Source organism: Sciurus vulgaris, assembly GCF_902686455.1.
Source record: "Sciurus vulgaris genome assembly, chromosome: 6".
Taxonomy (NCBI): Eukaryota; Metazoa; Chordata; class Mammalia; order Rodentia; family Sciuridae; genus Sciurus; species Sciurus vulgaris.
The window spans coordinates 39,898,697-40,042,875 of record NC_136466.1 but is presented as its reverse complement, the minus strand read 5'-3'; the positions used below and the strand labels follow the sequence as shown (position 1 = coordinate 40,042,875).

Here is a 144,179-nt window from a genome sequence, read left to right as displayed (position 1 = left end):
AAGAGTGCTGCAATAATCATGGGAGTGCAGGTGTCTCTTTCGTTTGCTGATTCAGTTTCCTTTGGATATATACACAGGAGTGGGATAGGTGGATCATATGGTAGTTGTATTTTTGGACTCCTACCCAGCCTAGGAGTTCTGCATGTGGATATTCAATTTAAAGCAGGGGATTTTTGTCCCTCTTCAAATGGTGAATTTTCTTCTCCTTAAAAAAAGAAACCCATGGTTGCTAGAACTGAGTTCTGTGGCCCATCAAGTGCACTTCACAGTCCTGAAGCAAATCTCAAAGAGGGTCTGTAGGTTGCCACGCTTGGGCTTAGATCTGAGAAGACTGCAAGCAAGCCCGAGGGAGGCCACTGGTGCGAATTGAGCCATGGAAGCCTGCAGCCAGGGGCTCCCCTCTCCTTACACTTTTGCCAGTGAAGGGAAATGAGCATCTCTTCAGGGACTAAGATTTTATGAGTTGGTTTGTAGGATAACTTTGCTTTTTTTGGATGAGTTGTAATGAGAATGCACAGTGGGGAATGTGCTAACCAGCTTTTCAATAAAAGCTCGTGGGTCCGGGTGGGGAGCTCACTTCTCTACCTTCTCACCAACAGGGTCTACCGGTCAGGACTCAGAGGCTGGCATATCAGGCTTTGCTTCCATTTTGATAGACACTAAATCATAAAACTTTTCTTATATTCCAGAACTTTAGTTTCAGCTAAATCTGAATGAAAATCTCTAAGGAAGTAGGAGGATGCTCCTCGTGCTCTTCCATCGGCTGCTGGGGGTTCTAAGTGTCTGGGAAGAGTGTAGTGGGACCAAGAGCTGATCCTGAAGCCCCCATTGAGGCTGCCTGCTCCCAAATGCCAAATACTGCCAGAGAAATCCTCTCTGTTTTAGGTGTAATTGTTCTTATTCAGCTACACTGGGACAATTAGCATAGCAGAGCTCTGTGGGTAAGAACACTCTCCATGGGACTTGTAAGAACCGTAGTTGAGAGATCAAATAACTCCTGTGCTTTCAGTGCAACAGGCCTGCACTCCATCAGCAGGTCGTGCCCAGCCAGCCAGGATGTAACTTCGGTGCAGACAGCAGGGCAATGAGGCAAGCAATAAAAAGGCCTAATCTCTTAAGGCAACATGAATTGTTGGCGAGAACATAAGGGGAAAGCAACGTTAGCCAAGGATCATTTTCTTCTTGTTATAGATGCCTGCTGACTGCTTGGAAAAACCAAAGTGGGAAAAAGTCCTGCTAACACTGGTGGGCAGCAAGATGCAATTTATTAGGACTGGTTTCCCCAGATTTTAACAGCTAAACAGTCTTACTATAATTATTAGTGACTACCACTGACTGAGTGCTTCTTCTGCAACAAGTATTTTATATTTAATAGCTTGCCTAATCCTCATGATCCTAAAAAATTAGGAGTATTATCACCCTGTGTCATTCAGGTCCAGTGCAAAAGAACAGACGTCATTTGAGGTATTTCCAGCAAAAGAGGATTTTTTTTTTTGTATTGGAAATTGAATGTTTACAAGGTTGAAGTAAGGGATGGAGGGGCATGTGCATTAGATAACAATGAGCTCTGGAGTGTACATATCATATATCCTTATATTCAAGGACATATGGCTTATATAGCTTAGAGACCTAGATAACATGCAACTACCATAGCTATGTCACAATAATTTCTCCCATTATCTTTCTTGATAAGCACAACCAAGCTCTCCAGCAGCCTTCCAGGGAAAAGGAAGGCCTTCCAAATCTCCCACCAGAACAATAAGCAAGAGAAATTTACTTCCAACCAAAATCCTAGCTGCAAGGGAGTCTGAGAAGTTTCCCCATGAAGGAGGATGAATTGAGAATAATACCTCACATCTCACATTTCATTTGAGTTCAGAGAGGTTAAGTCACTTGTTTGAGGCTGCAAAATCAATAATGGAGCCTGTTCCTTCCCTCTGCTTCCTAGGGCATTTACGAGAAAAAGTAATCTATATACATTCAAAGCGTTCCTTTCAGTTACAATTACATTGAGTTATCATTAGATCTTAGATTAAACTGCAAAGAGATAACTCTAAATTTTAGAGATAATGACTGGCAAATGTTCCAGTATTAGAGGAGGAGGTAAAGTGGAGCACGCTAAGAGAAAATAAATGGGACTGGTGTGGATTTGGTTGCAGAGCCAATGTTCTCCCCTCCAGGTTAGAGGTCCTTGTCTCCTTGCCACAGCAGCCTGGGTAGGCTTGTTGATGGGTAAGCATGGAGCAATACTCCCAGCTCTCAGGGCCAGGCACCATGCCCTGTCTTACATAGATAGTACATTTCATCTGCATTTAAACTTATGAGACAGGAAGTTTTAGATTTAGATTTCATAGTCAAGGAGATTGAGTCACAGAAAGATTAAATGACTTGCCCAAAGTCACACAGCCTGTTTTGGTAACCAATTCTTTCTCAGTTACATTCTGAAATTCTCAGCCCCTGGCGATGTGTATACTTTCCTGGCCCCATAAGGTCTGACAGCTTCTCACAGCACACAAAGAGCTGGATCCATCCAAAAAGGCTGATCACCAGCTCGGTGGGAACTGCTGTGGTACAGCAGTGGTGACAGTTCTGCAGCACTCTGTGGAGCTGGCTCCGGCAGGCCTAGGAGTCACTTGGGGGCTAGGGCACCCTTCTATAGCAGGCCTCCCCACTACACTCCTCCTATGGGGCCTGGAAAAATTCTAAAATCACATTGAGAAGGGTTTGTTAGTCCAACCCTCTATTGCACACATGGAGAAGCCAAGATTCCAAGAGAGGAAATGAACAGTAATTGTGATGGCTGCAATAGAGGAAGGCAGAACCCAGTCTTCTTTATCCCCTCTTCAACTTCAGAGCTAACATTTAAAAGAGGAGTCTTTGGAACCCAAATGAGGTGTTAGCAGTTTAGGGCCCCTTGACATCAGCTCCTCCCTTCACACAGAACTCCTCCATCCACCCCGAACTGTGGGCAGCTTTTGAGATAGGACCCATGTGCTATTTTTTGAGTTCTGTGATGTTGATTTGACTGTATTCTTTATTCTCAATGATTACTTTTTCATTTTTCTATGTTATCTCAAGCTTCAATTAAAAAAAAAACCTTACTTAAAAATAATATTGGCTGATTAGAACTCCCTAGTTCCAGGAAAATATTACAATTTTAATTTCAAAATCTTCTTTTTAGTTTAAAGGGCTGAAAAATCTGTAGCATCTAGTACCTCTGTTAACTCAGGGTTGAAGGAAACTGAGGAGATGAAAGGACCAAGGTTTGGGGATCCTTGGCAGAAGCCGTCATTTCCTTTACTTTCCCTTCAGAAAGCAGACACACACACACACCCACACACACACACACACACCCACACACACACACACCCACACACACACACTCACAAATACATACGTGAGACCAGTGGCAGAGCCTACATAGCTATACACAGACTCTTTATCTTTTCCTCCTGGGCAACCAGCTAGACTACATTTCCCAGCTTCCTTTGCAGGTAAGTGCAGCCACTTGAATGAATTCTGGCCAATGGAATGCATAAATGATGAATGCAAATTCCAAATCTGGCCCATAAATGCTCTCATGTACAAACCCTGATCACCTTTTCAAATCTCCTGGGAAAATTCTCTGAGGTCTTAGTGGAAAGTGGAGCTGTAAAGTAAAAGGAGCCTGGGTTCCTGTGACATCACGTGGAGGAGAACCATGTAGAAGAGTCACTTGACCAGGAGAACCTATGATGGGACATTGCACAAGCAAGAAATAAACTTTACTGTAGAAAGTATTAAAGTGCATACCTTACTTGTTACAGCAAGAGTCTTTTTGAAAAAGGCAAATCCTACTCCCCAAATCACCCCCTGCTGCTCAATTTAGAGGCAGTCCCAAAGCATGCTTAACAATCTGAGAAATCGTGATGGCCTCTTGCCTATTACCTATTGACTCTTAAATCAGAAACTGCTCTAACAAGAGCAATTCATCTCTTCCTAGGTCATTAGGGTAGTGATCAAGGGAGAAAGACTCACTCCTTGTTATAATATGTGAGAGTTAACAGCCTCCCTTCCTTTTAAAAATCATTCTGTCTCTTTCCGTGTTAACAAAGAACTCAGGACAGCATTCTGAACCCAGTTAGTACAGGGGCTAACAATTCCATACCACCAGAGGGCAATACTATGTAATAACATATTATGTACATAATAACGGAATCATCACAAAATGAAGAAATGGAGTGAACATTCGTGGAAAGGAACAGGAGACAGATACCCGAATTGTGGAAAGGACTGTGGGTAGTGGGAGTGGGTCAGTGAGGGAAGCTCCTTTGACATTTGCCTCTTACCTCTAGTTCCCTCACAGGTTAACTCTGCCTATATTTTTTTCTGCATGTATGAAAACTCTCTGGCTGAAAGATCCAGCTGCACAAGGCAAAGAAAAACTGTACTGGAACTACCTGCCACCAAGATGTCTAAATATGTAGATCTGTTAGAAAATGACACCCTGAGCAGGGGTGGAAACAGAAATAAAAGGAGAGATCCATGTGGGGCAAAACCCACCTTATTCTCTGTTGGGCCTGGGGCCTGTAAGAAAATAGCATTATCTCACGGTTTCCTATTAAAACCAAGGGTTGTGTGTTCTGTTTCCTGGAATGAGGAGATAGCTTTATTCTTTCCCCACACCAAGTCCCTAGCTTAAGATAGCTAGAAAGGAAGGACAAAAATGCACCATTTAACCTTATGACAGCATCAAGGAACAACCAAGGAGTTGGTAAAAGCAAGATCTAGGAGAGAAGGGGAATCTGGAAAGCTGAGCCCAGTAGCTGGCAGCCCTTTTCGCCCTGAGATATTTATTAATTCAACTTTTTAATTGAAACACTGATCAAAAGCAGCAGCTGAGAGTCTGAGCAGAAGTTCTGACAATCTCTCACTGGGATGATATTCAAGATTCCCAATCAGGAGAGGATTTAATAAGCCATGCAGGTTTTCCATTGGAATCTTGAGTATCTACAGCCCAAATATAAGAGAATTTTAACCCAGGTGTCTTAGAAGACAGAGCCCAAGGCAAAAGCTTGCTGGTGCTATGGGACCAGGAAATACAATTTCAGGGAAACTGGAGTAAAGGAGAAAGGGGAGCAAAGGGGGGGGGGGCACACACAAGGGAGTATATCAGTGAGCTTTTCACCAAGCACAGCTGATTGACTAGTTCCATGTGTCTCTAATAGCCACTGTGTCTCTGAACAGTCCTTCCAAGGTGTATAAGTTGGGAATTCACCTGCCAGTTAGTCACCTCTTGACCCCTGTGGTTAAAGTTCATTCCATAGAGTTAGCTCCCACAAGTCTAGATAGTCCCCAAATCCCTTCAGTAGCCCCAAGGCAGACATATCCCATACCCTTTATATCTCCTGAACATAGAAGCTGTAGGAGAAACCAGAGACACTTACGTGTCAGAATAATACTGAATTGAACGCCTTGAGCAGATCAGTAACAACTGTGTTGGCCATGGCTGAGAAAGGGACTAAAAGCACTAGAGACAGGTGAATTCGGAGAAAGAACACAAGATATACAATGAGAAGGCCAGAAACAGACCAACATTAGCAAGAACCAGTTCCCAATATTGAATTGTTTCAGTCTCTGATTGGATTATGAAGAGCTGCCCCTGGAAGGGCAAAAACTAGGATCAAGCCTGGTGAGGGACTTCATTCAGGCACAAAACTGAAGGGGATGTTTTGTGCCTGAAGGAAGCAGTAATTAAGATAAATGATATACAAGTGCAACATTTAAAAAAATTCAAAGTAATGAAAATTATCCTTGAGAGAAGTATCAAAATTTGGAGAAAACGGAGTTTTGATTGGAAACTGTAAGACTGCCTAGAAACAGTGCTTGACTCAGTAAAGTTGCTTCTCACAGAGAAATGGGTTAACAGTTCTGATGCTGTTGCACATGGGTGATGGGTTTGAACAAATAAGTATGAATAGGTGAGAGATGGTGGGAGCTAGGTACTTCAATATCGGAGGGAGAGTTACAGAGAAGCAAGACTGGAGTGAACTGTGTGGTTTTAGATTGGTGTTAAGACATTAGTATGAATTCATGATTGGCTTACTCTAGATACAGATGGAGAGCTACAGAAATAGTTACAGGCTTGAATATGTGGGTCATTATACACATATTTTCTAGTTCTGTGTATTGAGAGGGCCTATAAGCAATGGTGGTCCGATATTCTGGTCCAATAGCAATGAGAACACCCAGTGCCTAGATCTTGTGTATACTAAAAGTAATCAAGGGTCCGGGGAGAACTGGCTGATTCTAGAGCTGGGGCAGGGAAAACACAAGATGAGCCTGCAGTTATGGATCAGTGTTGGTTCCTCACTTGTCACAATGTGCCACACTAATGTGAATTATTAACAACACAGGGAATTTGGTACGAGGTATGCAGAACTGTCTGATCTGCAACTTCTCTGTAAATACAAAACTATTCTAACAAAATTTTTATTGTAAAAATAAAAATTGTAAGCAAGAAGCCCAATTCAAATGAATTTTTACCATTGAAAACATAGTAATGTCTTCTAAAATTATAAACAAGTATTTAATATTATTTACAATTAAATAATATATAAAATAATAGATGTGAACACATAATTATGTCATATATATAATTAAAATATACAACAATAATAGCATTCAAAGAGCAGGTAAAGGAATTAAGATTTTTAAATCCTTGCATTATCTTGGAAATTGTAAAAATGATCACTTTCATTAAATTTTCATGAATCAGGAATGTATGTTGTGATCTCCAGGTTCATCACCAACAGAATGGTAATGGAATGAGGAATTGATAACTAATAGAGAAGAAAAATCAAATAGTAAAAATAACATGAAAGAGAGTAAGAAAATAAATGGAGTATAAAAGAGATGGGGAAGATAGGAAATAAATGGTAAGTCATAATGCTTAAACCCAAATAGCAGTTATAACATCAAACCTAAATGAAAAAAAAAAAAAAAAAGAACTGGTGATCATTAGCCACATATGCCAGAGTCCCTGGATTTAATCCCCAGTATCATAAAATAAATAAATGAATAATAAGCACTCCAATTATGAGTTAGACTAGATTTAGAAACAATAGCAACAACCAAATACAACCTTAAATACATTCTTTAATTATAAGGATACATAATAAATGGAATGGGAAAACATTCAATTCAAACATGAATTAAAGCAAAACTGGTATATCTATAGGGACTTCAAAACAAAGCATTACTAAAGATAAAGACCAATAATAAATGTTAAAAAGATCAATCTACCACAAATAAATAAAAATTCCAAATTCATGTGCACTTTATAACAGAGCTCTGAGCACAAAAAGCAAAATTTGACAGAACTACAAAGAAAAGAGATATGTCCATAACTATCACAGGAAGTGCTACTACTCTTCTCTCAGTAACTAAAAAACAAGCAGGAAAAAAAAAATCAGTAAGGATTTAGAAGACTTGAACAATACGTTAAGAAAGTTGATCTAATTAATATACATAGAATTCCACCACCAAAAAGCGACAGAATGGGTAGACATTCTTTTCAAGTGCACATGAACATTTGCCAAAATTGAGCATATGTTGAGCCATAAAGGGTTTCAATTTCAAAGAAACAAAATCATACAGAAGATATTCTCAACCCACAGTAGAATTAAACTAGAAATTCAAAAACAATAAGATTACTAGAAAATTCTCAAATATTTGGAAATTAAACAATTTAATCATGGACCAAATAAGAAATCATAGTAGAGAGGAGTAACTAACTGAATAACATAAAAAAAATAGTATACTAAGACCTATGGTATGCAGTACACCTGGAATTGGCGGGAAATGGATGCCCGGGAGCTCTTATTAGGAGGAGAAAAAGGAAAGAGCTTGTAGAAGTCAGAATTATGGCATTAAACTCAACTCAGAGAGTTCACTTCCAGGTAGAATAAGTTATTTATGGCAAGATAATGTTCCTGCTAAAATAACCTAGAAACATTAAACAACTTACCAAAAGCATCAGAGAACCTGCGGAAGCATCAGAAGTTAAAGGGAGTAAGATTTCATTGGAGTATAGCCTTTCAGGTCCAAACTGAATATATGCATCCATTCTCGGGTAGTCACAGACCCTGGGCATAGGCCATGGTTAAGAGTCTGGGGTAGGCCCTTGCAGAGGTGGCTTCCAGGAGCAGAGAACCGGTGGACTTGCAGCAAATCACAAATTGACACAACTGGAGATTTGAGGGGCCTCAAACACATGGATGGTTTGCTTCCAAAGACCTGAGGAGAACTCCCAAACTGTAGGAGGTCAGTAAGCTAAATACTTAATCCAAATCCTTGGAAAAGCTTAGCAGAACTTTCTATAGTCTCATGTCAGCAGACAGAAACCTGCTTGGGAAGTGAGAGATGAGGAGTTAAAAACCCCCAGAAATGATAGGAATTGACACTGGCAATCTCCCACCCACTTTCCTGGGAAGACCAGCAATCTGCACATACCTAGAGGCGAGGATTGGCTCTGGCAGAAGCCTATTGCTATGGGACTGAGAAGCCAGCCTACAGGTATTTGGAGAACCTCAAATACATCTTTGTTCTCCCTTTCACAACTATTGCAAAACTCTGAAAGTACACAGAGTAAGAGGCTAAAAATTTAAGCAAAACACATCTCAAAAGCAAAAGCAAAAAAGTTCCCATAGTCACTGGGTGCTAAGAAGAAAAAAAGACACATCAATGTCTTAATTGAAAATTCTAAAGGGCCACAACCTTAGGAACAGGGGTAATCCAGAGATAAAGTGCATTGAACTTAATGTGTGCTGTACCTACACCTGAGTGGTACAGAGGGCAAACAGTAGCAAGTGCTACCAGTGCCCTGCTCAGACTCCGCTGGCTACATCATTGTAGTGTTCAGTGACCTTTCAACAGTTGGATGGCTTTCTCAGGATGCTGGAGCTTACCCTGCCCATGTATATAATAGGCCAGAAGGGATAAAGAATTCATGTCTCCTGGGAATGGTGCTCAACCAATGATTGATGGGAGTTAGTGAATAAGTACTACTGCTCCCTCATTCCTCAGCTCAGCCAACTTGTAGCATGTTTTCTACACTCATTCCCAGATGGGTTACTCACAGTGTTAACTTGCTTGACAGGGTACACTTTATGACAATCTTTGCTTCTGTGTCATACTTCCCCACTCCATTATTGATGTCCCCTGAGATCACATTTTAAATAAATGAAATGCTTTAAAATACTATTTCAGGGTCCACTTCTGGAGCGACCCTAAGTAAGAAAGCAGTAAACTGGAAGAGAGATTAATAGAAAATATCCAAGCTGAATCACAGAAAGAAAACGAATGGTGGGGGCTTGGGCAACAAGGATCAAGTGTAAAAATACAGAAGAGTACAAAGAGGCATGTGTAAAAAGGGGACAGGAAAAAAGAGGTGGAAGAATTTTGAAAGAAATAATGACTAAGGATTTTACAAGTATTGCAAAAGAATCAAATCACAGACTCAAGAAACTTAGTAAACTGAAGCAAGATAGATACAAAATGACAAAAACAAACACAACAAAATCCATAGGCACAGTCTCATTAAATCATTGAAAACAAAAGACAAGGAGAAATCATCAAAGAAGATATAGAAAATAGACAAATTACCCTTCATCAGAAAGATAGAGGAACTATTAACAGAAATAAAAAACAATGGAATTTCATCTTTGATGTGCTAAAAGAAAATAATTGCCAACCAAGAATACTATACTACATGAAAATATTCTTCAAAAATAAATATGAAGGGTTCTCTAGTGAAACTAACCCTCTTACAGATAACAGTCTCTTAAGCCCAACCTTTAAAATAAAATTATTTGAAAGCACTGTAAAGTGAATAAACCAAGTAGAGACTGGAGGGGAGTCTGCCCTTGAAAGATAAGCTATAGTGAATTTTCTCAACCTACATAAGAGTGCACTTGGCAGAAAGCCATTACTCTACTGGCTTGTATTGTTAGAGAACTGGAGTGACCAATTGTATTAGTCCATTTTTCCAGTGCTATAATAAAATATCTAGGACTGGGTAATGTATAAAGAAAAGAGGGCAATTTTGCTCACAGTTGGAGGTTCAAAGACATGGTACTGGCATTGGCTCAATTCAGATAAAGACCTCAGACCCAATAGTATCACAAAGGTGGGGTGCATGCAGAGGGAAAGGTATTGCAAAAAGCAGTCTTTAAATAACTATTATAGACAAATTAAAGCATGTGAAGAAGATGATGGACATATGAATGGAGAATCTCACTAGAGAAAAAATGCGAAAAGGTCCAAATAAATATTTTAGGTCAATAACTTATACAAAAAAATTCATTGAATATGCTTAACAGCAGATTGGAGATGGCAGAAATGACTATCAGCAAAATTCAAGATAAAGTAACAGAATTTGTCCAATCTACAAAAGAGAGAGAGAAAATGAACAAAAGTTCAGAGACATCATGACAGAATATCAAGTGCTCTAGTGGTTTAATATACATATGAGATGAAACTGGAGTTCCCCAAAAGACATTTTAATTATTTACATTAAAAAAGGAAGAAGAATCAGGCAAGGAAGTGCATGTCTGTAATGCCAGCTACTTTGGAGGCAGAGGCAGGAAGGGTCACAAGTTCAAGGCCAGCCCGGGAACTTAAAAAGTTCCTGTATCAAAGTAAAAGAATGAAAAAGACTAAGGGTTTAGCTCAGTGGTAGAGCACTTGCCTAGCCCAATACTCAGTACCACACACAGGAAGACAGGAAGGAAGGAAGGAAGGAAGGAAGGAAGGAAGGAAGGAAGGAAGGAAGGAAGGAAGGAAGGAAGGAAGGAAGGAAGGAAGGAAGGAAGGAAGGAAGGAAGGAAGGAAGGAAGGAAGAGCTAAGAGTAAGTAATCCAGGTTTCCTAAGGTAGGAAAAAAGACAAAAGGCAAAATAGAAAGAAGGAGAACGAGAGATCATTGGAACATAAAATCATAAGTAGACAAAATTAACAAAGTCAAAAGTTGAATCTTTGAAAAGTTTTATAACATTGATAAAATTTCTAGCCAAACAGATAAAGAAGAGGTGAGAAAGCAGAATTACTAATACCAGGAAGAAGAGAGGAAATATCACTATATTTCCTACAGACATTCCAAGGGAAATAAAGAGAATGCTATGATAAACTTTATGCAAATACATTTGATAACTTAGATGAAATGAATACATTTAAAAAATATACCTTGTACCCAAACATCTGTAGAGACAGGAAACAGCATGGTGGTTTCCTGGGCTGGAGGGAGAAAGCAGTCGGGAGCTTTTGTTTAACAGTTTCAGTCTGGAGATGTGCAGTGGGGATGGCACAACAGTGTAAAGTACTTGTTGCCCCTAATATGTACACTAGAATTGTTAAAATGATAAATTTTGTTATGTATGTGTTCCACAAATGAAAAAAAAAATGGTTAAGAAATGACACAGACCAGATTAAAAATCTTATTACTCTCTACCTATCAAAAAGATTGAATATGTTATCAAAGCCCTATACAAGGAAGATGAAATGCAAATCCTCATAAACTCCTTCAGAAAGTGGAGAAAGAAGGAACACTTCCTAACTCAGATGAGTCCAAAATAATCTTGATAACAAGACCAGACCAAAATATTACTAAAAAATAAATAAAATAAAACTATAAACCAACATCTCTCATAACAAGTGATGTTTCAAAAAACCCTTTGCATAGGCATTTGCCAATAAATAGATGAACTGGAGAATATTGTGCTAAGTGAAATAAGCCAGACGGAGAAAGTTTTCTCTCATAGTCAGAAGCTGGAGTTAAGTAAAGGAGAAAAAAGAAGGGGTCAGATGTCATAAGGACAAAGGGAAGAAGAGTGGAATAGAAGGAGATTCAGGGGGAGAGAGGAGGGATGGGAAAGGGGAGGGAAAATGGAATGCATTTGACAAAATTATACTATGTGTGTATATAAATACACCATGGTGAAGTACACCTTCATGTACATCTATAAGGCACCAATTTAAATAAATAAATAAACAAAGACCAGTAGAATGCAGGAAGGAGGAGGGGAGGGAAATAGGAGGCACTGGAGACTTAAATGGAGCAAATTAAATTCCATGCATGTATGATTATGTCAAAATGAGCCCAACTATCTTGCGTAACTATAAGGCACTAATAAAAGCATTTACAAAACCCTTAGCATAACATCAACAAATCGAGCCCAATAATTAATATATATATATATATAAAGGACAATACATCATAACAAAGTAAGGCTTCTAGGAACACAAGGGTGATTTCACATTCATCAATCAGCTTATGGATTTCTCCACACTAACAGAATAAATGAGTAAAATCATATGATGATCTCAAAGAATACAGAAAAAACCTTTGACAAACTTGAACACCCAGCTGTTATACAAAAATCCTCAGAAAATGTGGAATAAAAAGGATCTTCCTCCATTTGAAAAAGAACATTAACAAAAAGCCTAAGTTAACATCATGCTAAATATTTTCCCTCTATGATCAGGAAAAGATAAGAATGACTCTTCTTACCAGGGTTATTCAGTGTTATCTTAGAGGACCTAGATAGCAACAAGGTAAGCAAAAGAAAGTACATTTCCACTAGAAAGAAAGAAAACTGCCCTTATTCTCAAAAGCAATTGTTTTTTTACTTTTAAGAGTCAAAGAAATGGTAACTATAAAACTGCTAAGTGTGTTTAACAAGGTTTTGGTATTAAAAAGTTAATATCCAAAATTCATTTGCATTTCTATGTATTAGCAACAAAAAAGTTGTGAAATGAAAATTGATTACATTGAAATAATGTTAAGAAGAAACCCAAGATATATACAAATAAATTTAACAAAAGATGTGTAAAACCCTTAATCTGAAAACTGAAACACTGCATTGAGAAATAAAGACCAAGATGATATGGTATGATGTGTTAATGAATTGTCCAATTCAATCTATTTGAATTTCCTCAAATAGATCTATAGATTCAACGCAATCCCAATAGCAGGCTGTTTTAAAAACAGAAATAATAGTTTATCCTAAAATGTACATGAAATGAAAAGAACCTAGAATAATCAAAACAATCTGGGAAAGAAATTCTTTATAAAAGCTGAAGGACTCATATTATTTGACTTCAAATATAAAGTATAAAGTTATAACAATCAACAAAGTTTAATGTTGATAAAAAGATAGACAAACAGAGCAATGGAACTGAATAGAAAGCCCAAGAATAAAATCACATTTATATGGTTGATTCATTTTCCATAAAGGTACCAAATCAAGCCAATGAGGAAAGAGAAGTCTTCACCAAATTGGGCTAGAACAACTGTATATCCATATGGGAGGACATGAAGACTGACCCTTCTACCTCACTCTGCACACAAGATTTGTTTTGTGATGGATCACAGATATAAATGTAAAAGTCAGAAGTATAAATATATTGAAAAAACATAGAAAAATATTTTTATGAACTGGAGCTAGGCAATGAGTTCTTAGATAAACAAGAAGATTATAACAAGAAGTCACTGAAAAAAAAATAAAATTTATCAAAACTAAAAATTGTGTTCATCAAAATACACTTAAAGAAACAGGCAAACCATAGACTGGAAGAAATATTTGCAAGATATAAAACTGAAATAGAGCTAGTGCAGAGAATGCATAAAAAATCCTACAACTACATAATAATATTGTCCATCTTTTGTTTTATTTCAGTTTAAACACTTGAAATAGATTGTTATTCCACAGGTTTATTGAAGTACAAATTATAGTCAATAAATTCCCTCTCATATCTCTTGATTGATTGATGATAGAGATCAAGAGAGACATCCTATAGCTTTTATCTCTCTGGAGAACCCTAAAGAATACACCCAACAACAAAAAACAAACCTTAAATGTATCTAAAAAGAACAAATAAAAAAATAAAACTTGGGCATTTGGGAGAAAAAAAGAACCCAAAAACTTTTAAAACAAAGGGCTGACAAAATATACAAAGCCTAAAAAAAAGCTGATGTAAAAATACTAATATTGGATGAAGTAGATTTTGAAGCATTGTCAAAAATAAAAAGGAAAATGTTCTAACTATATAGATCAATTCACCAGGACAGTGTCACAATCTTAATCTTTATACAGTTAATAATGTATGGACACACACATATATATATCCAATAAAGCCAAATTAACATAAATAAAAGAGAAATAGACAAATTTACAGTCATAGTGGACTGTAAATAGTCAACATAACATTCTTTTGTTTGTTTGTTGGTATGGCAAATTGAACTCAGGGGCACTTAACCACTATCCCCAGCCCTTTTTTGTATTTTATTTAGATAGAGGGTCTCACTACGTTGCTGAGGCTGCCTCAGCTTCCCGAGCTGTTGGAATTACAAGCATGAGCCACCGAGCCTGACAATATAACATTCTTTTTTTTTCATTAAAATTCATAAATTTACATAGGGCAATGTTGTTTGATTCCCTATCCCCCCACCGCTCCCACCCCTCTTTTCCCTCTATACAGTCCTTCCTTCCTCCATTCTTACCACCCTCCTTATACCTAACCCTAAACCTAACCCTAACCCTAACGCTAACCCCTCCTACTCCCCATTATATGTCCTCATCCGCTTATCTCCGAGATCATTCGTCCTTTAGTTTTTTGAGATTGGCTTATCTCACTTAGCATGATATTCTCCAATTTCATCCATTTGCCTGCAAATGCCATAATTTTATCATTCTTCATGGCACAGTAATATTCCATTGTATATATATGCCACAGTTTCTTTATCCATTCATCAACTGAAGGGCATCTAGGTTGGTTCCACAATCTGGGTATTGTGAATTGAGCAGCTATGAACATTGATGTGGCTGTATCTCTGTAGTATGCTGATTTTAAGTCCTTTGGGTTTAGGCCAAGGAGTGGGATAGCTGGGTCAAATGGTGGTTCCATTCCAAGCTTTCTGAGGAATCTCCATACTGCTTTCCAGAGTGGCTGCACTAATTTGCAGTCCCACCAGCAATGTATGAGTGTACCTTTTTCCCCACTTCCTCACCAACACCTATTGTTGCTTGTGTTCTTGATAATTGCCATTCTAATTGGGGTGAGATGGAATCTTAGGGTAGTTTTGATTTGCATTTCTCTTATTACTAGACACGGTGAACATTTTTTCATATATCTGTTGATTGCTTGTACATCTTCTGTGAAGTGTCTGTTCATTTCCTTAGCCCATTTGTTGATTGGATTATTTGTATTCTTGGTGTAGAGTGTTTTGAGTTCTTTATAGATTCTGGAAATTAGCACTCTATCTGAAGTATGAGTGGCAAAGATATTCTCCCACTCTGTAGGCTCTCTCTTCACATTACTGATAGTTTCCTTTGCTGAGAGAAAGCTTTTTAGTTTGAACAATCTCAGTTGTTGATTCTTGCTTTTATTTCTTGGGCTATGGGAGTCCTGTTAAGGAAGTCTGATCCTAAGACAAGAAGTTGAAGATTTGGACCTACTTTTTCTTCTATAAGATGCAGGGTCTCTGGTCTGGTTCCGAGGCCCTTGATCCATTTTGAGTTGAGTTTTGTGCAGGGTGAGAGATAGGGGTTTAGTTTCATTCTGTTGCATATGGATTTCCAGTTTTCCCAGCACCATTTGTTGAAGAGGCTATCTTTTCTCCATTGCATATTTTTGGCACCTTTGTCTAGTATGAGAAAATTGTATTTGTTTGGGTTTGTGTCCATGTCCTCTATTCTGTACCATTGATCTACCTGTCTATTTTGGTGCCAATACCATGCTGTTTTTGTTACTATTGCTTTGTAGTATAGTTGAAGTTCTGGTATTGCGATACCCCCTGTTTCATTCTTCCTGCTAAGGATTGCTTTAGCTATTCTGGGTTTCTTATTCTTCCAGATGAATTTCATGATTGCTTGCTCTATTTCTGTGAGGTACGTCATTGGGATTTTAATTGGAATTGCATTGAATCTGTATAGCACTTTTGGTAGTATGTCCATTTTGACAATATTAATTCTGCCTATCCAAGAACATGGGAGATCTTTCCATCTTCTAAGGTCTTCCTTAATTTCTTTCTTCAATGTTTTGTAGTTTTCATTGTAGAGATCTTTTACCTCTTTGGTTAGATTGATGCCCAAGTATTTTATTTTTTTGAGGCTATTGCAAATGGAGTTGTTTTCCTCATTTCCCTTTCAGCTGTTTTGTCGCTTGCGTATAAAAATGCTGTAGATTTATGTGTGTTGATTTTATAGCCTGCTGTTTTGCTGAATTCATTGATGAGGTCTAGAAGTTTTCTGGAGGAGGTTTCTGGATCCTCTAAATATAGAATCATGTCATCCGCAAATAGTGACAGCTTAAGTTCCTCTTTTCCCATTCGTATCCCTTTAATTTCTTTAGTCTGCCTAATTGGCTAGAGTTTTGAGGACAATGGTGAATAGAAGTGGTGAAAGAGGACATCCCTGTCTTGTTCCCGTTTTTAAAGGGAATGGTTTCAGTTTTTCTCCATTAAGAATGATGTTGGCATAAATAGCCTTTACAATGTTCAGGTATGTAGGTAACTATCCCTATTTTTTCTGGTGTTTTGAGCATGAAGGGGTGTTGTATTTTGTCAAACTCTTTTTCTGCATCAATTGAAATAACCATATGATTCTTATCCTTAAGTCTATTGACATGATGGATTATGTTTTTTGACTTACGAATGTTGAACCATTCTTGCATTCCAGGAATGAACCCCACTTGATTGTGGTGCACAATTTTCTTAATATGTTTTTGGATACCATTTGCCAATATTTTGCTAAGGATCTTTGCATCTGTATTCATCAAGGATATTGGTCTAAAATTTTCTTTCCTTGATGTGTCTCTTCCTGGTTTGGGTATGAGGGTGATATTAGCTTCATAGAATGAGTTCAGTAGGGTACCCTCCTTTTCTACATCCTGGAATACTTTGAGAAGTATTGGAATGAGTTCTTCTTTGAAGGTCTTGTAGAACTTGGCTGAGAATCCGTCTGGTCCTGGGATTTTCTTGGATGGTAGATTTTTAATGGCTTCTTCTATTTCACTGCTTGATATTGATCTGTTTAAATCGTGTATGTCCTCCTGGTTCAGTTTGGGAGGAGCATATGTCTCTAGAAATTTGTCAGTGTCTTCGGTAGTTTCTATTTTGTTGGAATACAGATTTTCAAAGTAGCTTCTCATTATGTTCTGTATCTCAGTGGTGTCTGTCATGATATTTCCTTTTGCATCATGTATTTTAGTAATTTGAGTCTTCTCTCTCCTCTTTGTTAGTGTGGCTAAGGGTTTATCTATTTTGTTTACTTTCTCAAAGAACCAACTTTTTGTTTTGTCAATTTTTTGAATAGTGTCTTTTGTTTCAATTTCATTGATTTCAGCTCTGATTTTAATTTTTTCCTGTCTTCCACTACTTTCGCTGTTATTCTGTTTTTCTTTTTCTAGGGCTTTGAGCTGTAATGTTAGGTCATTTAATTGTTGACTTTTCATTCTTTTCTGGAATGTGCTCCATGCAATGAATTTTCCTCTTAGTACCGCTTTCATAGTATCCCAGAGATTTTGATATGTTGTATTGTCGTTCTCATTGATCTCTAAGAATTTTTTAATCTCCTCCCTGATGTTCTTTGTTATCCATGTTTCATTCAATAGCATATTATTTAGTCTCCAAGTGTTGGAGTAATTTCCCTTTTTTATTTTGTCATTGATTTCTACTCTCAGTCCATTATGATCTGATAGAACACAAGGCAGTATCTCTATTTTTTTGCATTTCCTAAGGGCTGCTTTGTGGCATAACACATGGTCTATTTTCGAGAAGGTTCCATGTGCTGCTGAGAAGAAAGTATATCCGCTCGTTGATGGATAGAATATTCTATATATGTCTATTAAGTCTAGGTTATTGATTGTGTTATTGAGTTCTATGGTTTCTTTGGTTGGATTTCGTTTGGAAGATCTATCTAGTAGTGACAGCGGTGCATTAAAGTCACCCAGAATTATTGTGTTGTGGTCTATGTAATTCTTGAAATTGAGAAGGATTTGTTTGATGTACAGGGATGCACCATTGTTTGAGGCATAAATATTTACTATCATTATGTCTTCCTGATTTATGGTTCCCTTAAGCAGTATGAAATGTCCTTCTTTATCCCTTCTGACTAACTTTGGCTTGAAGTCCACTTTATCTGATATAAGGATGGAAACCCCAGCTTTTTTACTGAGTCCATGTGTGTGGTAGGTTTTTTCCTATCCTTTCACCGTTAGTCTGTGGATGTCTTTTTCTATGAGATGAGTCTCTTGCAGGCAGCATATTGTTGGGTCTTTCTTTTTAATCCATTCTGCCAGTCGATGTCTTCTGATTGAGGAGTTTAGGCCATTAACGTTCAGGGTTATTATTGAGAAATGATTTGTATTCCCAGTCATTTGGCTTATTTTTGGTTTTTAAGTTGGCTTGGTTTCTCCTTTGAGTGGTTTTTCTCTAAGGTAGTTTTTCCCTTTGCTGACCTCCATTGCTGTTTTTCATTTCCTCCTCATGGAATATTTTGTTGAGAACATTCTGTAGTGCAGGCTTTCTATTTGTAAATTCTTTTAACTTTTGTTTATCATGGAAGGATTTTATTTCATCTTCAAATCTGAAGGTTAGTTTTGCTGGGTATAGGATTCTTGGTTGGCAACCATGTTCTTTCAGAGCTTGAAATATGTTGGTCCAGGCCCTTCTAGCTTTTAGAGTCTGGGTTGAGAAGTCGGCTGCTATCTGTATTGGTCTCCCCCTATATATAATCTGATGCTTTCCTCTCGCGGCCTTCAAAATCCTATCTTTATTTTGAATGTTAGGCATTTTCATTATAATGTGCCTTGGTATGGATCTGTTGTGATTCTGTGCATTTGGTGTTCTGTAAGCCTCTTGTATTTGATTTTCCATTTCATTCTTCAGGTTTGGGAAATTTTCTGATATTATTTTATTGAATAGGTTGTTCATTCCTTTGGTTTGTATCTCTGTGCCTTCCTCAATCCCAATAATTCTTAAATTTGGTCTTTTCATGATGTCCCATAGTTCTTGGAGATTCTGTTCATGATTTCTTACCATCTTGTCTGTTTGGGTGACTTTATTTTCAAGATTAAATATTTTGTCTTCATTGTCTGAGGTTCTGTCTTCCAAGTGGTCTAGTCTGTTATTTGGTTTATTGTTTCCTTCATTTCAAGGATTTTCTTTTCTTTTCTTTTCTTTTCTTTTTTTTTTTTTTTTTTTTTTGAGAATCTCTATCTCTTTGTTGAAATGATCTAATGATCTTTGCTTCCTGCAGGTGCTCTTTCAGCTTATTGGTATTATCATTCATTGCCTGCATTTGCTCTCTTATCTCATCCTTTGCTTCACAAATCATCTTAATCATGTATAATCTGAATTCCTTTTCTGACATTTCTTCTAACATACTGTCATTGGATTCTATTACTATAGAATCTAGATTTGTTTGGATCATTTTCTTCCCTTGTTTTTTCATGTCATTCATGTATTTTCCTCTCTAGCAGTGCAGATCTGGGGTATTGCAGATTTCCCCCTGTAGGCTTATAGTGGCCCTATAGGTTTCCAAAACCCTTTCTTTAAGGGGAGATCAATATTAGCAGTGCCCAAATCAGACACTATGCAATCCTAGACCAAATAGCCCCTATGGGGACAATAAAAATTGTCATAATAAACAAAATGAGTTCAAATGTTATCTTCGGTAAAACAAACAGGTTTGCAATAAGGTCTGCAGTTTCTAATGGAGGACAAAGAGGATGCAGAGGGATGTAGAATGTGGCTGTTAATGGGATAAGAAAAAGAATATAAGGAAGTTCTAGAAAATAGAAAGGGTGAGAGTGTAATCAAAAGAAATCAGATGTTAGCATGCAAAAAAGGGAGAAAGAGACTCTGAGGGAACAGGTAAACAAAAGGAAAAGAAAGCAAGAAAAGTAAAGAAATAAAAACTTAATTTTTTTTAAAAAGGAGAAAAAAGAAATTCTACTGTATAACAGTCATATACTAATGAAACCTCCCAGTATTCAGTAGCCTGATGCATGAGAAGTACCTGACAATGAGCTTCAAGCCTCCAGCAGGCGTCTCAGGATGGGATTTGCCCCACCCAAAGATCGGAGCTCCGGCTTCCAGGATTATCCAAGATGGCCGCTCTGGTTTTGAAATGTGTTGGCAAATGGGGAGCTGCAGCTCAGGGGTGGACGTGGTCAGCTGGAGGTCCTGGAGGCAGGATGCAGTTGGTGCAGCAGGGGTCCTGGAGGTCCGGTGTGTTTGGTGTAGTTGTGGGATCCTGGAGGCCGGGTGCAATCAGTCGGTCTGGGTTCCCAGCGATAGGGCGCAGTCGGTTGGTCTGGGGGTCCTGGCGGCAGGGAGCAGTCAGTTGATGTGAGGGCCCCAGAGGCAGGGAGGGATCGGTAGGGCTGAGGGATCCTGGAGACAGGACTCAGTCGGTCCAGCCAGGGGTCCTACCGGGCCTGGCTGTTGTCTCAAAATGGCGGCAGCCACGTGTAATCAAACCTGCAGGTACTGTAACAGTGAACTTCCAGGCGACAGCAGGCAGCTGGTGCTCCACTGGCAGTCTGCCTGTTTTAAGTATTATTATTAATTGTTTGATATTAGGATGTAATAATACAACTGTTTTTTGCATTTTGATTTTCATTTTGTGACCTTGAAAAATTCCCTTCTTAGTTCTACTACTGTGGCATTTTGCGGGGAAAGGGCAATATTCGTCACAATTTACCATCATCAGGATAGAGACAGTTTGTTTTTTTTTTTCTTACTGCTCTGTGTGTCCTATTTGTTTCTCTAGTTTTATTGTACTGAAAAGGTTCTCTAGTATAGTATTGAATGGAGTTAGTGAGAGTGCATGTCCTTTCATTGATCGCTGTCTTAGCTTCCTGTTATTCATACTTTATGTAAGCTCCTTTCCTTGAGTGTTGGTTGGATTTGCTGACTTTCCTCATGAACAGAATACAGAAGAAGTGATGGACTATTATATTAAAGTTTAGATTAAAGATCATGGCTTCATCTTGAGGCTCATCCTCTCTTGCTAGCTTGCTCTGAGGGAAGCCAACTGCTTTGTTGTGAGCTGTCTACATGGCAAAGAACTGAGGAAGATCTCCTGCCAGTAGGTGAGGTAGAACTGAAGTCCTTAGTACAACAGCTTATATGGAACCAAATCCCACCAACAGTCATATGAGTGACTTGGAAGTGGATCGTTTGCCAGTTGAATCTTCAGAAGAGAACAACTGTAGCCCCAACTAACAGAATTACTACAGGATTAGGGAGATCTTGCTTATTAGACACCCATTTGAGTCACATCCAGATTCCTAACCTGGAAATTAAGATAGTAAATGTTTGTTGTTCTTTTTTGTGCCCAATATGCTGAGAATTTTCAACATGATTGACATTGAATTTTGTCAATTTGTGTCTGTGTTATATGTTTTTTAACCTTTTTACCTATTAATGTAGTGAATTACATTGATTTTTAAATAAACCCCATATGCCCTGTTATCTTTTTCATGTATTTTGTTGGATTCAATTTGCTAATATTTTTAATTTTTTTAAATTTTAATTATTTTTAAAAGAATTTTTTCATATGATTTTGAGATGTATTGGTTTGCAGCTTTCATTTTATTATTGAGATAAAATTCACATATTATAAAATTTGCCATTTTAAATGTAATATGCAAAATCAGTGGTTTTTAGTATATTTGTAAGATTGTGAACCCATCACTACCATCTGACTCCAGAAATTTTCACCACTTCAGAAAGAAATTCCATACCCATTTGCAGTCATTTCCCATTCTTTCCTTGTCCAAGACACTGGCAACTGCTAGTCTACATTATGTATATGACCTTTCTTATTTTGAACATTTATGTAAGTGGAATCATATTGTGGTCTTTTGTATTTGTTTCCTTTCATTTAGCATACCACTTTAAAGATTCACTCATGGTGAAAGCATGGAATGAAAGTATTAAATATGTAATGATACTTTACTTCTTTTTAATGGCTCAATAATATTCCATGATATGGATGTACCACATCTTGCTTATCTGTTAATTGACAGTGGACATTTGGATTGTTTTCTTATTTTGGTTTTTATGAATAATGCTCCTATGAATATCTATGCACAAATTTTTGCATGGGAATATATTTTCAGTTCTCCTGAGGACATTACTATGAATAGAATTATTAGGTCAAAGGGAAGAATAGAGTTACTTTATAATAGGTAGAGGGGAGAGAAGGGAAGGGAAGGGGGATAGGGGAATAAAGAATAGTAGAGTGAAACAGATATTATTACCTCATGTACATATATTACTGCATGACCGATGTAATCCTACAATATGTACAATCAGAAATATGAGAAATTACACTCCATTTATATTTAATCTATCAAAATGTATAAATGCATTCTATTGTCATGTACAACTAATTAGAACAAATTTAAAAGTTAATAAAAAATAAAAAGGAAATATTATATGATTAAAACAAAAAGAATCAAATTTCCTGGCTAGAATATAAATGGAAATCCTTATTTTCCAGGAAGATAAAGACATGAGGCTTATCATATTTACCTTCCAAAATGTTACCTCATGTCAAATTGTGCACATAAAATTTCTGTGACTTACCTTGAAAAAAAAAAGAAACTATACATCAAAAAGTCAATTTTATTGTATGTCAATTAAAAACAAAATTAGAAAAGATAAGGTGTTTTTAGATTTCCTATTTCTTTTTTAATCTCTTCTGGTAGGTAATGTCTTTCCTTTTTAAATTCTTTTTTTTTTTTTAGTTTTATTTTTATGTGGTGCTAAGGATTGAACCTGAACTTCTTCATTTCTTTTTAATTGTCAAAAGAATTGGTGTAAAGTTGTTCATAATATTTCCTTTTTATCACTTTAATGACTGTAAGAGCTGTCATAAAATTCTCTGTGTTATTTCTGGTATTGATAATTTATGTCTATTCTATTTTCAAGAAATAAAAGGTCAAACAAGTCTAAATTGATTTTTTAATGACTATCTACTTTTAGTTTCATTAACTTTTCTTTTATAAATTCATTTTCTATTTCATTGACCTCTTTATTAATTTCTTCCTTTCGATTATTTTGGATTTATTTTGCTCTTATTTTTCTAGCTTCCAAGGGAAAGGCCTCAATCTTTGTTGTAGATATTTTTTCTTCTCTAATATAAACATTTAAAGCTATAAATTTCCCCATAAGCACAACTTTAGCACTATTACACAAATTCAGTTATGATGTGCTTTCATTTTCATTATATTCACAATATTTTCTAATTTTTTTGTATTTTGAAATTCTGTTGTTCAGTGAATCAGTATTTGGGATTTTAAAAATGAATTAACCCCTTTTTCATTATAAAATGCCCTTCTTAATTTGATATTATTCCTTATCCTAATGTCTACCTTATCTCATTAATAAATCTATTTAACTTTCCCATCATTTGAGATGATCTTTTTATGTATTTTTACTCACAATATATCTGTGTCTTATTTTAAAGTAGGTTTGTTAACAGTGAATATGTGGTTTTCATTTGTTATTTCACCAGATTGCCTTTTATTGGACTATTTACAATTACATTTAACGTGTTTATCAATATGGTTGGTTTGGGTGTAAGTCTGCCAACTCGTTATTTTTCTGTTTGCTCTGCACAAAGATAGCACTTTGCTATCTTTAAAAGCACTTCTTCCCTGCTTTTACTTTTTAAAATATTCTAAAATGTTTTATTTAGATTATCTAAATTTTATTTAAATTATCTAAAATTTTATATTTATCAATAAATTATTGATTAACTTTAGAATTTGTTGAGTCTTTTTTAAAAAAATCATTTTGTAATAATCATTAGTGCATATTAATTGTACAAAATATTGGATTTCTTTGTGATATTTTCATAATGCATATAACGTACTTCGATTGAATCCACCTTCCCTCTTACCCTCTTACTGCCCTTCCCCCTTGGTCCCCTTTCCCTTCTCTAATAGTCTCCTGAACTTCCAAACAATCATGCTGATAGAGGGCAATATCTAAACATACAAGGAGATCTTACAGGCTGACAGAAGATAACTAATTTAACGGCTAGAATTAGGTTCAGTCACATGTAAGAGAAAAATCCAGATTTACAGTTATTTAAACAGGACAGATACTTTAATCTTCTGTAAAATAAATCTGTGGTTAGGTAATCAAAGGCTTGGATTGTATTTTTGCCCCAGCATGGGGCTTCCATCTTCCAGGTCATTTTATGGTTCAAGTTCACTGCTAGAACTGCAGTTGTCATTTCTTTCTCTTTTTTAAAGTTTTATTTATTTATTTAAATATCAGCTTAGTATATGACACATAATGTTTTATTTTATTTTATTGGTTCTTTTTAGTTATACCTGATGTAGAATTAATTTTGATATAATTATACACACATAGAATATATTTTACTCTAATTTGGACCCCATTCTTATGGATGTACATGATGGTGGGATTCACTGTGGTATATTATAAGTACATCAGAAAATTATTAAAGGAAAGACAGTGGAATGAATCTTCCCTGCTTTTATGGCATAATTGAGCTTTATTTAATGGTCTCATTTTATCTCCATTAATGGCTTATTAGGTGCATCTTCATTTTATTGTGCTTTTTCATTTTTAGTAGTTGCTTTAAGTTATAAAATGTGCGTCTTCAGCTTAACTCAATCTACCTTCAATAATTTAATTTATAATGTAAAAAAGAACCTCATCACAGGATAGTTCCATTTACTTCTTCCTCTCCCTGTGCTGTGTGTGCTGGGGATTGAATCCAGGGCCTCATGCTTGCGGGCAAGCTCTATACCACTGAGTCATACCCCCAGCCTTCTTGTGCTATTTTTGAATTGCATTTTATTTCTATATGGCATTATCATATATGTCACAATTGTCAAACCTCTTTTCAAGAAAGTTCAAAAGCTTGAGATAACTTAGATTTATAAGAAAGCTGTAAAATTAGAGGATTTCCTTATAGACGTCACATCCTCTAATGTTATCTAACATCATTAGTACAGTTCTTAAAACTACGAAGTTAACATTTATCCAACACGGTTAACTCACAGCCTTTGTTCTCATTTCACTTGGTTTCCCTCTAATGCCCTTTTCTGTTCTAGGAGCAAGTCTACTTTCCCACATCACACTCAGTTTTCATGCCTCCTTAATCTCCACAATCTGTTTCAATTCCTCATCTCTACTTGTCTTTCCTGATCTTGACACATTCGAAGATTTATCTTGCAGAATATCCCTCAAGTTGGACCTACTGTTTCGCCACAATTGACTTGAGATTGCACATTTTTGGCAAGGATCCTTAGTAGTACTCTGCCTTTCTCTGTTTATCCAGTTAGGGGCATTGACATCAGGAAATCTTATGGTGTCTGTCAGGATTCTGTACTGCAAGTGACTATTTTTCCCCTTTAAAGACGATTAAATTTCTTGAAAGAGGTACATTGAGACTGTACAAATGTCCTATTTCTCCTCAAACGTTCTCTCACTAATTTCAGCTCCATCATGGATCTTGACTCCAATGACTACTATGATGTTCTAATTTTAATTTTTTATTTCCCTTACCCCTTCTGTTTATATTAATTAAAATTCTTTTTTAAGGAAGAGCTGTCCCCATTTACTCATTTAGTATTATTTAGAATTCTTCTTTAAGGAAGAGCTGTCCCCATTTACTCATTTAGTATTATTTAGAATTCTTCTTTAAGGAAGAGCTATCCCCATTTACTCATTTAGTTATTCATTTATTTATACTAGGGCCAACCCAATCATTTTATTCTGTAAGTTATTCTAAGGTCAGTTCTGTGCTCTTTACGCAAGTCCTCATCCTCTTTTTGGAGCACCTGTTAAACCACAAAATGCTCCAGGATCATCTTTTTACTTTCTCTGTTTCTGCCATGGAATCAACCACTTATCCCAGGAACCCCGTTTTTCTTTTTTTTTTTTTTTTATTCCAGAAGTTAAGATCTGGCCAGTAAATAAAATACCCTCATTGCTGCTGAGTTGTCATTGTTTCCAGTGTTTGCCAGTGCACAGAATTTGAAAATATATGGGTGTATACTAATCCATGCATTTGTTCATTTATATTTATTTTCTTTATCTTCCCATCTCAATGAATTTATTTAAAAATTGTTAGTTCATATTGATACTTCTAATTCCGTCCAACACCACTGTGTTCATTTCGGCTTTCCCCATTTGTTTATTTGTAATCACTTTCTCAGATAGTGAGAAATCTAGTTTTCAATATTCACAATTAATGTGTATTTATTTGTTCAACTGTAGTATACGTATAAAATTGTTAGAAACTTGCCTACTCTTACCTGCATGGGAAACGAATTTACTAATTATAGCACACTATTTGAGTACAAGTTCTTTTTTATCTTTAGTTTTATAACATCGAGCCAAAATTTTTTTTTCATTTACTTTAATACTGTTCTCCATCCGCTTCAGGATGCTTAAGTCATTCATTTCTAATTCACTTAGATTCACTTGTTACAGTTTATATCCCATATTGGGTTCGCCCCACTCCTGGTAGGTTTTGTTTTATATAAATGTACAAAGAGTCAAAATTCTTAGAGCTTTACTCTTTGTGGTATAAAGTTCTAAGAATTTTGACAAATGCTTACAGTTTGTCTTCACTGCTACGGTCATTGTGCAGAACAGTTTTATACCCACCCTGCAGATTCTCTTACACTCTATGGATTAGTCCCTTCTTTACCCTCTATCTCTGCCAACCATTGACTTTTATCTGCCTATTCCAAAATGCCATAAAATTGAATCATATAATATGTGACTTTTCAGGTCTGGCTTCTTTCATTTAACCAAATGCATTTAAGATTCATTCATGTCATATGAATCCAACATTAGTTCCTGTTTGTTGCTGACTTGCATTTCCACTTCATGTCTGTACCATGATGTTATCCCTACACCAGTAAAAAGGCATCCGCGTTGTTTTCATGATTTTGAATAAAGATGTTATATAAATATTCACATACAGGTTTTTGTGTGAATGTAAGTTTTTATTTCTCTTGAATAAATACCTGGGATGGTATGGTTTGGATGTGAGTTGTCCCCCAAAAGCCCAAGTGTGAGACAATGAAAGAAGGTTTATGAGAGCCTTAACCCAATCAGTGAATTAATGCCCTGATGGATTAACTGAGTGGTAACTGAAAGTAGGTGGGGTGTGACTAGAGAAGGTGGGCATTGGTGGTGTGCCTTTGGGGTATATGTTTTGTATCTGGACAGTGGAGTCTCTCTGCTTTCTGATCATCATGTGAGCCACTTCCCTCCGCCACACTCTCTGGCCATGATGTTCAGCCCCACCTCAAGCCCAGAGGAATGGAGTTGGCTGTCTATGGACCGAGAACTCTGAAACTGTGAGCCCCCAAATAATCTTTTTCTCCTCTAAATTTGTTCTTGTCTTGTCTTTTAGTCAGCAGTGAAAAAAGCTGCCTAAAACAGATGGGAATTGTTCAGTCTTCTAAAAACTCTATTTTTAATTTTATTTTAAAACTGGACAAACTGTTGTCCATAGTGGCTATTTCTTTTTGCATTTCTGTCAGCAATGTATATGAATTCCAGTTATTTTCCCCCTTGCCAGAAGTATTATTGTTTTAAAAACATAGGCATTCTAATAATCATGTAGTGATTTCATTGTGGTTTTATTTTGCATTTATCTAATAACTAATGATGGATGTCTTTAGTGAAGTATCTTTTAGAATTTTCACCCACTATAGTTGGATTATTTGTTTTCTGTTGAGTTTTGAAGATACTTTATATATTCTGGAAATAAGTCCTTTATTAAAAATGTGATTTGTAATATTTTTTTCCTACTCTACAGCTTGTCTTTTCATTCTCTCAACAAATAGAGCAAAAGTTTTTAACTTTGAAAATGTCTAATTCACTCATTTTTTAATGGATCATGCTTTTGGTGTACCTGGAACACTTTGAGAATTAACATTTGAAAAATATCAATTCTTCCAATTCACAAACATGGTATATCTCTTAACTTATTTAGATCTTTGATATTTTTTTATCAGTGGTTTGTAGTGTCATTTGCAGATCCTGTAGATATTTTGCTAGATTTAAACCTAGGTATTAAAATTTTGGTGTTATTGGAAATGCTACTAACTTATTAATGTTGAATTCTAATTGTTCAGTGCTAATGTAGAAAAATACAACTGACTTTTGTATATTTACATTGTATCTTATGATCTTTTTAAACCTACTCATTAATTCTAGAAGCCTTTATGTACTTCTCTCTCTCTCTCTCTCTTTTTCTCACTCTCTCTTTCTCTCTGTGTGCAGGCATGTGTGTGTGTGTGTGTGATTTTTGATGCCATCTGTGAATAGATTTTTCTTACTGTACAATCTGCCTGCTTTAATCTCTTATTCTCGACTTAGTGAGATTTCTTAATGAAATCTGGCTAAGATTTCATTTTTATCATGAATGGATACTGAATTTTATCAAATGCTTTTTCTCCATATATTGAGATATTTGTTTTTTCTTGTTGAGTCTGCTAAATACAGTGAATTATATTGATTGAATTCCAAATGTTAATTAAATCTTACATTCCAGGGATAAACCTCACTTGGTTGTGATGTATCACTCTTTATATATATTGCTGGATTTGACCAGGTAGTATTGTGCTGAAGGTTTTAGCATCTGTGTTCATGAGGGGTATTGGTCTGTAGGTTCTTTCCTTGTAATGTACATCTCTGGCTTAGGTATTAGTATTATACTAGTCTCATAAAATAATTTGGTAAGTTTTCTGTCCTTTTCTATTTTCTAGATGAGGTTGTATGGAATTGGTATTATATTATGTCTTCCCTAAATGTTTGGTAGAAATGACCAGTGAAGGGCTGGGGAGATAGCTCAGCTGGTAGAGTGCTTGCCTCGCAAGTACAACGTCCTGAGTTCGATCCCCAGTACTGCAAAAAAAAAAAAAAAAAAAAAGAGAGAGAGAGAAATGACCAGTGAAACATTCTGGGTCCTAAGTTTGATTTGTTTGTAGGTTTTTCACTATGGTGGGCTCCATTGCTCTGGACCTGAGGTGAGGTAGGACATCACAGCAGAACATAATAGAAGATTGCTACTCAGTCTATGAGTGGGTGGGGGGGGGAGAGAGAGAGAGAGAGAGAGAGAGAGAGAGAGAGAGAGAGAGAGAGAGAGAGAGAGAGAGAGGGAGAAAGGATATATGGGGGAAAGAAAGGGGTCAGGAACATGATGCAGTTCCCAAGAGCATGCCATTTACCAACTTACCAATTTTCTCCAGTTAGGTCCCATCTCCCAGTAGTCCATTCATCTTTCAATGAATTAATCTACCAATGTGGTCGGAGTCCTCATGATCCAATTGCTTCTCCAAAGTTCCACCTCTGAACATTGCTGAATTGGGGACAAAACCTTCAACACTTAAGTGACTGGGGGACATTTCATATCCAAACTGTACGTAACACATTTCATTTCACCTATGAATACGAGATGATTCAAAATGAAAAAGAAAAACATGTGTTACCTGATTTGGTTAATAAAAACACTACTACTAAACTCATCCAACATTGCCCTTAAAAAACCTTATAGAAACAAGTCACCTCAACTTTTATTTTCAAGGTGATGTAAGTTACAAACACATAGAATAGAGATCAACATACAGAATGAGTCCCTGACGAATATAATGTATTCATAACTTTTAGACATTTCCTTCAGGTAGTGAATTTTCTAGAGCATTTTAAACGAATAAATTTGCATAAATTTGCATTAATATGCTCTTCATATTAATTACATTTTAGCATTCCACTAAATGAGAAATTTTCATAGGACTTTGAAACTATTTGTTACAACTCATAACTTTTTTATTTTTTTCACATTCACAGGGTTTTGATCCAATGTGCATTCTTACATGTGGGTGAATTAAGGGTCTGTGCACATCCTTCTAGGTCAGATATTTCTTCATAATGTGTTAATTTACAAGTGTGTACTGAACCAAGATGTCTTCAGGCATTCCTACATGCTTTACATTAATACAAGTTCTCTACATTGTACAGTTTCCTGTTTGCTAGGAGATTTGTATGGTAATGAACTTTTCACACATACTTTAAGCATGATTACTGTCCAGTGTCAGTTCTTTCATGTATGAGAATGTGACTGGATTGATTGAATACTTCCACACATTGCTATGTACATGGGGTTCCACTCCAGTGTGTTTTGTAATGTTTTTGAATGTAACTGTATCTCCTGAAGGCTTTCCCACATTGCTTACATACATAGGGTTTCCTCCACTGTGAGTTCAAAAGAAAACACACAAAAGTATGTTTTAAGAGAAGAACACTGACACCCTTTTCCATACTGCTTAGATACAATAGGGTTTTTCTTCAGTGTGAGTTTTTCATGTATTTTAAGAAAAGAGGAACAATGAAAGGTATTTGCACATTGTTTACATGTGTAGCATTTTTCTCCAGTGTGAGTTTATTCATGATTTCTGGGAAAAGGAAAGATGATTCAACATCGCTTACACACATAAGATTTCTCTCCAATGTGGGTTACTTTACGTAGATTAAGACAACTCAAATGACCAAATATGTTTCCACATTGCTCACATTCATGTGAGTTTTTTCATGTCATTTAAAAGAAGAGGAACAAAGAAAGGCTTTTATACACTGCTTATATACATAAAGTTTCATTTCAGTGTGAATTCTTTCAAGTCTTTGGAGGGAACTGGGAAAAGGAAAGGTTTTCTCATATTTCTTATATACATAGAGGTTCTTTCCACTGTGAGCTTTTTCATCTTACTGCATCTCCTGAAGGCTTTTCCACATTGCTTACATATGTAGGATTTGTCTCCCGAATGTGTTCTTTTATGTCTGCGAAAGGAGCTGAATTTACTGAAGGCTTTCCCACAGTTCTTATAGACATAAGATTTCTCTCCAATGAGAGTTTTAAGGGAAGAGAAACAATGAAAGGCTCTTCTACATTGCTTACATATATAGGGTTTGCTTTCAGAATGAGTTCTTTCATGTTTTTGGAGGGATCTGAGAAAAGGAAAGTTTTTCCCACTTTGCTTACAAACACATGCGTTCTCTCCAGAGTCAGTTCTTTCCATGCTCTTCAAAACGTTCACAATAACTGATGGCTTTTCCATATTCCTGATGTTTGTATGGGCTCTCTCCATGTTCCTGATACATTGTTTGTGTTGAGTGTAAGCTCTGAAGGCACATGAAGGAGAAATGAAGACTTTTCCACACATACGCCTTTCACTTGGTTTTACTCCAGGAGAAATTTCATGTTCACAGTATGATCTGGAGTCTGAAGATTCTCCACATTGACTACCTTCTTTATGCTCATAGAGTCATACAGTCTCCCTAACACTTAACTTTTTAGCTTCTCCTGGGACTTTTGTATACATCTTCAATGTTCTATTTTTTTTTTTTTTTTTTTTTTTTTTTTTTGTAGAGAGGCCAAATTCCTAAAGTTTTCCCACATTACAGCACTGTGGAGCTTCTTGTGAGAAGGATCCAGTGAAGTCCACTCTTCCAGGGTGAACTTCATAGCCACATCCTCAAAGGCCACTGACCCCATTTCCTAGCTTCTGTGATTCTGATGTCCTCCCTATACAGCCTGTAGTAGCTTTTGAAGAGCATGAAAAGAAGTGACTCTGGAGAGAATGCATGTGTTTGTAAGCAAAGTGGGAAAACCTTTCCTTTTCCCAGATCGATCCCTCCAAAAAACATGAAAGAACTCATTCTGAAAGCAAAGGCAAGGAGGCTGGGTCACCCAGAGTCTCTCAACAGTGCACACAGAGTCCTAAAATTGACTTTTATATTTATTGATTTTTCTCATTTTTCTGTTCTTAATCTCATTGATTTTTTAATCTTTACTATTTCCTTTCTTATGCTTGATTTGTATTTAAGATTCTTTTCTTTCCTGGTTTCTTAAAATGTAAGGTAAGATTACTGATTTGATAATTTTATTTTCTAACAAAAGAATTTAATATATAAATTTACCTCTAAGCAGTGCTTCAGCTACATTCGTAAGTTTTATTACATTTACTTTATCTTTAACCTATGAGGTGTTTTTTTTTTGTTGTTGTTGTTGTTTGTTTATTTTCAAGTGCATTGCTTCATTTGAAAGTATTTGGATATTTTTTCAAATCTTTCTATTATTGATTTCTAGTTTAATTCCATTGTGACCAGAAGACAGATTTTGTATGATTTTGGGGTTTTAAAACATGTTAAAGCTTATTTTTGTGATCCAAAATATGATCCATCTTGGTGAAAGATTCATGTGTGTTTGAAAATGGTTTTTATCGTGTTTTGGGAAGCATGTACTATAAATGACAAATAGATAAAAAGCTGTCATATTGTTGTTTCTGTTTTCTATTTCTGTTTTTCTATTTATTCTACCAAGTAAAGAAAAAAGAGAGTTAAAAGTCTCTTAAATTATAATTGTGGATTTACCTTTTGCTCCTTTTAGTTCTATTAGTCTTGCTACCTATATTTTTGGGCTTTGTCATTAGGTATACACATATTTTCTTGATGAATTGACCCTTTTATCATTATCTAATATTCCCCTTTATTCTTTATAATTGCCCCTGTCCTAGAGTCCACTTTGTCTGACATTAATATAGCCACTGTAGCTTTCTTTTTTTTTTTTTTTTTTAAATGTACTTGTTTATTTTGGGGGTGGTAACACTTAAAATTCACTCTTTGCAATTTTGGATTGTATAATACATTATGTATTATTGGTTTAATTCTGTATTTTAAAATTATATTTAGAGAAAATAAAATACAGATAGATAAAAGAGCAATACACTTTTGTAACTACTACTTGGATTGAAATAGAGAACTTGGACTTGCTTCTTCATGAACTTACAAGTGAGCACAGAGTGTAGATACAACCACATTTCAATATGATAGCAATAATAATAATGTCAATAACTAGCATAATCACCAGTCATCTGGCTGTGCAGTAGATCTCCAGAACTTTATCCTCTATTTAACTGAAACTTTTACCTTTTGACCATATTTTCCCCTTTCTCCCACCTTCCCCTCAATCTATGGTAGCCTCCATTCTACTCTCTACTTCTGTGAGTTCTAATTTTTAGAGTCCACATATAAGTGAGTAACCCACATATTTTTTAATAAATTTTTATTTGTTATTTTTAGTTATATATGAAAGTAGAATATATTTTGACATATCATATATACATGGAGTATAACTTCCCATTCTTGTGGTTGTATATGATATAGAGTTACACTGGTCATGTATTCATATATGAACATAGGAAAGTTGTATCCAATTCATTCTACTGTCTTTCCTATTCCCATCCCCACTCCCTTCCCTTTATTCCCCTTTGTCTAATCCTTCCCTAACCCCCCACACCTTATTGTATGTTAGTATCTGCATATCAGAGAAAACATGTGGCCTTTGGTTTTTTGGAACTGGCTTATTTTACTTAGCATGATAGTCTCCACTTCCAACTATTTACTGGCAAATGTTATAATTTCATTCTTCTTTAAGGCTGAGTAATATTGCATCGTGTATATATACCACATTTTCTTTACCCATTCACCTATTGAAGGGCACCTAGATTGGTTCCATAGCTATTCCATTGTGAATTGAGCTGCCATAAACATTGATGTGACTGTGTCACCGTAGTATGCCAATTTCAAGTCCTTTGGGTATATGCTGAGGGGTGGGATAACTGGGTCAAATGGTGGTTCAATTTCAGGTTTTTTGAGGACTCTCCATACTGTGTAGATTTCTTATGATTTGGTGTTTGCATAATTTATTTTTCTCATCCTTTTTACCTTTATCCTATGAGTCTGTATATTTAAAGTAGGTTGCTCAGTCCTAAAATTCATTTGGAAGAACAAAAGACCCAGAACAGCCAAAGCAATCCTAAGCCAAAAAGCAATGCTAGAGACATCACAATATCTGACTACAAATTATACCATGTAGATATAGTAACAAAAACTGCACAGTACTAGCACAACAATAGATACATAAACCAATGTTACAGAATGGAAGCCACAGAGGAAAACTCACATAGATACAGTCATCTGATTCTTGACCAAGGTGCCAAAAACATACTTTGGAATAAAGACAGCCTTTTAAATTAATGATGCTGAGAATGAGACTAAATGTAGAAGAATGAAACTAGACCCACATCTTTCACCCTGCACAAAAATCAACTTGAAATGAATCAAATACTTAGGAATTAGACCAGAAACTATTCAATTCCTAGAAGAAAATGTAGAGTCAACATTTCAACATACAGGTACAGGCAACACCTTTCTCATAGGACCCTAAAACTGAGGAAACAATGCCAAGATTTAACAAATGGGGTGACATCAAATTAAAAAACTTCTGCACAACAAAGGAAACAAAAGAATGTGAAGAGAGAACCTACAGAATGGGAGAAAATCTTTGCTAACTACTCTTCTGACAGAGGATTAATATGCAGAATGTAGGAAGAACTCAAAAAACTTAATACAAAAGAACTAAATAATCCATTAATAAATGGGCAAATGAACTAAACAGACACTTTTCAAAAGAAGAAATATAAATGACCAACAAATATATGAAAAAATGTTCAACATCATTAGCAATTAGGGAAAGGCAAATCAAAACTACCCTGAGATGTCATTTTACTCCAGCCAGAATGGCAGCCATCAAGAATACAAACAATTTAAGTTCTTTATAGATTCTGGAAATTAGTGCTCTATCTCAAGTATGAGTGGCAAAGATATTCTCCCACTCTGTAGGCTCTCTCTTCACATTTCTGATAGTTTCCTTTGCTGAGAGAAAGCTTTTTAGTTTGAATCTATCCCAGTTGTTGATTCTTGCTTTTATTTCTTGTGTTATGGGAGTCCTGTTAAGGAAGTCTGCTCCTAAGCCAACAAGTTGAAGGTTTGGACCTACTTTTTCTTCTATAAGATGCAGGGTCTCTGGTCTGATTCCGAGGTCCTTGATCCATTTTGAGTTGAGTTTTGTGCAGGGTGAGAGATAGGGGTTTAATTTCATTCTGTTGCATATGGTTTTCCAGTTTTCCCAGCACCATTTGTTGAAGAGGCTATCTTTTCTCCATTGCATATTTTTGGCACCTTTGTCTAGTATGAGAAAATTGTATTTATTTGGGTTTGTGTCCATGTCCTCTATTCTGTACCATTGATCTACCTGCCGTTTTTGTTACTATTGCTTTGTAATAGAGTTGAAGATCTGGTATTGCTATAACCCCTGCTTCGCTCTTTCTACTGAGGATTGCTTTAGCTATTCTGGGTTTCTTATTCTTCCAGATGAATTTTCATGATCACTTGCTCTATTTCTGTAAGGTACATCATTGGGATTTTAATTGGAATTGCATTGAATCTGTATAGCACTTTTGGTAGTATGGCCATTTTGACAATATTAATTCTGCCTATCCAAGAACATGGGAGATCTTTCCATCTTCTAAGGTTTTCTTTAATTTCTTTCTTTAGTGTTCTGTAGTTCTCATTGTAGAGGTCTTTCACCTCTTTTGTGAGACTGATTCCCAAGTATTTTTTTTTTTCGATGCTATTGTGAATGGGGTAGTTTTCCTAATTTCTCTTTCTGAAGATTCATCACTTATATATAAAAATGCATTGGATTTATGAGCATTGTAACCTGCTACTTTACTGAATTCACTTATGAGTACTAAGAGTTTTCTGGTGGAATTTCCAGGTTCCTCTAAATATATAATCATGTCATCAGCGAACAGGGATAGTTTGAGTTCTTCTTTTCCAATTCGTACCCCTTTAATTTCTTTGGTTTGTCTAATTGCTCTGGCTAGAGTCTCAAGAACAATGTTGGATAGAAGTGGTGAAAGAGGGCATCCCTGCCTTGTTCCAGTTTTTAGGGGGAATGCTTTCAGTTTTTCACCATTTAGAATGATATTGGCCATGGGCTTAGTGTAGATGGCCTTTACAATGTTAAGGAATGTTCCCACTACCCCAATTTTTTCTAGTGTTTTGAGCATGAAGGAATGCTGTATTTTATCAAATGCTTTTTCTGCATCTATTGAAATAATCATGTGATTCTTAACTTTTAGTCTGTTGATATGGTGAATGACATTTATTGATTTCCGGATGTTGAATCAACCTTGCATCCCTGGGATAAAACCCACTTGATCGTGGTGCACTATCTTTTTAATATATTTTTGTATGCGATTTGCTAAAATTTTGTTGAGAATTTTTGGGTCAATGTTCATTAAGGATATTGGTCTGAAATTTTCTTTCCTTGATGTGTCTCTGTCTGGTTTCGGTATCAGTGTGATATTGGCTTCATAGAATGAGTTTGGGAGGGTTCCCTCCTCTTCTATTTTATGGAATACTTTGAGAAGTACTGGAATGAGCTCTTCTTTAAAGGTTTTGTAGAACTCGGCTGAGAACCCATCTGGTCCCGGACTTTTCTTTGTTGGTAGGCTTTTGATCACCTCTTCTATTTTATTGCTTCGAATTAATTTATTTAAGTTGTGTATGTCCTCCTCGTTCAGTTTAGGTAATTCATATGTCTCTAGAAACCTGTTGATGTCTTCGAGGTTTTCTATTTTGTTGGAGTATAGATTTTCAAAATAGCTTCTAATTATTTTTGTATTTCACTCATGTCTGTTGTGGTATTTTCTTGTTCATTCCGAATTTTAGTAATTTGAGTTTTCTCCCTCTTTCTCTTTGTTAGTGTGGCTAAGGGTTTATCAATTTTGTTTATTTTTTCAAAGAACCAACTATTTATTTTGTTAATTTTTCCGATTGTTTCTTTTGTTTCAATTTTGTTGATTTCAGTTCTGATTTTAACTATTTCCTGTCTTCTACTACTTTTGGTGTTGGTCTGCTCTTCTTTTTCTAGGGCTTTGAGCTGTAGTGTTAAGTCGTTTATTTGTTGATTTCTACTTCTTTTGTTGAATGCACCCCATGAAATAAATCTTCCTCTAAGTACTGCTTTCATAGTGTCCCAGAGGTTTTGATATGATGTGTCTTTGTTCTCGTTTACTTCTAAGAATATTTTAATTTCCCTCCTGATGTCTTCTGTTATCCATTCATCATATAATAGTGTATTAATTAATCTCCAGGTATTGGAGAAATTTCTGTTTTTTATTCTGTCATTTATTTCTAATTTCAATCCATTATGATCTGATAGAGTACAAGGTAGTATCTCTATCTTCTTGTATTTGCTAACAGTAGCTTTGTGGCATAAAACATGGTCTATTTTAGAGAAGGATCCATGTGCTGCTGAGAAGAAAGTGTATTTGTTCTTTGTTGGATGGTATATTCTATATAAGTCAGTTAAGTCTAAATTGTTGATTGTGTTATTGAGATCTATGGTTTCTTTATTCAATTTTTGTTTGGACGATCTATCCAGCGGTGAGAGAGGTGTGTTAAAATCGCCTAGTTTTATTGTGTTGTGGTCTATTTGATTTCTGGAATTGAGAAGGATTTGTTTGACATACATGGATGAGCCAATGTTCGGGGCATAGATATTTATGATTGTTATGTCTTGATGATTTATGCTTCCCTTAAGCAGTATGTAATGACCTTCTTTATCCCTTCTGACTAGTTTTGGCTTGAAGTCCACATTATCTGAAATGAGGATGGATACTCTAGCTTTTTTGCTGTGTCCGTGTGCATGGTATGTTTTTTCCCATCCTTTCACCTTTAGTCTATGGGTATCTCTTTCTATGAGATGTGTCTCTTGCAGGCAGCATATTGTTGGATTTTTCTTTTTAATCCAATCTGCCAGTCTATGTCTTTTGATTGATGAGTTCAGGCCATTAACATTCAGGGTTATTATTGTGTTATGATTTGTATTCCAGTCATTTGACTCATTTTTGTTTTTTTGACATGATTTGGTTTCTCCTTTATTTGGCTATTTCTTTAGGCTAGTTCCTCCCGTTGCTGATTTGCATCATTGTTTTTCATCTCTTCCTCATGGCATATTTTGCTGAGAATGTTCTGTAATGCCGGCTTTCTTTTTGTAAATTCCTTTAGCTTTTGTTTATCATGGAAGGATCTTATTTCATCATCAAATCTGAAAGTAAGTTTTGCTGGGTACAAGATTCTTGGTTGGCATCTGTTTTCTTTCAGGGCTTGGTAAATGTTGTTCCAGGCCCTTCTAGCTTTTAGGGTCTGGATTGAAAAATCTGCTGATATTCTTATTGGTTTCCCCCTGAATGTAATTTCATTCTTTTCTCTCGTGGCCTTTAAAATTCTGTCTTTATTTTGTATGTTAGGTATTTTCATAATAATGTGCCTTGGTGTGGGTCTGTTGTAATTTTGTATATTTGGAGTCCTATAGGCCTCTTGTACTTGGTTTTCCATTTCATTCTTCAGATTTGGGAAATTTTCTGATATTATTTCAATGAATAGATTGTTCATTCCTTTGGTTTGTTTCTCTAAGCCTTCCTCAATCCCAATAATTGTTAAATTTGGCCTTTTCATGATATCCCATAATTCTTGTAGATTCTGTTCATGATTTCTTACCATCTTTTCTGTTTGGTCCACTTTGTTTTCAAGATTAAATATTTTGTCTTCAATATCTGAGGTTCTGTCTTCCAGGTGTTCTATCCTATTGGTTACGCTTTCTATGGAGTTTTTAAATTGATTTATTGTTTCCTTCATTTCAAGGATTTCTGTTTGTTTGTTTGTTTTTCAGTATCTCCAACTTTTTATTTAATGATCTCTTGCTTCCCGTATTTGCTCTTTTAACTGTTGATTGGTGCGATCATTTAATGCCTGCATTTGCTCTTTCATCTCCTCCTTCAATGCCTGCATTTGCTCTTTCATCTCCTCATTTGCTTCCCTGATTGTTTTAATTACGTGCATTCTGAACTCCCTTTCTGACATTTCTTCTGCTGTGCTGTCATTGAGTTTCATTGATATAGTATCTAGGTTTGTTTGGGACATTTTCTACCCTTGTTTTCTCATATTGGTCAAATATCGTGGGACTCTGAGATATTGCAGATTTCCTCTATTGGCTTATAGTGTCCCTGTAGATTTCCAGTATATCACCTCCTAGCCTTCAGTAGCCTGAAGTCTTGGAGTAACTTGATAATGCAGTGTTTCCGAAGAAACCTGCCCCTAGCCTGCTACTGGTTCCAGGTCTTGGAGCTGGCTCTGTGCAGAAAGGCTCTCACTGGGCTGTCTGTCCTGAGAAGCTGGTCTTGGAAGGAGCCTGCCGCCAAAGGCAGCAGGGCTGCTTGGAGGAGTCTCTGGCTGCCCTGCCCTGGTCCCAGAGGCTGCCTGCAGCCCGGAGCTCACTGCTGGCTCCCTGACTTGGAGCTGGCTCTGTGCAGAAAGGTTCTCACTGGGTGGTCTGCTCCGAGAAGCTGGCCGTGGAAGGAGTCCACCGCCGGAGGGAGCAGTGCTGCCTGGGGAAGACTCTAGTTGCCCTGCCCTGCTCTGAGATGCCGCCCCTGTCTGGGCCTGCCGCCCGGGCCGAGCTTCACCCAGTCGGGGAGACTCACCCGTGGCTCTATGTTAGTCTGAGTCTCTCAATGCCTCCCCTTCTTGAATCCTGGGTTCTGGAGCAACAGGAGATGCAGTCACCCTCTAGTCTGCCATCTTGGATCGCCCCGTGGAAGGACCTAAGTCTGGCTTTGAACTTGTAATCCTCCTGCCTCAGCCTGTGGGATTAGAGCCACAGCCTCTGGCATCTGACTCTACAATAGTGGTTTAATATTAACAAATTTATCAATTAAATTAGTGACACTAAAGAAAAAATAGAAAATATGTGACATCTCAATGTGTGCAGAAAAACAAATAAAATTCAATAGTCTTCTGATTTTATTTTATTTATTTATATATATTATTTATTTATTTTTGTGTGCTGGTATCAAACACAGGGCTGTGTGTATGCTAGGCAAATGCTCAGTCATTGAGTCACATCCCCAGCCACCACAACTATTTTTGATTAAAAGGAAAAAATGTACATTAAGACTGAGACCTTTTTAAAAATTTTTTATTTGTTCTAATTATTTATACATGACAGTAGAATGTGTTTATGCACTTTGATATATCACACATAAATAGGGTATAATTTCTCATTTTTCTGATTGTACATGTTGTAGAATCACAGCAGTCTTGCAGTCATATGTTTATATAAGGTAATAATGTCTGTTTCATTGTACTGTCCTTCCTATCCCCAAATCCTCTCCCCTCCCTTCACTCCCCTCTACCTAATCTAAAGTAACTCTATTCTTCCCTAGTGCCCCCACCCTGATTGTGTTAGCATCCGCATATCATAGAAAACATTTAGACTTTGGTTTTTGAGGATTGACCTATTTTGCTTAGCATGATATGCTCCAACTCCACCCATTTACTGGCAAATGCCATAGTGTCATTCAAGAAGAGACCTTCTTTAATAAAGAGTATTTGTAAAACACAGTGAACATCATAGTTAATAGTGAAATATTGAAAGTTTTCTTGATGAGATTAAGAATGAGATAAAGACACCCATTATCATCACTTCAATTTAACACTGTATGGAAGATTTTAGCTAGAACAATTAAGTCAATTAAAATGAAACATTTCTAAGCAAAATTATAGAATTGGGGTGGGGAAAAACTATAGAAATTTCATAGATCAGAAAAGTCCATGTTGTAAAGATGTCCATCTATTTGGGAGATGGATAGATCTAATTCTAGCCAAGAGTAGCCAAGGCAATCATGAAGAAGAAAATCAAAATGGAAAAATTTATACTACCGAAATCAAGACCTATTATAAAGCTATGGTATTTAAGAACATGTATTACTAGCAAAAGAATAGAAAAATAAAACTATGAAAAAGACTTGTGTTCCTCCAAAATTCATATGTTGAAACTGTAAACTGCAGTGTGGTAGAATTTGGAGATGGAGCCTTTGGGAAGTAATTAGCTTAGAAGAGGTTGTGAAGGGGTGACCCTCACTAGGGATTAGTGCCCTTATGAGATGTGGTGTCACAGAGCTTGTCCCTGCTCTCTCTCCATGTGAGGCTACAGTAGGAAAGTGGCTGTCTACAAGCCAGAAAGAGTTCTCCCCAGCGATCTGATTGGCTGATACCTTGACCTTGGGCTTTTGAGGATCCAGAAGTGTGAGAAATAAATCTCTGTTGTCTCAGACACCCTGGCTGTTGTATTTTTTTTTTTTTTTTTAATGACAGCCCAAGAGAACCAGGACAAGTAGAGAGTCTACAAACAAACCCACAGATACACAGGCACTTGACTGGGGCTAAGGTAACATAATGGTGTAATGGAAAAAAATAATTTTTCATGAATTGGTGCTAGAACTGTTAGGAAAAATTATTTTTTGATCTTATGTTGTATATTTTTGTATTCTAGATGTATAAAAAATTTAAACGTGAAAAATAAATTACTTTTATTTCTTTTTTCAAAGTTGGTTTTCCTTTTTTATTTGAGGTCTAACTTACACATAGAAGTGCACAAATCTTAGATGGCTGATGACATTTTACACATGGTCAGCAGGGTCCTTCCAGTTACCCCAAAGTAACCAATGTTATGACTGTCAAACAAGGTAAATTTGCCTGTGTTTTCATTGCAGTCTGGAGACTCTGTCCCCTTGACCTGAAACAGCATGGGAGATTCATTTCAGCTCTTTAAGGTACTGAGCTTAATTTGTTATTCTCCCACTTCATTCAGCTGCAAACTCTGGCAAACATCTTAAAGCTTTTTGAGACTGGATGGGTTTTTGAGAAAGAGTCTCCTCCTTGAACAGCTCTGAGTATTTTTTTTTTTTCCTTTTAGAAATACTTTGCCTAACATACAGCCTCAGAACTTAGCAATCATCCCATGGAAAATTCAGATATGGAAGAATCCAATCTATCCATTGAGTCCTGAGCAGCCACCAGAAGCCTTGCTGGGTTCTTATTCCCCAATAGAGTCCCTCTGCATATGTTAGGTTCAAAGTTTAGTCTGAGCTCAAATCAGCAAAACCCTCTAGGAAAGAAAACTTCTAGTAATCATCAGCTCACACCCTCTACAATTTAAGTTCATATAGTACTCGCTGCTTAGAGAACTCTTTGATGTCATTAGGTTAAGAGTATTGGGTTACACAGGCACATGCCTGTAATCCCAGCAGGTCAGAAGTTGAGGCAGGAAGGTTATGAGTTCAAAGATAGCCTCAGCAACTCAGCAAGGCCCTAAGCAATTCAGTGAGACCCTAACTCTAAATAAAATGCAAAAAAGGGCTAGAGATGTGTCTCAGTGGTTAAGCACTCCTGGGTTTAAACTCAGTGGTTAAGTATTCCTGGGTTTAATCCCTGGTATCAAAAAAGAAAAACAATAAATAAAAAGAGTATTGGGTTGCTATAACCTTCTTACCCTACCCAAATATCAATGATTGGTCAAACTATTAGGAGAAAGCATAGAACCTTAGGGTAGGCAAAATTTTCTTAAATAGGACAAAGAACATGTTAATCATAAAAGAAAAAAGTGAATAAATTGAATACATTAAATTAGGAATTTCTACTTACTAACAAACACAATCAACTGATAAAAAGATATAAAAATAAATTTTAATAAATTAAATAAATGGGTGACAAATTATGTTAATCAGATTTCTGTTACTATAACAAATACCTGACATAGTCAACTTACAAAGACAAAGGGTTTATTTTGGCTCACTGTTTTGGAGATCCCAGTCCATGGTCATTTGGCCCCATTGCTTTTGGGCCTGTGGTGAGGCAGTGCCTCACGGTGGGAAGTACAAGGCAGAGCAAAGCCATTTACTTCATGGTTGGGACAAGAAAGAGAAAGAGGAAGAGGAAAGGGCTGGGATTCCATTATCCACTTAAAGGGTGTACACCCAATACTCAGGAGGCCTCCCACTATGCCCCACCTCTCAATTTCTACCACCTCCGAATAACACCAACTGGGTATCACATTTTTCTTTCTTTTTTTTTTTTTTTTTTTTTTTTTTTGGTGCTGGGAATTGAACCCAGGGCCTTGCGCATGCTAGGCAAGCACTCTACCAACTGAGCCATATCCCCAACCCCACCAACTGGGAACTAAGTCTTAAACACAAGGGTCTTTTGGGGACAGTCCAGATTTAAACTACAGTACATTCCTGTTCATAGACTGAAACATTGTAAACATGTCCATTTTCCCCAAATTGATTTATAGATTTAAAGCAAAAATCCCAGTGAAGATTTTTTCACATCTAGACAAGCTTATTCTGACATTTATACAGAAAGTAAAGTCGTAGGACTGAAAATAGCTAACACAATCTTTACAAGAACAAAGCAGAAGAAATCACTCTACTGATATTAAGGCTTAATATATAGCTCCAGCAATCAAGACACTGATTTTGGGAGAGGGATAGACACATGAATCAATGAAACAGGGAATAAAACTCAGAAATAGTCTCACATCAATATGCCTGAGTTTTTGACAAAGGTGTTAAATTAATACAGTGGAGAAAGGAGGGTCTTTTCAGCAAATGGTACTCAGGCCCCTGGATACACACTGGGAGAGGAAAGGAGAGGAGAGGAGAAGAGAGGAGAGGAGAGGAGAGGAGAGGAGAGGAGAGGGGAGGGGAGGAGAGGGGAGGGGAGGAGAGGGGAGGGGAGGGGAGGGGAGGGGAGGAGAGGAGAGGAGAGGAGAGGAGAGGGGAGGGGAGGAGAGGGGAGGGGAGGAGAGGGGAGGGGAGGAGAGGGGAGGGGAGGGGAGGAGAGGAGAGGAGAGGAGAGGAGAGGAGAGGAGGAAAGGAAAAAAGGAAAAAGAGGAAGAAAAATTTTGAGCTAAGTCTCACATTTCATACAAAAATTAACTTAAAATGGATCACAGACTTATATGTAGAACATTAAATTAAAGACCTTTTTAAAATATGAGAAAATCTTTGAGCTATAGGGCTACAATATTCTTATTATACTCAAAAGCATGATCCATAAAAGGAAAAATCAGTAAATCATGCTTCATCCATGTGAATGAGATGAAATGACAAGCTGCATACTCAGAGAAAATATTTGTGAACCACAAATCTGACAAAAAAACTAGTATTTAGAATACAGAAAAAGTCCTCAAAGTTCAACAATAAAAAACAATTTGATTAGAAAATAGACAAAACACATGAACAGATATTTTACTGTAGAGGAGGATACACAGATGGCAATATGCACATGAAAGATATTTAATATTATTGGACATTAGGGCAATGCTAATTAAAACCACAATGACATATTGCTACACCTGCCAAAATGACTAAAATGAAAAATGGGAACAACACTAAGTGGTGATGAGGATGCAGAGAAATGATTGCTGTTGCTTTGCTAGTGGGAACATAAAAAAGAGATGGCCACTCCAGAAAACAGTTTTGCAGTTTCTTATAAAACTAAATGTGCTACTTCCATACAACCCAGCACTTGCAGTCTTTGTCACTAAACCCAGAGAAATGAAAACATGTGCACACAAAAACCTGTAGGATAATGTTTACAGCAGCTTCATAATACACAAAAACTAGAATAACCTCAGATGTCCTTCACCAGTTGAACAGTTATGCAGCCCATAGTGCATACATACCTAGAAGCACTACCCAGAAATTAAAAGGACAAATTATCAATGTTGACATTGATGGGATGAGTCTTCATGTAATTATGCCAAGTGAAAAAAGCCAGTCCTGAGATGTTACATTCTGTATGTTTCTGTTTACATGACACTTTAAAATGACAAAACTTTAGAAACAGAGGATACATTAGTGATTTCCAGGGGTTAGAGATGTGTTGGAAGGTGGGAGGGAAGGGGCTCTCATTGCAAAGGGACATGAAAGGTTCTTGTGTTGTTGGAACTGTTAGGTACCTTGACAATAGCAGTAGATAAAGGAACCCACACAGGTGAAAACACTGATATAATTTAACATACAAATGAATAGAATTAAATAGGGAAATCAGAATAACTGTTTTATATTGATATTATACTATATTAATGATCCCTATACATCATTAATGATACAATATTGACACATATTTTTTTTGATACTGGGAATTTAACCCAGGGGTGCTCTTCCACTGAGCTACATCCCCAGTTCCTTTTTGGTTTTTATTTTAGAGACTGAGGGTCTCATTAAGTTGCTGAGACTGGTGATCCTCCTGTCTCAGTCTTCTGACTCGCTGGGACTAAAGATGTGTGCTATCACAACTGGCTTGACATTAATTATTATGCTATTATGTTATAGTTTTACAAAATGTTACCATTATAGGGGAATGGGGAAAGTTAGAAGGTATCTTTCTTCACTCATTCCTGTAATTGAACATAATACAATAATTACATCTACAATAATCTCAATAAAAAAATTCAAATAAAAAATCAGACAAATGCATACATGAAGAAATGGAAGAGGCAAAGGCCAGTCAAAGAGTGAGAGAAGATACTGGCATTACTACAAAGAACCTGTATCTAGAATATATAACTTTTTCAAATCAATAAGCAGAAGAAAAACCACCCAATAGAAACTATGGCAATAGTCTTGAAAAGGACTTCATAAAAGAGAATGTTCAAATGACCAACAAACATATATGAAAAGATGCTCAACCTCAATTTGATTGCTTCAGGAAGATGTAAATTAAAGCCATAATATGAGGTCTATAGACTTGACCACAATGGTTAAAATGGAAAAGATAGACAATATCAAATTTTGTGGATGATGCAGAGCAAACTATACTCCCAGTGGGAGTAGGAAATGGCAAGACCACTTTGCAACATTGGCAGAATTCCTAGAGCTGAACATTCACATGTTCTATGCATACTGCGTGCTGTCCAGTTAGGTTCTGCAACAGACTGTACAACCTCAGAGGCATAAAACAATAAACTTTTTTCCCCACAAATATGGTCATCTGGGATTTTCTTCTGGTCTCAACCAGGCATAAATGGCTTCTTCGTGCCCTGCTCAACTAAGGCTCAGTCAAGCAACATTGCTTATCTTGTTTGGACTCTCAGATTTCTGGGGCCTCTGCTGAGATGACTGCCCTACTCCTCATGGAATCTCATACACCAGCAGGCCAGCCTAGGTTTCGTTTCAGGCTAGTGAGGCATGTTTTTGTGGTGATAACAAAGAAATTGGAGCAAGAGAGAGAGAACAGAAATGCAAATTCTCTTGAGGCCTGTACTCAGAACTGGCACACCATAACGTCTATCATATTCCAGCAGCCGAAGCAAATCACAACTTCCAGATTACAGCCCAGATTTCAGGAGCTGCTCCCTCTTGATAAAAGGAACTGCTACATTATGTTGCAAGGGCACTGGATACAGAAAGTGTTGAATAACTAAAGCCCTTTTTGTAATCAACCAATAATATACTGTGACCCCCAAATTTCATTCCAACCGACATGTATATATACATTCTCGAAAGACATGTGCAAGAATGTCCATAGCAGTGATTTTTTATAACAACCCCAAACTGGAAACTATCCAATGCCCAATAACAGGAAAAAAAAAAAACTGGATTAATAAGTTCTGATTATATAAATATTTACATATAACAATAGAATACAATTGAATAAACAGAATAAACTGGTGTCATATGCCATACCATGAACGAATCTTGGATAACAGATTGAGCAAAAGAAGCCAGATACAAAGGAGTCCACATTGTACGGTTCCATTTAAGTACAGTTCAAAACAGTTGAAATGAATCTACGGTGTTGGAAATCAGGATAATGTCTATTCTTAGGAACTAAAAACTGAAATGGGGCACTGAAGGGGAGTTTATGGGATGCTGATAATGTTCTGTCTCTTGATCTAGGTGCAGTTTACACAGGTATACTCAACTTATAAACATAGCTACATAATTATGACTTGTGTACTATTGTGCAAGTGTGTGATGCTTCAATAAAAAGTTAAAAGTTAGAACCCCACCCAATGGAAGAAACTGAGTAAAAAATAAACAGAAATTAGTGAATTAAGAAACAATAATTAAAGATGATCAACAAAGCTGTTTCTTCCAGCAGACTAATAAAATGGACCATCAGTAACAAGAATGGTCGAGAAAAAAAAATAGAAAAGACATACACTAAAATATCAGAAATAAGCTGTGGTGCATACCTGCAATCCCAGCAACTGTGAAAGCTGAAGCAGTGTGGTCACAAGTTCAAGTCCAGCCTCAGCAACTTAATGAAACCCTGTCTCAAAATAAAAAATTAAAAATGAAAAGGCCTGGGAATGTAACTCAGTGGTACAGCACTCCTGGGTTCAATTCCCAGTACTGAAAAAAAATCAGAAATATAAGAATGAGGCATATTGCAACAGATTCTGTGGACACTAAAGATGAAAATTGTGTAGTAGTATTAGTAATTTAATGCCAACGACTTTGAAAAGTTGAAACAATGAATTCCTAGGAAAAAATTTTTACCTATGAAACAAAACCTGTAATTAAAAATCTTCCCAACAAGCAAATCTTAGATGGTTCTTCTAGCAATTTCTATCAAATTTACAAGAAATTGATAACAATCCAATGCAAATTCTTCCAGGAAATTTAAAAGGGGGGTGCAGGGTAAGAGTAATCCAAATCAAAATCACAAGTTATTTCAACCAGCAAACTGATTCTAAAGATTATATGGAGTGGCAAAAGACCCAGAATGGCCAACAAAATACTGAAGGAGAACCAAGTTGGAGTGCTGGTACAATCCAGCTTCAAGACTTACCAGAAAGCTTCGTAGTACAGTTGGTATTAATAAAAGAAGAGACAAACAGATGAATGGAAGAGAATAGAGATCTCAGAATGGGTCCACATAGTTAACTGCTTTTAGACAAAGGGACTAAGGTAATAAATGGAGGAAAAGTGGTACTCAACAAATGGAACTGCAACAACTGGATGTTCACCCCAAAATAATAATAATCTAGACACAGACCTTGTACCCCTGTACCCTTCATAACAATTAACTAAAAGGGTTACAAACCTAAATGTAAAAAAAAAAACTATAAAACTCCTGGAAGATGGCATAGTAGAAAATCTAGATGACCCTGGGTTTGGAGATGACAGTACCAGAGATACTATTCATGGGAGAAATAATTTATAAGCTAAACTTCATTACCATGCTTAAGTGAAATAAGTCAGACCCCTACAGTCTAGTGTCAAATGTTTTCTCTGATAGGCGGAAGCTAGTCCAAAATAAGGAAGAAGAAAGAAAGAGAGAGAGGGAGAAAGAGGAGAGGAGAGGAGAGGAGAGGAGAGGGGAAGGGAGGGGAGGACTGAGGAAGGAAGGAAGGAAGGAAGGAAGGAAGGAAGGAAGGAAGGAAGGAAGGAAGGAAAAGGGGTTCCATCAAAATAGAACAAAGATCAGTGGAGTAGAGGAGGGAAATTGACAGGGAGGGATGAGGGACAGGATAAGGGAAGAACAGTGGAATGAATCTGAACTGAATTTCTATGTACAGTAAATTTCACCAATATATATATCCACAAGACACTAATTAAAAAAATGCTGTGGGTAAATAGCAGAAAGATCAGAAGAGTGGAGGGAAAGACACCGGGGGAAGGAGGAGGAGAAGGAAAAGGGAAGTACTGGGGACTGAATTAGAGCAAATTATATTCCATGCTTTTATAATTATGTCAAAATGAATCCTAATGTTATATATAACTAAAAATAGCCAATTAAAATAAAAATACATTCATTTTACATTTTCCTAAGAAAAAATGATTTTTTAGTTAAAAATTTCTTTTCTGCAGAAGACACTGTCAAGAGAATGACAGGATAAGCCACAGATTAGGAGAAAATATTTGCAAAAGAGGTTTCTGGTAAAGGATTTCAATCCAAAATATACAAAAATTCTACCACTCAGCAATAAGAAACGAACAACTGGAATATATATATATATATATATATTATATATATATTTTTTAACAGACACCCTACTAAATAACATACACAGATCACAAATAAGCATATGAACAGATGTTCTGTACCATATATGCATATGGAAACTAAAACCAAAAGATACTACTACAAACCTATTAAAATAGCCAAAATCCAAAACACTGACATTTGCCCACATCAAGAATGTGCATCAACAGAAGTCTCATTCGTTGCTAATGAGAATGCAACACAGCACATCCGCAAGAAGACAACTTGGCAGTTTCTTACAAATTAGAAATACCCTTACCATATAATCCAGCAATTTCTGCTCTTTGGTATTTACCTAATGGAGCTGAAAATTTACATTCACAGAAAAACTTGCAAACTGATGTTTGTTTGTTTGCAGTACTGGGGATTAAACTCAAGAGTGCACTACCACTGAGCTACATCTCCAGTCCTTTTCATATTTTATTTTGAGATAGGACCTAAGTTGCCCAGGCTGGTCTTGAAACTGTAATCCCATGCCTCAACTTTCCAAGTTGCTGGGATTACAGAAGCCCTACCCCCTTTTAGTGGGTGATGATATTTGAAACCAAGACCAGGAGCTAGATGTACTCATTGATACTGGTGTATTTCTCCTTTTTGGTCCTTTCAGCAAACAGTTAAGAAACTCTACATGTATATACACCCATATGTGTATATATATGTGTATGTCTGTGTATGTCTGTGTGTTTATATAAACACACATCCACATACACGTGTAAATGCTTATATATACCTATTTTAGAAATTGTGAGTCTACACTATTACCTTTCAAATTCATCTCTAGATGGTACTCTCTGGCCTCTCTCCATTCTATATTTTTAGGTCCTTCTTCCACAGTGATAATAATATTGGTTCCCAATAATGGCAATGCACTTACTCATTTGCTGAAACCAATAATACATCTAAAATTATACAAAATTGATTTATCCTAACTGCTACCAAAAAAAAAAACTCAATAAAAATCATTCAAGATTTGTTTGTAATTCTTCTCTGACCCTCATTCCTGACACAGGTTGAAAGTACCAAATGCTGAGTTCACAAATTACTTGAATTATTTCTTCTCTTCTCTTCAACGGGATTATGATATTCGCTTGAAAGACAATTGGGTTCATTAGTTTTTAGTTTGTTTTTCAACTTAGGAATTTTCTCCCCACCCTGTTACAGATGCAATTTTAGTTCCTGAATATATGAAATGTATCTCTCAAAGTGGAAAGTATACAAACCCTGTGCTCAGAGGTGTCACTTTCTCTTGTATTTTTCAGCTCTTCATCCCTTACTAGGAACTATCTTCAATGTTTTATAGTTTGTTCCTCCTGTACTATAAGTAGATACGCGTGTTTTCTTATCTTTCCTTCTTTCTTACACAAAACATATAAGCTCCTTTGTACTTTGCTTTTTTCACTTATCAATATCGCTGATGTGGAATTTTCTTTACATCAGTTCTTAGCACTCTCTATTATCCTTCTTCACAGTAAATAATATTCATTGTGTATATGCATCATCATCTATTCAACCAACTTCCTATTTTGTGTATTTAAGTAGTTGCCAATATTTTGTGATTTTGAATAATAAGACATTGAATAACCTCATGCATCTGTATCTTCAGGATAAATTCTAGAAGTTTATTTACTTGATTTAGGGTAAATGCAAAGATAGTTTTATTAAATATTGTCAGATTTCTCTCCATAGAGTTGAAGAAGTTTATATTCTTACTAATATTGTGTAAGAGATAGAGAGTGCCTGTTTCTTACACATTTGCCAATAGGTGTAGTTTCAAGCTTTGAACTTTCACCGTTATGGTAAGTGAGAAATGGTTTCTAGGTGTGGTTTTATTTGCACTTCTCCTATGAGTGAATTTCAACATCTTTTTATATTTTAAGTTCCATTTTATGTTTTTTCCCTGTTAATCGTTCATCTGTTTTGTGAATCTTTCAATAAGATTTAAAAAATCTTTTCCTCTCAATTTTCAAAAACTTTTTCATTATATGTTAGGGACTTCTTTGAGCTGAATTCTGTCTCCCCAGAATTAATTATTGAAACTCTAACTCCCAATGTGATTATATTTGGAAATGGGGCCTTCATGAGGTAATTAAGTTTAAATGAAGTAATGAGGGTGGGGCCCTAATAGGTAGGATTAGTGTCCTTGCAAGAATAGACAGCAGAGGGCACTCTTGCTCCCCTCACACGCAGCCAGGTGGAGCACAAAGCTGCAAAGTCCAAGTGGGAAGAGAACCCAGGCCAGGAACTGAATCCTGCTAAGACCTGACCTTGGGCTGTCCAGCTTCCAAGACTGTGAGAAAATTAATTTCTATTAATTTCTGTATGTAATGTCATACAGTTTATGATATTTCATTATGCTGGCCAAAGCAGAATAAGACAGGGACATAATTTTTATCTGAACTACATTTGCCCATTTTTTTCTAGCTTATCATTTTGACTTTTGATTTTTCTTTTCCATGTAAAAGTTTTGTTTTTGTTTTAATGTAGTCAGTGAAGGAGTGTTATAATAATCTTTTCAGATAATTGTGAATATCATTCTCGGATTCCATACCAAAACCTGACAAATATCCAGTTCTTAAAGGTTAGCAGTTATGTAGAATCTAAAAAACAGGTCACTAACTTCTCATACTCTGTGACATTAAATCCACTGGTATGGCTGGGGTGGTGGCTCACACCTGTAATCCCAGTTACCTGGGAGGCGGAGATAGGAGGATCATAAATTCAAGGCCAGCCTGGCCAACTTAGCGACACCCTGTCTGAAAATAAAATAAAAGGGGTAGAGACATAGCTCAGTGGTAGAGTACTTGCCTAGCATTCACATGACCCTGGGTTCAGTCCGCAGTACTGAAAAAAAAAAAAAAAATCCATTGATCTATCTTACACTTTGAGTGGTCTTTTACCTTTAGATGATTTTGTGAAAATACATTCATCATTTGGAAAAGTTATGCAGATCTTCCAAATGTTGACAGACTTAAATAACACTCCCAAATCACATTAGTTAATATTATCACCTGTCTTATCAAAAATGTTTCTAGGTATTGGAAAGTGATCGAGTTCATAGTGGAAGACACAAGCTTTAACATTTTAAAATTTAGTATCATTAAGAACACTCTTAACTTTTAAGTGAAGCTAAGTGTATGGGGGCTGGAACGGGGAGGTGAAAAATCAGTTTGGGGACCCTTCCTTGATTCTGCTAAGGTTCCAACAAGTTTACCTACCATTGCTCTTGTATCATCAGTACAAATACCGACACAGTGAAAAAGGCAAGTAAGGCTTTCATACAATTATGAAAGTGGTTTCTTAATAATATGAAAGTGCTTTGTGGACCACACTTTGAGTACCACTGCTCTAAACATAGCCAGAGTCCTTTAACCAGAGCTCTAACGTTAGGGGGCGGAAAACATTTAAATCTACGGAGGACTTTAGGCATGGGTAGAGGTGTTAGAGCCCCTCCCCTCCTTCCCACCGGCACCTCAGCTGGCCCTTTTGTTATTCCTAATCAAGGGTAAGTAGCCACCTGCACTTCTTTTAAAGCAGGGCATTCAACTGCTGAACAAACACAGGAGGGGGTGGAGACTACAGAAAATCAGCGACAGTGTCAGATGTTGCCGCCAGTTGCAGATCAAAGAAAGAAAAGCTATCTCTGAAGTCATCCGGGAAGGAATGGAGGCATTTGCTGCCAGAGAAGCCAAACATACCCTTTCTGTGGAATGGAGCAATTTGTTAGGCGGACATGTCCAAGCCTGGTGAGAGAGAAGTCCAAGAGGTTTGCCTGCAGATTTTCTTCAGGGATCCTGCATCCTCCCTACACACACACACCCACACACACACACACACACACACACAGGCACCCAGGTGTGCTCCTCTTGGTTTGATATGAGCTCATCAAAAGTTTAGGAACTCACTGGGGACACCCTGCTATTCCACACATACAGTCAAGAGAAACCAAGGCAAACAGTGACACTTCCGTGGTTTAACTCTCAAATCATGGAAACTGAACACTAAGGGTGGGGTGGTAGGTGGCAGGGAAACCAGGAAAGTTTAGCCCTGCCATGTGCCCAAACCTTCCTGACCTCCCTGGAGGGCCATTTGGTCACCTGTAACAGAGCCTTTTAACAGGAATCTCTGATCTAGTAATTCTCTTAAGAGTTTATCTCTAAGAGCGCCAGACGTGCACAGGATGTATTTCTGAGGATGTTCATCAAGTCTTTCTGATAGAGTTGGAGACAGTCGGGGAGGAGAAGCAGGTGGGCTAGAAGAGGAGACAATAAGGAGTAGGTTAAATAAATGATGATCCAGCTCCAGGATGTTGCTTCCAATCAGGAGTGGTTTCCAAAACATGGTTTGTAGACCCCCAGAGATCACTGAAACCCTTTCCAGGGGTTTGTAAAGTCAAACTAATCTTGTAACACCACCAAGACATTATTTGAATTTTCACCATTGGTCTTCACATGAATGATGCCAGCAACAGAATAAAATTCTGGTGACTTACCACAAAACAGCAGCATCATCAGACTGTACTAATAAATAGTTCTTTATTTTTAAACACTCAGAAAAAAAAAGTTTCAAAATGTTCTTGATGAAACAGTAAAAATATTAATTAAAAAAATCTCAACCATTCAGGACCCATTTAAAACTATTCTATGTGACCAAGTGGAAAACACTTCTGCAATCCCCAACTGGGACAGCTGCCCTGAGGAAAAGCACTGCGGTCACTGAGTTGTGAGCTGCCTTTCACAGAACACCTTTTTCTTTTCTTTCTCTTCTCCGTTTTTTGTTTTTTGTTTTTTTTTTTTTTTTTTTTTTTTTTTTTTTTTCCCTACCTAGAGATTGAATCCAGGGGCACTTTACCACTGAGCTACATCCCCAGTTCTTTTTATTTTTAAATTTGAGACAAGTTCTCACTAAACTGCTGAGGCTGGCCTCAAACTTGCCACCCTCCTGCCTCAGCCACCAGAGTCGCTAGGACTAAAGGTGTGACAGAACACCATTTCTACCTGATACAAGGACTGACCGCAGGAATAAACGCTGCTTTTGTGGGCCCATAAGCACTTTTGCCTTCACAGACTCCATTCTCTATAGAATGTTATATTTTATGACTGCATTGGTATAAAGACAAACATATTAATATTATATTTAAAATATTTTCTTCAATTAAAAAGAAGTGACCTTCATTTTCTTCTGATTTTAAAAGAAATCAAGGCATTTTCATGGCCTTATAAAGTCCTGCAGGCCTCTGCATTATTTCTAAGGGAGAAGTTGGGCCTGGTTGACAAACTGTGGTTGTTCAGATTTGAGGTGTGTGTCAGGGCTGAATTCTCCACAAGGCACATTTTTATTATGTAATATTAGTATATTTGTCTTTATGCTAATGCTGCCTGTTTTTTAAATAAAAGGACCTGTGAAGGCAAAATTACTTGCAGCCACAAAAGTCTTCATGCAGTCCCAGGTACATGTAAACATTTTCTTGAAAATGAATGAATCTCTCAAATCAAGGAATACCTCTGCAACATTGTTGCCAATAACAAATTTAAGCTTTCCAACAAAAATTATAATTTTGGGAAACTTATGTCTGTCACTGAGTTTGAAAAAAACCCTTCAGATGAGAGCAGCAAAGATATTAATGAGTGTGGCTTTCCAATCTTATACAATGAACTGTGTTCATGTTTGGACGTTCTACAAAACTCAGTAAACCTGGGGCTGGGGTTGTGGCTCTGTGGTGGAGCGCTTTCCTGGCATGTATGAGGCCCTGGGTTAAATCCTCACACAGCATATAAATAAATAAATTAAATAAAGGCCCATTGACAACTAAAAAAAAAAAGTTTTAAACTCAGTAAACCTATATTTTCCAAATGACCTATGTATGACTTTTATTAAATCATGAATAGTTAAATTGTCCATTCAGGACATAAGAAAGAACAATGATTTTAATGTAACTGGGTTTTAAAAATTCACTGATTGGCTTCACTCTCTAAATTGTGATTAACCTTTAAGAAACTATTTCTGAATTTTGGTGTAGCATTACAGAACACCTGGTGGCCCTTGCAGAACTGAGAATGCCTAAGGAGTGGCTCTGTCCCTCCCCTGGCACCATTTCCCTAGGGAATCCTCACATATCCTTGATGCTTGTCCCCAAGTATCATCATCTCTCCAGTTTCATCTGTTACTTTTCCCTTAACTGATTCCACTCCAACTTCATACTCTCTTGTGCCTTAATGATTTTGGACATACTCCTGCCTCCGGGTTTTTGTGCTTGCTCTTTTCATGATTGGCACACTCCTTCCCAAGATAACCACATGGTTTGCACCATGAATGAGTTGACATTCCTTCAGGTCTTTGCTGGAATGTTACTTTCTCAGGAAGGCAATCTCTTAAACCGCACTCCTATTCCACACCCCTTATCTCCCTCCCCTGGCTTATTTTTCTCCACAGTTTTTATACTATGTCAATGAAGACGCATCATCTCCTTTTCTATTGCCTTTCTTCTCCCACTAGACTGCAGCTTCAGGAGGGCAGGAATTTTTGCCTGTTCAGTCCACTGCTTCATTTCCAGCATCCAGATTCCTGCTCGGCGCAAAATATGTTCCGAGTATTTAATTGAATGCATGTATCGCACACTGATTTGCAAATCAGTAAAGCTTCAGGATGAGAGGAAGAGTACACCACCGCTGCTATTCCAGCGAAGCCTGAGGGCTGGGTAGAGCCTTCAATTACCTCCATATTCCCAGAAACGGCACATTAAACTTCACTCCAATCCTGAGAGTTGCTATTCTTATTCAAATTTAGTTCGCAGCAACCGGGTGGAGAGGTGGCTTCGCTCTTCACATTTTGGAGGAAGGTGAATTCGGGGAAGGCCGCTATTGAAGCACCAAGCATGTGGCACTAATGCATCGAGGGGAAAAACCTGATTTAGGTATAGGTGGTAGCGCTTTGCGCGACCTCTCCTCTTTCTGCTAGTCTACAGTTTTAAAAAATGCGTGTGATGAAGATTAACTGTTTATATGAATAAATCCCAGCTTGGAACCAATAGCTGACGTTGACTGAACTGAAGTAGCTAACTCCTTCCTTGCGAGTAAGCGCGTTTGACTTTGAAGAACCCCAGAGGAGCCGAGAGGCGGGTGCAGGAGTTGATCTTGGAGCAGACAGATTAGGGCTTGGGAATGGCTTGTTTCTTAAGGCAGTGGAGGCTTGAGGTCCGGGAAATTTGAATTGACTGGGGAGGAAAAAGTGGTCGCTGATAACAACTGAGTCACCCCTCCCCCGGATTGATGGGAAGATTACCAGGTTGAGGCAAGGAAAGGCCTTGGATGAGAGCCAGGCACACAGTAGGCGCTTACTCCAGATGCAGTGGTTGAGATGTGCCCTGGAGAAGCGCCTCTCAGGGGGCCTGATCCTTTCCAAGTCCTTTCTAAGGACTTAGCTCCTGGAGCTCACCGCCTGAACCTTGCGTCCCGCGTGTGGACGGGATGCCTGGGGGCAGAGTCAGCCGCCAGGGTCTGGGTGCAGCAGGGACAGACCCGCTGACGTCCAGGGGGCCGAGCGCTAGACTGGGGTCAAGGCCGGGGCGCGGGGTGGCGCGGGGAGGGGTGGCCGGACGCGCGGGGACGAGATGGGATGTGACGAGCGGCGCGCTGTGCATTGTGGGAATCCCGGGGCCGCGGCGACTGGTTCCAGTTCACTCGGCAGCGGAGCCGGGCGGAGGGGGCGAGCGCGGGGCGCGCGGGCGGGAAGCGAGGAGGCGGGCGAGCGAGCGGGCGGGCCAGCGAAGAGTGCGGAGAGAAAAGGCGCGAGCGGCCGAGAGGGCTCAGGCCGGACACCTAGCTGCTGCCGCTGCCGCCGCCGCCGCCACCGAGCCGCCCCGTAAGTGCCGCGCGGGCCCCCTCGCCACGCGCCGGGTCCCCGCTGCTCCGGTCGGGCAGCCGCGCGCCTTCCAGCCGGGGTGCCTGGGAGCGGCCCGGCCTGGCGCGCACTGGGGCGGCCCTGGCTGGGCTCGGCTGCTGGGCTCCGTGCGGCCCACGCCGGGCCTCGCGCTGCCAGTCGCCCGCCCAGGCCCTGCCCGGGCCGCGCGGGAGTCCCTTTGGTTTTGTTAAGAAAGCAAACCCGGAAACCAACTTCTCTTCGAAAGGCATCCTCTGTCTGCTCCTGGGCGCTTTTGTGGGAAGGAGACAGTTGAGGCCCCTCCCCTGGCGACCCTGCCAGGGCTGCGAGCGTGCTGGGCCCGAGGACGCAGGAGGCCTGGTGGCGCTGGCTGGCTGGTCAGCCTGGGCCCGAGCGCCCAGGAGCTGTTGTGCGCGGAGTTGTACTTGGTCAGGCGCCCGCCGGCCTGCGACTTACCCGCCCCGGCACAATAAGTCGGGCCCGAGCCCCAGGGGGCCATGGTGTAGCGGGCTGGCTCGGTATCTGTCTGCTGGGAGGCTGGAGCGGGGGTTGGGGGATACTCGCGGGACTGAAGCCAAGCCTGGGGCAGGGGTAGGAGGCTGTCCAGGGATGCGTTGGAGAGGGGCCACGGGAACCCCCGCTGCTGTAACTTGCCTCGGAATTGGCCTTTTGTTTGCTTTGTGGTTGGGAGGTTTTTCTTTCTTTTTTCTTTTTTCTTTTTTTTAAAGGTAATTCGGGGAAAACTGTAGATTCCCCGGGTGGAGAAGACCTGCAGGGAGAGACTCGCTGGGGGTGGGGTGGAGAGTGAGTGCGCAAGATGCTGGCTGTATCACCTGACAACAGGTGTGAGAGATGGTGCGCCCCACCCCCACTCCTGCAGGGACCACAGATCACTCAAATTGCTGGTCAGGAGATTGCTTGAAATGTTCTTTTAGACAAGATGTTAGGAAGATGTAGCCGAATTTGAAGGTGAACGACTTCTGTACAAATAGCTGAGACATACCTTGAATTCAACAATTACCATTACCATGGAGTCCTTGTAAGATTTTAATGATCCAATAAACAGAGTAGAAGAATAGACAATTAGAGGGGCCCTCTTGCTGACTTACCTCTTTTCTAACACCTCTGTGGTTTGAGGTTTTTCCCTTGCGGGGATGTGCTTTGTTCCTGGGCTCCTGGCTCCAGGGAGTACTTTCAGTTTTAGGTTTGAGTGGGAGGCTCAAGTGGTAAATTTGGTAGAACCCACCTTCCACCTACTGCAGGCCACCTTTGCATTCCTGGTCTGCTGTCAGATTCATTAACTCTGAAATGGACATGTCATGCTCCCAACTGGAATTAAGCCTTGTACACAATTTACCAAAGTTGGGCAGCAGCAGCATCTCAGTTTTGTACAAGACATTCTCTGATAGGAATGACTATGTTTTTAACCTAATTTTTTCCCTTAAAAATGGCAAGAAAACTCAAGATTTAAAATTATTGACCCTTTTAATTTTACAAGGGGAAGTTAGAGTCCTCCTGCCCTCCCTCTGTTCTTTTATTTCACTTGTTACTATTGTTAGTGCTCATCCCTAGATGAGGCCTAAGGGGGATGTAAATGGAAATCGTTTGGGTCAGGGCTTAATTTAGGATGAGGCAAGGATAGCTCACATTTTCTTGAATTTTGAAAATTGTCTAGGACTTCATATGTCACATTCTTTAATACACAACTGGGTCACTGGCTTGGGTTTCAACAAATGGGCCAGGCGCAGGGAGTGGCATAGCTCAGTCTGCCATTTCTTCTGGTCCTGGAGACAGTATGACTTCAATCCCCATTGATAGACTTGGAGCACATGTGTTTTGGGACCTGCCTCTAATATCTTCAGAACTAATGCTGCCCAGCTCAAAGATAGTAAAAGCATAAAGTGAAAACTCCTCAATGAAAAACCCAGCTAGCATCTATATAGTGTTCATCAGAATTGCAACGACTCCAGGGGTTTGGGACTTGCTTTTTAGAACCCCATTCTGGAACACCGACTGGGAAAGGCGTAGGAGGACGCAGGGCCTATACCTGTCTTAGAGTCCTCCTCCCATTCTATAGATTTAGAAGGATGTGTGCCCTGCCTTAGTCCCAAAGAATTCTACAGCTAGTTTTCTGCCTGACAGGTATCTTGCCGTCTTTCAGCAAATCCTGTTCCTGCAAATCAGCACTGATTCAGGGAGTTGGGGTACAGTCATAATCAAGAAATGCCCAGGCAGGCTCTGCCCTGGAGAACTGACATTAGGAGAAGACAGGCAAGTGGCTCTTAGGAGGTCAGTATTAGAGGCCATAGTAGCCCCCAGGAGGAACACTTACCTAGCCAAGAGTGAGCCCTTACTGGCGTGCAGAAGTCAAGTAGGAGTTGACTGGGTGAAGGAGAGTAGATAGGGACAAGTGTTTGAGTCCTAGGGCACCACATGAGCAGATCTCAGAAAAAAATAAGGGCTGTGGAGAACTGCCAGAGGCTTAGTACTACTGAATCCTAAAGTCAGGTGAGCCTAGCGGGCCAAATCACACAGGATCCTGATCAGAACCAGACTTTATCCCAAATATCAGGAGCCACTGAAGGGTTCTGAACGGGAGAGAGATGTGGTCAGGTGTTCTTTTATTCTTGTTGGGAACACTTCCTCTGTCAGCAAATGCTGAGTGGCTTCCAGATGCTAAGTATGACCAAGGTCTCACCCTCTAAAGCTCACATTTTAACTTTACTCTTTATGGCCTTCCCCTGGAGTGGCTATCATCTTAGAGATTGGCACAGCTTTCAAAAGGGAAAGGAGGCAAGTTGCCCTGTGAAGCAGGCAGAGAATGGTGCAGCTCAGGAAGACACTATAGAGTAGGTTTGCAGAGGTGAAATTTCAGTCCTCAACTGCTTCCTGCAAACTGCTTCCTGCTTTCGGTGCTTGACACTTATGTTTGGGTATTGCTTTTTCCCGCCACTGAAAACTTGACATGTGCTGGTTTTCAAAATGCATGGTTTAGGATTTATTTTCTATCTCAGTTTTGTCTGCCTCTTCTGTTTGCAGTTTCTCCTATTCACTGAGGGTGGATTGTAGGTTCTTTAATTGTCTGGCTTATTTTATGATTTAGGGTTTAATGAATGGAGAAAGATGTTTTTTCCTGATTGGCTGGTGTTACAAGAACAGGTCTCTGTTGCAAGCCAGTCAGAGTGCAGCTTGTGAGCCCAGCGCTGAGTGATGGTTGTATAGTATATACACATGCCTCCGGGGACATGGCAGCAGTGCCACTGTTAATCATTTGATGTGGTGGGAGTAAACAGAAGAGAACACTGTAAACAGGATTAGCGTCCTTCCCTTCAGAATCAAGTATCTGAGGTGTTCTTTCATGATTGGAGTTGATGGGAAGTTGATAAATGCTCATGGATACTGGGGCATTTATCCAGCTGCAGGGAACAGATGGGATAGTCCCCCCCTCGCCGACAGTGATTTCAGCATGAATGGCTCAGATTTCTCCATCCTGAGGGCTAGAGCCAGGGCTCTCTGCTGCAGCTCCCCAGCAGTTGCAATCAATATTTCATTCAAGATCAATATGCATGTGTTCATTGCTTAGATAATAGGAAACTTCACAATTGATCATTCCGGTAGTTTCATGAGCGCCCTGATTATTTAAGGACTTTCTCTGCTGTACTTTTAGCAGGAGCCAGTGTCTTCAGGTGTGAAGAAGATAAGTATTGACCTCTAGTTTGTGTTACTGAGCCTGTCCGGTGGCAGGAGGAGTGGTTGCTGGAGCCTCTGTCTGACTCTGCTCTAGCTGTCAAGGCATTGGAGCTCCCTTGCTGGGAACCCCTAAGATGGTTGCACAAGCTCCCTGACTTTTTGAGGTTGGGCTCCCACAGCTATTTGACCAAGCGTATGTACATGAATGGTCCCAGAGAAGGTTCCCAACTGGTATCTTACTGACCACAGCTCTGAGTCCTTGGCCTTTGGAAATGCTGCCCTCTCTGTCAAGGGAACCTCATCCACTCTGTGTCAACTAATGAACTACACAGTTTGGCCAGCATTTGAATGCCTACCAGGTAGCAGGCAGGATGGTGTGCTCTTGGTAAGAGTGGTGAGCAGACTGCATTGTCCATGTCATCAAGACTTACTTATAAGTAAACAGGCAATGATGATACAGTGTATCTGTGCTAAGGATGGGGCAGCTGGCTTTAGAATTTGTATATAAATTGAATGTAGTGTAGCAATCAGGTTGGAAGGAAAGATTGGAAAGTATCTTTGCAGAGTACTTTACATAAAATGGAGAAGAGAGAATATACTGAACATAAAGAGCAGGGAGAGGGAGATTATAAGACATTTTAAGCTGGGCTTTGGGGCATCAGCAGACATGTCCACTGGGGAAACTGGGAGTGTTTGGCCTGGGGAGTTCTGGTTGCTGGGCTACCAGACAGAACTGGGCAAGGAATCTGAGCAAGCTGAATATATTGAAGGGTAGAGGCAGGAGTGAAGGTGATTTGTGTGGAATAAAAAGGAGGGCATGGTAGGACCTCCATGGCACCTTCATTCCTTGCCTCTCATGTCCCTCTTTATACTAGAGGGCTTCTTGTTCTCAAGTCAGTCCTGTTCACAGAATTCTTACCATTAGCCTTCTAATTTGCCCTGGTGTGTGAGGGTAGACCACATTTTCCTAGGTACTTCTCAGTTGTTGAGGAGCCAGTGGTCAGACTGGCTTCTCTTTCAAGCCTGGCTCATCTCTCCATATAGCCCCTCTAACAGTTTGTTTTCAGGTAAGCTTTGAGTTTCTACAAACAAGGTTCACTTTTATTGTGATTGATTTGTAGTTAGAGAAATTGCAGAGTACAGTAGTTTGGTTTTCATTAGTGTAACAAAATGCCTGAGGTAGGCTACTTCATAAAGAAAGGAGGTTATTTTGACCTATGGTTTTGGAGGTGGAAGGTTAAGGACCCACATCTGGTGGTGGCCTTCTTGCTGGCAGAGTCCTGAGGTGGTGTAGAGCATCACATGGCATGAGACAGGGAATGCACCTATGTACATGTATCTCTTCTAGTCTCTTCCCTTCTTCTAATAAAGCTACCAGGATTCAACCATGGGGGTTCTACCTAATGACCTTATCTGACACTAGTCATTTCCCAAAGGCTCCACCTCTAAGCACTGTAGTTGGATTAGATCCCCATCCTGCCACTACCTCAGAAAGGGGGTTAAATATCAATACATGAAGCCTGGTGGGGCACTCAAACCACATCACTGAGATCCCTTCAGGATCTGCCTCAGGATCTTCATGTCCAAGGCTGATAACAGCCAAAGGTCAGTCAAGCTAATGTACAGTGATGACTGACCACAGGCTCTCCCCATCTCAATAACAGCTGGGACCCTCAACAGGTTGACTGAGTGAACTGACATTTTTATTGGTTTGACTCAATAGTATAATTGCATTGTGAGCAACTTCAGTGCTCTGCAGAGAGACTGAGTGCTTAGGAAGTCACTTTGTCTTTCATGTAGGACTGTCTGTTCCTCAGATCAGGCTGTTTGCAGGACATGGGTCAAATAGGGCCCAGCCAGCTTTGACTGGTCGTTCAGACCTTAGTTTCAGAGTCAGATTTCAAACTGGTTTGTCATGTGACTGACACACCCCCTTTTTTTCTGAGCAAATAGCTAGCTAGAATCTGTTTCCTAACCTGTCTTGGAATTAGATGTGGCCACTGGGTATGGTGGCACTTACCTATAATCCCAGCAACTCAGGAGGCTAAGACAGGAGGATCCCAAATTCAAGGCCAGTCTCAGCAACTTAGGGAGCCCCAATGTCAAAAATAAAAAATAAAAAGGGTTGGGAATATAGCTCAGTGGTAGTGTACTCCTGGGTTCAATCTCCAGTACCTCAAAAACAAAACAGAAACAGCCATTAAGTGTGACCATATAACCAGGTTCTAGTTGATGAATCATTGTCAGTAGTGGTATGCCCACTTTCCAACCTGGTCCCTAAAAACTTTCATGTGTTATCCTCCATGGTATTTTCCTTAGGATTAGGCATTGAGATGTCAGAGTCAGAAGATGGGAGAGGTTTGGACTCACAAATCATTAGGTGGGGGAGATGCACCAGCCAATCAAGGAAACCATTTTTTGACTTGTACTAGTTAGAATTCTGTTACTATAATGAAAAATGTGAGGCTAGGTAATTTTATGAAGAAAAGACGCTTATTTAGCTTGGAGTTATAGAGGTTCAAGGGCATGGTGCTGGCATCATCATGGTAGATGGCATCACAGTGGTGGGAACACATGCAAGGGGGAAATCATGGTGAGATAAGAAGCCAGAGAGTGGTGTAGGGAAGTGCTGGCAATAACCTCTCACCAGGCCCCACCTCTTAATGGTCCTGCCTCCTTGTAACATCACACTAGAGACCCAACTTTTCAACACATGAACCTTTGCGGAACAAACCACATCCAAACTGCAGCAGGGTTTTTCATGAGTAAGAAATAAATTGTAGGGACTGATCTGTTAAAGCAACCCAGCAATACCTTCACCAGTACATATGTCCAACACCTGCTCTTGGAGAGTGACCTTTTTTCTTCTGATACACACTGTTGTTTTTTTTTAACTACTGAGTACTCGCTCAGTGAGGGAGCATCAGATCCCTCTCAAGCATACTCTAATTCTCCCACTAAGGCTTTGAGGTCTTCACTATCATCATCTCTACTGGACAGATGAAAACACAGGTCTAGAGGGGTTAAATCACATTTTCAAGGCCACATGGCCATTAAGTGGCAGAGCCATAATTAGAGTTGGGTTGCTTTAACAGATAAGTCCCGGGGTTGTGATGCCATCTACCATGATGATCATCATGCTCAAGAGTCACTTCCCTCACAACCACTCTCTGTCCCCACTTTAGTGTTGGGTCAGAGCTACCCCTATCTCCATAAACCTCTGAAGAGCAGAGTGGACCTGGCACACTCATGGGGTGATCTGGAGACTGCACAGCTGTGAGGTGATTTTTCCAGAGGATATTTTACAAGCCACTGCATGCTGCTGGACATCATGAGGCTGCAGAGCTTAGTCAGAATCCTTTCATAGCTGGGGGAGCTATGGTTAGAAGTGCAGAAAGAACATGAGGAAGGTAAAGAAAGAATCTTTGTAAGACAACCTCCTAGGCAGGGATAGTCTTGAGGCTGCTAATTGAATGGAAGCCTGACTGAAGATGAGATGTGAAGTGTCCTGCTAGCAGGGTGGCACTGGAAGAACCTGGGTCCCAGGGATGAGTCAACTGCAGTAGTTGGCGTCCATTCATTTGCAATTCAGTCGAGTTGGGGAGGTAGGCACAAGTGCCAGGATATAAGCTATGGGAAGATAAGGGCTGTGACCATGTCTAAGAAACCCCCATGGCAGATAGAGCATGTAAGCATCCATTCAGCAAGTTGACAAGAGGACAAAGGGTGTTCCAAGCAGGAGGAGCATGTTCAAAGATCTGCTTTATGCAGCAGGACAGTGTCAGGAAGTCAGAGGTAGCATCTGAGCATGGGCAGGAGTGTGAGGAAGCAGTGCTATAGCTGTACTTGAAGGATGCTGAAGGAGGGCAGGAAGGGAGGTGAGAAACAAGGAGGCTGAGAGGTTCTGCAGATGGGTTGGACAGAGCTCGGCCAACACTTGGGTGCTGTGGGACAGGCAGAAAGTACGGGTCCGGGTGACTTCTGCTTGGGTAGCATGGTGCGTGATAATACCACTGGTGGGTCCAAAAGACAGAGGAATTCAAGGGGTCCAAGTGACTAACAAGTTGGCCCTTGCCATAGGCAGTCATAATGCAACTCTGGGACCCAGCAGCCAGGTATGCACTGGCCTGGAGACTGGGAATCACATAGAGCCCCTTGGCTGCAGCCAGAGGAGGGAAACGCAAGGAGCATCACTCTTAAGGAATAAGTTTGAGTAGAACCTGCCAGGTCCTGGGACTAATGACTTCTCTTTGGAGAACACGGTCCACTTCCTGCAGAGGCAGCCCTAGACACAGGTCTGCTGGTATACAGAACTGAATCTGCTGCATTAGAAAGGGACTGAATAATCATCCCTGACCACAGGCCTCCTCTACTGGAGGAGTGGAGGCATCCAGATTAAATGCTTTTAGTCCAAAGATGTTGGGTTTTTGGTTTGTGAAACACATTTGTAGTAAAACCAGATACTGCCAGGAAACCAGTGACAACTCTCCCTAAGACACAGGCACATGCATACCATTCCTGCTTAGAGTAACCACAGGACCTGTTTACAAGAAATGTCTTAAAACAGTGCATTACCACAAGAAATGGGATCAATTAATTGTTTCAGAAAAACTTCAACTCAGGGTCTCTGTCTAGCAATATGAGCCCTTAAGATTTGGCGCCCTGATAGGGTACTGTACAGGTCTCTCTCATCATAGGGGCCTGAGCCACCTTAACCCCTACAGCGGGGCCTGGTGGTACAGGTACCCAGAGTGCCCAGCAGTTCTGCTGTCAGCCAGATGACTTGGGATGCTTTCAGGGTCATAGAGATATTAGGTGTGGACCTGGTCCCCACTGTAATGTTGAGTGTCAGTATAATAAGGACTCCTAGTCCTATGGCCTCCATGGTCATAGAGGCATGGCCTGTTGGAACTGGAGGGGTCCACATAGTATGGAGCCTAACCTGTTTCTCAGTATCACTGTCCATTTTGTTCAGTGAGTTGAACATAGATGTTCCATAGGGCAGGCATCAAGGAGATTCCAGAACAGGCTGAGGTTCCTCATATTCCCTTTCCCAGCACCCTGAATTGGCCCTTTGAAGCACTTATGATAATCATATAAAGGACTAGGGTTACTTATTATCTCTCTCCCCACCAGCTCAGGAGGGCAGGGATCACCTCTGCCTGGCATAGTTCCTGAAGTGCACGCATGGGTGAATGGAAGGCTTTGAGCAAGCATGTGCTACTCTAGGGATATAGTCAAGGAAGCCCTCCACCAGCTTGCAACCTGATGGAGATAGGGACGTGCACACTGTTGCTGTGGCCCAAAGCTCATGGAATCCTAAGGATGGAGTAGTCAGACCCTCATACTCACCCAAGAACTTGTGGGTGATAGATGGAGGGCCAAGAGCAAACCCAAGGGATAAAGGTGCTCGCAGTAAAAGGGAATAGTTACTGCAAAGGCAGAGAAAATGAAGAAGGTCAGTGTCTGGCGGGAACCCCCTGTGACTCACTGTCCAAGTTTGGAATACAAGTGGTACAAGGTGAGGCTAGACAGACGTGTCAGGCTTGCATGGTGGACAAAGGTCTTGATTTTATCCTGGGACTTGTGGCATCCCTGGCATGCTTTGGAACTGGGACCAGGGCATATTCTCATATGTGTGTGCAGATTGCCCTGCCGATGGGGTGGAAGGTGGATTGGGACAAGTTGGGCAAATTTTTGAAGGAGATGTCTGTGACCACTTGATTAAAATAGTGATAAGGTGGATGGAGTCACATGAGAGGGTTGAGGAGGGCATCCTGTGGACTTGGGGGACTGTTGGGTTGAGATGGGAAAAAAGCAGGGAGGGAAGACCACCTTTCCTTCTCTAAAGATAGCTCCCTCTCCCCAGTGGACTTGATGTGCTCTAAGAGTCTTTTATCCCAACCTGCCTATACACAACACTAACTTCTATACATTGCTCTTGCCTGTCTCTGATCAGGGTCAGAAGGTAGAGACACTACTTTCATCACCAAACGCAGATATCTGGCTTTACATCTTCATTCTAGTAGCAGGCAACACTCTTCTTTTTACTGCTAATTTATTAGCCCCATCTCAAGTGTATGAAAATGTAATTATTAAGAGTGTAGAACATAACCAAGAAATCCCATTTTCTTTTACATCATGAGGCATAAAGCAAGGCACTTAAGCGCAGTCACTCTTAGGGTAACAGTTAAATGGAAGTGACCAATAAAGTTGATGTCATGGTATAAAATGTGCTAAGCTTAGCCTTCCTCTTCTCAGAGACCAAACTGCTCCAGTGGAGTGTAAAATGGGCTCCGAGGGCTCAGCAGCTGCAGGCAGTGGCATCTGCTGGTCAGACCTGTGCCTGTCAGGGAACCAGAGTGTCCCTGGAAGGAAGGGCCTGTGATGCAATCCTGATTGGGTGTGCTCTTGCCTTCACAGTGTGCTTACTGATCCGCTTCCAGGCCCGCTGCCATGTCGAGCCGCGGTGGGAAGAAGAAGTCCACCAAGACCTCCAGGTCCGCCAAGGCAGGTGTCATCTTCCCAGTGGGGCGGATGCTGCGGTACATCAAGAAAGGCCACCCCAAGTACAGGATTGGAGTGGGGGCACCAGTGTACATGGCTGCTGTCCTGGAATACCTGACAGGTGAGTGTACTCAAGTCAACCATGGCACCTGGGCTCAGATAAGGCTGTTCTTATAGCTTCCCAAGGACTGATAGGACTTTTTTTCTGTTTCTTTTGTTTTGAAGCATTTCAAACCTACAGAAAAGTTACAAAAATAAGATAACAATCATTGTCATCTGGATTTGCCAGTTGTTAGCAGTCTGTCTCATTTGCTTTATCTCTCCCCAGCTCTTTGTGTGTGTGTGTGTACTCACAGATGCCTCTGTTATTTATTTTTGGCTGTTATATAGTCCATTTTGAAAATACTCAGTTGCCCTCATAACATCCTTTATGATTTTGTTTGTTTCTTCTTTCTGATCCAGGGTCCATTTCAGGATTGCATATGGCATCAGGTTTGGCCACCCTATACTAATCTTAACCAGTTCTCCAGATTATTGTTTTAAATCTTCCATTCTTAAATTGGAGTCCATTCTTCCATTCTTGACATTTTTGGAGAGTCCAGGCCAGTTGTTTTGCAGAATGTCCTTCCATCTGGGCTGGTCTCATGATTAGAGTCAGGTGTCACTTTGGAGAAGATGAGTCCTTCCTTATGTATCACACCTGATGTAGGTTTGTGCTATCACTGGTTATGTTCAGCTTGCTCATCGAGCTAAGTTGGCACTTCTGCACAACTCATATCACAGTTTTCACCAGTGGCTTTAGCATTCCTTGATGATCTGTCCTGAATCTGTTTTTACTGTGGTAGTACGAAACAACTTTTCCATTTCTCTCATTTCTGTACTTTTTAGGATAGCATTCTTCTGTAAATAAGAACTTTCCTTCTGCCCTTCTCTTCTTTTCATTTTTTGTGTTACCAGTGTCGGATCAGTGTTTAACTTAGTGGGTTATACCCTATTTATGTTATTATTTCTTTTAATGCTGAAATCATCTCAAATTTGACCTTCAGTCTGGTTCTTATGTCCTTTTGCTGTAGATCCATTGGTTTCTCTACATTTTCTTGCTCTCCAACCCAATAAGATATTCAGTCTCACCTTGGATTTCCTTGCCCCAGTTATGAAATCAGCGATCTCTCCAAGATGAGGTCCTTGGTTCTTTTTTGCAGATATGATCTTATTTGTGGCTCCATAAAAATTACGGGAAGCCAGCTGGACAGGGAAGGATGCAACCCACTTTTAGGAAGGTGAAAACCAGGCCTCAAAAGCCTGAAAGAACTTACCTACAATATAACATTTTAGAAGTTGAGAAGGGCCCCAAATCCTGCTGCCCTATTGTAATGTTTTTATCTCTTATTACTCAATACATGATCAAGTAGGTTGCAGAGGTGCCAGGAAGTAGCAGGTCTAATGCTTGCAGCCCCTCTCCTACAGCCAGAAAGAGAATGTAGCAAGACAGTTGGTTCTCCCAAAGTGGCACAGCCAGGCAGTGAAAGAGCTGGACAGCTTCCTGCTTTTCCAGGTCTTAATACAGCAAGGCCAAGGGTTTCCCTGAAGCAAACTCAGTCATGAAGAAGGTAAAGTTCTTGTATCTGTTGAAATCACCTAAGCATGAAAAGCAGTTGTTATGCTCTATTTACAAGGTGTTTGCTCATATTTTGGAACTTTTGCTTTTCTACTTGGCAGAGACTCTTACAGGTGGAAAGCTCAACAGCATGAACTAGGCATGATTGTTTTTTTCTATATGGATGAGGAAACAGGCAGAGAATTAAGGTGACACACCCAGGAAAGTTATGTATAGCATTGGCAGTCAGCCAAAGAGTCCAGAGGAGGAGTCACTGGATAGAAAACAGAGGACATTCTAGTTCTTGCATAGCAGTTTTTGTGCTGTATGACCAAGATTGAGTCACTTAACCTCTCTGGGCCCTGCTTTCCTTACAACTCAAATGGAGACAACTGTGCCTGCCTCACCATTTCCTGGCTGCTCTCTGCCATGAGAGCCAAAGGAGCTTTGTTTGAACACAATGGGAAAGCTTCTGTGCTATGCAAACCCAGCCCATGGTTTTTGGTTTCTGAATGCCATAACAACCTAGCCTCTTGGGTGTTCTCAGACATTATCTTCAGGTTAAGTACAATATCAGTTTCATTTCTTCTCTTTAGCATTCTCTGTTTTGTTGGCAGGGTGTGATGGGGTAGTATTATCATTCCATCACATCTCAGTCTACATGTGCTCTTCAGAAAATCTGTATGTTTCCCTTGGCTGTGCCTGGCTGGTTCTGAATCTGACCCCGGTGCTAATGAAGTCAGGGTCAGAGGATCCTTTCTCCTGGTAGATTGGAGACCTTGACTCTTGTACCGTTTTTGTCCCTGGTCCAGCTATCATTGTGTATGATACTGGTCACAAAGGATAGTGGAAATAGTTAGGGCAGCCCATCATTATGGCTGGGAAGGTAGCTCAAAGCAATTCCTTACTCTGCCATCAGCCTCATCAACTCATGCATATTGAAGAGTAATATATATATTTGAAGTTTTATAAAGTCTTAGCAGGACTGTAGTTGGGTGAATCTAAGCCATTTCCTTTGCCTGCACACAACACTGATTCATTGGCATATCTGTTGCCCAGTGCCTTCCCCTGCATGGAGTCTGGCCCAAGTGACCTCAGAAGACTATCCAGAGTGGTCTGTGCTGTGCTGTTACTCCTGTGGCCTTTGCGTCCCCCATGCTGATGGTAGAAGAGCTGAACTCAGGCTGTGTCCAGTGAGAACACTCCCAGAACAGTGGTGTACACCAGGCTAACTGCTCTTGGACAATGACAAACCTCAGCCTGTTGGGCTGGGATGTGGAAACAAAGGGTCACTTGAGAGTTCTCGGCATCTGCCTACTTTGATCTGTGGTTTGGGTCCCTGAGTTCTCTTTCTACTCTGCTCTTTGCTCTTGTTGCACTGAACCCTTTTCTCACTCATGTCCACACTAATTAAGCACCTGCTGTCTGCCAGGCTCTGTGCAAAGGTATGCATGAGAGTACAGGAATGATCAGGGCAGAATGGGCTTTGTCTGCTTTGCCCAGAGAAACCAGCCAACCCAGACAGTTACAGATTTTGACAAGTGCTATGGGAGAGGGGGTGAACATAAATAGGCCAAAGGAAGGCTCAGTGACTCAGGGACCTGAAGAGGAGCTGACCAGGGAAAGCTCTGAGAGGGAAACATCAACTGAGGCCTGGGGAGGGACATGGTGCCAACCAGCCCTGCAAGGTCTTGAAGAGGGACTCTGCCATTCATTTAACACACCTCCTTGGTGCCAATCCCTTCCCAGAGTGTGAGGAAGCTATAGGAAGGTAGAGGCTGGAGGACTAGACCTCAGCAGCTTGGGGTCTGGTTAAGGATGTGACCTAGACACCATGGTCTAACCCAAGGCTAGAGGAAGTCCCACCACTCAGTGGTACTCACTGAAGGCCGTGTGTGATATGTCTGGCACAGACAGGGACCAGACCCATCCCCACCCGCAGAGAACTTCCTGTCCAGAGACAGAAAAAGGCTGAGAAAAAGGCTGTGATGAGGCAGGACCAGTAATGCTTTGAGGCAGGATAAGGGACTGAGTGGGGTTGGGAAATCCTGGAGGAACCTTGATACCAGAGCTGCTCTGCTTATTGTCACCTGAAGACCCTATGAAGGGATTGTTTTCTTCTCCGCACAGCTGAGAGTCTTACAGGTGGTACAAACAATTGTAGGCATGGTGATGGGGTAGACCACAGGATGCCCATTTGAAATAGGCATCTGGATGCTAACAGAACTGCTGAGCTGCAGGGCCTACCCACCTTCTGAAGAACTGAGCTGACGTTTCCTTTGTGACCAACCTCGGGGATACTTGAGGCTCTGCTGTATTCTAGATCCAGGAAGTTAAGAGGAAGATCTTGGCGTCAGAGTTGCCATTTCTTACTTGTGGCCTTGGGCATGTCACTTACACCTGTGTTATATGGTTTGATCATCTGTAAAACGAGGATCCCTGTCACTGCCTCTGAGATTTGTTATGAGGCTGAAGGAGGAGCTCATGTGCGGTCCTTTTTATTGCCCATACCTGAGTGTGCCTACATGTTGACTGTTAGCTTATGGTTAAAGGGCAGGAGAGGAGGAGACCCCCAGCAATCCTGTTCTGTCTCCTAAGGGATGGTGACAGGAGCTGTCGCTGACCACCAGGGCCTGTTGAACTTCCAACTGATCCAAACTTACCAGACCTTCCCACAGACTGAGAGAACATCTTGATAGCTTCAGGCTCCCTCTGGGTTATTTCAAGTAGCCACAGGACCTTCCTCCTAAAGCCTATATTACCCAACATCTCAAGATGCCCTCTTGCCAGACTCTTCTGTCTGCTGTCACAGGCCCCTTCTGTCCATCGTTTCTGGCACATTCATGGAAACCACAAAGGATTTTCCAGATTATCCAGGAGCTAAGTATGCCTTGCCCTGGGACTATGTTACACAACAGCTGAGGCCAAACCAGCCAAGGAGTAGGTGACCTGGTGGTACCCCTGCAGGCCAGGGCCATGGCTACGCTATTACAGGGTCCCCTGTAAACATTTCACGGAAATGTTCTTTTTCCTTTTCAAGGATGAAGGTATGTGGAGCCTTGCATCTTGAAGCTGGCTTCTGTTTCTTCTCTTGGGTACAGAGTCCATCAATCTGCCACACTTAAAGGAACACAGCATTTGGAACAAACTTGGGTCTAGTGACCAGGCAACTCCTTCCCCAGATCTCTGTGCATCTAGCTTTGAGCTCTGCCTGACCCTGCCCAGAGCTCTTCCTGAGGAATGCAGTACTATCTCCTGGGCTCCTCGGTGTCCTGGGACTGTCTGTCCTTGCTCTGTTCAGCCCCTTGACCTTCCAGCCTAGAGAATCATAGAATCCTCACCTCTTGGGCACTATGAGACCTGGCGATGCATCTAAAGCATTTAAGCAGCATTCACAGTGAACACCCAGTAAAGGACAAATAAAAATAAGTGTGATTTGGGGGGAGACTGGAGGAATCAGGGACAACTTCTACCAGCCACCATCTTTGTACCTGTGATACTGCGGAACTTTTTTTTTTTTAATTTGTGGTACTGGGGATTGAACCCAGGGCCTCATGCATGCTAGACAAGCCTTCTACCACTGACATATAGCCCTTTTTATTTTATTTTGAGATGGTATCACACAAGTTGCCCAAGCTGGCCTTGAACTTGAAATTCTCTTGCCTCAATCTCCCAAGTAGCTGAGGATTACAGGTGTGTGCCACTCACCACAGCTCTGTGGAACTTTTGGATGAATGGTGTTTTAAGGGAACCTGGCTCTACTTCAGTCCAAAAACATCTTGCAGCCTCTCCCCTGAAGCTAGCACAGTGCTGGAGTGTAGGAAACAAGTAAAAATGTGTGATGTGACTCCCCCATGCAGAATTTCCATTGATGGTGGGGTGTTTAGTGACATTTAGGTGGCATTTTACCAAAGCACATGGTTCTATGACTGAAATCAGGACACAGCTAAACTCACAGCCCCTCTTTTGAAATGGATAAGTGAATAACTTTGTTGAGTTCCTTAATGAAGGAACTTGTTTTAACTTGGGGAACACTGAGTGAAACAGCCTTTTATACTGCAAGACTTGTCAGCATCTTTGACATCCTGGTGTCATTGTGAATACCCAGGAAAGGAAATGTGAGATGTAGTAGTTCCCAAGTTTTTACCACAAAAGATTTTCAAGGAATAACTATTAAAATATTTTGCATGACACAGTGTAGGGGACACTGCTGTGGGTTAAGCCTGTGAGATGGCATTACAAAGAGTAAAAAAACAAACTAGAAAGTTATCTTAAAGAAGGATCTTAGGTCTGGTTTGTTGTGCCATTGATGTACCAGACTGGACTAAGCTCTATACTGAGCCCAGCACATAGATGGTGCTAGAATATGTAAGTGAGGAAGTCACCTTGGGAAGCTATACATTATTATTCTGAGTTGAGTCACTCTTTGCTAACTTAGGGAAGTGACCTGTGCTAGACTCCGATTCAAGACAAGAGTCCCTACCCTCAGGGAGCTTGCTTACCCTGGAAGGAAAAACCTTTGGAGCCATTCAACCAAACCCTGAGAAAACAGGCCTGGTTCCTTCAAAATGTCATTCTTTTTCTTTTCCTTTTTTTGTCCAGAAACCCTGTTACATAGTCTGATCACACATCTTATTCTACAAACTCACCTAAGCCTGTTTGTAAAAGTCAAATCCACCTGCAAAGGATTTCTGACATTAAGCAGGATAGAAAGCACTGGCTTTCAGCTCCTAAGACTGGCATCTCTGGAATATGCATAGACCCTCCCTAGGTGACCACTGCTTAGATCAGAGCCAAGCTCTGGTCTGTTTAAAAATCTAGTGTATTTTTGTTTCCTGTGGCTAGAGTACATACTCTTCTGTCTTGCTTGGATTTAGTCTATAAAATGATGAAGACATCTAAATTTACATTTTCTCTTTTCAATGACCAGAACCTCCACATTCCTCTGACAAGTATCTAGCCTCCTCTAATAGTGAATGCTACAGATGTGAGGCTACCTTGGATTCATGGCTAACTGTGAAGTTTCAGGGCCAGCTCCTGACCTGAAGAAGAAGCTGGGTTGCTGGGGTGATCTTAGGACCACTTTATAGACTAAATTAGGTTTAGCTCTCAGGCCTGGTTGCATCCTGCAATAAAATCCCAAGGAAAAGGGGTAGTTGTTAGAAATACACCTAGTCATCTGGTTTTGATTAACAAAATGATCGTCCTTATTCCATGTTGCAGCTTGTTTGATTTCTCATCTCTAACTCAGATTAGTTTCTGCCTATCCATTTGGGTTCATCCTGGGACCACACCTCATCCCCACCCCTGTCTCCCAGAAGTGAAGCAGAGAGTCCTCTTCTGTCAGATGCATACCCTGTTACACAGGTACTCATTTCACACTTGGCACTTCTGATGTGGAAAAACTTAAATCTTACAAACTTAGAAGATTTGGGTAGGCAGGGCCTGTAGTTGATTGTCACTTACTTTGAAAATCAGTCCCAAGCCTCTTTACCACTTTCTGTGATACTAAAGTGTGTCCTAGACTTGCACAACTAAATATAGATCAGGAGGAGGAAGACAGTCAGGCTCAGATCTTTGGTGCTCTAAGCCCCCACATTCCTTGCTTATTTGCATGACTGTGCCTACTTTAGACTGACACTTCAGGTGAGGACCCAGGTAGTGCTTGCTGGAACCTACTGGGGTATTGATGCTGCCTTAGGACTCATGCTACAATGTTAATTATGTTCTGTAGAGCCTTTCATGAGCCTCATTTTTTTTTATTGTTTGTTCTATTTATTTATACATGATAGCAGAATGCATTTTGATTCATTGTACACAGACGGAGTACAACTTTTCATTTTCTCTGGTTGTACATGATGTAGTCACACCATTTGTGTAATCATACAGGTACATAGGGTAATGATGTTTGTCTCATTCCACCATCTTTCCTACCCCCTACCCCTTTCCCCCCATTTCCCTCTACATAATCCAAAGTTCCTCCATTCTTCCCTTACCCCTTCCTGCTCTCCCCACTGCCCCCGTAATGTATCAGAGAAAACATTTGGTCTTTGGTTTTTGGGGATTGTCTGATCTCGCTTAGCATGATATTCTCCAGTTTTATCCATTTACCTGCAAATGCCATAACTTTATTCTTCATGGCTGAGTAATATTCCATTGTGTATATATACCACAGTTTATCATTTTCTTTAATTAAAAATACACACAAATATAGAAAATAAAGAGGAATTTTAAGGAAGCAGGAGGGTGCAACTAGAAAAAAGTTGGAGACTCTGAAGTTCAAACTGCAGGGTGCTGGGTACCTTGTGTGTGCAGACTGCATTTGAATGCATGTACCCTTTTCTGGTTATGTGAATAATTTGTGTTTGAAATTTAACAAGCTAAAACTCACTCAATCTTACTACCCAGAGATAGCAGCTGGCACTGCATGCCTTTTATGTGCATATGTGTAAAAGACAGATTTTAGTCTAATAATTTGTTTTTATTAACATTTAATACTATTGACAGTCTTCTTTGATAACCAATCATAGAGACTCATCACTATATATAATCTTATAAAGCTACGTGTGAAGTGATTAAGGAGTTGCTTTCATATCAGAGCTCCTTCAGTCTCCTAAGGGAATGGATGGCTCCAGGGTAGACATTCAGAGAGCACTTGGAAAAGACTCAGTTCCTCACTGTGTGCCTTTGATGCCTGTCACTATGTGTGCACATCACTGTGTCCCTGATGATGTGGTATCCTGTGGCCAGCATGTTAACAGACCCAGGTGGGTCAGGCCTAGAGCCTGGAGGTCACCAAGTGGGAAATATATCCCAGTTCTTCTCTGCCTTACCCAAGATGTGGAGGTACAGTGTGGCTTGAGGACATGCTTCTTCCAGGGCACTTGAATCTGCTTTAGAGCTCAAAAAATGAGTTTTCATATAGTCCTTCATCTGGTCCTTCTAAAAAGTTTATGAAATTGTCCAAGAGAGTGCAAATGTGACTTGAGTATACTCCATGAAATAATGGTCTCATTTTCCTCTTCTCTTCTAGTCCTAGGGGTTGGACTGTAACATTTGGACTGGAGAGAGGAAAGGCCTCATTGCTTCTTTTTATAAATATTTCTCCCAGTCTGTAGCTTGTCTTCTCATTCCCTTTACAGTGTTTTCACAGGGTAGAAAATTTTAATTAAGCCTATCAACTGTTTCTTTCAGGGATGGGCCTTTGGTATGGTCATCACCAAACCCAAGGTCATCTGAATTTTTCTTCTGTCATCTTCCAGGAGATTTATAGTTCCACCCATTATATTTAGGGGTCTATAATTCATTTTTTTAAAATTGTTTTTATTTGTTCTAATTAGTTGTACATGACAGTAGAATGCACGACAGTAGAATTTTGGTATATTTTGATATATAAATATTTTGATATATAAATGAAGTGTAATTTCTCATTTTTCTGATTGTACATGTTATAGGATCATATCGGTCATACAGTCATATATGTTCATGAAAATATCTGTTTCACTCTTCTTCCTACCCCCATACCCCTTCCCCACCCTTCACTCCCCTCCACCTAATCTAAAGTAACTCTATTCTTCCCTATCCCCCCTTATTGTAAATTAGCATCCACATAACAGAGAATATAATTCATTTTTTATTTAATTTTCACAAAGGATGTAAGGTCTATGTTGAAACTCATGTGGGTTGGTTTTTCTCTTTCTTTCTTTTCTTCTTCTTCTTCTTTTTTTTTTTTTTTTTTTTTCATGTGAATGCCCAGATGTCTAGCATCATTTGTTGAAAACCTCATGCTTTTTTTTTTTTGGTACTGGGTATTGAACCCATGTGTGCTCCACCACAGAACTATATCCCCAGCCTTTTTAATTTTGAGACAGGGTCTCACTAAGTTGGTGAGGCTGGCCTCAAACTTTGACCCTCCTACCTCAGCCTCTTGAGTAGCTGGTATTAAAAGCATAGGCCCTTATGGCTTTTTTTTTTTTTTTGGTACCGGGGACTGAATCCAGGGTCACCCAGCCACTGAGCCACATCCCTAGCCCTTTTTTACTCTTTTATTTTGAGACACAGTCTCTCTCAATAAGTTGCTTAGGGTCTTGCTAAGTTGCTGAGGCTGACTTTGAACTTGTGATCCTTTTGCCTCAGCTTTCTGAGCCACTGGAATTACAGACGTTCACCACTGTGTCCTGCCCCTCATTGCCTTCAAGACAAGTCACAATACCTAGAAATCTTTAATGGTTAAGGAGTCTCACCATTTTCTCATGATGTCCCTTTGACGGTCAATGTGCAATTTTTATTTGTGCCATCAGGATTGACAGAGAGGTAGACCAGTTCCACGTTAGGGGTTGTGTATTTGCTTGGGCCAACAGACAAGCTCACAGCACCACTAAATCTGGTTCTGGTTTTAAACAATGAAAAAGTGTGACCAAAACTAAATGTGAGTTCTTTCTTCTGGGATGAATGTACTTTTGATTGAAGTTTATCTCTTAGAATTTCATTTAGTGAGCATCTTTTGGTGGTAAATATTCTCAAGTTGTTTTTTGAACATGTCTTTATCTCATCTATGAAGTTTTCAGCCATTATTTCTTTAACAGAATCTATGCTAATTTCTTTTTAGAACACAAATTAAGCATATATTAGTGTTTCATTATATCTTCCATGTCTGTAAATCTCATTCATATTTTTCATTCACGTTTTTCTGGATTACTTTCTGGATAATTACTTCTGATCTGTTTTCTAGAACTAGTTTGCTAATTTTCTTTCCGACTATGACTGTTTAATTCAGTCACTAAATTTTAATTTTCAGTTATGATACTTAATTTCTAAAATTTTTATTTGGTCTTTTTTGGATTTGCTTATCTTTATATAATCTTTTCACTTTGAGTTATCGTTTCTAAAATAAATTTTTAAAATAAATTTCACATAATTATTTTACATTCTTTTAAGAATATACATCTTTTAAGAATATACATCTTTATGAGTTTATTTCTGCTGTATTTTGAGTCATAGAAAAGCCTCTGTTCAAGATTATAAAGGAATGCCTTTATGCTTTTGCCTAGTATTTTTAAAGGTTTCATTTGTCATATTTTTACTTTGAATCATTTGGAAGTTATTCTTATATATGGTGTGAGATATGGATCAAGTTAATTTTGTCCCACATGCTTACCTAGTTGTCCCAACACAAATGATTGACTATTCCATCTTTTCCCTGATGATCTGAGATGCTACCTTTATTAGACACAGAATTTCTAGATATAATTCAGGCTATTTGTGGACATCCTTTTCTGCCTTGTTGGTCTGCTTGTCTTGTTATATACTTGTTTCTCATAATGCTAGGTCTTTCATCTATCAGTCTTTTGTTGATTTTAGTTATTTTCTTTAATAAATAAAAATACCCATGATAATAAAGGGTCTGCAGTGAACTTGCATCTCCATGTCAGCTCTTTCATGTGCCCATTTCTCGTCCCAGGATTTTCTTATATATGGTGCACATCTTTCTAAGAATATTCTTCTTTTCCTCTTTTATTTCAAAATAAATCTCAAAAACAAAATACTGAAAACAATAGGAGGGTAATGGGTGTGTCTAGTTTATAGAGGTTGATGATTTATTTACATTTGGATCATTGTAAATATTGGGAGAATCTGAGGGTCTTTGATCTCACCCTAATCCCCCTCAACCTGCTCAGTTCTTCAGCCAAGCTCAAGTCTCCACTTGGGTTTGGGAGTCCGCATCTGCCTGCTTCCTGGCCCTGTCCCGGGCTTTCCCCTGGATAGCAGCTTTCTAGTTCACTGTGGTGGATCCTGCTATTCTAATACATGAAAGCAGGCCAGTGCCTTGGAGAACATCCCTGCACCTCCAGCCCTCACCACTGCCTGACCACTGCAGTGCTCAGCTCACTCCTCCTCAATCTATCTGGAATGACCTACTTATGAAAGACCTACCACTCCCTGAGCAAATGCAAGGTGCCAAGCTGGGTGCTAGGGGTTGAATGAAATGTTGTTTACGTCCATAGAAGTGCCTGTATGTGCCAGCCGCGTCAGAGGCCATATCAGTGATGTGAAGGTGGAGACTGTGCTCTCTGCCCCACACCCTTGCCTGTACTCAGCTGGCATTTCACAGCTGCAGGGAAAATAGTTTTTTACTGAAGGATGAGAAGACCAGTTAGCAGGAGGAGGAAATAATTAATAATGTCAGATGCTGTCAGGAAGCTGATGAGAGGTAAACTATACCCTTGGATGTTTAAATGAAGAATAAATAGGATTAACAGGAGAGCACAGTGGACCACACCTAAGGAATGGCATGGGGCAGGGTAGCTGTTGCTGGGAAACAGGAGGGCTTTAGAAGCATTGCAAAGACTGTTCTCTCTCTCTCTCTCTCTCTCTCTCTCTGTCTCTCTCTCTCTCTCTCTCTCTCTGTCTGTCTGTCTGTCTCTCTCTCTCTCTCTCTCTCTCTCTCTCTCTCTCTCTCTCTCTGCCCTAAAGCCACCATATATGTCTCAGCTGTATTTTGAAAAGCAGAAGTGACCAGAAGCCAAAATGCAGTCCACCTGCTTACAGATTGCAGTGTTCTGGCAGGGGTGCTACTCATACCCCAGGGTGCCTCCGTACATGGCTTTAAAAAGAACTACTTACTGACAGGGAAGGAAGTGGATCAGCATTCCACATCTATCTTTTCTCCCAGTGTCTCCCCACTAAAATATTAGCAACTGATGGAACACATTTACAGTTCTCTTGTTTTTTCTCCCCAGTTGGAGGGCTGTATGTCTAGTCAACCCAGAATGAAATATCATGAAAGCAAAAAGCCACTCCTCAGAGCTATAAATAAGATGTGGCAACAAGATAAACTCAAAGGGTATTAATCACAGTCAGTCTTCCTCTGTCTGTCTCTTCCTACCACCCCCTTCCAGTTCTGCTTGCCAAGAAGATGACAAACCTCCTTGGATTTGTCTGACTGCCTGGTTCAGCCTACTGTCCTGACCCCTGCCCCACTCTTTCTTCCTTCTCACCCCACCTCAGTCCCTTTTCAGGCAAGTATATCTTTCGTTTTATGGCTGGCAAGCATGGGTTCCCTGGTATCCAGAGCTGCTTCCTTTAGAGACGTCAAGTCTCACATTGAGTTGTCCTCTGTGTTAGCGTTGTGTCACTGTGAACAAAATACCCAACAAGAGCAACTTAGAGAACAAAAATTTAATTTTGGCTTATGGTTTTAGAGATTTAGTCCATGGTCAAACAACTTTATTGCTCTGGGCTGAAGGAGAGGCAGATCATCATGGTGGAAGGGCATGGCAAAGGGAAGCTGCTCAGCTCAAGGCAAAGGCACCAGAGACAAAGTATAATTCCCAAGGTCATGCCTCTAGTTGCCTGCTTCCTCCTGCCATGCCCTACCATGGATTACAATCCATTTAAATTATTAATCCATAAAATGGATTAATCCATTGGTTAAGTTACAGCTCTCATAATCTAATCTTTTCACCTCTGAACATTGCTATATTATCTCACACATGAGCTTTTGGGGGATATCTTAAGTGCATGATACCATTCCCATCTATCTACAGCACATCTTTCTGGGTCTTTAGAAAAGCTGGTTCTCTTCAGGGGTCTCATTTCAGGCCCACAGAGCTGGGGAAACCATTTGGAAAGCCAGGGCTCTGGAAATGGCTAATTATTGACTTTTCTTGCTATCAATATCCTGACTAATGCTCCTTATAGGAGTTGGTAGCTGAGGCAGTCTTTGGTTAACATTTGTCTATTGCCTCTTTTAATCAGGATATCGACTGCTTAAAGTCAATACCTGCTGCTCATTCAGAAAATGAGGGCACTTACCTGGAGCAGCATCATTTTTCTTATCCTCCAACCCCATGTCTCGGCAGTATCTATTCCAGAGGCAGAGACTGGCTTGTACTTGTTTGGGGGTGAAGGGAAAATGCTTTTGAGTTCTAGGTGAGGACAGTGTAAGTTCTAACATCTGCCATATGCTGAGCATGTAACCACATGCCAGGCACTGCTTTATGTTGAGCAGTTCACTGAATCCCCAAACCACCATTTTGTTCAGGAGGAAACTAAGGCTCAGAGAGTTTAAGGAACTTCTCCAAACTGACTCAGTTCAGTGCCCCATCTCCATAAGAGCAGTTCCTACAGAATATGTTAACTGCCAAGGGACCTGGCACCACTTAGTCCACTTTGTACTTCATCTTAAAGCAGCCAATGAACTCCTCATGAGGACTGGAGTGTGCCCAGTCCCACAGATGTGGCTCCTGTCCTCCATGAAGCTGCAACCTAAGGAAACAAGACTCAGAGGCAGTCACAGAAGCTTCCATGGCATATGGTATGTTCCTTCAAAATCTGGAGACATTCCTGTGACCTGATGTGGGCAGGGAGGACAGGGGTCTTGAGATGGAGTGGAGATAAGGAAAATGAGAACATGCAGGGGGAGATGGATGTGAGCCAGGACAGGCAGTCCTTCAAGTTCTGTGTGCTGGCCTACAGGGAAGCGGCAGTGTGGTCAGTGTCAGAGGTGCTGGCAGTAACAGCCACAGAACCAGCAAGGTGCTGGGGGAATGCCCTGGTCTGACCAGGGCAGCACAAGGAGTCCCAGCAGGTCTCAGAGAGGGGAGGACTCTGTCCAGGCAGGTATGGGGAGATTGTACTGCTCTGGTGCTGGGGAGGCACTGGAGGGCAAGAAACTTTTTGGCCAGTGTCTTTTCACTGCCCCTTTAGAGAAGGGGTTGGGGAGTCCTAGTGACAGAGCTTAGGCAAGTGCTTAAACAGTGCTGGTGCTCAGCCTCTGGAATCCACAGGTGAATCAGACAGAGACTGGGCTTGTGAAGATGACCCCTGTAGTTCCTCTTGGGGCCTTACTTCTAGGACATATTCATTGCTCTAGAAACCTTCAACCATGAAAAGCAGCCTGAAAAAATTTCCTGCACTCAGAACCCTTTTTGTGAGAAGCCAGATAAGCAGTCTGATGACATTGTAGTAGCAAAGGCCATTTGGGGCAGCACAGAGTAGAGCTGTCTGCAACTTCTCATTTACTGTTTTTTAGTTTTCATTTGGAAAAGAAAATGCAGAAGATAAATCCTAATAGTTCAAAGAGCATAGAGCACAGTTCTCCCTCTGACCTGGTCCTTGCTTCTACTCCCCATTGCCATGATGTCTATGTGAGCGTGGACCCTGGGCATTTCCCCCAACCTCAAATGGCAGTCCATGGAATGCACCCTTCCACTTCACTCCTGTTTTCCCTCTTAGAAGTCCATCTGGGAAATAGTACCATGACAAGGCTCTTTAAATGAATTTCCTCTTTACATTATACTCTTCAAATCATTTCATTTCAGCAACCATCTTGATTGTTCACCCCTTCCTGAGATGAATTAAGAACAAATGGCTGTGGTTTTTCGTATTAAACATACACATTAACTATTTCCTTGTAAATTAATTTAGAGTCCTTGAAAACAAATGATTGGTGCTGCAGAAGACACTGCCCAGCCACGAGCCAGGCCAGGGGTTAGAACAGGTTTCTCTGGGCCTTCCTCAGGAATGGTCCCCCCGCAACCCACAGGGGACCTGGACTTCTGCTGCCTTAGCAGAAAGCTCTGGTCCTTCTCCATGGTACAACCTGCTGGGGTCAGACAAAAGACCCAGACCCCATCCCAAGGCAGAGACTGCCTGTGGGGCCGCTCTGGGTGCTGTGTTCCATCAAGGCAGGTCTGGCAGCACTGAGGTTAATCGAGTTCAAGTGCATTTTTCAAACATATGTAAACTGTTAAGTGTAACAGCAAAGAATAAACTATTGGGGGAGGAAACACCAGGTTTTCTGTTGATTTTCTCTTTTGCTTCTCACACACATCCATCCATCCACTTACTTAGATAGAGGAAATGGTGGAGGGGGGTATTGTTTTCTTTCCCTAGTAATCAAGTCTGCTATATATATTTTTAAATAATGTAGTTGTAGCCTCAGTAAAAATAGCTTGTATTTATCAAGTCTTTGACACATTACTTGGTAACCCATTAAACCTCACAAGCCTGAGAAGTAACCCCAAGCCCTACTTTATAGAATGGGAAACAGCCTTGTCTCACAGCAAAGTGTGGGAGCTGGGACATCAACCCAGTGCTGACAGCTCTAAACAGTGTGCATGCTTGCTGCCTCCACTGCAGATGGGCAAGTCTGTAAGAGAAGAGGAAGCATTCCTGATGGGGAGCTAACTGGGCACCGGGCTGGGTTGATGGGTTAGAGCAAGGTAATGTTTGCCAGCAATCATAATATGCCCCTCTTATTAATGTGTACACTATAAAATGATTTTTTTTCTTTCCTGTTAAATATGGAAGACAGCACCCTATAGAACTTACTTTAGAGATTCCCAAATTAAGCTACGTTTCTGTTCTGTTGGGAAACTCTGTGGGAAGGTGGGAGACTAGACCAGATGCTGCCTCTGAGATCCTTGACTCCTAGTCCTGATAGCAAGGGGCAAGCTTGTTCAGGCTCCAGCCATCTCTGGTGAAGTAAAAGAGAGGCTCATGTACAAAATATTTTGTATTTGAAAAAGGAAATACTTTCTTTAATCACTGCTGTAAGCTTTACTCTCTTCATAGAATGCCCCATTCTTTTGAGGCCCCTGGGACAGGCAGATTGGGGAACTTGTTTATGGCCCAGAGTTCAGTTAACAGTTCTGTAACGTTCAGTCCCTGTCACCCTTGTGGAAAGGTGGAGTGGAGCAGAGAATTCTGGGATGCAGCTGCAAACACTTGGGGTCACCTAGGGAATTAGAGGAAACTGTGGTGTGGTCAGCATGCAGGAAGCTCTTAGCAGTCACCCTCAGATTGGGGTTGATTGGGTTAAGGTCTTCCGGAATGGTGTAAAACAGTTCTGAACCCAGTGAACTGCTGATGGAAGGATGAGATTGAAAGAAATACAATAAACAGATTCCTTGTCATGTTGTTGGCTTTGTAGCAAATATCTCTTTTCTCCTTGGGATTACATGAACATTGGCTTTCTTTGATTTCTGGTTGTTCTTTTCAATCTTTCCTTTGTTAGATGAGACGCTTCAAATAGGTCTGTAAAATCCCGGACTCTTTCCTATTGCAAGGTTTGTGTTTGGAGTTTGGCGCAGCCTCCCCACATCACCTGTTAGCTGTTAGGAGTCTAATTCTGCAAACATGACTTCATCTCCCTAAAGTAAGATAGAAGAAATGCCTCCATACAACAGATATGGTTTAGTTCAAGCCTCAGGGGGTGGGGGGAGAAAGACCCTAAGCCTTTAGTCTTGGGGTGAACTTGGAAAGTAGACCTGTCAAAAGTATTCATGTTAGGCAGCTGGTCTGTAGTTGAAAAAGCTGCCAAATCATGCAGTTATCCAAGGCTGTGGGAATCTTGTCAAGTTGCTTTAAACCGATCATGTTCAATGAGGCTAGGGAGCTTTGGGCCTGGGGGTGCCCCTGCAGTGCTTGCTGCTCTCAGGAGAAAAGAGGTTGCCCTGCTGGTCCCTGCCACCACAGATAGAGAGCCAGCTGCTCACTCTTCAGACACTGGGTCTGGCCAGGAGTGGGAGCCAGTACACCCTGGGGTGTCCTGCAAATCAGATCCTAAAACAAACAAACAAACAAACAAAAAACCTTAAAAGAATAACTAATGAGTTGGCCAGTATTGCTCATCATTCCATTTGTCCCTTTTGTGGCATTTATAATTGGGAACCTTCCCACACTCAGAATCCTCTCCAGAGCTGACCCCAAGCACACGGGGCCCCAGAGCAGTCCAGTGCTGATCTTTGGCAACAAAAATTAAACTGTTGCTGGCCTTGAAGACTTGGCTCCAGGTGGGTGGAGAGCCTGGTAAAGGGTTCTGCTTCTCCTTTTAATTGCTCTTTTCCCAGTTCCCTGGAGGTTTCTGACAGATTCCATTTGTTTTGGTTACAGTATTCAGTGCTGTGGCTCCTGAAAATCCCTCCTAGGAAGGGTCCAAAGGTTGAGTTCTGGAAACCTTGGAGAAAAGGATTTATACTTGTGGACCTGGTATTTTCCTGGTTCTTTCTCAGAATCATTTTTCTCTTAGACTAGCCACAGACAGAAAATTTAGATACACACAAAATCTTCCAAAATGTGAAATGAACTGAGTGCGAGAACCTTTTCTGTATAGGAAGGTGAGAGTTCCACTGAGGTTGGGGCAGGGAGAGATGGAAGCAGGCTCTGGTCTAGCCTAGGGAGTGGCCCCTTGCTAGTGGGGCTGTGGGCCCATCCCAGGAGAATGGGTACAGTGACAGGAATTGCCTTGCAGCCCTGGTTAGCCCTCCATGTCACTTACAAAGCAGAGGATCATTTACTAGTTAGAAGACTTCATCAGGATCTCTCCTTTGGTGGTACATACCCTGCCCCAATTCCTTGGCAGTACACCACCCTCTGTCTCTCTCTATTTCATGAAATGAGCACATCCTGGATAGCAGATGGAAGCTGTCCCATCTTGTTGAGTTGCTGGAACTTTGTACCTATCCTTCCCTCTCAGCAGCAGGCAGCCCTCTCTTAGCCAGGAAAGACCTTTATGGTTGTTATTTCTAAAACTGGGCTTAGGATGAAAGGGTGGGTATTACTGATACTCAGCAAGGGGTAAGTTTGTGCTGCTGGTTCCTGCTTTTGTTAGCAGTCAGGATGTGTCCTCCATTTTTCTTGGCTGTTGTAAAATGCCCAGGGCCTCTGCCTGCTGCAGTGCAGGGATGGGGTGTAGCGTGGAACATGTTTCTCGTAAAAGGTGTGTCTTTGAGGTATTTCATCTTGTATGTCCCTTGATGCTGGTGTTACTATGGTTACTGTCCATCTGGAAAAAATGCAAGAGTAAACAGAAGATTAAGTGCCTGCTCAGCTAGCTGGGGTGTGACTCCATGCCCCTTTGTTGCTCCTACGGACACAGCTCCTGCCTCTCTGCTTGCAGAGCTGAGGGCTCACTCTTTGGCAGTAAGGGGCTGGGAGCTGAACAGTCATCTTGGCCTGTTCATATCACTGGGTTTTTCAGAAAGACGTCCTAGACTTCCAGGGTCCTTGGTGAAGAAGATGGTGGAATGTTACCCTTGTCCTGCACTTTCCAAGAAGCTGAGATGCTCCCTGTCCCTCACTCCGTATGCTCCTTTACTGTTCATTGCCACTCCTGGATGGATTTAGTTTGATATCCCTACTCCAAATTGAGTTAGCAACATGTGAGCACAGTCCTGGAAATTTCTCAAGTGGAGACTCTGAGGGCATTGAACTTATAGCCACAAAGTAAGACCCTAGGAGAAAAGGCCTGTGGAGGCCAGGGAAAATGTCCTCTGGCTCCTGGGGAGTTGATCTGTAGACTCTGGCCCTGGGAGCTCCCTTCTGGGTCACTCCATTTCTGGCTTTCTTTATTTCACATACTGCCAGCCCCACCCAAATCAGGGATCCCACACACACTCAGGGCTCTTCCCCGGCCCACACCATTCAGGTCTTTTGATCCCTCATTTTTCCTGTACAGAGAGTGAGGGCAGCTCTGCAGAAAATAAAAAGACCACATCCCTCCCCACCCCAACCACCAACGGCCACTTGAGTCCCATCTTGCAAAGGGTCTTCCACTAACATGCTGGGCAGGAAGAGGAAACAAGCCACTTCCACTTTCCTGAGAAGCTGCTTTCAAACGATTTTCTTGTCACAGGGCTGGTCTTAGTAAAACAGGTCAGTGTGGTGGGCAAATTTCACTCTTTCTCTTTTTAATGAGGGGTGGGTAAGACATTTTTTAGCAGATCATGGTCAGCTAATTACACTCCTGCATATTCTGGCTCTAGAATCTGATGGCCCTGTGTTTCCCTGTGGCCTCAGAAAGTGGAAGTATGCTGGGGGAAGGGAGGGTACTGTAGAGACCAGGAAGCCAGCAAAGTGGCTACAGCTCCATGGTGCTAGATGCCCCTCTGAGGCCTTGCTGCTCTGGGTTACAGCCAGGGGATTCACTGTGACTGGCTGTCCTTCCTGTCCTCTTATTCCTGGAGGCTATGCTCTTATGGGGCCAGACACCAGCTTTGACTTCCTTTTGAACCTTTTGCACTTGATAGAGATGGACCTATCTACTGAGCATCAGGACACATTACCATGATTGATTGTTAGAAAGCTTCAGTGAAATGGCAAACTCAACTGTACTAAGGCCATATGGGAACAGCCCTGTGAGACCAGCAGGTAAAGGTGGCCTCCCCACATACCGCTAGTTATTACTTAGCTTCCCTGCCTGGCCTTCATGACTCTCGCATGGTGGAAGCCCAGGAAAGGGACCCTGTGGGACTCTCTGTAGCAGTATGTGCAGCTCTGCAGTGATCTCCCTGCTGGTCTGGGAACATTGAAGACAGGGACCTTGGTACCTCTGTGCCACCTCTTTAAGAATAGGTTCTGTGTCTCACTGTGGTATTTGTTAAGCAAATGAATTCCTGGATTTAGGGAGGAAATGTGCTGTTCCAAGTGTGACTGGTTTTTTCTCCCTGCTTATAGGAGAGTATTCATGAGTAGCTAAGTAGCTTTTCAGATTTACACACAAGTAGCAGTGTTTCATGTGGGGTTCAGCTGCTGTGATTACCTCTTAAAAATGTATATACCGTGTAATACTGTAAATTTCAAACACACAATTTTGATGCAGCTAACATTTTGTCCCTGATTATTTTATGATTCCAAGTACTGACTTTGCTGGAGCGATCCAGTGTTTACAACACAACTAGAACATTAGAAGTTCTTACCTACAGGCAGGAGGTCAGACTTGAACTGGGCCCAGAGAGTAGCCTGGAAGGACATTAGAGGCCTTGGCATGGGCAGAATCACAGAAGTAGATTGTGTAAGATATATTCTGGAACAGTCTGCACACCTCATTAAGAAAATGAGGAGATGAGGATGAGATTGACAGTTTATCAACAGAACCATATTGCCAAGGAGAACAAGCATCTTGTCAGAGGGCACGTCCTACTTCCCACAATTCTTGTGCCATGGAAGCCCCGTCCCATCCTTTTAGACTCCTTCAAGGCCAGATAAATAAACTAATGTGGCACCAGATATGGCTTAGGCTCAGAGCCTTCTAGTTTTGTCTTTTCCCCTCATGCTTTTTATTTCAAAAATCTCAAACATACAGAATGCTGAAAAAGTAGTCTTTTATACTTTTATTTATATTGTTTTAAATTGACAAATAACCATATATATTTATAAAGTTAATGTGCTGTTTTAATACACATATACATTGTGGAATGAGTAAATCAAGCTAATTAGCATATCCATCACCTCATGTGCCTATTTCTTGGTGTTAAGAACATTTACGATCTTTCTTTTAGCAACTGTGAAATATGTATTATTATTAACTCGGGTCACCATTCTATGCAATAAATCACTAAAACCTAATAATTCCTGTCTAACTGAAACTTTGTACCCTTTTACCAACATTTTCCCTTTCTACTTTGCCCCTCTCCCAGCCTCTGATGATCACTTTCTACTCTCTGTTAGTTCAGTTTTTAGATTACATATATGATAAGAGAGATCATGCAATATTTGTTCTCTGTACCTGAATTGTTTCACTTAAACATTTCTCTTAATGTCCAATTAAACCCAGCTTCATCATAGCTGGACATTTGTTGTTACAAATAACAGGATTTCCTTGAAAGAGAAGCACACTTATCAAATACTTTGATTTAACAACTGTTAACATTTTGCCACATTTGCTTTACTCTACAGACAGACATTAAGATGCAGCAGCCCTAAAAGCTTCAGCATGAAGTTCTTAAGAATAAGGATATTCCCCACAGAATGGCAATACCACTTTTACCCTTAGGGAAATCAATTCCCAGATTCTGATATCCAGTTCATATTCAAACCTCTTTAATGGTGTCCAGAATGACTTTTGGAGGATCCCATTAGGCGTGATACATTATATTTGGTTGTTATATCTCCATCGCCTTTTAAAAATCTACAACATCCCACCATTTTTATTCCATGATGCTATGACATTGACTTTGTAGAGACCAGTCATATCCTAGTTTTGAATCCCAATATGCAGGTGTTCAATTTTGAACAGAGATTTCAGAAGTCCCCTCCGTATCAAGCCCCCATCCCCTTGGCCCCTGTATAACTGAAGATGCAGGAGCTGTGAACTCTCAGGGGCCACTCTGCTGCCTTCATGGGGTTGGCTTTGCCTGTGGCCTGAGTGCCACTGTATGCAGCCCTTTCTAGGAAATGGGAGTTAGAGCTAGGTTCAGATCCCAGGCCCACCACTCATTCAGAGATCTGCAGCTGGTCTTTTCTTCCCTCTCAGCCTCAGTTCCTTCATCCCAAAAACAAAGGGGTTCCACCAGGGCCTCCTAGGATCCACTCAGCTTTGCTACTCAACACTTCCAAGACTGCACCGAAAATATTTCCAGGAAGACCCACCTGCAGTTTCTCACCTCAGGACAACTGCTTGCACCTGTTTTCATGCTGTGGATAGGGGACAGGGACACATGCAGCCCTCTGATGCTCTGATATGACCACATGCTCTTTTCTGCTCCACAGCGGAGATCCTGGAGCTGGCTGGCAATGCAGCAAGAGACAACAAGAAGGGACGGGTCACACCCCGGCACATCCTGCTGGCTGTGGCCAATGATGAAGAGCTAAATCAGGTATGAAGCTCTCCCTTTCACCCCCAGACACTAAGTATACAGCCCAGGAGACAGCTGTCCATCAGAGAGGCTGGGAAGCAAAGCTGCGGATGGCATTTTAGACCATGAGCAACTTGCCTGCCACCTCTGGCAGTTTTTCCTCAAGGCCTTATTGAAAATGGGGGTAGAACAAGGTATTTGGCTCTCATGGGAATTATATGATCTAAATTCTGGCTGACTGAGGGACTCTGAGGACTTGATCCCTGAGTAGTGGGCCTGAGTCCTGTCAGCATCCTCATAGGGGCCATGGAGGCAAGAGCTGTACCAGCCAAAAGCAAGAGGATGCCTGGGCAGGGATGACTTCTTGAAGGTCAGAAGCAGGGTGGTCTGGCTCACCATCTGCTACTTTGGTTTTCCTGCAAGCTGCTAAAAGGAGTCACCATAGCCAGTGGGGGGGTGTTACCAAACATCCACCCTGAGTTGCTAGCGAAGAAGCGAGGATCCAAAGGAAAGTTGGAAGCCATCATCACCCCACCCCCAGCCAAAAAGGCCAAGTCTCCATCCCAGAAGAAGCCTGTGTCCAAGAAGGCAGGAGGCAAGAAAGGGGCCCGGAAATCCAAGGTATGTGATCTTACAGAACATGTGGGATGTAGCAGGATGAGGTGCAGATAAATGGGGCCCCAAGGGGATTAACCCCTCATGCTACTACAGGAGGAACATGTAGGAGCTGATTAGACAGGGCATAGCTAGCTCAGGTAGCCAGTCAGGAGGGTCTCCCACAGCCTGGACACAGTTGGAAGATAGAACCCCTGTGGGCAAGCGGGATGGATAATGGGATTTCAGGGAGCAATGAGGGGGCAGTGATAACCCCAGGGTGGAAGGACCCCTGTGCCCCAGGGAAATGCATATATCCTTGGAAGGGGACTTCCCTGTGCTAGGAGATGACCTGCTGCCAGTCCTGTTCAGAGGGGTGGATTGCTCTTATGCCCTGATGCTCAGTTGCAGGAGTTTGATTCTGTTGCCATAGCTTTATGTCTGGCCAGGGTTGGTCCAGAAGTTTCCCTCTCAGAATAAGTGCCTCTGTCAAGGAGAAAAGAAGAGGGGTTAGCTAGGCACTTTCTGCTTGACCTAACTTGGACTGAAGGCTGTCTCAGGTCCTGATCTTTTTGTGTTGAGGGAAACACAAGTAGTGTGACCAGTGCCATGTTGGGTAAGCAAGGCCACTACATACTAAGCGGGACCCTCACATCGTGGAGTGCAGTGCTCTACTCACCTGTCTAGAAATGTGTTCTTAGATGTTGTCACAGCCTCTGGGGCTAACAAACAAGGGATGGTGCAGTCAAAACTTGGTCTTTAGTGAAATAGAAACTCGGGACTGGCCTGCCCTGAGGTGCCTCTGAGAAATTTTCCTTCTGGCCTTCAGATGAACTAGGAGGAAGTTACCTAAGGCAGAAGGTGACCCCTCTATCTTGTCAGTCCCCAGTAAGAAGTCCTGGAAAGGCCTTGTGGGATTTAATGATATGACATTAGGCAGTTCTCCCTCCACAAGCCCAGACCCTCTCCCCAGGGTGGAATACTGGGGATACCTTCCAAAGATGGGCTTCAGGGGTCATGACCAGATAAGCCTAGCAACTCCCAGCCTGCTGGGGGACACCGCTAATCTTCTCCTATCCATTCACACTGTTTTTGAGACTTTCATTATTTGAGGTGGAATAGACTGTATTCCTTGTGCACCCTCTGGGTGCAAAAAAAACTCCTGAAAATGAAATCTAAATTCCTCTTGGCAAATGACCATTTACCCCAGGCCCAGAGTCTTTCCCTGTTCTGCAGAGAGAAACATAATATTGAAGACAGCCGCTGCGTCATTTCCAGTTGCTTGCATTCTACCTCGCTCACAAGTCCTGGAGGAGGCTAGGGCAGCCTGGCAGGGACTTCACAGAATGCTCCATTATTCATTCCTGCTAACTATAAAATTAGCAGATCAAACTGTTCCTTTCCCACTTCCAACATTTGTAGTTGGGAGGGGGGGCAGGGCAGGGAAGTGGGGCGCAGTGCTGTGCAACCCTTCCTAAATGTTCAGAAAGACACAGAGGTGCCAAATCCATCTGCTCTTGAAAGCAGACCCCAGGTACTTGGCTGCCCATAGAGCAGGACCTAGGCACTTGGTGTTAGAGTAGAACATGTCCTGGGTCTGGTCCTCACTCTAGCTATGTCTTGAGCCAGTGCCCTCCTTCAACTGCATACACTGCCTGTGGTACTTGAGGATGTCTCTGGGACACCAGCATCTGCCAGCAAACTGGGGCTGAACCTTATTCCCTTGTGACCTTAGCCTTCTAATAGATTTGGCCCCGTGACTTTCTGAACTTTCCAATTTGCCAAACACCAGGAATTCTTTCTCTTTCTTTTTGAATTTGAAATATAAGGGTGTGTGTATGTATGTGTGTCCTTAGTTGCTGGTAGCTATATTTGGAGCTCAGTGTTTCTAATAACCATATGCCAATAATCACTCAAACACTCAACTTTTCCCTTGATTACAAAAGCAGGAAGTCTGTGATGGTGGTCTGTTTTTCTTCCACACAATAAAACACATTGTCTGCTTACTGTACCAGTATTTGGCTAACATTAAACCCTGGGGGAAGCTGAAATTGGAACCGTGAACAGCTAATTTTCAAAACATTTGTTTAATGTAAATTGTGGTGTCAGCTCCCAGAAACAGCAGAGAACCCTGCATCTCTAGGTTTAAGTGGATCATTCTGAAAATAACCTTTCCAGGGACATGCAGAGAAAGCCTTAGTAACATGCTAAAAACACTTGTAGTGAAAGGAGTTGGTATTTTTCAACACTCGAATTCCAAATCATAATTTCCCCCCCAATTCTATGTAATTTGAAAGTTTTGAAAATCTTCAGTTGTGACAGCTGAGTCAGCTATAGTGGAACAGAGAAGGGAACAAATTCCATGGGAGCTGCAAGTCCAAAGCCCTGTGTCCTAGGGACCTTCTACTTGGGTGGCCACAGGCAAGACTGTTCCCCTGTCTATGCTTCAGCTTACCCTACAGCATAGAATGATAGGCTCTATTCAGGTCTTAAAATTCAGTGGCTCTATACATACTATATAATGTGGTTTTGCATAAGTAACATATATGAGTGTTTGCACCGTACCCGAGTATGCAGTAAAAAAAATCTCACTGCCATCATAGTTTCTGAAGTGAGCTCTTATTTATCCTTTCAGAAAGGATAAATAAATATATGCATATAAAAGAATATAGATATGCAAATCCCTTCACATCCTACCTGCTCTTTTTAAAAATAAATCACATGACCCACTGATTGAGCAGTGATGCATAGTGGTTAAGAGTAGAAGTGCTAGGGTTAGCCACCTGGCTTTATATTTGAATTCTACAGAGTGATCTTGGCAAGTTACTAAACTTCCCTGTCATTCAATTTCCTCATCTAGATCTATAATGTAGGGTGATTGTAAGGCTTAACCCATTAAGTCCCAAGTTTTTAATTCTTTGAATATTTCAAAGATACATTAAAATAGGTTGGACATTATCATCTGAAGCTTGTTATGTAATTTATTATCATTAATAATGGTAATGAAATCATTGATAATAGTAATGAATATTTCACTAATCATTCACCTGTTACTTTTCTCAAAAGAATAGAATTCTAAAAACAAAAGTTACCATAAATTTACCATAAGTGGTATATTTGTTGCTCAATTTATGTTTTTATAGGTGTCCCATATATAGGACAGACTGGCTTAAGAGAATTCACAACTGGGTGTGGTGGCACATGCCTATAATCCCAACGACTTGGGAAGCTGAAATGGAAGGATTACAAGTGAAGAGCAGCCTTAGCAAATTAGCGAGACCCTAAGCAACTTAGTGAGACTCTGTCTCAAAATAAAAAATAAAAAGGGCTGGGATGTGTCCCAGTGGTACCGGGTTCAATATCCAGTACCAAAAAAAAAAAAAAAAAATCAATCAATTTAGAAAAAAGAGAATTCACATAAAATACTGTGCCTGGCACATTGGTGGCTGCTGCCGCCCTTACCTTGGCTGTTCCTCCACATCTGCATGTCGACCCTCTGTTGTCCTTCATAGGATTCCCATAGTTTCTTCCACAGTATGTGAAACCCATACTGTGTTTAACCAGTTCTCCAGGAATGGACTTTGAAATGGTTTCTATTATTCATTCTGATAGACAGTGCTGCAGTGACCATCACCATAGGTTCACCTCCAAGTACATCTACGGGATGAAGTTCTCAAAATGAACTCACTAGTACAGTGCGGGAGTATTTTATTAACCTTGATGACTGTTACACACCACAGAGCATTTTAACTCCATTAAGAAATTTCAAAAGCTGCCTTATTCTTTTGACATTTGATATCAAGTTGCTCAAAGAAGAAAGAATTCTCATTTGATTTGTATCTATGTGTGCTAGTTACTACCTCAGTTGAGGAGGGAGAGCAGTGAACACAATGTCCCTGCCCTCCCCAGTGCTCTTTGAGGGGAACAGGTGCAGTATGCAAGGTAGGAGAGAGTAAGTGATGTGACAAAGGGACACGATGGCATGGGCAGTGTTATGTTACATAAGTGGTCAGGTAAGGCTAATCTTCCAAAGTGACACTTGAGCCGAGAGCTGGCATTAAGGTATTGGATCATTCAGATGCCTGGGAGCAGAGGGCTTCTGTGCATCCAGCATCCCATGGAGTAGAAACCTTGAAGGGAAAAGACAGGATTTTTCTGAAAAGCAGACAAGCTGCAGAGAGCTGGGAAGGACTGGCTTATTTTGTTCTCTGTACAGCTTTACTACTTGCTGTCTCTGCCACTTGTTTAGCCAGCAGTTCTCCAGCCTTAGTTCAATTGGAAAACTGATAATTCTATGAATAGGTAATCTATAATTAATGTATGAGCAAAATATTTTTACAGATAATCAAATACTCAGATACATTCATATATTCTTCCTTATACACACAAAGTACACTAATTAGTGTAATAAAATTACATGAAATTAGAAGAATTTAAAATAAACATGAAGAAATGATGTTAAACACTTTTATAAACAGCACTAAATATACATAGTTACTATTCTAAGATTAGATTAATAAAGAGGTGTATAAAGTATTAAAATATATCTAAAATAATTAAAAACAATCATTTAAAAGTACAAATTATAATAGGAAAAGGGGGGTTAACTCAGAATTGAGAAAATGTTTCTGAATTTCTCAGTGAGATTCTCTCAGTGAGACTCAGTGTCTTGTATTAGAAGACTTAGTACTCTTAAGATGTCAGTTCTCTTCTAGGTTGATATATAGATTCAACACAATTACAATGAAAATCCATACATCATTTTTTAAGAAATTAAGAAGCTGATTCTAAAATTTATATAGAAATACAAAAGACCTAGAATAGCCAAATCAACTTATAAAAGGAAAACAAAGTTGGAGGATTTAATAATAGCTGAATTCAGGATTTATTAAAAACTATATTAATCAAAACAATGTGGTATTAGCGTGATGTTCTTAACATTTCCAGATGAAGAATCTAAGGCTTAGGAAAGGTGGGCAACTTCCCAAGGTTACACAACTCGCAGAGCCAGGACTCAAACGTAGAACTTGAGTTTGTCCTGTGCCCATGGGCCACTTCTTTGGCAGAAGACCCCATTCTGGTAATGGGGACTAGAAAGTAAAGGGCAGGTGGGGGACAACAATTTTAATCACTGCTGAAAACCACCAGGATCATGGCATTACCCTTAGAACCTGACTGTACAGGCAGCAGCTGGCTTGTATCCAGGCAGGGGAAGCTTGAATGCCTCAGTTCCCACTGAGCCAGCTCCAATTGCCAAGGCCTAAAGTCCTTTCTACTACAGCTTTCTCGCTTCTTAAAATCCCCATATCCTGTGGGGTGTGATAGTGCACCTCTGTGATCCCAGGCTAAGGCAGAGGATTGCAAGTTTGAGGCCAGCCTTAGCAACTTAGCAAGACCTTGTCTTAAAAAAAAAAAAACTTAGCCATGGGTAGAAGCACTAATCATTATCCTTATCTGTTTATCCATTTATCTGTCATTGGGAACATCTTTTTTTGCATTCCTGAATGTTGACTGAGCACCTTCTATATGCATAGTGTTTCACTGGGTAGAATAGAACAGTGGTTTTCAAGCCTTACCTACCTTCTAAAAGAATTTGAAACATCTTTGTATTACACAAAATTATAATTTGACAACTATACTTTTCATAATAAATTTAAGAAGCTGCAAAGGATATTATTTTTTGTTTTTTATAAATATTAATGTTTAAAAATTGTTTCATCTCTCTTTTAAATATCCAGTGGATTATACATAGTAGCACAAGTCTATTATCCCAGCAACTTGGGAGGCTAAGGCGAGGGCATCACAAGTTGAGGTCAGCCTCAGCAATTTAGTGAGACACTGTCTCAGAAAAAGGAGGAGGGTTGCTGGGGTTCTAGCTCACTGGTAAAGCACCACTGAGTTCAATCCCCAGTACTGCAAAAAAATTTTTTTTAAAAATGTATACATCTGTATATATATATATACCTCCAATGGAATCTAGATACTCTGATTTGAAACACCATCATCTGTTTTAAAAGTATGTACAGAAGCTCTTTTATAACACTTGGAAATTTTACATTATTTCTTTTTAAATTTATTTCCCTTTCACTTGACCCTCAAAATTTCATTCATGCTTTGTACTCATAATATTCTGTTGATTTCTGCAACAAAGTGTTTCAATTTATTTTGAAAAAATTTTGACCTTTTATAAAAGCACTAAATGATGTGGATTCCACAAGATTAGATATCTGACACCTTTATTAATAATGCACACTTGATCAGACCAACAAATGCATTACTAATGTCAATAACTATTAGAGAAAAATAAAATTTTATTGGAAATACATTAATGGGATGTGTGGATATAGATTTTTCCCACCAGTTTAGTTAAAGTAGCCAAAGACGAATGTTACCTATTGCTAAAATGAGACAAAGCATGGGCATTCTATTTTTATGTATTTATAGATGAAAGTCCTAGAAAAATCCTGTTCACTAAAATAAGTCAGTGGGAGCAGAGTTTTGTGATAACAACATCACTTGGTCCTCTGTAGGCTTTCTGATACATGCCAACAGCCACATAGTAATCTCTTATTGAATGGTTTTAATAAACATTTTATCTTAGAATAATTTTAGATTTACAAGAGGTTTACAAAGATAGTACAGGGTCCTTGCATGTCCCTCACTGTTAACCGCAGTTTCCCTGATGTAAACATCTTACTCTACCATGGTACACATGATCTCAACAAAGCAGCCAACATTGGTGCAGTACTGTTAACTAAGTCACATCAATCTATTTTTCAGTGGTCTCTCAGCTGTTAATTAGGTGTTTCTTCTGTTTCGTTGAAAATGTGGAATTAAAAACATCTGACTTGTGAAAGGGTTTGTTAGCCAGCATTTCCTTTTCTTGGTTCCTGGAAATTATATCAAAAAAGGCTTGCCAAGATTTACCATGTAATTCTTATTTCTCCAGTTTCTCTTTCATATGTCTAATCTGACATTCTCAAAGTAATTAAGAAAAGCAAAATAGTGATAATATATCTTTGCCAGTACCATATTTCTGGATAAATGCTTTTTTCTTTTTTATATCAAAACCTTGGAGCTTCAGATTTGGCTTATTTAATTTATGGAAAATGTAAGTCTTATAACCTAATTGCCAAAGTAGTCCTTATTGTTAAAGGCATCAGGAAAATTAGGTGTTATTTTTTAATATAAGTGAAACTTAACATGCACATGTTAATGAATTTGAATCCTAAACAGGCAAATGGCTAGACCACAGTCCTTCCCTTAGTATATTGTCCAGGCTCATCCTATTTCTTAGCCCTGCTTTTCTTCCTTTGTTTCCACTGGGCCATACCTTGTGAGTAAAGTGCTTTTTAATAGTGATTGGGAGAAGGTAAAAGGGAAAGTGTCTGAACAAAACTTGTCATTGCTCTCACTATCCTTATACTACTATATACCTTATACAATATATCTGAATGCAAAAATTCTCAAATGAACCAAATATCCATTTCTATCACAGGCTTCATCCTTAACAGAAATATGAAAAAGTATGTGTCTTGATCCCCAGGATGGCATGTTAGTGGTCACTCTGGGAAGTGGGAAGAGGGTGGTTATGAAGGAACCCAGCATGCCACCTCAGCCCAGGTATAGATCCTTCTCAGGGCAGATTAGGTGTAGGAGCAAGCACCTGAGAAAGATGAGAGTCTGGAGACTGATTTGTTTAAAACTGTGGACAGCATGTGCCCCTTGAAAGACCCTCCAGAACTCCAGGGCACATACACTTCACTCTGAATGGTGCTGGGGAAGAGGCCAAGAGCATGCCGAGGCCCATGGCACTGCGGTGAGGTACCAACAGCCCCTGTGTGCATCCTTCTTTACAGCTGGCTTTGTGAAGGAAAGTAGAAGAGTTCTAACTTCTGGGGTGAGGAAGGTTGGAGCCTTGTGGTCCTCGGGCTGCTTATTTGGGTTTTTGAGAACTTGGGTTCTCTTATTTGGGTTTTGAGAACAGTTTATTTTCTTCTTAAACTTGAGTGGTGTGCAGATATCTAGGAAGGAAAGAAACTTAAAGACCTTAAAGAGCAGATGCTGACTTGGTCTGAATTTTTGACAATGGTTCTCTTTTAAACTATCACAATAGAGTGAAGTTTTGCCTTTAAGTTGCTTCTTTAAGATATAAGGTGATAAAAATACAACCTAGCACTCTTCGTGGAACTCTTCACCCTCTGAGTAAATGCTCAGCCTCCCAGTGGGAAGTGCTGAGAGTTGGTTGTGGTTTAGTTTTCTGTCTTCTCTCAAGTGTTACAGGCAAGGCCTCTGAGCTGCCTCCCCAATAGGAAAAAAAAAAAAAAAAACCAGAATTAGACTGGGAATGTAACTCAGTGGCAGAGCACTTACCAAGTATGCAAGATAAAAATAAAAAAGGACTTAAAAAAAAAAAGCTCAGGTTCGTGTGACCTTGCTCCTGTGGCCCTCATTCTGACTCTTCGTTTGTGCAAGAAGAAGCAGGGAGAAGTCAGCAAGGCAGCCAGCGCCGACAGCACGACAGAGGGCACGCCGGCCGATGGCTTCACCGTCCTCTCCACCAAGAGCCTCTTCCTTGGCCAGAAGGTAGGCAGCCACGCTTCAGCCTGCTCCAGGGCCCTGGGGCAAGGCTGGGGGTCCCTGGGACTGCTTCAGGCTCCACGGGTGGACAGAGCTGCAGGGGACTTTAGGAGTGGTCCCAGGGAGGGCTGAGGACTAAAGGAACCCTAAAGCTGGGGTTGGGACCTCTGGAAGGTAGAGAAGGGGAGATGGTGGTAAAGATGGTGGGAGCCTGCCAGGGGTATTAGACCCGTGGGCTTAGCCTGGGAGCTGGTTCTGTGGGATAACCTGGTCACCAGACAGCATGGGTGGCGCAAAGGGAAGGATCTGGCAGGCAGCCTCCTGGTTCTCATGGGCGCTGAAGGTAGAGCCCCGGATGTTACCCTGGGAGGGGACTTTTTTGAGATACTAATTGGGTACTCGGGGTTTCTTCACTGAACCACCAGATGACTCTTCAAGCCAATTGTTTGTCTGTTTTAACCGTGGGCAATATATTTTCAGCCGCCCCAGTGATGCAACTTTGCCAGGACGTCATGGTTTTGTAAAAGATGATTCACTTTTATTGAAAATAAAAATGATGCAAAGGCTTTTAAGACCTGAAAATGAGAGTTCATTAATATTTCTCTATTAACACCAAAAAAGAGGGTGGGGAGAGAGAGAATTAAGCTTTGCTTAATTTTTTTTCCACTTTACATTCAAAAATTAAAGGACTGAATTTGACCTTCCATGTAAATTTGTTTAGTTCAAAGGTGATAACAACATGGTTCAGAAGCTGCATCATTTTTAGATCCTCACTATCGATTTTCTTTAGCATCCCAGTGACACGGTTCTCTTGCTCACGTCATTGCAAGTTCTCCCCCAGCCCTTCCCTCTTCCTGTCACTAATTGCACTCAGTCTCTCATGATGCAATTCCTGTGGTGGACTCTGTGTTCCAGAATCTAACCATTGCTGTTTACATTTTATAACCATTATCTGTATTTCATATGCATTTTTCATAAGAAAAAAGCAATTTTAGTTGTCATCTTAAGGTCTGGGGCTTTGAAAGTTTTTGTTTAAAATACATGTACTTTTCTTTTAAAAAATTTCAACTCAGCAGTGCAGGCAGCCACCTGGGTTTACTTTCACACCCTTTAACATGTCCTTAGGGGAATGTATTGAAAGTTAATGTGACCTGTCATCCAAATTGCTTCAGTTGAAACTCACACATGAAAACCTCCTGCTATTTAGGACTGGCTCCAGTGTGTTCTAGATCCCTAACATAGATGAATAGCCAGGGCTCCAAAGCCTACTAAGCAGGTACAACAGTTCTGCCACCCGCTTTCCTCCCCGATCCTGTCCTTGAACTCCAGGACCTCGGCCTCTCCCTTCCCTGTGTTCTTCCTCCTGCTGGCCAACCTCAGATCAGAGCTCAGACCCCCCCTCTCTGCATGAGCTCACATAGTTTTCAGACAGTAGCACTGAACAATACAAATGCCCACGTACAGAGAGCTCTTCTTGTGCTGCTTTTCAGAAATGGATGGGATCAGATCTGTGTCTTGCCTGGAACCCTGCCTGGTAAAGGCTTCAGACACCTTGCTGGCTCCCACCGCAGAGTTGGGCATGACACTTCAGCTCCAGCAGCTCTCTTCCCTTTTGGGTACTCTTCCTATTGGGCCACAGGACAAGCATCACAGCAATAAAAAAGTGCAGCTCATCGACTCTGCCCCACTCAGGGCTGGGGAGAGGGGCCAAAAAGCCATAGAAAATCTTGATACTCTATAATTGAGACATATGGTCTAACGAGGAGAATGAAAACACTGGGCTGGACAGTGACACTAATGGGCCTGTTTGATGTCTTGGCTTTTGGTGAGGATTGGTTGAGCTGGAACCCACTGTAAAACAGTCACCAGTAAGAGAAGGGGCTGATGCTGACCTAGATAGTCCACCCAGCCTTCTGTCACATCTCACATGCTTCATTTCCTTAGCTACAATGAAACTGCCCTTTCTCCTAAATGTACTTGCAGCATAATGAGCCAAAATTCATGCACTGAGGAAGAGGTGCCCCTGAATATCCAGCATGGCATGCACCTGTTAGCAGGGCAAACTGCATCTTCCAAAGTGTTGCTTCACAAAATAAAGCAGCTTATCAGTTCAGCCTGGGCAGCAGTGTTAGAAGCTAGGGTGCCATTTTCCTTTCTGGAACCTTATACCCCTGCAGCATGAGATGGAGTGAGTATTTATATTTCAGAGCATTATCTTTTTTTTTTTTTTTTTTTTTTGTGGAGAGTGATGGGGGGTTGAACCCCTATGCCAAGACTAGGCATACATCCCCAGCCCTCAGAGCATTATTCTGCAGCAGTACGCCAGTCCCTTTATTGGCTATTACTGTCAGGTGAAAATCATAGCATGTAGTATAAAAGGGGCAAGAGTCATAAAACTGACTCATATAAAAATTTACACAAAGCACATTGAAAGTGTTATTATTACAGACATGAGTTTTGATATGTATTTTAGTAATGTTTCAAAAATGTACTGTAGAATGATGACTGTATGGTACCCTGTGTTTTATGAATCTTATTTTTCCGTCTGTAACAATGAAACCAGTGCTTGAATATTGCAAGCAAGCTGAGGTGGAGAAAGGTGATATTGTGCTTGCTGCAGCCCCATAAGGCAGGGTTGCTAAGCTACTCACAGGAGGAAACGGCCCAGGGCTTAGGAGCAGGGATCTAATTGTTGTTGTTAATGATGTATTTCACATACTGAAGCCTCAGGAGTGATTGCCCTCATTAATCTATGATTTTACCCAATGTTCACACACATTGTTGAATTGTTTTAAAAAAGAAAACAGTGCTGTGAATCTGAATCCACTAAGTGTTTTTGCTTCATGGTTCAACCGAGATTTGCAGCCTTTTTTCAGAGGTTTTAAAACCTGATGGTTTTATTGCCAAAAAACAGTTCCAATGTGTCTATCTATAAATCTGTGTTGATGGTAGTAAGTGATTTAGGTTTCTTGGTAGAATCGGTATTATTTGAAGCAGTTGGGAAGGCAGTCTAAGGAGGATGTGTGAGTCTCCCTACCTCTCAAATGATCACGATTGTGGCTCCAGCACTGGAGGCCATTAAACGCTGGAGGCTTGGGGGCCCAAGGGCTTTCTTCCCCTCATCCATGCCCACTTCCTCTTGGGTTGAAAACTGTATAGAATGAGGGAGCTCTGGGGCACCAATGAGGGAGAGAAGCCCTTCATCCTTTTCCACCACTCTGACAGATGCCCAGCTTGTGAGGCATGCTAGGGAACCAGGGGCAGGCCTCCGAAAGCCCACTCATGTCTTATGTTTCCTCCCCCACTCCCCCACCCCCGTGTGGACCCCATTGAAGACACCTACATTCCATCCCCCTTAGTGGAAGTGGACTTTGGGGACAGGAAAAGAATTGCATTTTATGTGGCTAGCACAGAGACAATGAAAGCATCCAGGCTTCCTTCCATGCCCATAATGAGGGACACCAAAATTTGACAGTTGTAACTAGATCCAACATATCACTCAGTTTATCATTAACAATCACTTTCATTTCCTAAAATTGAATTTGTGACCAGATTATTTTAAAAAGGATTTTACTATTTCCTATAACCAAATAGGTCAGGACAATGCAGGCTGCATGTCCACCTGATTCTTTCCTGTCATCAGTGACAGACTGCCTCCTGGCCTGCCCTATGTGGTGGGTACCAGCCTCCCATCCAGGTGAACCAGGTTGGCTTGGATCCACCAAGAATCAAACCAAGAACCCCACCTCTGAGCTCTGCTTTCATCTCAGAATTATATCTGAGGATGTTTGATGTTCAGTGCTAATGTGAATTTAGCCTCCATAGGAAAGACTTGAGTATGGCAGGTATCACAGACTGGGTACGGCAGAACTGCCTGAGGATGATCAGACCCCATCACAGGAGGGGTCTTGAAGCTAGTTGAGCTCAATTCCTTTCTTCTAACTCTACAGCTAAGGGGATGCCCTTCTTTCTATTCTCTAATTGGCAATATCCTGTGGTTATTCTCTCTAGCAGCCAACAATCTTCACAGCTGTTTTAAATTTCCCATGCTGTGGTTTAAAACTTAAGTTTGTCATTTTTTCCAATGATAGGACAGAGTAACCACCTTATTTAAATTCTGAAATTGTTAGTGATCCTTCTTCTTCTAGGCAAATGAAACTGTTCTTGGGAATTCCCACAGTTGCCTAGAATTCTGATTTGTGACCCACAAGTACCCCTCCTCTGCATGTACTTCATATGTCCACATGCCCTTTGGCTGAGAGGAAGCCTCCCATGACTGGGGTGTCTTGGCCTCACCATGCCTATTTATGTGTGACCAGCTGGACTGTGAAGTCTTTTCCAGACTTATGCGTACATGGCCCATTTGACCTCAGGCTCGTGGTTTTCCTCCTGTCTAGGGAAACTTCTGTCTTTGTTTATGATCATCTCACTATTGGCCTCTTTCCTCTGGTCCAGCCTGTCCAACCCAAGCTGATTACCCATTTGTCTTTCCAAAGTGTCTGAACCAATTTGTCTTCTTCTCTTCCCATCCCAATATCAAGTCCAGAGAATTTTTTAAAATCTAATATCCACATATATTTTTTAGCAGTTGAACTATTCTGTGGCTCAGCCACATAACCTAAAAACTTCTGCTGAACTTTGGCACATAATAGAGCATAGTTAGACAATTCCAACTCTAGCCTCATCCTCAGATGTGGGTGAGGGAGCAAAATAGCACTTGGTTGACTGGGAGTTCCCAGTGCTGAGCAGTAGTGGACCTGAGCTACAGTGGTCCATGCTTCTAGAAGCCTCTGGCCAGAGGAGAAGGTCAGTCCAGAGAGAGCTGGGAGTTCTCTAAGGAACTGAGTTCCGCTTGCAGCTGTTCCCTCACTTCAGCAAAGCTAGTCTTCACACAGTTTCCCCAGAGACTCCTTTACCCTGGACAGAGGCTCATTTTCCCTAGGACAATCAGAGGAAGGCTCCTGGGGTCTCTTGCTGCTTGTTGAATCAGAGACCATATAAGTAGCTGCTTTTCCAGTGAGGCATAGCCAACTATAAATCCTGAAGCATCTATACATATTGGAAACAATAGTGTGAATTTTAAGGATTGAACATGTATCGTTTTTCAACAAAAAGGAATCTTTCAGGTATATACTTAAAAGTCTAACCATCCATGGTACCATGGCCTTGAGCTGCTGAGATCCCCCTTGGGCCTCTTCCAGCTTCAGAGATATTAGTGACCCCTGAATCAACCTGTAGTACTGAGCACAGGAGCAACAACTCAAAAGTCCAATGGAGAAAACTTTTTTCTTCTGAGTTTTTAACTAAAAATGAGGCCCACCACCCTGTGGCAGGGACTGGATGGGATCCTTCCTTAACTGTATAACCAAATTTATTTGTACAGCTGCTTTCTCCTAAAGAACGACTTTTAGTCTAAGCAGTTCCCTTTTTGAGAATCTCGGTCCTTCAAAGAATCAGACATGTAATTTTATATTTCTCCTGCTTTTGATGTGTCAGGTGTTTTGGTTTGGTTTTCTTTTCAACAAAATGTTTGACCCTGGAAATTCAGCAGCTTGGAGCTCAGTTACCCGGAGCCCCTTGCCCAGAATCTGTACAGCCTCTCCTCCAACTGAGCACCAGGACCAAAGCCCCTGTCCTGCTGGGCACCGCAGGCCACAGTCACTCTCCCAGCATGGCTTATGGTGGTTTGGGCACCAGCTCCTCTGTGGACTGCCTAGGTGTTGCACTTTTTTGTAGCTATTAGGAATTTACATCGTTGAAGAATGAGAAACTTTATTTAAAAAGAGAAGGCAGGCACTTCCTGCAGACACTTGACCTGAAGGAAAGGAAGGGCAGAGTAAAGCCCAGGACAGCCAAATTCAGAACCCACTCCTCTCTTATTCAGTGGCTCAGGCTTGCATTGGCAATAGAACAGTAGTGGGGAAGACAGTCAGGAGCTCTTCAGAAAAAGCCAGATGCCTGGGCAGATATAGAACTCACTTAAGGAAAATACTCATAAGCTACCCATTAGGACTGACCTGACCAACAAGGTGAAAAGACATTGTACTGCTGGAGCTCTGCTGTTTTCTTCCTGGGTTCCACCAGAACTTCAGCATTACATGACTAATAAAATTAGATGTCACTAAGCAACAGACCATTCTTGCTCCTTGTCACTCCTAAGCAGGGCAGAGGAGCCCCCCAGCCAGCAGTCACAGTGATGGGACAGCCTTAAAGATCCATAGTCACTTGGAAGACAATGGCAGAGTTACTAGGGGTCTACCCAAGCCAGGTCGGACTTCCTTCCACACTGCCCTAGTGCCCAGGGGTGAGGACAGTCACATGCACTAAGCACTGTGATTCTGGGTCCTGACAGCTGCTATACTTTGGTTCCCAGGTCACAAGTTCCTCTAAAGGGAGCCAATCCCCAAGTCCAGCGTGCCTTGTACTTCCCTTCTGACCTAGGCATCACCCCACAGTTCTGCATAGCTTGCTTCCTTTCAGCACCCCAAGCAGCACTGGAGTCTTCTGATTGAAATGGATCATGTTAGCCAGCACCTCCCTGTTTCCCTCTATGCTGAGTGCACTGTGAGTGTCCAGTGCCCTCACCTGTGTCCAGGGCTCACTTCTCTGCAACTTGCCGGCTCTCCTGTTATTTCCCACCTCATGCTTTTCTTTTCAGCTGAACCTTATTCACAGTGAAATCAGTAATTTAGCCGGCTTTGAGGTGGAGGCCATAATCAATCCTACCAATGCTGACATTGACCTTAAAGATGACCTAGGTAATTGGGGACGGGGTTCGGCACCACCAGCTGTCAGATGAAAAGTTATGGAACCCAGAATTTAGACTTTTCATCTACCCAGACTCCAGAATGGTCAAGGTAAATTCTCAGATCCATGATTGACCTTTGAGTATAGACCTTGAATATTATTCTTAAGTCATTCCAAATGGAAACGGTCTGATATGTTTCCTTGAGTGTAATTGGCCACATTCCCCTCAATTGCAAATGTCTTATCATCTAAATTCTCTTCCATAATGATCAAATGACTGCTGGTTACTTGGGGGGGATTTTAAACACGTGTTTTTTTCATTTCCTTTTTTTCTTTTCTTTTTTAAACTGAACAATCTCAGGTAACTACAAAATGATAGTTTCTCCATTTAAGCCTTGATGAGGAATGATGCTTAAAGCTTAAAAAGGAAGACATTACTATGCTACATTAGTGTGCCACCAGGCTTTTTCATTTTCAAGTAGATTGACTTGCCCCAAATTTACCACCTACTGACACTTCTCCCGCCTTTTCTATAGTGAAAATAGTAAATGACTGAATGCCACCTTCATGAATTATTTGGCCAATGAAATGAAACAGAAGGGCAGCCTCTCTTTGTATGTTTTCCTATGAAGAAAACTGCCTTAGGGCCAAGTGTCTTCTACTCAGGACAGTTCAGGGCAAGTGCAGAGGTACCCCTCAAGTGTCCTGTCTCTGTGCTTCATCTTTTCATATAAGGAATTGTCAGATCAGGGCACAATGAAGTCGCCCGTCCCCTTAGGGGTAGATCCTCGCCAGGGGACATAAGCTATGCAGATGCCCACAGGGGCACTATCACTTCTAACACTGACCACAGTATATTTTGTGTACCTTTAGCTCCCAGCTATGGCCACTTTTATAAGATGGCAGATGTTTTTACTAGTAGAGTTGCTCATTACACAGCCTGGGCCCACTCCTCACAAACCAAACTGAAGTCACAGGCCTTCCTGGGCTGAAGATGTGGGGACTGGGACTCACAAATGTCCTGCTTGAACTGGTTTTCCAACTGCCTCACACAATACTTAAAAAAAAAAAAAAAAAAGCCACAAGCTTAAAAAAATGCAAAGATAGTATCCAAAGTACATTTTATATTGAAATACATTATAATAAGATTTACTAGAATAAGAGACAGGCCTGTAAAAGTATTTCTACCCACTGTGTTCAGGCCATCCTGAACACAGGATGTACTGTTTTCTTGGTTTTTGAGAGCTAGCCCTTGAAGGTAGACAAAATGGAGAATGCCTCCAGAATAAACTTGCCTGCAAGTTGACTACTGCAGACTAAATGGAGAAACTTGTTGTTTTGGTTGGCCTGGTGGTCCACATTTTTTTTTTTAAAGCAGATGCCATGTTTTAGTAGCCTTCTCAGTGGGGTGCCAGTGTTATAGGCTTTTGCAAAGTGAAATGGGGCATTTGTTGTTTTATTTCTTTTAACCTTTGGAAATGATCTCATATGTGTGTTTCTCTTTTTTTGGACTTGTCATTCAAATGTTTAATTTAAACATGTCACATTTGATATTCCTCCTCCTCCTGTCCTTACCCCCATCCACATGTGCGCACACTGCGTGGACTGATTGCCCCCTGGGCTCATATGTTGGAATCGACCAGGTAGGCCAGCCCTGCCATTGGGGCATTAGTAAATGTGCCTGTGCGTGGGTCTCGGTCCAACACAGTTGATCTACATTTGTTTACCTGTTATAGTTGCAAGTTGTACAGGCTGACATTGCCTCGATCGACAGTGATGCTGTCGTTCACCCGACAAACACTGACTTCTACATCGGTGGTGAAGTAGGTAATGCCTAGCCGGGTGCTGCCGAGTGTGTGTGTGCATGGTCAGTCGGCCGCCGCAGACAGCTTGATCCTCTGACAGCTATGCAGGGCTGCATTCATTTCACACTTCCAGCTGTCCTGACCTTCCTGAGGCCTCCCGTCCCTGGGTTGTAAACTGGAGAGATACAGCTAGCTGTCAGCCAGGGTGCATCATGCAGCTCATGAGTGGGCACTTCTGGTTTGGACACTGGCTCAGCAGCATCATTTCTTCCCATTATTCCTGAGGCACAGCTTCATTGGAGACTGGGTTCACAGAGATTTCAGCTAGAGAGGATATGGTGAGATGGACTTCCTGCTTCCAAGACCACTTCTGTGTCCTCTAAAGAGTAGACAACTATAAACACCTGTACACAGGGCTCTGCCCCACCCCACCCCCAGTTTCTTTCCATGTTGGAAACATGCTTTCCTGGAAATGGCCCTATGTCCTCAGGTGCCCAAAGGGGACTTTGCACTGCTCACCCACACACAGCCTTTCCAGAAGGGCATGAAAACCACCTCACTTTGATGAGAATACCCTAGACAGCTATTCTAACTCCAAAAAGCATCTTACTCTCCTCTGGCAGCTGGCAACCCAATGTGGGTTTCCACCCTGTGTGCTTGTCACCTAAGTGTGGCCAAGGCAGAGAACACTGCCTAAGTGTGACTGCGGATTCACAGCGTGGGCATCAAGGCCCTGCTCTTACAATATGCTGAGGGACTTATGTAATGAGGCATCCGAGTAATCCAGAAAATTAATCTCCAGCAAGTTGACTACTGCAGACTAAATCCTAACCTAGCCTTGACATCTTCTGGTTATTATGGGGCCCAAGCAAACCACTTAACTCCTGGATGCCTCAGTTTCCATAACTGGTAATGATAAAAATTAGATGAACTGTAGGCGGAGTGCCTTGTTTGGTGTCTCATGACTGCTGCTTGCTGTATAGTCTTCCTCTTATTGCAGATGTGATTTATATATACATTTGCTGGATCTGAGAGCAGCATTCTCAGGATTCAAATACAGCTTCCAAAGAGAACAGTGACATTCCTGATAAGTGCCAAATCCAGTCATTGTGAAGAATGAGGACTTTGCTAAGCCCTGGACACTCAATGTACAATAGTACAGCATCCTCTGGCTGCCCAGCTGTGTTCAGTGTCACTAGCAGAGGGGCCAGTCAATCTTCCCCAGACACCATGATTAGACTCTGTACTGTCCTGAGCATTTTGGACTTCAGACATAGTTGGAAAGACAAACTGGATGGAAAGTCAGAATTTGTCACATCCACCAAGGCCAAAGTGAAATCAGGGTGTAGGCAATTAAAATAAACTCTGCTTTCACAAGATTTTAGAAGAGTTTAAGAGTTCCTAAGACAGGGAACTTAAGAGAAAGATGCTTCCTTTCTTAACCAAATGAAAACTTGATGGGAGGGAAGTACTTGTATGAAGAAAAATAAATAAATGAACAGCGAAGGGCTTGTCCTTGTTTTAGCTGGTGGGAACTAGGCCTGGGTTCATTCTGCCATCCAGGGCACTTGATAATGGAAATTATGAAGCTCCCTGGGCAAAAGGATCTCACTCAGGCCCAGGGAGAGGAGAAAATTGGCCAACCTGCTGTGGCCCATGGAAGGCTGTGCTCAGCAGGATTAGCCAGGCCTGGAGGAGAGCTGGAGGCTTTGATACAAGGTTGCATCCAGCTAGGGAGTGACAGGCGAAGCTAGAAGAGCTCAGTCCTTCTGAGCTGTGAATGGGCTGCTAATACTTTACTGCCGACACCTATAGGGTCAGGATTGTTACCATTGGTGGTATACAAGTAACCTGGGCCCAAGAACTTAGCCAAGGTCATACCACACATCCCTCACTTACACTGCCCCAGCAAGACAAACCTCAGCAGGAAGAAAGCCTGCCAGGGCTGGAACCCAGTCTTCCAAAGCCTACCTCTGTGCTTGCTCTGCCTGGAGACCCAGTCCAAACTAGAACTGACCCCAGATGTCTCCTGTAATCCCAAAACAACGATGAACCAGATTCCTACATGGCCTCAATTGGTTCCAGCTCCCACCTTGATATGTGAGAGGGGAAGAGGAAGCTAGGGAAGCAACCACTCCACTTCTCATTTTCGGTGTGAATTCCTGAGTCCTGAGACTGCTGGAAGAAGGAATTCGAGTGCAGGAATGCTTAGCCCCAGTGATTAACTTTTACCCATCAAAAGTTCTTTCTAACAGTGAAATAGACCACAGGCTTAGCCTGACATTTGTCCAAGCCTAAATTTTCGCTTAGGCTGTTTTGAACACTGATACTTATGCCTGCTTTCTAAGCATGAAATAATGTTCTTGTTCTCATGGGAGTAACACATGTTTATGCTTGGGGGCAAATAAGCCAATTGCTTTATGATTAACCCTGAAGTTAAGCCTAAAAAGCAAGAGTCTTACATTAAGAGTGTTGACAATATGGTTGAAAATGGGCCTGTTTCTTGTTAAAAAGTACACGTGTGTCTACATGAACATGTGCATACATATGTGTGTGTAGGAGTCAAGTCCTGACTGGGTTGATTGCCTGCAATCTAGGGTTCAGTTTTTTTAAGTTTGGGAAATGCATTAAGTGTATTTTAACTTGCAATTTCACTTCTAATTAAAGCAATATTTAATTATAAGTAAAAAATTTTAAAGTAAACACTCTTCCTAAGATAAAACACCTTTAATTAAAAATCAGCCCATTTTCTTAGGAAATATTTTATATTTTGTATTTTAGAAAAGTCTTCATAAATCCAATGCTGATTTTTTTTTTTTACTTTCCAAATTTCCCAGTTCTCACCAAATAGTAGATATGACAGAGAATAAGAACCTTAAATAATCCAGCCTGTAGCATTTTTGTCAGCCCATCTCCCTAAGCTTGAGAATGGGTTAAAGGGGGAAACTAGTCTTGGAATCCAGCTGATTTGCACTCCACATTCCCAATATCTTGGGTGCACCTGTATTGGGGGGTCTCATGTACCTGGGCTGTATCTGCTTCCTGATGTGTGGAGTTGGGCCAGGAGACCCAGAACCTGCTCCCTCAGGCAAATGGCCCATTCAGCTGCCACTCTGATGCTTAACTTTATTACAAACATGCAGCAGCATGTGACAGTCTCTGGACATGACATTGTGACACCTGCCATGTAAACCTTCTGCTGCTTTTCAGGAAAGACAAAGGCATGAGAGTAGTCTGAGCTAATGAGAAGTGACACAGGATCCAAAGTTTATTCCTTTGGAAGTCTAACCCTCTCTAAGACAGCCAAGAGTCCCCCACAGGAGGTGGCTGCTAGTCATGCTCATTCGTGCACCCTGACTTCCTTCAGCAGGGAGGCGACAGGTTCAGTCCCCGCCATCCACCCTGGCTCTGTCTTATTTGTGACAGTGCCCTAGCTGTTTGCTTTTCCTTCCAGACATTCCTGGGGTTGGTTCACCTCTATAGAACAAGCCTGTGAATGAGGCAGGTTTTGCTAAAATAATTAGACTTAACCCTTACCCAGTGAATCCAAAGAGAGTTGGGGCTGATACAACTTGACCCTCCTTACCAGAATCACACCAGCTACACCTTGAATTTTCCAAGACAAATGGTGAATCTTAAGGGGAGTATTTTATCCTCTTGTGAGGAAAAGTACTTTAAAATGTGCAAAACTGAGGAAACAGAGCTTAAGGAAGAATCAGACTCCATTCTGGCCAAACTTTAAAGGGTGATATTGTCACTAACTTTGCTGCTTTATAGCCCACTCGAGATGTTAACTCAAAGTTCTCAAAGGTATTGGGTGACGTGGTTTGAGCAGTTGCCTTTCATAGGTGTAAATGATCACTTAGCAAGTACTTAAAAACACCATGCTCTGTTGTTTCAAATCAGATCTTGAGCAGTTAGCCTTCTTTTATATAACTCAGTTCATCATTAAGCTCTGTTTCTGATGTTGCCCTCCTTTCCCTAAAATGATTCTGAATCATTAGTGTAATTAAGAAAATACTGTCTGAGGCCTTTTTTTTTTTTTTTTTTTTTTTTTTTTGTATTCACATATGACACCAAAGCTGCAAAATAGAAACTAAGCATGCAGTGTTGGTCCAAAGAGGGCCAAATATGAACACTTTTTTTCTGGGTCTCCTGCCAAGAGGATAGCTGGCTGCTCTTTAAAGACATGGTCTGCTTCTTCACAGACCTCCTTATTTGGGGCTTCTCCCCAGAGACAGAGAAGAAAACCTAGGGCAGACAACAGCCATGGAAGCCAGTGCCAGCTGGGCTCTGTGCCCATGAAAAGCGTGCAGAACAGGCATCTTCACACCTCTGGCATCATCACCAAGGCAGACCCAAATAAGGGTCAGGAGAGACACTAGTAGCGGCAGCAGTGCCAGGGTGGTAACTGGCTCATGTTAAATCCCTTCTAAATTTTACTTTCCTGACTCAGCCAAGGCGTAGTTCCTGTTTTGCAGCCTTATGAAAATTTAGCTGGTCAGATCATTTAAAGTATGTAATCACCTGACATGCTAAGTGTCTGTGTGTGCTGCTGACACAGGATGGCACTCTGACCCCATCCTGTCCTTGTCTAGGAAACACGCTGGAGAAGAAGGGTGGCAAGGAGTTTGTGGAAGCTGTTCTGGAACTTCGGAAAAAGAATGGGCCCTTGGAAGTAGCCGGAGGTGAGGTGGGGAAGCCATTGTGCTTACTTGGGTGTGGCACATGCAGTGTTGGGGAGCTGGCATAGAGTTCAGAGGTGAGTGGCAGTGCAAATGCATCTCCCAGGGGGAGAGCCCTGTGAGTTTTACCATTTAGAGTTTTATCACATGCAAATGGTCAGCGAAGCTTAAGGTTTGTGAAGCTCACCTTTGCAATTAAAAAAAATTTTTAAATAGATCTTATAAGCTGGGCATCAAATGTTAAGGAATTACAGAAACCTAGATTGGCGAATTTACAAACTGGAAATTATAGACAGTGATGCTGAACCATCTGCAAAAATGGCTGGTGGCAATGCAAATTAATAAGCTTCACTCAGCCATCTATGTTTTTAGTGGAAAACATAGAAATACATATTTTTAATTTGCACTTACACCATTCCTGATGGAAGAGGGAAGAAAATGGGAGCCTGACATGGAGAGAAACATTGCTTAAACCTGGAGGCAGGGTACTTCCCCCAGCTGCATGTCTGAATTTTAGAATTTTAGGTGATCATTGGGGTGTGCAGGACGGTGGCCTCCTGGGTCCATGCACTTTGGACTCCAATTTTTTCTTCTTACTCCATGATTCCCAATACCCATTCTATCTGTAAAATCCTGCTTCTGTTTTAAAAGTGAATCTTAAAGTAGACAGCAATAATTACTACATGGTGTCCACACAGGCAGTCTCTCAGCAGGGCAACCAGGCCTTGGCCCTCTCTCCCCAGTGACTGCTTGTGACCCCCATCCTGGGCTAGTCTTGAGGCCTGATCCAAGTGAAGGAACAGCATTCCCTTTGCTGATGTGAGTCTCACCTTTGCTCTGCCATTTCTGATCTGTATATAAGGGACACGACAGGCAGAGCACTAACTTTAAGTTCTTACAAGCAGTTCACCGAAGATCCACATCATGCAAGGACATGCACACACAGCATTAGCCACCCAACCAGGGGCTGCTGGTCTTTCCACAGCCCCTTCCCAGGCCCTACCAATACTGCCCCTTAGGCCTCTCCTATCAGTGCTCCTGTTTGAACCCCAACTGTGACCCTCCACACTCACCCCCACACACAGTGAATTGAGAGTCACAGCTGAGGCAAACACATTAGATTTATCATGGTTCAAGATAATTTTACTTGTTTTAATAACACATTTCATTATTGATTCTAAGAGCTGTTTTAGGAAAATATTTTAAAAAGTATAAAGAGATCAAAATATACTCCCCCTCTACTACTTGGAGATAATGAGTTAGCATGTTTCTTTCTAGCTATTTTCTATGCATAATTTAGCAGTGACTTCAAATGTGGACAAACCAGTGGGTTAAGCCTCCTCATCACAGGTTTTGGTAGGTCATCAATGCTGCCCAGTTTGTGAACCCAGTCATCAAGCAGAGTTAAGACTTGTACCCAGACCCCACTACTATTAGTTTAGAGCTGTTCCTATAGCTCTGTGCAATGCCGTCCAGTCTCCTAGTGCTATGATCTTAACCCATACCCCTTGGACAATGCTGAGAGGTGTTCCTCAAAAAATGGTTTGGGTATTTCCTGTAGCAGTGAGTTGGAGATGTTAGCACACAGAACCTGCCAGACATGCTGACCCAGAGCCACCTTTTTTATGGAGCATCTTCTGGATGGGAGAAAGGAATAGGCTCATCACAGCTCCTGTATATGGCAGACGTGAATCCTTAGCTCTAAAAAGAGAAAGGTGGACGGACAGCTGGGGAGATGAGTAGCTGGAGATGGGCTCCTCCTCCAGGCACATAAAGAGTTGCATAGAACTTATCTTGGTCTTCCACAGGTAGGCAGGATTAGTCATGCAACAAAGATGGCCACGGAGGGGCAATCAGGTTGCTCAGTCCTGTTTTAAAGTGTTGCTCTCCCAGCAGGCTTCTTTCTTGAGTGGTGTCTGAGAGACAGAGTTACATCATAGGCATCGTAAAATTCTGACACATTGGATGGCATTAGATGGGCAGGGTCCTGCCATCCAGGAGCAGCCTGCATACTTCTGAGGGCAGAGTGCTCACTACAGTCTGGGCTAAAACTCTGGTGGGCACGCATCCAATGCCAGCTTTCCAGGGGTGGGTTTTGCTTGCCCACCAAGTGAGGAGACTAAGTAATGAGCTGTTTCCAGCTCATGCTGATGCTGGAGTCATCACCCCACAGACAGCTGCCTTCCTCCTTGGACACAGGTCAGCAGAGTTCAGGGACGGCATGCTTTAGGGAGAGAGCAGGCCTGTGTTTGGCATCTTGTGATATGTAATACTGTCTTGTCCCCTCCAGCCGCTGTCAGTGCAGGCCATGGCCTGCCTGCCAAGTTTGTGATCCACTGTAATAGTCCAGTCTGGGGTGCAGACAAGTGTGAAGAACTTCTGGAAAAGACGGTGAAAAACTGCTTGGCCCTGGCTGATGATAAGAAGCTGAAATCTATTGCATTTCCATCCATTGGCAGCGGCAGGTATGGGCACTCTTGTCACCATGTCAGTCATGGCTGTATTTCTCTGTGTCTGTGACCCTTAACTGTGGAGCTATCACTGTGGACAGGGCCTCCTTTGGCCTGCCTTCAGACCTTGCCTTGGTCAAGGAGACCAGGGCATGAGCGGAGAAGAATGCCAATGTTAATCAATAGCAAGAGGCAACTGAGCAGACAGAAGGAGACACAGGGCCCCAGGACACTATAAAACTTGAATTGTGACTGCAAACGTCCTCACTGAAGATAACTAAGGTGCAGAGGATGGGAGGTGTGGACACAGGAATATTAACTAAGTGTGATCTCCTCAAGTAAGCAGGTTAACCCTGATAATTCTGCCCCCTAAGCCACAGCAGTCTTGGGTAAAGCTCTTTACCTCTTATCTTTTATTCCCAAAGCCCCTCCCTCTCCTGTCCTGTTGCTCCAGGTGATTCTATGACCTGCCCTGTCCCTCCTCTTAGCCCTCCAGTTATCCCCAGGTAGACTTGCCAAGGCCTGTAGGAGCAGCCTAATTGCCCCTAAGGCAGACACAACCCAGGGAATCACCACTGGAGGAGTTTAGTCCTTAGCAACTGAGGATGCCTCCGACATAACCTACCTGGTTGCACACCCCCAAACCAGCAAGTAGCCCCTCAGTTTTCTGACAGGTCAATGCTGCACAGTGACTTGGGAGCCAGGCCTGGAGTTGAGCCAGTTACCAACTGATTCACAGCATATAAATGAACCCCCATTCTGAAAACAGGGGTAGTCAGTAATTACCCCCCATGCAACATCTCAGGGTTCGGAAAGCTAAAGGAGTTTTGGAGGGTGCTTCAAGAAACCTTCTGTGATGCAGAGGCAGTGGTCGGTCAGAAGAGTGCCACCTCTGAGATCGGGGCCGATGGCCCCTCACAGTTCCAGCACCCTCCCCACCAGGCCTCTAAGACTGGATCTGGAAGTCTTGGGATCTGAATTGGGCCCTGAAGCCCAGGGAAATTTCTTGAGAGGCTGTAGCTGTTAGCATCTGGGTCCAGCAGGGGCCAGGCCTAGACTTCATATCAGCAGTGGTACAGTTCAAGTGGAGCACCTACCTGCCACTGCGCGCAGGGCATCCCACCCAGGCTCCCAAGCCTTCTCAGGTTTCTGCCTTTCTGTCCCTCCCAGTACCCAAGGAAGGCAGAGCCATGGTGCAGCAGCACTGATGTCCCTGAGCTCCAGGCCTCACTGTCCTTCCAGGCAGGCCTAAGCAGGAACCCTCAGGACCAGGGCCTGTGTGTCAAAAGCTACCCTTCCTCCACATGCATGAAGACAAAGAGGAGTTTTCTACTTTCCATTTGGGAATCCCCCATAATTTTGCCAGTATTGAGGTCTAGTGTCTCAAGTGGCAGTGACAGCATTCACTGAGTGGACTTCCTATCACATTACTTAGACGTTATACCTGACAGAAGACCTTGCCCTACGACAGGCCCTGCCACTATCCCCCAGTGCTTTGCTCAGATGGTCACACTAGATGTCAAGAACTACCAGATGATCCTGCCAGGGGAGAGGATGTTTGGTTGCACTGCCCCTGTTCTTCTGGAGCCTTGCACTGCCCCTCCAGTGAGCAGCACAGGAGGATGTGCACCTCCCAGCCACCCTCAGGTTCACCTCTCCCACTCTGGCATTGCAGCTCTGAGCACTGTGGGCCTTCTGCACAAGGGGCTCATTTGAGTGAGGTTCCTCTGTCCTCTACTCTGTTCAAGTGCACTCTCTCCTCAGGCTTCTTGGCTGAAGGAGGCTGGAGACACCATCCTCATGGTGTGTGGATGGGGCACCAAGAGGGTTCCTGAGCGGAAGACGAGCCAGCGCTTCTCCACCTGTGCCCACACATGCATGTGCGCTCTGCATTCAACTACACTGCCAAAGCCAGGGGACCACCAGAAGTGCCTGGCAGAGAGCTGCCAACTCCCAGTGGCTTCCCCATTGTTTGGATGGCCATCTTTATTTTCAGTGACTGTACTTCATTCTAGTCTTTCTTACCAAAAGCATACATGGAACATCTTTTAAAAAGTCAAGTACATGTTGAAATCAAATGCTAACAGAGTTAAGATACCTAAAAGCCCTTTCGATTGGCTCTAAGAGCACCTGGCAAAAACAAGCATCCTTCATAATTTAGTCAGCAAGCACACAGCAGCTTAGCTTTCCCTAGAGTGATGGAGTTGTGATGGACTTGTATTATAGGTGCTAGGGCCAGTCCCAAAGTGGATTCAAGACCATTTTTAATTTTAAAAATGCTTCTGGATCAGAGCTTGAGTGACCATACTTCTTGCTTCTCCCACCTTCCTATTCCCCAATTTCTCACAGAAGGTCTTTTTTGCAGGGTAGGGGGCGCATTGTACTCTGTAACCTTTGGTAAATGAATCAACCTCTCTGTTTCTGGTCTGCCTTAACCTCAAGTCAGGCCACAGGGACTACCTTTCCTCACAGATGGTTCTGTGGCTCAGTTAATTAGTGCTTCGGATGCACTTTGATCTACCCTGATGAAAGGTGCTTCCGAAGAGCAAGGCAATAGGAGCCTTTATTGGTGGTAATAATTTCACGCTCTTTCATATGGCTATTGGGAAATTTTTAATTGAAGCATAAAAGTAATTCCCATAAAAGAGCATCTGTTATTACAAACTTATTTACATTTTTCATGGAGTAAAAAGTTTTTAAAAATAATCAATCTAAAGCTTTTAAGAGGGCAGAATGCCAAAGGCAGCACACGTGTGGGGCTCCCTGGGCCACATCTGTCAGGCAGACCTCGCAGCAGCCTGGGAGACAGCTGCCCTCCCTTTCATGAGGAAAGAATGGGATTACACCAGAGCCGCTGTAAATCACAGGGGGTTCCGAGGGAAATAAGAGGCTCCTCCATGGCATCCAGTGTCTCTGGAACAAAAGTCGCATTGGAACTAAAACAATAGAAATACAAACATGGTCAAGAGCCAGGGGTCACTCTCTCCAGCAGAGGCCAGCTGCCTCCAACTCCTTGACCTCAGTGGAGACAAATAAGGCCCTGCCGTGCAACCCTGGCTGTAGCCATTTTGATCACAATACTCAGACAGCCCTGGCCTCAGCTGTTTGACCTTAGTAGGCAAGCCCTCTCTGGAGCACACATAGGGAATAGCTAGTTTGGGGGCTTTGATTAAACTTTCCTCAGATTTATGAGCTTAAAAGGAAAGCTACTTTTGTGTTTTTCAAGCTACCATTTATGGGGATCACTGAGCCCCTAGCGCTGTGGTAAAACATTTAGCTACGTTATCACACAGCAGCCGTAAGAGGCGACCATGTCACTGTGTCCTGTCAAAGACAAAGTATCTGAAGCTTAGCAATGCTAAGTAACTCCCCTGAAGTCACCCAGTTTGAGTACTGGGTGGAGCCAGGATCTTGGCTCCAGTCCCTATGCCCTAGGCAAGTGGGTGCCCTGCCTGCTGTCTCTGCCTGATCCCACCTCACATTCCATGGCCCTCAGCCTCCCTACCCCTCATCTTTGACTTTAAAGGAGAAAGGGCAGAAACCAATACCAAGGGCTTTGCGCACACAGAAATTACTCTTCAGCTGATTTGTAAGCCCGAATATGAGAAATGGTGGAGGCCGTTCTCGGGCACTTGGCCCCTGTCTGGCTGCAGTACAGAGGACCCATCAGCCCTCTGGACACCCTGCTGTCAGTCAGGGATCCTGATGACACATCTGGTCTTCACCTCTGAATGAGGAACCTCTGTTGGGGGAAATTCACATAGCCAGGTAGTCACCCAAGTCAAAGCTGGGAGCACAGTAAAGACTAGAAGCAGCAGCAGCACGGATGGAACCTGTTCCAGCAGCACGTGATCCACATGTGGGTGACAGTGAGGATTCCAAGACTTCCAGCCCTACACAGCTCCCAAAGAGTCAAAATGATCAGACTAGTGTGTTGGCCCAGCAGGTAAACAGCCTACCTCCACCCTACCCTGCCATCAAGGGCCAACTGCAATCTGTCCCTCAGGATATCTGCTTGGAGCCTTCATACCTGGATGTAGCCGCTCTTCTGTGAATCCCAGGTGTCCCTAACTGGCCTGCTCCTCACAGTTTTTCCCTGGAGGTGAGATCTCAGCAGGTCATTAGTGATGCTTCGCACTGGAGAAGGCTTAGCAGAGTAAGAGGAACTTAGGTCCCTCCTGGGGTGTGGCCCTTGTGAACCCAGAGTCCCCGCATGTCCAGGTAGGTCAGGTATCCTGTGTGTGCCCCAACCACTGCTGAGCAGGATGAACCAAGACCCAGACCCAGACGGCCTAGGCTTCCCTTGTACGAGCTTAGGGAAATTCGGGCCAGGACTGTGGGCAAAGGCTGTTCCAGACACAGCTGGAGTGATGCTGGAGGATACTCAGACATGGCTTTATGAGCTGGGGTCAGGGACGGGGGTTAGTGGTCAAGGCCCACCCTGTGTGCTAGAAGTGCATGCCATGAGCACAGGGAAGGGCAGGACTGTAGAGAGGTGCATGTGGGTGGGACTGATGGTGGCCCCAGCCTGCTCCACCCCATGATGTGTACCCAGTGGAGGACAAGATAACTCCTGCCTGAGGACAGCTGGTCAAACCCAGTCTGACTCTGGAACAGAAGCCCTTACCCTTCATCCTCTCTTTAGCATCTAGTCTCTTCTGAAAGGCAAACAGTGAGGCTGCAGGGCAGGTGACTGTCACAGAGGCTGCCAGCCTGAGTCAGGGAGGTAGACCTGGCCAAGCCAAAATGGCCATGTTAAGAAAAGCTGTGTGACCCTCGAGGGAACTCAGTCAGCCGAGGAGCCAAAGATGAGAGGCCAGAAGTAGGCTGCTCCTGAAAGGGGCTCAGTGGTTAGCACTAGACCAGGAAGCCTGTGCTGTGCTGCAACAGGCCAGCAGCCCTCCAAGAGGACTGGGCCTTGTAGATTGAAGGACTGCTCTCTGGGGGCCTGAGGCCAACATTGTTAGCACAGGGTAACTGTAAGGGCAGCAAGTTACCCTGTCACAGGGCCTGGGATGGGCAGCAGTTTTCCACTGGGTGAGCCTTTGGGACCCCCAGAGACTACCAGCTTCTGGAGGAGGACTGTACCTCCCTGGTGCATGAACACACTAGCTTCTTCCATATTCTGCGTTCTCTATTTCATGGAAAGGGGACCATGGAAAGGCCCCAGCACAGCACCGACTGATCCATGGTGGCACCAGGAACTCCTGAGCTCTTAGCTGCTCTGCTTCTCCTGCCTGAGAGGGTAGGGCTATCAGGGCATCTGCTCATCCGAGCCAGGCCCCAGCTGCCCCCATTTTGAGGGTGCAGGACTGGGTGTGTAAAGCACTAAGAGCATCTGACACCTTCCAATTTGTTATAAAAGCTTCTGATTGTGGAGCTAGGAAACATTTGGGGTCCCCGCTTAGAAACTTCAGGAAGGCCACCACCTTTGCCATTCCTTCCTCATAGCCTACATGGTCCCATGGTGAGGCCGCTTCTTTAGGTTATGGCTTTGTCAACAATAGGTTTTCCTACAAATCCAGATTCATGTTCACCCAAAATTAACCTTTAAGGACAAGGCCTGGCAGAAGAACCTGCTCTCTTAGCAGGAGGGTACTGTGAGGACCCTGCAGGTCCAAAACCTCTGTTCCATGCCTTTTTCCCCAGTTGTACGTCCTTAACCTTTGGGCCCACCTTGGGAGCTCAGATTATAAAGTCCATGCTGACCACATGTAGAACAGTGGTTCTCAAAGTGTGGTCCCCAGATGTGCAGGATCAGAAACTCAGCAAGCTGTTCCAACAGGCCCTCCATGATTCTGGTGCCAGCTGCAGTTTAAGAACTTTTGTAGAGGAATAGGAAAGAACGTCCCTCACTGAAAGTCACAAACCCTTTTTCAGGGGTCCAAGACGGAGGATTGGAGAGCCATAGAGGGTCTGTGTGAGAAATTGCTAGGCCAACATGAGTGACTGGAATGCTTTTGGTACTCCATGGAGAACCATGGGCTTCTCAGTCAGAGGGGGCCAGGGCCACATTCTCTGTGTCTACATCAACCACATCTTATCCAACTTGGGGGAGCTAAGGCTGGAGCTATAGTGGCCTGGGCAGACCAGTTGCTGCCTGTCCCATTGCCACACAAGCCAGACTGGGCAAACACAGAAGGTAACAGTCCGTGATGATTAGGCCATACCACAGAATTATCCAGGCCTTTCCCCCACCCAGCTCACCTATGGAGGTGTGAGGTGAGAGGCAGGAAGGCATCATTACTGGGGGAGTGTGGAGCTGGCAGAACCATGCAGAGAGCAGCTCCTCATAGTGCCATTAGTCCCCAAGCTTTGCCTACTTCAGAAACCCTTCTCCTTCCCTTGGCCCCAGCTCAGTCTGCAGCAGGACACAGGAGCCCAGCCACAGCTGGAAGCAGCCTGCACAGCTGGGAAGATGCTCATTCACTTCCCCCAGCAATTCCCAGACAGCCTAGCCTTTGTGTCTTGTTCCAAGTAACCTAGCCTGTGTGCTCTTTATTTCCTGTGAAAATAGTCATGGCAGCTGTGCCTGGCTGAGCTTTCAGATCTGAGAGTGGGCATGAGTGCCAAGTGACCTGCCCACTCTCACCAAAGCCCTTTTTTCCTCACTTCACTAGCATGTGGGTCAATCCCTGGTACCAAAAAAAAAAAAAAAAAAAATTAAAAAAAAAAGGAAAAAAATAAACAAACAAAAACCTCTCCCTGCATGTCCCTGCCACACCATCCAAGCTGGTTCACCTGCTGCTCTGGAGATATCTTTGGAAAGGGTCTCCACCATCAAGCTGTGGATGAAGCCATGTTTTATCAAAAGCAAGTCACAGGATAATTTTGTGGGCATGTGATGCTCTGAGCACTGACAGTGGAATGTGTGTGGCTCTCCAGGGGACCAGCTCGATAGATGGTTCAAAACTCACTGGCATGCAGCAAATGAGACTGGAAGTACTATAACAAATTCCTGTCTCGTGTTTGAAAACCTGTCTGCCTGCTAGCAGCACCCACCTGAAGGAGGGGGCCAGCAGAGACAGCAAGCTGGCCCAGCATTTCAATGGCTTAGTTGTCAACCTGCCAGTGAACAAAGAAACCCCCCTGAATCTGACCCCAAACTCTTGCCTTCAGTGTCCTTAACTGTAAAACATGGTCAGGAGAGCATTGAAATCCAGGAGCTGACTCCAAGCCAGGTTACTTCCACCAGACCAGGCCGGCTGCCTGATTACTGCCATTGTCCTTGGAGTGCCCTGGATCATATGCACACAGTGTTAACCATGCCTTAGGCATGCACAGAGCAATGAGTATCAATCTTCCCCATCCTGAGTCTATTATTAAATTCTGAGCCCCTACCTTCCCAAATCACCACATGACATTTACTTGAAATGGAAATGTGTGCAGACTTGGATGGTATCTCTGGGAGGAGGAGGTCACTCAGCCTGGAGCTTCTCTGTGCTCTCAGCTCCTGATGCCTCACCTCTGGGGTACCATTGGCTGGTGTGTTTTGGAGGCTGAATTCTGAGTCAGTGGCCCTTGCAGCCATGAATCTAAAGGCTAGCGTAAAAAGCATCACCCTTCTGCATATGTGGACAGAGGTCAGTGCCTTCCCAGAGAACTCCCAGCCTTCCCCAGGGATGACACCCACCTCAGTTCTGTGGCTCAGGGACAGCACTAGTGGCAGGCATGATGGGAAAAGAAGAGTTTGTGCCGCCCTTGAACAGCTTTAATACACATCACAAAACATTGCCTCGCCACTTGCTGGTTGTCTTTCAGAAGACCTGGGTGCCTGCTTCTTGGAAGGCACACAGGGTGCTGTCCTGTGCCACACAGCTCTCGCCCACTGCCTGTCCCTGGTCTCTTGGGTACTGGGTTTTCTCATGCACAGGACTCAGTGGATACTGGCACAACATGAGGCAAGGTGCTTAGATGGCCTTGAGGACCTTTTGCAGGAGGGGAGCCAGGAGAGGACCACTGTGGCCGTCTGGTCACTGATCACCTGCTTTCTCTCCTGCAGGAATGGGTTTCCGAAGCAGACAGCAGCCCAGCTGATTCTGAAGGCCATCTCCAGTTACTTCGTGTCCACCATGTCCTCCTCCATCAAAACGGTGTACTTTGTGCTTTTCGACAGTGAGAGTATAGGCATCTACGTGCAGGAAATGGCCAAGCTGGATGCCAACTAGGCTGAAGAACTCCAGAACCAGCCCACAGTGTGTCCCCTGCCTCCAATTTGAAAGGAAAAAAAAAAAAAAAAAAGAAAGAAAAAAGAAATACTCCCCTTCACTCTTACTGGGAGGTGGGAACCCTTTTGTCTTCAATTTTGCTCATCTAGGGAAAATAAGGTTTTGGTTTCCAGTTTAATTGTTTTTGACCTTCTAAAATGTTTTACGTTAGCACTGATAGTTGGCATTACTATTGTTAAGCACTGTGTTGCAGACTGTGTCTGACTTAGTGTAACCTAGGAGATTTTATAGTTTTATTTTAATGAAATTCTGATTGACGCAGAGCAATGGAGAGAACGGTCCCTTTACATGTCACAGAAGCCAGGAAGCCCCATTTGTAACCGTGTGTTGTGGTGCTCTATTGTACACCCAGTGGCGTTCTTTTTACTATAATGTTCTTTTTTTTCCTCAGAAGAAAAAAAATCATGAATTTGCAACAGACCTAATTTTTGTTTACTTTTTTGTCTTAATGATGGATTTGAAAATGAAAGATTTAAAAGGCAGAACAGAATCTTTGTCCTTAATTATATTTGCAATTTGGAATTTGTGTGAATTGATTTAGTAAAATGTTAAACTAAACTGTTGTTGCAAACAGCATGTTTCAAGTTATTACACCTGTGAGCTGCAGGGGTAGTGGGTGGGGACCATCTGCTGGTCCCTGGTGATTTGCAGAGGATTCATATAAAGTGTCTCCTTTCAATCTTGTGACCATAGGCAAGGATGTCATCCATCTCACTTACAACAACACAGTAAGGCAGGTCCTGTTATTAGATACATTTTACAGCTGAGAACACTGAGGCCCAGTTACTTGCCTGTGATCATACTGCTAATAAGTGACAAGCAGATTCAAACACAGATGCCAACCTGTGAGATAGGGCCCTGATGGCACACCCTAATCAGTGCCAAGAGTCCATTTAACTTTGGTACTGTTTCTGACTCATCCAATGGTGGACTGGTGGACTGAAAGATCTCAGTCCACCATTGGATGATAGACAGAACTGAAGTTTAAATGACTTCTTGATGAATGGATTTCCTTAACTTTGGAGAAACATCACAGGAGTAAATGCTGTATTTTTTCAAAGATCTTCCACTAGATGTCGCTCAAAGGATTGGGAAGTAACTAGAGAAAAGGGCCTTAGGTTTCTGCTCTTTCTGATTGCACAAAAGAATAAATTGCATTTGTCAGGCTTTGCATGAAATATTTACCGTAATCACCTAAATGTTTCTAAACTTTGAATAATCCAAAGTACATCATGCCCCTGAGATGTGGGCACATAGAAGAAATTCTTTTTAATGAAACTGAGGGAAAGAAAGCCAACAAACCACCTGGGATTCCCATCATCTCTAAACCACCCAGTTAGCTTTTAAAACTGAGACTAAAAATTGTTCTCTGATGTCAACCTCATGTTTAAAGCAAGAAAAAAAAAGGTTCACTTCTTTTATTGATGCAACTACAAGGAATCTCATTTTATTTATTTTTTGGTACTGGGAATCTAACCCAGGGGTGCTTTACTACTGAGCTACATACCCAGCCCATTTTATTTTTTATTTGGAGACAGGGTCTCACTAAGTTGCTGAGGCTGTCCTCAAATTTGTAGTCCTTCTATTTCAGCCTCCTGAGTCACTGGGATTACAGGCATGAACCATTGCATTAGGCTAGGAATCTCTTAATATGCACACATGCCTCTATTCACAATACAAGTTTACAATTAGTATAATTTGCCAAAAGTGAAATTATTTTGAGGGGAGAAACCCCGCAGGATCTCGAGGCAGGTGTTCCACAGCCCTACGCTTGGGGGTGAGCTGCATCAAGGTGACCCCAGGCACACCACACCCACTCCCACTTGCTTCTGAAAAGCAGCTCTTGTCCTCAGCAGCTGGGCTTTGCCCTGTATCCAGACGATTTTCTCTTTAAATGACATCTAGAACCACTCAGCTGACGATGGTAACTACTATGGGTTTCATTACTTCGCATATCAACCCTGTGAGGAAGGTATAACACAGAGGTAAAGCATATTCCCTGAGGTTACAGGAGTAAATGGCAGAGCTGGAATTTGAACTCAGCGCTGATTATACAACCAGAGTTCTCATCACCCTCCCTGCGGCTGGATTCTCCTTTGGTATCTGCTTCAATATTTTGTTCTCCCTTAGGCAGGGTTTCTTGCCTATTCATTGATAGAGCCAATGTGGCCAGCTCTGTGGGCATAAACAACCTGTTGGATGAAAGGTTAATAAGAATGTGTATTTTAAGCAATTCAGTGGGCTTGTGGATGATGAGTACGTACCATGGATGAGGCCTCAGGCTGGGGCCTCTTACAAAGGCAGATCAGACAGGACCTCTATCCAGTGACAGGCTCAGATCAAAAAGTTCTGCAGGGGTTCTTGGAGCAGATAGACCAGGGGTTTACTTCATATAAAAGATTGGCATCTTCTAGGCCAAGAGAGAAAGTAGTGGGTGATAAATGGCAAGCTGGCACATAGCTGCTGCCTCACATCCCCTCTGCTGAGAACCCCAGGTCTGCATCCCATTCCCACCCATGACAGCCACTTCTGTCTGGTTCTGCAGCCCCAGCCCTAGCATATGCAGCTGTCCATCATGGTTTTGTTTGGCAAAATCCCTCCCTCCCATTTGGGGTCAGGTGGCTGCTGTATTTGGTCACAGCTACAGCAAACCCTGTCAGACAAACTGGCATATGCTAAAGTTAAAAAAAAAAAAAAAAAAAAAAAAAAAAGCAAGAGAAGGGCAATCATTTCCAGAGTCCTGCCCTTCCTAAGCCCAAGGATCCAAAGCTATCCACAGTCAGCCTTCCTTGGGAACTGGAGGCTCTCACAAGGCCAGGCCAGGCTGGGTGCCGGCAAGTGTCTCTTTTCCTAATTTGTCAATCAGTCCATGTTGCCGTTGTCGTCGTCGTCGTCGTCGGTGGCCCCTAGTGGTCCCTGGGGGATGGCCTGGCTCATTTATTCATTAGCAACGGTGATGTTTAATTTTTGCTGCCGGCGCCACCAGTCAACGTTATCTTGGGAGCTGGCCTTGGTGCCTCCTAAGAGCCATCAGCCTCAAGGCGCTGGGGTGGGGAGGGGTCCTGGGGTCCACTCCCCACTGAGAAGAAAGGGAAACATTCAATGGCAAGGGGTGAGGCCACCTTTCCTTTGGCTTTTCTTCTATTTATAACCTGGCCTGTTGTGTTTGCTTGTGGGGGCCCTGATATCAAAATAATATCACATGACCCTCCTGACAGGCAAGGCAATCACACTGCTCATTAATCCCGGCCCCCTCACCGCCCTCCATGCTCCTGGCAAAGGTGTGTAAATAGATTGGCCTTTCCCTGACCCCTGGAAACCAACCCAGTCGGGGCTGCTTTGTCAAGCTTGGGGGAATGAGAAACAGCAATGCTGTCTCTGTAAGAGGCACTTTCTACTCCCTCCTCTCCTCCCACCCCACGTGCATGCGTGCACGCAAGCGCACACACAGACTCACATACTCATACACACTCACGCACACATATACATAAGGAGACTCCAGAGGCCTCTGTGCTGGCAGGGAGAATTGAAGGACACACAAATAGTCTTTGAACCTGAACAGAAAGCAGCCGGGATTCTGTCTCCCACAAAACGCAACTGAAATTTTTCCTTGAGAGACTGGCCTTAGTGTGGCCTATTTTGCCCTCTGAAATGACTAGAACTTTCTGTAGAACTGCCCATAGTTCCCCTGGGAGTACTTAGAGCAGGGCACCCAGGACTCCCTTGAGAGTCTGGGGGATCCAGCACACACCAGTCACACACCCTATTGTCAGTGGGGGATGTGTCCCATGCCCTCATAGCAGATTCCCCACCAAGAAGCCCTCTGATGACCCTGTTGAGCAGAGTAGGGAAAATGCCCCAATGTCACAGGTTAAAGGTCAGTGCCTTGGCTTCACTTTAGGGAAGGTGAAAAGCTTAGAGACCCAGAATGACACCCTCCACATCTCATGTCCAAAGCTCTGAAAACACAGTGATGGTCACGGTGCAGAATAAAGCATTCCGAGAACACATGGAAACAAGAGGTCAAAGCTTACTAGGGGAGTCCCTTCTGACTTTGAGTCCTCAGGCAGGTGACTTGGATTGCTGACACCATCAGATGTCATGCTGTTCCCACTTCCCCACACACAACCTCCCCATCCATGAGCCTGGCCTGTGGGGCCAGAGACCTACTCCCTCTAACACAGGCTGATGGCATGTCCCCTGCCAACCACCACAGCTCACTCAGGTCAGGCCCCAGGACCAGCCCTCTTCGAACATCTGCCTATGTAGTCCCTGGCCAGGCTGCCTGGGAAACCTGATATTTCTGTACCTTGAAACGACAAGGCTTCCTAAGCTTAAGAGAATAAATTAGAGTTGAGTTCAAGTAGGCTCAGCTGTGGCGGATGGGCAAATTGATTTGCTTCCCATCTGGGAGATTAAATTCCACTGCCCAAAAATGGCAGTAGGGTAATGAGCTGTCAGTCAAACAGGGCAAGCCAGGGCTGGTGCATAATTGAAATTCAGCAGCTCCTCGTTAGGTCCCACGAAGGTCCTGGCTATGGAGTCCCACCTTGAGGAGGCCATAGCATCCTGAGAGAGCACACTTGGCCCTGTGGCTGCTTCCTCTGAAGGGAAATGCCACCTCAGGCTAGCAGGGAGCTAACTGTAAGGAACTTTCACTGTGTTCAAAGTGCTTGTGATGTCTTTGTCTACAGTCACTGACAGCTCTCCAGGATTTAATTATGGGCAAATCCAAACAACTAGAAGGATGTTGACAACTTCCATTAGGATTACGCCTAGGGACATTGCGTCCCAGGAGGCCTTTCTCTGAACCCTTCTGTGCATCCTTATGTATGTTTCCAGTTGCCCCAGGGATCCTCAAAGGGCAGCACCCCCACAAACCACCACCACACCCCACTTAGCCCTTTCCAGCCTACAGAACTTGTGCTGTCAGGCTTGTTCTCCTAGAGAGTGGGTCAATGGCTCCAAGTTATGGATGAGCAACCTAGGCCCTGCAAGTTGGGATGCTGCCTTTCAACTCCTCCAGAGCCTGGGAAAGGAAAAGTGCTGATGGCTCTCCCCAGTCTCACCCGCGCCCCTGATCCCCGGCACTCTCTCCTCCCTCAGGAGAGGCCACTCCTGTCCTGCAGTCAGCCCTTGATCCTCACCAGGAGGTGCTACTGTCTGCTTCTTTGTAGTCCTATTCAGCCCTGCAGGTCTCAGTTTAACCATCCCTTCCTCTTCCTCCAGGAAGCCTCCCCTGGCTTTGCTGTCTGGCCCAGGTCCCCTGTCTTGGCTCACCCTGCATGCCCATCATCCACAAGTATGTGCCTAGCTGTCCAGTGTTTACATGCCAGTGTCCCCCAACAGACAGAGTGGCATCCGTGCATACATCCCCAAGTTCCCTAGATCAGCTCTCGGGGACACAACAAGAAAAAGAGACACTGCCCTGGTGGGGACCAGGGCCTGTTGCGCTCTTGGTGCCTCCCCAGAAGGCCTGGGGCAGGAATGGGGGCTCTTTCTTGGTAGCTGCATGAATCACTGCCAGGATTCAAAGGCCAGGCAACTGGCAAAGGGCTTGACTCAGAGAAGGCAGAAAGCAGTTAGGGGACCGTAGTCTCCCCTCTGGTCCTCCCCCAAGGACAATCCTGATACTCCAACCCTGTAAAAATCAGCCTGGGGGTGACAGCCAGGAGTAATCCATCATGCTATGCTGGACCTCTTATTTGTTGTGGGCACAAGGTGGCTTCAGAGTCAGATGTGGGCACTAGGCCCCAACTTGGTCCCTTTCTGCCACACTGCTAGCAGCACTCTGGATCTCACAGCATCTGGTGATTCTGCTTTGCCTGCCTGTGGAGTTGAAAAGGGAGTGGATGTGGGACTTTTCTGGCTAGTTGCTAAATCCATGTGATCAATAAAAAGGGAAAATAACAGAAAATGTTTACAGAAGGGACTTGTGAGTTACGGTATCAGAAAGCCCTTGCCTGTGTGCCGGTGAGCTCGAGCGCACACGTTTTACAGGCCACACTATTGGCCACAGGGATGTGTTCTTGTGGGCCATAAACAGCTTCTGCTGGTGACACCACACACACATTTGTGTCAGGAAACTGCTTCTCACAGCCAGCCCTGCATCAGGAGCACTAGGTCCTGACCTCAGCTCCATCCATGACCTGACTCCTGGTACTGTTAGGCTCCTGCCCTGGAAAAGAGAGGCCTGTGGTCACCACTGCAGGCAGGGCAGCCCTGGTGGATCTCCACATGCCACTCTCTGCTGCCCAAATCATCACAACACCGAGTGAAATCACAATGACAGGAGGGCCTTCAAGAGCCCACCATAAGACTCAGAGGAATCTGCCACCTCCATCCTTGAGTGGGAAAATAATAGTAACAGCACAAGAGATGTGGCCATGCACAGATGTCACAGTGGTGTGAGTACTGTGAGGCCTGAGGGGCCTGCATGTGACCTTTCAGCAAATCCTCCTAACTACCCTATAAAGAGAACCTTAGATCCCTGCTTTTGAAGTAAGAGTTTTGATCAGAGAGGTGAAGTAACTTGCCTAGGCTACACAGCAGGAACATGGCCAAACCACATTCAAAGAAAGAAATGATTGACACTGAAATCAGTTCTTGTTCATTCTGATATGCTGCCTCTCATTGGCCTCAAAAACTGTTCCCATTTTACAGATGAGGAAAAGTGAGATTGGATCAGCACCTGACCCACCAACATCACAGAGCTAGTGAGTGGTCTGCATGCCGTGGGACCCTAAGAGTTTGTGCTTCTTCCTGGATAGCACTCAGACTGACAGGGGAACTGGTCCTAAGCTCTCCTCCTCCTCATATTGGGGTCCTGGTAGGGGCCTTCCAGTAATTAGTGGGCTCTTGTTAAGACCCAGTCGCGCCGTTCTCAGGCCAGGCCTTGTTTTTGTTCCCATGCGGAGGCCCTCGCAGGAAGGCCAGGCGCACGTGCGCAGCCCCATAAATCCAGCCGGCGTCGCTCATTACAACGTTCCGCTTCAGGACTCCGCCAGCCCCAGCCCGCGCGAGCTTCGCAGGCCGCTGGGCCTCCCTGCAGCCAGGCTGGGCTCTCCCGAGCCGCCCGCAGCCTCAGACATGAGCTCATCCAGCACGCGGCGTGTGAGGAAGTGGCCGGGCGGCGCTCTCTGGAGCAAGGGGACAATGTGCCTATTAAGGCCTGTCAAGCCCCCGCCCCACTGAGCAGGACCACCCCACTCTGGGCCTTGCCCAACCTCTGAGGACCGCACTTCTTGAAGCCAGCTCATGTGATGTGCCTGGGTGTGGCCTATGCGTTCAGCAAGCGGCCACAGGAAGTGGAAGCAAGGCAGGGAGGGAGTGAAGGTGGAAGAACCAGGCCCAGGGACAGAAAGCCTCCTGCCTCTCCTGCCTCCTGGGGGACTGGCCGCTCCCTGTGGGATCTCATTCAGGTCCTCTGACCCCTCAAAGCCTCTGTTCCCGCAGCTGGGGCTGGCCACCCCCAGTCAGGGCACTGCCATAAACAAATGACAGGATGGTGGACAGGGGTCTCATTACTGGGGAGCCCTGTAGAGGTGAACAATGGAGAGGATCTCCAGGTAAGAAAAGCACTGCTCTGTGGCCCATGACCCTGAGCCTCTGGTCTCTGGCTTTCCTTCTGTAGGAAGCCTGGCTGGGCCTTTATTTGTGCTCTGAGAAACAGGGAGGAGCATGAAGAGGTGGGCCACCACTGTGTGATCGTGTGACAAGTCACTTCACCTCCTCAGGGCACTTTCACCTCTTCTGCAGAGTTGGCAGCACAGTGCCAGCCATACACACCTAATAAATGGGAGCTACTTTCCATGGCTTTCATTCCCATATAGGTTAGAAGCCATGTACCTGCCATGGCTAAAATCCAGATGCTGGCTCTGGCCTGTGTTTAACAGCGGCCAGCTCAACTCCCCTGCTCTATGGTTTTCAGAGCCAGAGATCTCTAGGACCCACCTTTCCTATGTGCAGTCGAAGGTGCTGACGGCATCTGAAGCCCCTCTCCACATGGCTCAGAGAGGAGCCAGGTAAAGTCCAGTTTGGAAGGAACATTCTAGGACATTTTAATACAATAGATGCTAGCCACAGGTGACTAAATTTAAACTAATTAAAATTAAGTGAAGTTAAGTATTCAATTCTTCCTTCACACTAGCCACATTTCCATACATGGTGGCACGCGTGTCTAGTGGCTACCATGATAAACAGTGTTGATGACAGAACTCCAGTAGAGCAGAAAGCTGTGCTAGGCAGTTCTGTTCTAGAACACCAAGTCCACAGAGCCTTTCAGAGTGACACACTGAGCTTTCTATGTCATTTGCCTGAGTCAGGACAATTTCATGAGCAAAAGGTTCCATGCTACTAATAGTGATCATGACAGTGCTAATTATGACAGTGGAAATAACCATACCCATGTATCAAGCATCTCTATGTTCCAGACATGGAGCTGGGTGCCTGACACTCATTGTTACCTTTAACTCACCACATATAGTGACATATCTCTGTTTTCTAGACTGAGAGGGCTAGGACAAGGTGGCATGGGCAAAGCTCTGACTGCAAAGATGGTCTGCTCTCAGGGGCAGAACCCATCTAACCTCCTGTTCTGAGTAGATTCGCATGCAAAGGAATGACTGTCCTTTCCAAAAGGTGTCTCTGTTCCCCTTCCTGCCTGCCATTCAGTTTTGAGCACTGCTTCTCTCAAAACAGCTCAGATTTGTTTGAACCTGGTTGAGGGTTCCCAAGCCCGTGGTGTGATCTTTCCTTAGACTGGCCTGGGAGGGATCACTCCAGGCCAGTGGGGTTGCTCTGTTCCCACGACGCACTCCCAGATCCCAGAGGGACCTGCTCACTGCCTTGCTCCAGCACCCCAGGGGCCATTACCATGGGAGGAGATGATGGGCTGAGGTCCCAGCTGTGCTACAAACACCTTCAGGGCTATGGCCCCCTGCAGGGGTCAGGTAGGCAGAGCTAGAAGGGACAGGTGTCAGATAGATACCCAATTCATGACAGAAGCAGCCCACACTCTCCTCCTCAAAGCTTGAACATATACCAAGGCACAGAGACCTGGACAGGGTGACTGTCCAGACTCTCAGAGTGAGCCCCAGCCCCTCTATTAACTTATCAGTTATCAACTTAACAATTATCGATCATTGTGTTAGGCACTGGTCTCAATGCCAGGTCACTTGGTAGCCCTGCCATAACCTTCTAAAGACCAGGTCCACTGAACAAGACACCCCATCCCACCACCCCATAAATCCTCTCTCATTGCATCCCTGTGGCATCCTTAGGAGGTTGACTGACAGAGCAGGGACCACCCTCCAAAATGACAGATGAGGGAACCAAGACATAAAGAGCACAGGCATATTTCTAAAAACCCATGCCCCCACTCTACCAGCTCAGGACCCTCATCATCGGCTGCTCCATGTCCTTGAAGGGAGCATTGTTCAGGGACAAGGCATCGTAATGCTTCTCAGCCTTTTGGCTAAGATCAAGTGCAGGGACAAGACATCTTATGGGCTCTATGACTCCAAAGACCAAATAAGGACACCAGAGGTACAACTTCAGATGGTCTCACCCCTGTCTCAGCCTCCCACCCGCTCCCTCACCCCTGCAAGTTGCCCCAGGACTCACGTCACCCGACAGGATTATTGCACTCACTTGGCAATTAGGATATTTCTCATCCCACAGAAACCTGCTTGTTCAGAAATGCAGAAAAGCAGACCCTTCAACAGAGCCAGGGAAATATTCCTGGGCTAGGGGAACCTCTCCTGCCGACACCCCCAGAGGACCACCAGGGACTCACCAGAAGTAGCTTGCCAGCCTCAGGACAGCCTTGCATGTGGACTCTTCTGCCCACGGTGTGATCTGCTGCCGTGGAGATGGTCACACCACAGTGCCAGGGCTCCACACTGAAGCAAGATGTTGACTAGACTCACAGCTCCGTGCTGAAGGTAGAGGGGAGCATTGTACCCTCCCCAAGGCCTGATCCTACATTTGTCTCACTCAAGCCCTAGGACTCCGGTTTAAGAGCCTTTTTATAGACTCCTATAAAGGAGAAAGTGAACTTTTAACATGTTTGCACTCCACTAAGTCAATACGCATAAAAGGGACAACAGCTGAGCTTCCTCTGCCCATTTGCAGTCCAGCAGGATCGGAAGACAGTCAGTGCCATCTGGCCCCAGAGAGCATCCGTGGCTGCTTCTCCCCATTCATGGGCCTAGAGCATCACCCCCATTTTGCAGGCTGTCTGTCCACCAGGATCATGGGCAGGCACTAATAAAGCCGGAAGCCCCCACCCACCCCAGCTGGGTTCAGGGTGGCTCCTGCCCTCACTCAGCCGAGACGGCCCCCCAGATGCATGACTTTCATGGGAAGATTGAGAGGAGGGGAAACGCGGAAGCTGTAAAGTTTTACTAGAAATTCTCCACCGTCCTCCTTTGGCCTCAACACTCATGCTGCCCTTCAATTTAAAGAGAGCTTCCTTTTTGCTTTGAACTTACCCCTTAAATTTAAGCAACCCATGCCCGCCTCTAGGATCCAGGATCTGGACTCCAACTCCAGGGATGTCAGCCTGGCTGCCCAGGAGAAAGAGGAAGAGGAGGCTCAGGAAATTTCAGAGGGCATTCTCCTGCCCAGTCTTGCCCTGCAATAATCCCCAAGGATGCCACCTGCCTGCCTACCACCCCATTAAGGTCAAGGGAGCCAGGGTTTTATGCCTGAGACCCAGTACATTCGTTGGGACTGGCTTGCAAACACTAATGTCTAGCTCTCTGCTCATTCATTTATGCTGAGCAAGACACAGGCAAGGGACAAGCCTCAGGGCCACGTGTTGGGCATCATCTCAAGTGGTTTAGAACACAGACCTTGTTCTGTTTCTGGGTTTGGGGCCCAGCTCTGCCACTTATTAACTGTGATTTTAGGTGAGTCACTTAGGTTCTCTGAGTCTATAAGTTACCTATAATATAACAGCAATAGTTACCCACCATTCAGATACATACAACTATGGTGAATTTGTTGTGAAGATTAAATACAAAGTTATGTGCCCGTCATATAATAAGTATTCAATAAATGGTAGCTTGGCGCTCTAACAACTCTGTAAGGAATAGCTATGGTTTAAGAGTCCCCTAAAGGCCCAGGTGTGAAGGGCTTGGTCCCCAGCTTGGTGCTATGGGAAGATGGTAGAAACTTTAAAAGTTAGGGTCTAGTGGGTCATTGGGGGGTACGCCCTTAAAGGGGATTGTGGGACTCTAGTCTCTTTCTTGCTTCCTGACCATGAGTTAAGTGGTTTTGTTCCACCATGATGTGCAGCCTTGCCACAGGCCCAAGAGCAGTGGGCCCAACCAACTGTAGACTGAAACTTCCAAAACTGTGAGGCAAATAACCCTTTACTCTTTGTAAATTATTTACCTCAAGTATTTGGTATAGTAACAGAAAGCTGACTAACACAGCAAGATACATACCATTATCTTCTTTTTGAGAATGAGCGAATTGGAGTTTAGGAGGCGAATTGACTTACCCAAGGTCACATGGGGAGAAAGAGACAAACTCCAAAGCCCGCAATTTTAAGGGCTATAGTGCAAAACACTCCAGGCTTAAAGGCAAACCAGGTTTCAACATAAGTGATAAAAGTTTAGAGAGAAAAGGAATGTTTTTGTCAGCTTTTTTTTTCCCCCACTGTGACCAAAAGACCTGACAAGAAGAATTAAAGGAGAAAGTTTGCTTGGTTCACAGTTTCAGAGGTCTCAGTACACAGATGAACAACTCCATAGCTCTGAACCTGAGTTGAGGCAGAACATCATGGCGGAAGGTTATGGAGGATGAAAGCTGCTCAGGACATTACAATCAGGGAGCAGAGAGAGTGTTCTGCTCACCGCAAATGCATGCCCCCAGTGATCTGTCTCCTCCACCCACACCCCACTTGTCTACAGTTCCTGCCCAGTTAATCTCAATCTGTGAATTAATACACTGATTAGGCTCTCATAACCCAATCATTTCAACCTCTGAACTTTTTTGCTTTGTCTCATACAATGCTTTTGGGGGACACCTCACATGCAAACCATAATAAGGAATGGCTTTAATGTTGGCATCATGGTTTCATATCATTTCTTATATTGAGTTGGTCATGGTGGGGAGGCAGGGATGGTATTGTTTTTAGTGCTTAGAGGAGTCTGTCTAGGGTATGGACCACTTTTATGTCTGCTGCAGATTAAACTTTCCTTCCATGGCTAGTTAGCCGCAGGCGGCTCTTGAGAGGCCAGGGCTCCTGTAGTACTGACTGACTGAGGTGTGAGGCATCACAGACAGAAGTCAAGGCCACTCAGCATCTCGCTTGCAAAGCTGCCATCTCTGTGCCCCATTCTGGTCTAGAATTCTCTGGAAAATTGATATCTCTTTGAAAATTCTAAGGATGGTCTGCTAACCATCTTTGTGAACTTCTTACATTGTAGGAGAATTGCGGGGCGCAGGGGGAATCATTTGTGCAATAGTCTCTTCTTGTTTTGAATGGATCGAGAACTCCTCAGAGTGAGAGTCATGTAAAAGAGTCTGGATGGTGTTCCAGCCTAGAACGGGGCAGCTGTGTAAGTGAGGGGGATGCATATTCAAAGATCATCTAGAGGTAGCAGGTAGGAAAACCAAGATCCAAGGGGCAGAGGGACCCACTCAGCAGTCAGTCACCAGAGTTTTGTCACTGCTAGGGAGGCATTTTCTCAATCCATCTGCTTTATTGTCTTGCCTAACCTTCCTTTAGAACAGCCTAGAAATGCCCAAATCCCATGGCAATGGTCTGCTAAACTCCCCTTTCGATAAAGAGTTGATTTGTTTTTCTAAGTTGTTAAATGGTCTGGGGATGTGAGGAGCAAAAGCTGGCTTGTTTTTGGAAGATCTGTCCCCACCATCCCTTACCTTGTCTCTCACCATAATCTGACAGTTCCTGACAGGGCCAGAAATTGGTTAAGAAATTCAGTGGAAGAGAAAAACCACTGTCACAAAAGCTCACAACTGTGATTGCTAAGAAATGAAGGAGCACTGTCCTATGTCAGTGAAACAAAGATTGTCCCTGGCCCTGATCTGACACCCCTCTGTTGGCTCCTAATCTACTGCTATCGGGCACAACTCTGAAAGGGAAACACAGGAGGGTTGTGAGGGCAGATATGGCCACAAAACTGCCCACTGTGTTTGAGAACAGTGGCCAGGCGCCCTTCCAGGCTGATGACCTGAGTGGAAAGAGGCAGAGCTCTGCTCAGTAGCTCGTTCTACCTAACTTCAGGTCTGAGTGTCTGTATTCGTTTCCTGCTGCTGCTGTGACAAATTATCACAAAATGACTGGCTTAAAATAACACAAAGTACCTCACAGTTCTGGAGGTTTGAAGTTCAAAATGGGTCTCACTCTAAAAATCAGTGCCACCTGAGCCGCGCTCCTTCCAGAGGCCTAGTGGAGAGTCTGTTGCTTTGTCTTTTTCAGCTTCTAGAGGTCGTCAGCATTCCTTGGGTCATGGTCCCTTCCTCCATCTCCAAAGCCAGCCACATGGCATCTTCCTCTCCCTTTCCCTCTGCTCCTGGCCTCACATCTCCTTCTCTGACTCTATCAGTCCTGCCTCACACTTAAGGACCTAGCTGCCTAATCCAAATACTCTCTCCTCAAAATCCTTAAATAATCGCATCTGCAAAGTCCCTTTTGCCATGTAAGGGATCATATGCACAGGTTCCAGAGTTTCAGGATGTGGACATCTTTGGGCACTATTCTGCCTATTACAGTGACCTCATAGACCCTAGAGGCATAAGCGCCTCTCACACCACCAGAGAGAGAGATAACCCATCACTAGGAGAAGGTAAGTGAGCTCCATGTGCTCTGTTCACCAAGGGCAGGCAGTCTAGTAGACAACTGGACTTTCCCCACAAGGCACTTTGTGTTCCCAGTCAAGGGTGGCCATTTCCCACAGCAGGTCAATCATTCAATCAAGGAGGCAAAAGCTGCCTGGATTGGACCAGTGTGGACCTTCCAAGCCCTCTTGTGGAGGGACCTCCTTATGACCTTAAGCCACCTCCCTTTTCCTCCCAATTGTGCACAAGGAGCACCTACTCTTCTGTCTGACGGAGCCCATGGGCCTAACACAATCGTAGGTACATTGCAGCCCAGAAGATGAAGACCTGTCCATTGCCAAACATCAGGCTTCCAAGACTGCTTCTAATTCTTCCGGGCACCCTAGAATGCCTGCCCCCTCTCCACAACCCCATTCCCAGTAACACAGACTCTTCCACAGCCTTCATTTAGGAATGACCTTGAAAACCCCAGTCATGTTCAGGTGCTGATACAAAACTCCAGCCACTGGCCTCAGCTGAGTGGGGAGCAAGGTTCTTAAGAAAGCCGTGGGAGGAGCCCTTCCCCCTCTCCTTTCAGGTCCCTGCTCCCAGAGCTGAAGGGTATCACCTGGTCAACATGGTAATGCCTGTTCTGCACTGAGTCTGAGTCGGAATTGTTGGGTTCTTTTACCCAGGCTTCCCTCTGTACTTCAGACCAGAACCAACAGAGCCAGCACCATGGAGTCCAGGGGGGCAGCAACGAGAGGCAGCTCTTATTTATGGCCTACCATGTGCCAGGCACTGTGCTAAAAGGCCTCCAACAACTCTGAGGTAGCAACAGTTATCCTTGTCCTCCCACGTAGGAAGCCTGAGGTTTTGAGATCAAGGAACTTGTCCAAGGTCACACAGACAAGTGACAGAGCCAGGACTGAAAACCGAGTCTGTCTGACCCTGACTTTCTTCATCACTAGGGTCCCTCCCTGCCCCGGTGTCTCCCCTCCTGAAACAATTGCACCTGAGGTCCCAGCTCAGAAGCTACTGTGCTCAGAGAGTCATTCTAACACTAACTAGCCCATCACCCTCCATATAGCAGCAGAGCTCACTGAGACTGTCCCACTGTCTGGCAGAGCAACCTGCCCCATGGTGGAAAATCTGAGGCCCAGCGCAACTTAAGGAGCCTTCTGTTCCCTGAAGCTGCAGGGCGGTCGGCTGTCATACCATGCTCTGAGCAGTGTCCTTTTTTCCTCTGCCACTAACATCTGCTAGTGCCTGCCTCTCCAGTGACAGGCATATCAGCATTAACAGAGTTGACCAATAGAGGAACAGACTCCATGGGGCCGGGGTTAGTGCTGGGGAAAGACGAAACTTGTTTAATGCAAGAGAGGCAGGCAAATGCCACTGGTAAGCTGCTGTAATTCTTGGGAATGATTTAAAACCAAACCAAACTAAACCAGAAGAAATAGGAATCTGCTGGGCCATATTGGCAAGTATTTGGGGAGGGATTCAATAAGATGGCAGCTAGAACGTCTGCAAATGTTCTGAGAACAGCCTCACAGCTGAGCCCCACCTCACACACCTGCCTTGTAACTTTAAGGACCCAGGCTCCAGCCACCTGCAACTCCAGACACAAACTTTGAAGACAACAAAGCCCTAACCACAGCACAGTCCTCTGCCCACATGTACAAACTCCAGAGCCCCCAGTAGAAAACTTACTTTTCTGTATCATTTGAATATCTAAAACCACCATGAAAAGGAAAGAGGGCAAAATTCCTTCAAAATCCATATTCATTGTTTCCACCACCAGCTTGCACCACCCATGCTCAGAAATGAAGCCGGTCAGAGCTGTGGGATCCTGGGTCATTCAGCCCATGCTGCCTCCCACTCAGCCTCCCCTGCCGCTCACACCCATCCATGGTGGTGGACTTCAGAGCTGGGCAGCCCTGGCTTCTCCACTCAGCCTTCTCCTGGAGGTGCACCTGTGGCTACTTCACTTGCCACTCCTGATATTCAGTTTCCTTCTTTGTAAACACATGTGAAAAGTTGTTGTGAGAATTAAATAAGATTGTGGGGAAAATATATGTATGTCTTTATATATATGAAGAGTCAGATAGGATCCTGCATTACTCTAGGTTCTCAAATGCATGGGCACTACTTCCTCTTCCCTCTCCTTGTATCTGTACGTCCTGTCCTCTGTCTGACAAGGTAATCTTCCTTCCTTTAGGGGCTCTGGGCTGAGTCTGGGGCTGGGCCTCTGAGCTTACTGAGACCTCATGTGCTGAGTGCCAGGGATGAGTGAGATTGGGAACTAGGGAGAGGAGATCTGGCCTCCAACAGCACCACAGACTACCCACCAACATCTAGAAACCTAGAAACTCTGGATAAGACAAGATAAACTTACCTGTAAAGTGAAGGGTCAGCTAAAATGAAACAAACAAAACCAGGACAGGCGTGGGGAATCCCCAGGGCGAGAGCTCTAGCGGAGACCCAGCTGTGTGAGCACTGAAGCCTTGGCCTGCCAAGCCCGCCACCTGCCAAGGCCAACTCCATATGCCCAGAGCCACATCCACAATTCTTTGGAGACAGCCACCTCTTTCTCTCTCTCTCTTGACTTAATTATAGGTATGTTGAGTTCACTAAGCTTCCATGAGAGTCATTTTGTCCTGTTAAACCAATCTACCAGGTAAGACCTTCATCTAATCAGAGGTTTTAAGGTTTTAAGAAGTAGTGGTGTGATGGCTGCATTTGTTGTTTGATTTTTGTTTTGAGACAGTGTCTCAATGGCTGTGCATTAATCTGGTTTTGGGGAAAGGCAAACCCTCTGGGTTGAGGGGGGAGGTTTAAGTCCAAATGTGTGTGACAAAGCCACTGTGATCCTCAGGAAGGCGTCCTGATTTCAAACCAAACTAAACCCAAAGAACTGGGAGCCCAATCCTCAAAGGTCACACCCTTAATATGGTGAGGGAACAGTTCCATCTGGCAGCTCTGAAATCCAAGGACCTTGGTACACTCAATTCTGTTTGCAAACAGGCCAGTTTACTGAGCTCGCGTCTTTCTTGCAGGTCCTTATGGAGTATGGTTCCTGACAACTGACCCACACAAGGAAGCCCTGGACCTCTGCTTTCTAGCTGCAGGCAGGAGCTAGAAGTTACTCAGCCACTCGAAGGAGGGCACATTTCCTGATGTTTTTATAGGAAGAAGGAAAGGAAGGAACTCACAAAGAAAACCAAGAGCCATGGAGAACAATGGATGTGGGAGCCACTCCCAAAGAGCAGAGCCAGGACTAAATCAAGGAAGAATCCCTGACCCAGGGTAGGCGGTTCTCACAATGTTTTACCAGAAGGAAGAACCTGCTATGGACTGGTACTTTGTGGCTCCCATTCAAATAGGAAAGATAGTTGTGGTTAATTTGTCTCTGTTCTGGATTGTATATTGTGTTTTGAGGAGGTTGGGGTGGGGACAGAATCTAATTTCTTTATTTTATAGGCCACTGGGTCAATTGGAACTGATACAGACAACAAGGTTCTGCACCTGATGCTGTGATTAGATGAGTATTTTAGATTGTTTCGAGAAGAGAGTAAGTACATTTTGCTTATATTCATTTCCCTTCCTCAAGGTAGGTTGTATTTACATTCAGCTAAAAAATCTTCTTCCCCAACTCCCTTCCATGGTCAGGTAGACTTCCTACTCCATTTATTTGGGGCTTTGCCATGTGACTTTTGGCCAATGGAACGTGAGTGACCATGATGTGTGCAGAGGCTAAATGCACTTTATGACTTGTCTTGTTCCTACTGTGCAAGAGAATTCATCCAGGTTCCAGCTGCCTCTTATCTGAACCACAGGGCCACTCCACCCCCCAGTCTGTGAGCAAAAAGTATTTTTGTCATGAGTACCTCTTTCAAACATTTAATGGAAGATAGGCTGAGAAAGTTGATTTAGTACATATCTCTTGAGTTTTCCTAGGAGAGATTTTTAAAGAAATAGTAGGAGAATTTTTTCCAGGACTGGTGGAAGATGTTAACCCTCAGATTGAGAAAGCCCAACAAATCCCAGATAGGATAAATAAAAAATTCACACCTGGACATGTAAGCAAACCATCCAACCCTGAAGATAAAAGAAGATCTTAAAAGTTTCCTGAAGAGATGGGGTCTGCATGAACTCTCTGCCTGGGGGATATGTATGGGGACAGCTACGACCTTTATTGAGAAGAGTTGGCAGGCAAGTGGCTCTGTGGGTGTCATGCTGTCTGGAGAAATCTTGAAGGTCTTCTATTCTAATCCCCTAAATGATGGTGAAGACCCAGAGTTCAAAAGGGAGAGGAGAAACACCTGCAGGCATTGTCTCATGCCCCTGGCAGACATGAGACTTGAGACCAGATTACCCACCTCCCATTCTGGCTTTTACCACAGATGAGAGAACTTTCCCAGGGCCTGGTGCAGTTGGGCACACAGAATAGGTGCTTCTCAAACCCACATGACATGGAAAGAGGAAGGCCAGGAGAGCCCCAAAGGCCCTAACACCTGGGCCACATAAGCAGACACTTCCTTGGCTCCTGATGGCTGTACTTTAGAAGAAACCACCTTCCACCTGTCAAAAACTGTCTTCTGGGCCTCTCCTGGCACCACACACCCAGCTTCCATTCCCAAGAGAATGCTCAGCCCAAACCCAGACCAGGCCCTGCCAAGAAGGGGCATACCTGACTCTCTCATCCCTCTTGGAATGACCTTTTTTCAAAGTGGACATAGCATAATCTCCCTTTTATTCCCTGACTAGCCAAGGTTGTTCTGAGGAAAGTGGCCAACATAAACAGCACATGAAAAGGAGTCCAGAAACCAAATTTCCAGTTCCTGGATGATGAACATCTATTTGTGGGTGGCAGACCAAACTTCCTGGGATGATTTCCCAAAGCCCAGAGCCCCTAAGCCCAGAGGTATCACTGGCAATGTGTTCTCCCTAGACCACAGTTGTCTCAGGTCTCTGTCCCCACACACACCTTCCTCCCAGGTCCTGAGAGGCAAGGACAGGCGTAGTGGCAGGTCTTACAATGACCTGGCCAACATGCAAATGAAGAGTCTCTTGGAGTGTGTGGACTGGCAAGTGAAGAAACAGTGTTTGTCCCTGTGCTGAGCAGCTGGGCCTGGAAATATGGTTGAGGCCATTACTCAGCTCATTAACAACCATGGGTTTGCTTATTTTCATTAAAAGAATCATCTGACTGGCCTTTCTTCGCGGGCACCCCTGGAATCCCCTCACAAGTGGCTGCCTACATACAATTTGTCCTGTAGACAGCCTTGGCCAACCTCTTAACCCTTGGCAAGCTCTGGGCTCCCATGTGGGCTGGTGGGTGCACATTCTCATACAACCTGTTGACTACAGTATGGAAGAAAGTGCTCTCGGAAAAGAAACTGGGTATTAGCGTAGGATCCAACTCTTGGGCAACCTTCCTCTTCAGAATGTTTTCAAAGCCAAGAAATAGGCCACAAGGTCTTTGAACAGCCAAGAGTTGTCACGACATCCATGCACAGAAAGCTCATTCGTCCTCCTTGGAGCCAGGGATGCTGCCCCGCACAAGCTTGGTCCAGCGGCATCCAAGCAATGCAGTAGATTAGACGGGACTGCCCGATGGCACAACAGTGGCAACAGCAAAAAGTGACAGCTACAAACTAGAGAAAGACACAGACAGCACAGAACCAAACAAGAACTCAGAGAAAATTTCTAAAATGTACCCTGCAATCATTAAAGTTAGGCACAAGCTGGCTTACATCTGAGTAGATTCTGAATTATAGCAGAGAATTATAGCAGAGAATGGAGCCATAGTATGCCAAAGATATACAGATATACATCTATACACATCTACGTACACATGCATGTGTATATGTAATATAGATATACTTTTAAATGTGGAAATTTTAAAATAATTTTGCCTTTATTATTATTATAATGGTATTGATCAATTGGAATTCTACTATGAGAAGATGTTTTCTCTTCTTTCACACTTATTTATTTGGACCAATGTACAATGTCCTCAGGGAGAGCTGTTTAATGGCTTTTTATTTTTTTGAGACAGGGTTTAACTAAGTTACTTAGGGCCTTGCTAAGTTGCTGAGGCTAGCTTTGAACTTGCAATCCTCCTGCCTCAGCCTCCAGAGCAGTCGGGATTACAGGTATGCGCTACTGCACTCGGCTATTGGCTTTTAATCCATTACCATCATTATATATTTCACTGGGCCAAGTGGGAGCCACTTCCCTGTCCTGTTGACATATCTGCAGCTTTCTTTAAGCCCATTCTTACTTTCTGGCATAATAAGATGCTCCAGGCTCATGTTGTACTTTTCGTGCCCCAACCAAGGAATCAGTCATTTCTCCAAGGAACAGGCTGACTTCTGTCTGCTTGGCTCTATTGAAGAAGCTAGAAAGATGCATAATTAATTATAAAAACCAGAGTGTGGATTCTTAGAAATGTAAACAGTTATCTTATCTGTCATATTTTCCATGTCACTCATAACTTTCAGAAACTAAAATGTAACTACAGAATTTTCCTAATCATCCCTTGCCAGTGATTATCTGTACAGAGACACACAACTTTGTACAACTGCACAAGATTTGGTATTTTTCAACATATTTTCAACATAAAGTTTCATGTAGTCTTCAAATCAGTCCAGTGGATAGACAGAATAAAAATCATCCCCTTTAGAAAAGAAAGAAAACTGAGTCCTAGTGCCATCAAGTGGTCCATTCACAGCCTGAGAAAGAGGAGGTGACAGAGCAGCTGCTGTTTCCTCTTCTTCAGTGACCGTCTTTGCTTTCCACCTGTGGTCATGGTGCCCACCTTTGTTTTACTGACATTATTCACTCACTGGCCTTTGAAAAGATTAGGGTTCATCAAATCCAGAGATACTAATTGCACTGTCAACATCCATGAGCACATGCTAATTTCATTATTATTCTGTTCATCTTGCTGGGAGCAGCCATGCATGGCTTGGTGGAGATTCAAGATTCTCCATTACAAAGAGGAAGCAAGACTTAGGCCCAACTGGCATTTGTTCTGAGCTGGTAGCATTTTTAATGCATTTGAAAAACAAGACCGAATCAAGGCACCCAAGGCCAGGTTAAGTCGCACCACCGAGCCTGTAACAGAGGTTTTGCCAGTGGATTTGCAGCCCTCTAACAATTCCCGTACTCAGCTTTACCAAGAAAACCCTTCTAGAAGGCTGCCCTCCTCACACAGCCCTATCAGGCCTGCAGACAAAACTTCACAGTGGTCTCATGACTTAAGTCCTATCACTCTTCCTGTTTCCCAGATGAGAAAACAAAGACTCAGAGAGGTTGATTGACTTGCCTAAGCCACACAGCTAGCAGAGGGTGGGATGGATCCAGGCCTCAGACCAATAACTGAGAGTCAGAACTCCATGTATCCTGCCATAGATATTTCTCTCCCCTCTTACCCCTGCTATGTCCTTTGTGACCTGAATGTCACAATGCACAGGCTGGACACCTGTTTCATACAGGAGAAAGTGTGCAGAACCACACAGCCTCTGCCCTCCCAGGTTCATGTGCAAGGTCAAGTTCCAATTCAAAGCCCTCCAAACAAAGCTGACTTGGAAGTAGAAGCCATTTAATAGCTTAGGGGCTTGCTTCTAAGTTTTGCAGTTGTTAATGTTTTTTATTCTGTTAACAGGATTTGGTTTTGCTATTCTGGGAAATGCTAATTCATTAAAGGATCAATATTTTATGAGGCAAACCCTTAACTTTGCCAGAGGGCTTAGAGGAAAAAATATAGAGAAAAGGAAAGTAATGTGAAATTATATCAGACTCATTAAGATAGATGAGTCACAAAATGAAGAGCTGGGTCTGTCTCCGCATGCCTAGAGGTCTCAGATGTACACACGTGTACATGGCCAAAGTTTCATCCCAGCCCCCAGTCAATGTCTGCTCAAGGTCCCTCTTCAGACTCTCTTGCAAAAGCCTGGGGACGGCAGGCTCTGCTTATGAGCCCCTCCCACCCTTACAGTCTGCTAGACACAGGTATCTGAGGGGGAAGGTCATACATACATGTCTCCAGGACACCAGTGAGGGGCAGCTCTCCAACTTTTCTCCCAGGAAAATCTCCACGCAGCTCCATCTCTTGGAGACCTCTTGCAGGCTCCTGGCCTCCAGGGCAGCTCCCCTATTTCTCAGGTTCAGGGGAGT

General features: G+C 42.5%; 1 protein-coding gene across 4 annotated transcripts; it reads left to right on the top strand.

The window, feature by feature from the left end:
* Window positions 1-56,506: 56,506 nt before the first annotated feature.
* Window positions 56,507-122,772, top strand: MACROH2A1 (macroH2A.1 histone). Of its 4 annotated transcripts, none has more exons than XM_079145007.1 (9): window positions 56,507-56,718; window positions 66,850-67,054; window positions 89,024-89,130; window positions 89,533-89,730; window positions 98,179-98,289; window positions 104,942-105,041; window positions 111,434-111,523; window positions 113,811-113,985; window positions 121,973-122,772. In XM_079145007.1, the coding sequence occupies exons 2-9, from the start codon at window positions 66,883-66,885 to the stop codon at window positions 122,136-122,138; spliced, it is 1,119 nt and encodes a 372-aa protein (XP_079001133.1). In that variant the 5' UTR covers window positions 56,507-56,718; window positions 66,850-66,882; the 3' UTR covers window positions 122,139-122,772. The 4 variants fall into 4 exon arrangements, with proteins under 4 accessions (XP_079001133.1, XP_079001136.1, XP_079001134.1 ...); XM_079145010.1 differs by lacking the exon at window positions 104,942-105,041 and adding an exon at window positions 106,767-106,857 and having other exon boundaries at window positions 56,508-56,718; window positions 98,182-98,289; XM_079145008.1 differs by having other exon boundaries at window positions 56,508-56,718; window positions 98,182-98,289.
* The last annotated feature ends 21,407 nt before the right edge of the window (window positions 122,773-144,179 follow it).

Coding starts and splice junctions, on each gene's coding strand:
- MACROH2A1 (XM_079145007.1), top strand. CDS start 66,883: ATGTCGAGCCGCGGTGGGAAGAAGAAGTCCACCAAGACCTCCAGGTCC. Junction 67,055..89,023: donor TGTCCTGGAATACCTGACAG/GTGAGTGTACTC, acceptor TCTGCTCCACAG/CGGAGATCCTGGAGCTGGCT. Junction 89,131..89,532: donor ATGATGAAGAGCTAAATCAG/GTATGAAGCTCT, acceptor TTTTCCTGCAAG/CTGCTAAAAGGAGTCACCAT.